The 144,179-nt window shown below is 40.9% G+C and overlaps 1 protein-coding gene and 1 long non-coding RNA gene across 5 annotated transcripts in view; one reads left to right on the forward strand and one right to left on the reverse strand.

Moving 5' to 3' along the window:
• The first annotated feature begins 1,738 nt into the window (after positions 1 to 1,738).
• Positions 1,739 to 64,288, forward strand: LOC126998979 (uncharacterized). 2 transcript variants are annotated; one of them, XR_007753089.1, is made up of 4 exons: positions 1,739 to 2,000; positions 10,082 to 10,213; positions 37,199 to 37,306; positions 62,840 to 64,288. It is a non-coding gene; the product is annotated as an uncharacterized LOC126998979 (long non-coding RNA). The 2 variants fall into 2 exon arrangements; XR_007753088.1 differs by lacking the exon at positions 10,082 to 10,213 and having other exon boundaries at positions 1,801 to 2,000.
• Positions 64,289 to 98,325: 34,037 nt separating this feature from the next.
• Positions 98,326 to 144,179, reverse strand: part of LOC126998962 (sorbitol dehydrogenase-like) — a 131,379-nt gene continuing 85,525 nt past the window's right edge. For 2 of the 3 annotated variants that reach the window (XM_050861274.1, XM_050861260.1), the window contains 3 exons: positions 133,826 to 134,001; positions 106,300 to 106,421; positions 98,326 to 103,682 (listed from right to left, as the gene is read on the reverse strand). In XM_050861274.1, coding sequence (XP_050717231.1) covers positions 103,529 to 103,682; positions 106,300 to 106,421; positions 133,826 to 134,001 — 452 coding nt within the window. In that variant the 3' untranslated portion in view covers positions 98,326 to 103,528. Of the gene's footprint in view, positions 103,683 to 106,299; positions 106,422 to 118,829; positions 118,887 to 133,825; positions 134,002 to 144,179 lie in introns of those variants that run through there. The other variant, XM_050861267.1, reaches the window with a different exon arrangement.

The following is a 144,179-nucleotide window of genomic DNA, read 5'->3' on the forward strand; positions in this document are numbered from 1 at the left end:
GCAAAGCACAATAAAAAGGCATATTTTTTTCGTTAGTGGCTTGCCAAACTACCCTAATCAAGTTTCAATGGTGCATAATTATTTATAGCACTACTGTAATGCCTAATCAGACTAGCAGTTTTGACTTGCATACAAATCTAGGCCTACTCCAGTTGTGCATTCTGCATGTGACCAATTTCTACAACCCCGACATTGGACTCATTTTTCTGAAGGTCTGCTATTAGCAAATGGTTCCCCACACACCAAACGAGGCCATTCATCCTCATCAGACGAAGCTGGAGATATAGTTTTTTTCTTTGTTGCTGATAATGGATGAGTTGCTGATAATAAATGAGAGCTCTGAGATAATTATACAAGATAACCTCACATGTGGGGTAAAAGGCCTCCCTGTGGGCAACTTACCCCAAAGGCACAGCTTGGGGGCCTCTTAGCCTGGCAACTCATATATACACAAATGTCACCATCTTTCCTACAAGTAGGCAGAGTATAATCACATGCAATATGGTCTGGACATCTTAGAGCAAGTATCCATAGCTATCAGGCTAACTCTACAGTTCTTTGTCATTAATTAGGTACAGTGGCGTACCGAGGGGGGGGGGGGCATGGGGCCATGGCCCCCCTTTTTGCAAATAAAAATAAAAATGAATAAATAAATGTTACAGGAAAATAAGAGGGAAAATAATAGGAATATGTATATTAGTATTATGATTACGAATGTGTGTGTGTGTGTGTGTGTGTGTGTGTGGAGTTGAGATCTCAGTGGCACCGAGTGACCGAGTTATTTCCCCTTTGGTTTTGTTTTGAGTTAATTAAGATGTTAAATGATGGGTTCATAAAATTGTGTGTAGAGTGCGATGTCAAGCTGTCAACTGAAAGCGCCGAAGGGGTGTTTGAAGCGGGAGCGGGGAGGCAGGAACTTCTGTCAGTCGAAAACTAAGAAATATGATTCTTGCAAAGCTGCCACGCAAGACGGTGGGGGTACAAAAAACTCACTTCAAAATCTAAGGTAGACCTGGCTCGCCTTCCTCCATAATATACCGTATGGCACCGCGTTGACCTATATAAGTGAGCTGCTGAAAATATTCTAGAAACGCCAAAACCTTATGATGATGGGCGAGGATGGATGCTCGAGGACTGCGCCATGGTGTGCTGGAACCCGTGTTGTTTTACAAACCCCTCCTACCTATGTCACTGATTGATCTGGATTATATACGTGATTTGTAAGGAGGAAGGTAAGAAAGAAATGGAAGAAGTGGATGAGGCTGACTCTGACGAATTTGATGAAAGCGATGTCGACGACTTCACGGATGGCCATAATGTCTTGGCATCATCATAACATTATTTTACAATATATCTTCATTGGCGGTTAACATGTAGCTGACCTTATATTTATGTTTCGGGGTTTGGGTGCGTCATCTGTTGAAGCGACTGAGAGCCCCACGGGACAAGCTCACAATTAAACTATAGTTTAATTGTGAGCTTGTATACTGGGTACGTACGTGTGACACTTTTTCGAAGTGTTAACATGCCTAATCGTCTTCTAGGGATATTTTTCTATCTTTAAATGCCAATTAGAAGTATATTTCTTAGGGGTGTACGATCAAAAGCCTTGCACCTCTCATCAAATATTTCCAAAGGAGATTAATCGAGTTCTCATGAGTTGTTTTTTTCGGTTCAGAGTACGGAAGAAGAGTCAAACTACCACCAGGGTCATGAAAATACCTTGGGAAATACTCCAAACCCCTACGAAAGCATCGTCAAATAAGTGTGCTAGGGCGCCGATGTCTGCGGCCCAAAGAAAATTGCCTGTGTTTAGCGTGGTGTGCCCTGCACCGCCGTTCTCTGCGGTCAGCGGCGGCGAGGGAAGCGACGTAAACAACAAAGCCCGGACGCCCGCCAGGACGCGGGGGTTAAATTTCACCTTCATCTCGGCTCCAAAGCTGCTGGCGATGGTTTTGAGGCTCCTTCCTTCAGTTTAACCTGCCGCACTACACCAGGAGGTTAGTTGCATTCATCCTCTGACCGTATGGCCTCAATAATGACATGGAGGGACAATATGGGACGACCCACAGAACAGCTAATGAAATTTTGTTGGAGCTAATGTTGCGGTCAGTCATTTAATTAGTTAATAAAAAGTGTGAGAAAGGTTTACTGGCTGATATGGAGAGAAAGACAACCATCTCGAAAGAGGTTCATACCAATGTGTTTGGCATGTGTTTTATTACTTTCTCTAAATGCAATGTACTTACCATTAGTTAAAAAAAAAATAAAGAAATTTCAAAATATTGATGTAAAAAGGGTAAAGATTCGTTTTAGTACCATGCCAGTATTTCATTACCTACCTTATGATATTATTCGTGAAAGTTAAGACACACTCACTCACGACGATGTTTGAGAATAAATGCATTGAAGACTATTATAAGACTGTACAATAAGCTCCCTCCTGACATTAGAAGAACAAAGGATCTCTCCAAATTTAAGAAAGAACTAAAAACATTTCTGTTCTCTGACTGCTATGATATGGAAACATTGACATTTAACATGGCATATAAGTTGTGATCAATATTGAAAATTTAATGAATTAAATATGTGGGTCCTGCAGAGCACTTCGGCGGAAGTGGGACCAGATAAATAAGAAACACAAGTAAGTAAGTAAGTATTATTGAGGCCAACGTTGTAATTGTTGATGACCCTCGAGAGTGCTGCATCAGCGGCAGAGCATGGCCTGAAACCTGATCAACGGTAATACCGTATCATATTTTGGAGGCGCGGAGTGATTCTCCACAATTACTCTTAGTGCTAACTCAAACATGGTTAAAGGATGCTAACATCATTATATAGTTGACGGCCCTGCCGAGCACTGCACTGGCAGGGGAGCAGGGGCTGAAACCCATCAACAATTAAAGATATAAATGGTAACCTAACCTAGCCTGACCTGATACCCCCGCTGCCAAAATGTGATGTGCTAGAAGGTCCTCATGAACCTTTTACAGTTAAGATTCGTTTAAGTACCGTGCCAGTATTTCATTACATACCTTATGAAACATCACTAGCTCTTCATATCTTCGACAAACGTTCAACAATCATGGAAACTTTTTCAAAATCCAATTCAAGGACTATTTATTGTTGAAAATAGGTGATAATACATTCATGAAAGCGTAGCCTCCTTGCAGAGGCAGAGGGTTTGGGGTGGGGGAGCATATTTAAACTACTCCAACCGTACTTTACGACCTGCTAACGGGAGTGCCCCCCCCACATGTACATGCGACTTATTTCTGCGAGGAGGTATTTCTCGCAACACCGGTTGCTCCGTCGCCGCGGCCACCGCCCCTGCCAGAGGAGGCTGCGCTTTCATGATTATCCCTTATTTTCAACAATTAATAGTCTTTGAATTGGATTTTGAAAGCGTTTCCATGATTGATGAACGTTCATAGAAAAGATATATGAAGAGCTAGTGATGTTTCATAAGGTATGTAATGAAATACTGGCACGGTACTAAAACGAATCTTAACTGTAAAAGGTTCATGAGGACCTTCTAGCACATCACATTTTGGCAGGGGGGGTATCAGGTCAGGCTAGGTTAGGTTACCATTGATATCTTTTATCGTTATTGGGTTTCAGCCCCTGCTCCCCTGCCAGTGCAGTGCTCAGCAGGGCTGTCAACTATACAATGATGTTAGCATCCTTAAACCATGTTTGAGTTAGCACTAAGAGTAATTATGGAGAGTCACTCCATGCCTCCAAAATACGATACGGTATTACCGATGATACTGTTGATGAGGTTTCAGGCCCTGCTCCGCCGCTGATGTGGCGCTCTCAAGGTCCATCAACAATTACAACGTTAGCCTCAATAATAGTCTTCAATGCATTTATTCTCAAACATCGTAGTGAGTGAGTGAGTGTCTTAACTTTCACGAATAATATCACATATAACCATTAGTTCAGTTTTCATGTCTAATAATTTCATTATAATATCCAACGATTATTTCCAACACACTGAACATTCATCACACACAATTTATCTTTGAGTACAGACACTAATTAATAGCCATGATCGGTCATGTTACGAATTCTCTCAATTTCAGTCTGGAGAACTACACAACACTGGTCATTCGCTGAGTGGTTGATTTCAGGCTTCTTGTACCTCACACAATTTATGCATTTCTTCTCAGCCATGGTGCACTCCTGTGATTTATGATTGCCAGCACATTTGAAACAATTTGGGGCGTCTCCATTGGTCTTGGCAGTACAGTTGGCCTCAAGATGGCCGTATCTCTGACAATGATAGCTTATAATTGCATGGTATCTGTCTCTCACTGTGTATATTCCCCATTCTAATTTTAACTTGTTGTGTTTTTTGTGAATCAGCTCTCTTACAGTTGGATCACACCTCAGAATGTAGTGCATCGTGCCGCCAGCTGCAGGCTTACTAAAAACCAGCTCAATCTTATCCTCAACACTCTCAATTGCGTGTAAGAACCCATTGCGGTCTAAGATGGTCTCCTTTATTTTTTCCTTGGTCTCCTCTATATGTACATTGCATATCATGATCTTTGGTTTCATCTTTCCAACACTCTTGGTAGTAATTTGCTCAATAGACTCGAATTTTTTAGCAGCCTCAGCCCTTGTGTTCTCATTATCAAAGCTCTGGACAATATTACCTCCATTTGTGAATCTTAAATCAGTTATTTGAATGCCATTCAATGCCTGGGAGACTGCCTCCTTCATTTCTGTTGCCTTCTTTTCCTGTGTAGAAGCCTTCACAACCATAATATTCTTCTTGACTTTCCTGTCTTTCTTCGCCACCTCAGCCCAACTCAGCACCTTGTCAGCAGCAAGGGCGTCAGCAACTGACCCCAGGCCCTTCTGTCATGCCCCGGGAGTTTCATTTTTCTCTTTTCTATTCTCCAATACGACCTCTGCATGTATCGAAATACAAGAGAAATTAATCAAGACCAGGAGAGGGTATTCACCGGCTGCCTGGGATTGAACCCATGACCAGCGTGACGGGAGAGCCACTCCTTACCGAGTCGGCCAAAGAGGTACCCCACTTGCCAAGTGGGTTATGGGAGGCTCCCTCATCAGGCCTAGTTGCTGCACTGCACTCCTGCATCCTCTCAGCCCTTGATTCAACTTCATCTTTTACCACAGATATTTCTTTAGATAATTCTTCCTTGAATTCATCCAATTTCTCCACAATTTTGGTAGCCAGAGATGCTTTATGGAGGCATGGGTTGCAAATCCAATCAATTTTAGGTATATTCTCCTGCTTGATTCCAGACAGATGAGCACACTTCACATGACACGATTTAGGGCACAGACAGCATCCAATCCACCTATTGCCTGCGGGATCCCTACAAAGTTACAAATGTAACAGAAGTCCCCCAAGCCCCTGGCTCCGCCAGCCATGTTGACACAGCACTTTCGCTGGAGTTTGGCGCAACACCTCCGCTCAGCAGCATGGTCACTCACTCACTAAATACACTTCCCTTAACCACAATATGAAGGCGCAAGTACTTGAAAGTAAAGAAAAAGGCCGAATTAATCCCCTTCCCCAACGATCTTGGGGGACCCACAGGAAGTCGGGGTTTTTGAGTGGGGAAGCATATTTAACCCGTGGGCTTCGGCTATGGGAAAGCCGAGAAGTGGCCGAGAAACGACAAAATTACACTTCATTTTGAGACTAAGAAAAGAGCATGGAACGTCCATCAGAGTACTCCTCTCATAGCCATAAAGCCGTTAAAAATATTTACTTTTACTCAAACTCCATTCTTTTTGGGTGGTGTTTGTTATAAAATAAACAGTCTTGTGACGCGTGGCATCTAGCCGAGAGTCGCTTGTTGTCTACTATAGAGAATTTAACAACTGATTACTGTATGGATAGCTAATTCAATCTGCCATGACCTTACAGCACCACCTATGACAAAAAAGCCCACCTCAAGATCACTGACCCATCACAAAGACCTAGGGCATTCATGGTGGGTTGTGCTATGCCACCACCGCCTATAATTAGCTTGAATTAGGTGTTTTATGGCGAGCCCTGTTTAGGGTCCACCGTACTACAGCCACGACTCGTGAAAGCCCAGAAAAGGGTCTGCCGACATTCTCGGGTTAAACTACTCCAACTGAACTTTACGACCTGACAGCTAACAGGGGGGCATTGCCCCACTCGGCACCCCTGCTAACCAAGGTGGGATGCGCCCCCCCTGGACCCCGCCCCCCCCCCCTTACCTTTAGTGGACAGAATACATTGTTGCAGCATGGACAAGGAAATGGTGAAACCGCTCGTCAACATCTTGTAACGTACGCTTGAACATGCTTGCGAAATGGTGAGTGTGCCTCCCGAACTTGGGAATGTTGCTCCTCACATCCACCACATCTGTCCAGCATTTCTCCTCTTTAAATACTGGCGAGTGGTGAGCCAGGCACGGGCAAGCCAAGAAACGACTGTTATATTCATCACACATATGAAACCAACATAAAAGCCTCTCAAGCCAACTACTTGAACTCCGGAATCTCTTATATTTAATACTTGATGTTGCTGTAACACTTAATCCCTTAGCAAGAGAGGGATTCCAGGCATTTATTAAGCAGGCGCACTATCGCCATCAAAATGGCACTGCCCCACAGGGCCGCCATTGGTGGCTTTATTTACAAAATATATATTTTTGCCATAAGTAGAGCACAGAAATGCTTCATTTCAGGTAGAGAGCATCATTGCAATAGCTGCTTTTACCCTACAATTTCCCTGGTCATCATAGCCCTCCCCATTACCTGGTGTTTTAAGTTTGTTGAAGGGGAAAGGAATATTATCTGTTATTTCTTATCATCACTTGTAGACGCAGTATTTGTTTGATGTGCTTGTAAAACTAGAGTAGTACAATAGTATGTGATACCATGGAAAGGTTATTACTCCCGTGGGAGCAATATTGGAGGCGCGTAGTGATTCTCCATATATACCGCACTAAGATATCAAGATCTTTTATAGTATCAAATATCCAATGTTTTATTTCCAATTCACTGAACGTCGAACAGACCCAGTTTATCTTTCAGTCCTGAATACTAGTAGTCATGATCGGTTATGTTATGAATTCTCTCAATTTCAGTCTAAAAAAACTACACAAGATTGGTCATTCGTTTACCGATTACCATTGATGAGGTTTCAGGTCCTACTCCAATGCAGGCGTATCGCTCCACAGGGCTGTCAACAATGTAATGATGTTAGCACCTAAAAGTTTACCATTTACCGTTAATGAGGTTTCAGACCCTGCTCCACCGCAAGCGCATCGCTCCACAAGGCCGTCAACAATGTAATGATGTTAGCACCTAGAAGTTTACCATTTACCGTTGACCGTTGATGAGGTTTCAGGCCCTGCCCCACTGCAAGCACATTGCTCCACAGGGCCGTCAACAATATAATGATGTTAGCACCTAGAAGTTTACCGTTTACTGTTGATGATGTTTCAGGCCTCTCTCCACTGCTAGTGCAGCGCTCTGCGAGGGCTGTCAACAATTATGATATTAGCCTCGATAATAATCCTCGATACACTTTTGCAAAACGTTGTAGTGAGTAAGTGTCTTGATTGCTTTCATGAATAGCCAAGCAATAGGAAGCAAAGAGTGCAAATCAGTGGTAAAAGATCTGACTGGGGATGTGTTACGAGTGGGGTCCTGCAAGGTTCGGTATTAGGTCCGCTTTTGTTTATTACTTATATCAATGACTTAGATACAGGAATTAGTAGTGATGCCAGTACGTTTGCAGATGATACCAAGATCGGTAATTGAGTCGGATCAGGACGCTAGTATTCTCCAGGATGAACTAAACAGATTGTATGACTGGGCAGATAAATGGCAGATGGAGTTCAATGTAGGGAAGTGCAGTATTCTGAGTGTAGGTAGAAACAACCCCTCTCATAACTATTGCTTAAATGACACTCTCATTAGCAGGTCTGGGTGCGAGAGAGATTTAGGGGTCTTAGTGAGCTCTGATCTCCGTCCAAGGGCATAATGCATTCAAGCTAGAAATCGAGCAAATAGGGTACTGGGATTTATTTCAAGGAGCGTAAGCAACAGTTGCGCTGAAGTCTTCTTCAAACTATATTTAGCATTAGTTAGACCTCATCTTGACTATGCGATTCAGTTCTGGTCACCGTACTATAGAATGGATATCAAAATGTTAGAATCAGTGCACAGGATGACTAAGATGATTCAGGGGTTGAGAAACTTGCCATACGAGGAAAGACTCAAACAGTTAAACTTGCATTCCCTAGAAAGGCAAAGGGTGTGTGGAGACATGATAGAGGTTTATAAATGGATGAAGGGCTTTAATAAGGGGGATATTCATAAGGTTTTGTTGGTTAGAGAACCGGGTAGGACATGAAGTAATGGGTTTAAACTGGATAAATTCAGATTCAATAGGGACATAGGCAAAAATTGGTTTACTAACAGGGTTGTGGATGAATGGAATAGGTTTAGCAGTCATGTGGTGAGTGCCAATACAATTGTCACATTCAAAAATAGATTAGATAAATTCATGGACAGCGATATTAGGTGGGATTAGATACATGGGAGCTTAGGTTCAAAGGAGCTGCCTTGTACAGGCCTACCGGCCTCTTGCAGACTCCTACGTTCTTATGTTCTTATCATTATAGTCACTTGGCTGTGTTTGGGCACTAAATTATTTCCAACTCACTGAACATTTAACATACAATTTGTCTTTGAGTATAAACACTAATTAATAGCCATGATCGGTTTTGTTATGAATTCTCTCAATTTCGGTTTGAAGAACTACACAACACTGGTCATTCGCTGAGTGGGAGATTTCAGACTTTTTGTACCTCACAATTTATGCATTTCTTCTCAGACATGGTGCACTCCTTTGATTTATGATTGCCAGTGCATTTGAGACATTTTGGGGCTTCTCCATTGGTCTTGGCAGTACAGTTGGCCTCAAGATGGCCGTATCTCTGACAATGGTAACATATAATTGCATGGTACCTGTCTCTTACCGTGTATATTCCCCATTCTAATTTCAACTTGTCATGATTATTGTACATCAGCTCTCTCACAGTTGGGTCACACCTCAAAATGTAGTGCTTCATGCTGCCAGCTGCAGGCTTACTAAAAGTCAACTCAATGTTATTCTCAACACCCTCAATTGTGCATAAGAACTCATTGCAGTCCAAGATGGTCTCCTTTGTTTTTTCCTTGGTCTCCTCATTATGCACATTGCATGTCATGATCTTTGGTTTCATTTTTCCGACACTCTTGTTGCTAATTTGCTCAACAGACTCTAATTTTTGAGCAGCCTCAGCCCTTGTGTTCTCTTATCAAACTTCATGACTATATTACCATTTGTGAATCTCGAATCAGTTATTTGAATGCCATTCAATGCCTGGGAGACTTCATCCTTCATATCTGTTGCCTTCTTTTCCTGGGTAGAAGCTTTCACAACTAGGAGATTCTTCTTGACTTAACTGTCTCTCTTTGCCACCTCAGCCTAACTAAATGCCTGGTCAGCTCAAAGGGCGTCAACAACTGACCCCAGGCCCTCCTGCACCTTCTCAGCCCTTGATTCAACCACATTTTTAACCACAGATATTTCTTTAGATAATTCTTGCTTGAATTCATCCAGTTTATCTACAATTCTGGTAGCCAGTGACACTTTATGGAGGCAGTGCACTAGTTTGTAACGTAGTAGTGAATGAGTGAATCCTGAGCGCTTTCTTGAAGGTTACTGGTGTCATTTCAATAACGTGGCATTATCATAATCCCTTAGCCATGTTTCGGTTTGCACTAAAATATCAAGACCTTTTCTTTTTATAGTACCACAAATATTCAATGTTTTATGTATTATTTATCAGATATTTTCTTTTGTAGTATCACATATCTTATGTTTATTTCCAACTCACTGAACATTTAACTGACACAATTTATCTTTTGAGTCCCGAATACTAGTAGCCATGATCGGTTTGTTACAAATTCTCTCAGTTTCAGTGTGTTACTACACAACATTTGTCATTTGCCGAGTGATTAATTTCTGGCTTCTTGTAACTTATACAATTTATGCATTTCTTTTCAGCCATGATGCAATCCCTTGATTTATGATCTCGGCACATTTGTAGTATCGAGGGGCCTCCCTACTGCTCTTGGCAGTACAGTTCTTGGCCTCAAGATGGCTGTATCTCTGACAATGATAACATGTAATTGCATGGTATGTCTCTCACTGGCTCTAGAGAAGGCTCTAGATTAATAAACTTTGCACAAGACATGTTTCTTTATCACAGTTACATACCAACACGAGGGAACAACATTCTTGACTTAGTCTTAATTAACGGCCAACAGAAGCCTCATCATTGCCTGTGAGGTGGCCATGGGTGGCCCATTGCGCAGGTCGGTGTTGCAAGAAATACAGTAGAGCCCCATTTAGCGCGAGAATTAGGTGGATGAACGCGGTTGCGCTAACTGAATTCGCGCTAATTGAATAAAGTAACCAATATGAAAAAAAAATATTTGGTGCACACGTGGGTCTGACTTTTGGGTTTGATAATTACTCAAAATAATCACTCACATTAAAAAAAAAAAACTACGATTGGCTGAGCTCTGAAAACACGCTTGTGATTCTCTGGGAGTCCGATGACATCATCGCCGGCGCTCACCCGGTCAGCGGCTTCGCTGCCTTAAGGCAGTATCACACTTGGACAACCGGCAAATCCAAATTTTCCGGGTGTGCGTCACACACAGCCAAGGTCAGTTGCCCGTATCCACATCCACAACGTAAACAAAGCACTTGCCCTGTATCAACATGGCGTCGTCTGCTTAAGTAAGGGCTCTCGCGGCTTGTGCTGCGCATCATGGCGGCTTGTGCCACGCATCATGGCGGTTTGTGCCGCGCGTCATGGTGGCTTGTACTGCGCATCATGGCGGCTTGTGCTGCGCATCATGGCGGCTTGTGCCGCGCATCATGGCGGCTTGTGCCGCGCATCATGGCGGCTTGTGCCGCGCATCATGGCGGCTTGTGTCACGCATCATGGCGGCTTGTGTCACGCATCATGGTGGCTTGTGCCGCGCATCATGGCGGCTTGTGCCGCGCATCATGGCGGCTTGTGCCGTGCATCATGGCGGCTTGTGCCGCGCATCATGGCGGCTTGTGTCACGCATCATGGCGGCTTGTGCCGTGCATCATGGCGGCTTGTGCCGTGCATCATGGCGGCTTGTGTCACGCATCATGGTGGCTTGTGCCGCGCATCATGGCGGCTTGTGCCGCGCATCATGGCGGCTTGTGCCGTGCATCATGGCGGCTTGTGCCGCGCATCATGGTGGCTTGGCGCAATTTTCAAAATTCAGTCGTGATGGCTGCTCGCGCTAACTGAGGCTTTTGCGCTAATTATTTTTTTTCTTGGTAGATGGTGGCTCGGGCTAATTGCGGTTCACGCTAATTGATCTCGCGCTAAGTGGGGCTCTAGTGTACAGTCGCGATATGAAGTGATGTCGCCGTGTATGTTTATTTTCGATCACCCAAGTATCGTTATATATTTTCAAGAGTACCATTATTTTCCTGCATCTTCATCATAACTTAACTAAATATATTTTAGAAGCTAGAAAAAAAATAGAAAAGAAATATTCAATGATGTCTTACGAAGACTTGTCGAAATATTTTGACACAAAGTGTTTTCGTTCACCAAGGAAAGAGTCAAATGAAGTCCAATTATCGACATATTACTCAAACAGAAAGTAAAATGATCTTTTCATGATCATTGTTGACAACACTAAATCTAACATATGCACAATATATAGGACATGCATAATTAGTCGATATCCTAAACTAGGATGATGTAATTGATTTAATTTATACTCTCGTTTGATGATGACGTCATCGCCCGCGCACCATACCTATTATTCAGCCCTGACTCATTCTTTGCCTTTCGTGGTCAACATAACGATAACAAAAGCTGTCCGTGAACTTCTAATGCATGATAGTGATAAAGGGAAGATGCCCACAGCCTATAACTACTGAGGGATAGTGGGAGATGGAAAAATAAGAATAAATAGCCTCAGAATAGTCGTGTTTTGTAACTCCAAGCTCCTCACTCTTTGTCGCCGATCGCAAACATCATTGCCTTTCTTGGTCAATATAACGATGACAAAAGATTCATGTAGACTTCTAATGCTTGGAGGTGATCAATGGAACATGTCCACAGCTTATAAGTGCCATAGAATAATCGAGGAAAGTGGGGAAATAAGAAAATATGGCTTTGAAATGGAGGTGGTGGTCGGGCGGGTAGGCTAATCGCAGCGCTGCCAAACATTAGGCTATGGTCGAGTGTTCGTAGAGGCGTCCGGAATTTTGATAGTTCAGCAACCCTACCTGTGAAGGCATTCTTCATTCATCATCGTCACTGAGCAATTTAACTATATATTTCAGTGCCCATGCTTATGATAAGAAGCCACAATAGTGAATAAATGGTGTTTAATGTGAAACCTTATTATTTGATCGTTTCTTAATCAATAAAACGCAAAGTAATGCCAGCAACTGTCCATTTGCTTCGTGTCATACTGTGCGTGTGTATTAATAACTGCAGAAGACAATTCATGGAATGACCCAGAATATATATATATATATATATATATATATATATATATATATATATATATATATATATATATATATATATATATATATATATCGCCTAAATCTGAACAACGTATAACAACTGTTTTGCAAAGATAAGCACACGATGTGAGCTAAATCATTTCAAGGTTCTCTTCAGTACTTCAGCACTGAAGACAACACATGACATTCGCAGTTGCATTTTTTAAAGCAAATGAATGTATAATTGTAATTCAGGTACTACTATGTTATTTTACCGTGTTTTACATCACAATGTATTATAGATTATCATTAAAAGGGAACATTATAACATAAACAATAAATACACATCGCTTCCGTTACCTTCAAATGCTCCCGTACGAAACATTTTGAGAGCGGCGACATCACTTCATATCGCGACTGTACCTCCTTGCAGAAATAAGTCGCTCTGCTGTCCACCATGCATGCACACTGGGTGAATACACAGCAGGAAAAACATTAATTTGCTTGGTTTTGTTTTAGTTTGTCCACTCGTGATCTTTGTGAGCGGTGAGTGAAATATAGAAACAGTTAGCTAGTTGAACCTCTCTGCGAGCTATTTTGCAACTGCGGCGGCGTGAGCACAACAGGGCCTGGATTCACTAAAGAGTTACGACGTTGGTAAGTCACTAAAAATATCTTAAGGCAATCTTAGGCTGCCTTAGGCTATTCACTAAACACTTACGACCTTCTTAGTGCTCCGTAACTTTACGCAGACAGACACTGATGAAGAAGAGGAAGACCCGCTGCCAAAACAATACAGGCACAAAACACCACAGTGCTATCAAAACACTTACCTTATAAGGATGTGTCAACTGTAAATAACACTACTCACTGAATACGTGGTGATTGTGAACTCCTACACTATAGTCGGCTCCACGAGAGCTAGCGGAGATTTTCCTTCAGGGGTGGACTTGCGGACTTCGTATCATTGCATGGATGATGGTACTGCGTGCTCATTGACCAATTCTTAACTTGTTCTGATACGCATTAAATTGACTTTATATTCCTACCAAAAAACCCTTTGTGAGTTGTAAGGTAACATATTGCACTGATAAAAATTAATGCAATAATATCTTTATTTATAAGTACAGTAAACCCTCGATATAATGGACCTGCTTATAACGGATTTTGGATATAACGGACAAGGTCAGAGGGTCAGAAATCCATGGGGACCGACTGAGAATGTTTTTTTAACGAACCGCGCCCGGTAAGTACCAAAGCGTCTGCTAGCCACCTCGCTCTCTTCCCTTGATCTGCTGTCCCATCCTTTGGTTATTGTAGTCTTTTTCAACTCACCTGATGAAATATTTTCCTCCTTGTGGTTCCCATTCAAATGAAGAGTGCACTTACACCACAAGAAAGTCATGCATCAATCGAGGATGTAAAATGGAAAATTGCCTAGTAGTTGTGAGTAGGGTTTGTTTCCTGGGATCCCGGGATCCCAGACAATTTCCAAGGTTTAATAATCTCGGGATATTTTTGCACATCCCGGGAAATCTCGGGATGAAATTAAGTACAAAAAATAGGGGAAAATTTGACTGCAGAATGGTTGTGGACTTGTGGCTCAATTTATATTTATATACAGGGTGTCCCGTGAGGAATGTTTTGTGTGTGTGTGAAGGAAGTACTTACTGTTTAGGTATTCTCTTGAGTATTATAAAGCAGCCATGGCACTCCCGTTACCCGTAACAGAGCTCACATAATGAACTCCATGTCTGCATATTCCACGTTGCTGTATGTATACGGCATTGAGATGAGCGTGACAACTTAACAAAATTACAAAAAAAGCAGCACACTCCCTTTTCTATGAGATAATTCTTAATCATTTAGTTCATGTTATAAATAAAGAATGCATACGTTTAATTTTTCTTCATTTACTTTGGATACATTTTCTGTCTTCAAGTACTCTTCATTTTACTGAGTATAAATGGAAACAAATGTTTTTTTTTTTATCAGCGATAATGAACTATAATTTACATTGTCATTTGCAATGGACTTCGGAAGCAGAACAAAAATAAAGTAGTAAATGAAGCATATTTTAGCTCATATTCTTATTCCTTTTACTTTGTTGAGAAACAAAGTGTATGCTGGAAATTTGGAATTAAACATTAAATGGAATTAATAAGACAGTCAATCTACAGTAATATTTCTGCATATCTATTAATGTTAAGCACATCGAAAACCTGAAGGGGAAACTAGGTATAACATGCAATTATAGACAATTGAAAATCCCAGGAATTACTGGGATCCTAGGATTAGGGCTAATTTTATCCCGGAATCCTGGGACAGAAAAAGGTCCAAAACGACAATCCCTAGTTGCAAGTGTCGGTACTGACACCGCTTAAGTGGTTACCCCGTTAGGTAGGTTAGGTTAGAATAAGATAAGTTTGGTTACTTTAAATTCATTCGGCACGTGGTGTGGGGCGGCGACAATACGATGGAAATACACTGCGCAAGACGGGACGGCGGTGGTGGTGCGAGAAATATACCTCCTCGCATAAATAAGTCTCTGCTGTCCACCATGTATGCGCACAGGGGCAATGCACAACAGTAACAGCATTAATTTACCTGGTTTTGTTTTAGTTTTTCTGCTTGTGATCTTTGTGAGTGAACTTAAGAAACAGTAAGCAAGTTGATCCTCTCTCTGCGAGCTATTTTGTGGCTGTTTCGGTGGGCAGCGGCAGGTGTACAACAAGCACTGAAAAGTCAATCATTTATTGACTTGTGACAGGAGCAGTTAGCAGATTATTTCATAACACACCAAAAACTATAAAAAAAAAATTAAAAAAAAATTGTCTGCTATTGCGAGAGATGCACTTGTAAAATTTTACCCATACCTGTAACAATATGGCCCCCATGCAGGGTTCCACTGCCAAATTGGCAGCCTCACTGCCTCGCAGTCCGTCACCAAGTGTGCTCTGCAGCTGTATAGACAACGTGCAGACAATATAAACATTAAAAGAACTATATGTACTACCTACGTTTATTAGGTTCGTTGGTATTATTGTGCGTATTTTTTTAATTTCCACCTCTTATGGAAATATCCCTTTCAAGGAGCAAAAACTAAAGACATGCCAGGATGAAAAGGTTGAGGGATATGGGGGAGGGAAATTTTGAGGAAACGCAGGGTGACTTCTAGAGGCATGAACATTTTCCACTTATTATTCTTTATTTTTTTATTTGCACACTGCACAATGAATGCATAGTGCACCTGATAAAATTCTGAAGAAATCATTATATGTGCATAAGACTGTAGGATTATTATTACTATGTAAAATTCCCATGTAAAACCTTTAACCCTTAAAGCGCGGGTGTCGACAGTAGTCGACAGCTGGTGCCTGGGCTCAAACTGCGGGAGTCAACAATAGTCAACAAGGCATTTTTTGACTTAGCGCACCATCAAATTTAATTTGTTTGTGGTGAAGTAGAGTAAGCATATCGTTTTCTTTCAAACAATACCCAACTATGCTCCCTTGATTAATAATTGGTCAGTGTGTGTCTTGTGTTAGCTTTGAGAAGATGTCTGCTAGACATCCTACCTCTTCTCACCTTCCAGTCAATTTCACCCACAAGAGGGGGGCCCTTTGACCTCACCACCCATCAAGGGCATCAGGAAGGCCCGGAAGTTAACTATTTTTGGGTGTGTTACATAAACTGTATAAAAGTTATGCTTTTTATTACTAAATCATAGAAGGGTAGGAGTGGAAAACTGTCTATAATGTGTTTTCATTGATCCTACTTCAATATTCTGTACTCACTCTAGCAATGGTTATATAATCTTCAATTAACGTCAAAGGACAATACTTTACAATAATACTTCATTCAGTCACGTCAGGTAAGTAGTAGTGAAAATATAAAAGGTTGAAGTGAGGTATGTTTTTGCCTGAATATACCTGCGTCAGAGGACAGGCACGGCAAAACAAGCCCGCACTTTAAGGGTTAAACACCATTTTCTCAAAATGTGAATTTCAGTGAAGTACTGCTATTTGATTAGAAATTTCTCATCACTACATATTTTTTCTTACTTTACATTTTTAATTTAGCAGGACATAAAGGAAGATTTTAATCTTATAAAATGCAAATTTCTGTTGATCTTGTTTAAAATAGATGCTATTGAAAAGAACGTTTCTTAAAAAAATTGATTTTTAGTTATTTATTCATACTTTCGAAACTATACTAATTACAGAAAAAAATATGAGATTAAAAGTTTTCATATACACCATACTTTCATAAAATGCTAAGTAAAATGATCTGCAAATATTTGAGATAGAAATTTAAAAATCTATATATACTATATAAAAAAATAATAGATATCAGTAAAACTTAAGGCACACCACTTTCTTTCCATGCTCATCACTATTGGAACAGGTGAAGTTTCTACTGACGATAATAAAAGTTTTTCCGAATCGAGGAAACTTCCTCAACCCTTTCCTTGCTAAGCACTCGCAACGAGACTATCCCCCCAGGCGAGCTCAGGCACCCCAGCGGGGGAAGGGGATCTCTTTTAACCGCTGTATCTCAAAAACTATTCATCACGGCTACAAAACAAAAACACCATTGGAAAGAGGAGGCCAAGATATATAAGATTCGGTTATGTAAGCCTCTCCTGCGAATGTACAGGCACGTTCAGGGGGTGTTTTTTGCTGCGAGTGCGACTGGCGCTCACAGCAAGCTTTTAGCACCACCAGCAAGTGACGCTAGTGCTCGCTGTTTTAACCTCTGTATCTCAAAAACTATTCATCACAGCTAAAAAACAAAAACACCATTGGAAAGAGGAGGCCAAGATCTATAAGATTTAGTAATGTAAGCCTCTCCTGCGAATGTACAGGCACTTTCAGGGGGTGTTGCCTGTGAAGACGTACATTTACACGTGCGCGATGGTCAGCTGTAAGGCAACTACTGAGTAGATCTCTTGATGACAGGGTGCTGGCAGGGCAGTATTGCCAACTGTAAAATTTACAACTATTTGGTCAAAATATCAGTCATGTGATAGGTGAAGCTATGCAAAAATGCCGCTATATTGGACAACAACATCCACCAGTTGCTCGTCCGTACATTTTCCGCGCTAGGCTGATATGATTTTCCACCAAATTTACTGGAAAACCCACTGACTTGGCAATGCTGTGGGGTGAGAAATAGTGTTGGAACACTCATACATGGCAAATTTGAGTGCGACGAGCTCGCAGCGAGCGTTTAGCACCACTGACAAGTTACGCTAGTGCTTGCTGCGAGCGTTTAGCAACGAAAGGGTTAAGTCTACTGAAAAATTCATACAGGTTTGTTCTTGTACATTGTGGGCAGACACAGCACCAGTTGAGCCACATGGTGCACTCATTCCGGAGCTTCCACTTTTGGGTAAATTATGCCTTAACCCCTCAGAACAGCAGTTTTTCTTGGGTGATCCCCCATAACGCAAAAGTCATCGAAAAATACACTTCGACACTGAAAAAAAGTCATAAAAGATGTTTTATAGAAAATTTTATGGCGCACCCTGCTGTGAAATTCGTTTCTTTCTAAGTTGTCGCATTTGGCTGGAATTCCACGATTTCCCCTAAAATTCCAACTTTTTACTGGTGCAACATACAGGAAAATTTATTGAAGAAAAGTTGCTCATTTTATCACGATGGAGTCTGAAAAGTATAGTTCATAATCTTTGACCTGGAAATTTACTGCCTACAGAGAGCCAAAGTTGTGAAACTTGGAAAATATTTTTTTAGTTTTTCATTCTGGAATGAATCTCATTGAATAAAAGTTGTAGAAAATCATTCATACAACTCAACTGTGAAATCAGCTTATGACTTGGGCAGACCATTTGGCTGGAATTCCATGATTCCCCCCAAATTCCAACTCTTTACTGGTGCGATGTACAGGAAAATTTATTGAAGAAAAGTTGCTCATATTATCGCAATGGAGTCTGAAAAATATATTTTATAATCTTTGACCCGGAAATTAACTGCCTACAGAGAGCCAAAGTTGCAGTGAAACTCAAAAAATATTTTTTGTAGTTTTTCATTCTGGAATGAATCTCAAAAAATAAAAGTTGCAGAAAATCATCCGTATAACTCAACTGTGAAATCAAATTATGATTTGAACAGACTGTTTGGCTGGAATTCCATGATTCCCCAAAAATTCCAACTTCTGCTTCCCACTCCTCTGAATACTCCTGTGAACAATATATTGGTTCATTTAGAACATCAGGTATATCAGTGGAGGTGTCACAACTACGCTCAGCATGCACACAACGAGCAGAAACTAAAGGAAGACCACTGAAACAGATCGTCTGAGGGAACATAATCACCCTGCAAACACCATGATGCATAGGCAGGAACTGAAGGCAATTTTTAGCATGGAGTAGTCTAAGGGACAAAAAAGGTGCCAGTTAGTCACTTAGCATCAACATATACACAGTTACACACGGCGTTCAATTTCCAGAGAGCTTCTCGCTCTCCAGCGTTGGTGTCATGCTTGTTGCCCACGTCAGAAAAAATTATGACGCCAGCGGCATAGGCGTCATTAAGGGGTTAAAGTTGGGTAATTAGACAATTATTAGAGAAACTTTCTGGTATTTTAGGGTAATGCATCTTCCATTTCCAACTCTGAACTCAGGACTTAATAACAAGTATTCAATATTTTCCACCTTAATAACTTATAACAGTGAACCTTACACTATGGACCGGAAACTTGACCCAACCCTGTCATTAAGCCGCGAATTTTGGAAAATCAACCGCTTTGGTGTGAATCGCCATAACTCCCTTATTTCTGGGGCTACAGAAATGTTTTTGGTATCAATCAATGGCAAAATGAAAGAGCTATATTTTGTAATTAGCGACTGGCTCAAAAACGACTTGAAAGGGTAAAAAATTGAATAAATTCGCAAAAAACGACTGAAAAAAAACTAATTTTGATTTCCTAACCTTGAAACCCACTCATTTTTTGAGAATTTCAAAAAACTTATTTAACAAATACTTTAGCCCTTCCAATGTGCTTTCCAATATGATGCATAACATTTCCCTACTCCGAGTAGTTTCGTTGCCAGAGCTCGAAATGTAAACCCTTTTGAGAGCGATTTTGACGAACTCCAGACACTTTGCCGTTTTTATCTAATGTAGCATTGCTATTGCCTCTAGAAGGCTGTATTTTGGCATGTAGCCCCTCTTGGCAATATACTAGTTTGACCAGCTTGAAGGATTTTTTGATAGCTCGATTCCAAGTTTGTCGTTGAGCTGTCACAAAATAGCCTGTTTTTCGGCCCTTTTGCTGCGATTTGGACACGGTTTTATGCTTATAACTTTTTTTATTTATTTAGGGCAGGAGAGGGGAATGTGGGAACTATAGAGGTATAAGTCTCCTGAGTATACCTGGAAAGGTATATGGAAAAGTCATGATAGAGAGGGTGCAAAAAATTACAGAAGAGAAAATCAGTGAAGAGCAAGGAGGCTTCAGGAAAGGAAGGGGATGTGTGGATCAGATATTTGCTTTCAGGATGGTAGTAGAAAAAATAATAGCAAAGGAAAGAAACTATACGCTGCCTTCATGGATTTAGAAAAAGCTTATGACAGAGTTGATTGGATTGCATTGTGGGATGTTTTAAAGATTTATGGTGTGGGAGGAAAACTGCTTAGTGCAATAAAGTCTTTCTATGAGGATGCATCTGCATGTGTCAAAATTACTGGAGAAACAAGTGAACATTTTGAGATAAAAGTGGGCTTAAGACAAGGGTGTGTCATGTCACCATGGTTATTCAATATTTATTGGATGGTGTCATTAGAGAAATTAAGGACAAAGTTGGAGAAGTTGGAATAAGACTGTTCAATGAGGGAAGGAAGTGAGTACTGAATTCGATACTGTTTGCTGATGACACGGTGCTCATTGCTGAAAATAAAAGTGACCTACAAAATTTGGTCAGTGTTTTTGATAGTGTCTGTAAAAGGAGAAAGCTGAAAGTAAATGTCAACAAAAGTAAAGTGATGGTTTGTGAGCGAAGTAGAAGTGAGGTTGTAGATTTTGTATGCCCATATAGAGTGGGAATTGAATGTGAAAAAGAATGCAAAATAATTTTGAATGGTGAAGAAATGGAGGAGGTCAATGAGTTTAAGTACCTTGGATCAGTTATGTGTAAGCATGGTGGTATGGAGGGAGAGATAAGAGAAAGGGCATTGCAAGGAAGAAGGGTGGTAAGGTCTTTGGAACGAATCATGAATGGCAGAAGTGTGAGCATGGAAGTAAAGGGAGATTTGAGAAATACAATAACAGTACCAACCCTCACACATGCAAGTGAAATGTGGGCCTGGAATGAAAGTCAGAGGTCTAGAGTGCAGGCAGTGGAAATGAGTTATTTGAGGAGTGCTTGTGGTGTGAGTAGAATGGATGGAATGAGTAATGAAAGTGTGTACAAGCATTTTGGAATGTGTCACAGGGGTGAAGGGAAGAAGTGTGGAGTGGTGGAAGAAGTGAAGTGACAGACCTTAAAGTGGTTTGGCCACATGGAGCGAATGGAGGAGAGTAAGATGACCAGAAGGGTGTATGTGAGTGAGATAGAGGGAGGGAATGCTAGAGGACGACCTCCAGTGAAATGGAGGGATAGGGTGCAAGAGTACGTTAGGGAGAGGGGGGAAAGATCTTTGAGAAACTTTGAGCAGGGAAGGAGGGAGTGTCTGGATAGAGAAAGTTGGAAGCTCTTATGCCATGGCCATCCCATGGTGGGAGCTCCTAGGAGCAGGCGTTGATGAAATGATGATGATGATGATGATAGTGCTTTCCAATTTTTTTCTGATTATTAATCTGTATTAATAGAGCTTTCATTTGCCACCAAGCACGCCTTCCTAGCTTCAGTAGTTTTTGCTCGAGCTTGACCAGAATTTGCGACGAAAATTCACTGAATCTGACTCATTTCACGCACTGCGACGAAAAACCTTCCTGACGCCAGAAAAATTAATATATCTGCATAAAAATTCATATATGAACACTTCAATATGTTGACTATCTTGTATTAAAAGCATTTCAAGGTATCTATATAAAAAGTTACTATATTTATATAATCATTTCACTATAAATCAACCTATATTAAGCGCCTTATTATTCGTGTTATTTCTTATTTTATTTAGTATTCAACCCTGTTCGCTAAACTCGAGGATCGTGAAACTTGAGGTGTTGAAAACACTGAAAAGGCGCTTATCTGTTCCGACCCATGGAGATTTATTTATTTATTTTTTTATTTATTTAATTTATTTTTTACATTTGGGCTATGGCGCCAGTAGACTATCCATCTGGGCCTGATGGTCGGCCCTGAGCCCGTCATGGCGCAGGCAACTGTTTATAATGGCGCCATTATAATTGGCTCATGCTGCCCCCAGGAGCTCACTTTTTTCCTCCTTTACTCCCTTGTTATCTCAAAATAAGTACCTTTTAAAAAGGAAGAAACAGGAAGAGAGAACGGGTTGTTTTAAAGCCAAAGATGAAGCCTTACGATTGGCTGAGTTCTGAAAACACGCTTGTGATTCTCTGGGAGTCCGATGATGTCATCGCCGGCGCTCACCCAGTCAGTGGCCTCTCTGCCTTGGGGCAGTGTCACACTGGCCGTTTTCCTCTAACCGTTGTGGCTACTGGCAACGCCCGTGCACCCATCCAGTAATGAGTTGTCGGTTGTCTGTAACCTGGTGTCACACTGGGCATTTTTCTTCCCACCGCGTTGGTGGCAGCTTGGACAACTGGCAAATCCAACTTTTCCGAGTGTGCATCACACACAGCCAAGGTCGGTTGCCCGTATCCACATCCACAACGTAAACAAAGCACTTGCCCTGTATCGACATGGCATCGTCTGCTAAAGTAAGGGTTGTCGCGGCTTGTGCTGCCATTACCCAAGTTATGGACATGTTGCTGCAGTTAAATGGAAGGAAGAAGCTGTTGTGGGTGTGGCGTGTCTGTGGTTCCTCCGTGCCAGTTCTCATTGTCACCATTGTGCGTGAGTGGCCAGCCCACCCATCTATACTCTGACCACATATACACGTGGATCGAGTAACAACAAAGACACACACACACACACACGCACGCACACACCAGACTCATCATGAACCATGGCAGATGTTTTTCACAAACAAAAATGGCTTCGCCATTTCCTAGAGTGTGATAGAACTTATTTGGTGAGTGATTCATACAAACCAAAAATACCCAATGGCAAGAAGAAAGCAGTGTTAAGACGACTGCTCTCTTCTTGCCAAGAGCTAGGTTTGGTTCATGTGAGCCACTCACCAAATAAATTCTAACACACTCAAGAAATGGTGATGTCATTTCTGTTTGTCAGAAACATCTGCAATGGTTCCTAATGAATCTGGCATGTGTGTGTGTGTGTGTTGTTATTCGATCCATGTGTTTATGTGGTTGAGTCAAGATGGGTGGGTTGGCTATGCATGTGCAGTGGTGACAATGAAAACTGGCATGGAGGAACCACAGGCATGCCACACCCACAACTGTTTCTTCCTTCCATTTAACTGCAGCAACAAGTCCACAACTTGCGTAATGGCAGCACAAGCTGTGACAGCCCTTCCTTTAGCTGACGACGCCATGTTGATACAGGGCAAGTGCTTTGTTTACGTTGTGGATATGGATACAGTAACCGACCTTGGCCGTGTGTGACTCACACCAGGAAAAATTGGAGTTGCCGGTTGCACTAGCTGGCGCCAACGCGGTGGGAAGAAAAAGCCCTGTGTGACACAAGCTTACGGATAACCGTGAACTCGCTCCCAGTTGGGCGTACGGGCACTGCCTGTAGCCCCAACGGTTGGACGAAAACGGCCATTGTGACATTTCCTTAAGGCAGTGAAGCCACTGATAGGGTGAGCATCGGCAATGACATCATCGGACTCCCAGCGAATCACAAGCGTGTTTTCAGAACTGTCAGCCAATCGTAAGGCAGCTGCCTTCAACTGCGGCCTCAAAACTACCCGTTTTCTCTCTCTCTCTCTCTCTCTCTCTCTCTCTCTCTCTCTCTCTCTCTCTCTCTCTCTCTCTTGCCATAGCCACAATGTTTGGAGGAAAACGTCCACTGTGATACTACCTTTAAAGGTAGCGTGCGTGACGCCGATGGTAAGTAGACGTGACCCGTACGTGTCAAAGCAACGCGAAACTTGGGGTGATAATGCGCGAAAGTCGGGATGGTAAAAATTTAGGACAAACCGCGAAACTTGTGGATCGTGAAACTCGGATAGCGTGGAACTCGAGAGGGTACTGTATATACATACAGTAAACCCTCTGGTATCCGGGTTAATAGAGCCACGGGGGCACCCGGATATGGTGTAGGTTAAGTCTACGGACCCGAAAACCTAACTTTCGCCTACCGCATTTAATATATCATCGGCACAAATGAAGCTACTTAAGATCACGCCCGTAAGCCCATGACAGCCTCCCACGCCAGCGCATACGTATGTATATGGAACGGGTGCAGGGGCGATATGTTATAGCCGTAAAAAAGAAAAATATGTTACGGGTTACATATCAGCCGTGCTGCCGCCACCCCGCCCCGCTCGCCCTGAAAAAATATATCCTTATTATCTCACAAACGGAGCTACTTAAGCTCATGTCTGTACGCCCATGTCAGCCCTTTACGCTTGTGCACACGTGGAAATATGAAACGAGTGCAGGAAGGATGTATTATAGCCGCAAAAATTAAAAAATGTTACGGGTTACGTCAAACTGCTTGCCTTGCCCCGCCGCCCCGAGAATGTTTTACCTTGTTTTCTGCAATATTACATTATCTATGCTAACGCCAGTGTATGCAAGCCTTTCCCCATCCACAGTGAATGTGTGGGCGTTGTGGCGTCTTTTGCAAACGATTATTAGTGACGACGTAAGAAAAATTGTCGGGGCGTTGCGGGGCTCTGGTCAACACCCACCATGGCCCCAAGGACATAGGTGTTAAGATTCGCTCCTAACGGGGTAATTAATGCTTGTACACCTGACCTATATATATATATATATATATATATATATATATATATATATATATATATATATATATATATATATATATATATATATATATATATATATATATATATATATATATATATATATATATATATATATATATATATATATATATATATATACATACACCACACACAGGCAAAACAATGCCTGGAGAAGGTAGGGCACACACGCAAAAGCATTTGACTGGGCCATGGTGAACGTAAACAATGACGGGCGGGGCGCTTGTTGTGTTGTGGTGCACAAGGTAAAGAGAATCTCTTTACCTTGGTGGTGTGGTACGCTGCCCGGGCAGAGCTTAGAGGCATCGCGCGGGCAATTTGAATGACTTTTGGTGGCGCGCAACAATTTTATTTATTTACTTATTTATTTTTTGGAATGCCTGGACCGTCAAGCAAATTTTTATGTGAGTCATCCTGGTGAATGGTGAGGTTCTGCTGGGGATGCCAGGGAGTGGGGGAGGAGTGGTCACTAAGAACATTAAAATATTACACTTTGACCTTATTTCCACACCACCCAAGGGGTAAAGAGTTTTGGTGCAATTTTTTTTTTTAAAGTGGTTTATTATTAATATTATTATTATTATTATTATACATTGTCGTGCACCATACTCCCCAAATGAGCTAGAGTACACCCCCACTTTTCTCGCGCACACACACACACACACACACACACACACACACACAGAGAGAGAGAGAGAGAGAGAGAGAGAGAGAGAGAGAGAGAGAGAGAGAGAGAGAGAGAGAGAGAGAGAGAGACACACACACACACACACACACACACACACACACACACACACACACACAGAGAGAAGGGTGTGAGATGCACAGTGTGTCGCCTTGTTTATCATTATCGACGTCATGGAAGGTGACCCGAGTGAGGATGTTTTTGTTCCATAACGTAAATCCATACATAAAAAAGTTAGCGGTTAGTGGGTAGCATTAGCTTCCACTAATTTCTAGATCAGTTTAGCTGTTTAGCATAAGCAAAAATAACTTTTTAGTTAGTGGATTACCAGTAAGCGAAGCTAACTTTTCAGTTTGTGGTGCCCACCACTGATTTAATGTTTGTTGGATATTTGGGTAATTGTTTAGTCACCATGGCTCATTCTTGTCTCAATGATATATACTGTATCAAAGTACAGTAGAGCCCCACTTAGCGCGAGATCAATTAGCGCGAACCTCATTTAGCGTGAGCCACCATCTACCAAGAAAAAAATTAATTAGCGTGAAAGCCTCAGTTAGCGCGAGCAGCCACCATGACTGAATTTTGAAAATTGCGCCAAGCCGCCATAATGCATGGCACAAGCTGCCATGATGCGTGGCACAAGCCGCCATGATGCACGGTACAAGCCGTCATGATGGGCAGCACAAGCCATTTATTTTCTTGGCTAGTTTTACTGGGTGTTACAGGTGATGTGTCTAGTAAAGGTAGGGTGAAGTTGGGGGCATCAGCATAGCTGTGTGTGGCCATGGTAACCTGTTGCTGGTAAATTAGCAAACTAGCAACACCTGTTAAGGTTTGATCCATCACCCAGTTCAGTTACCACTCATAGTTTCATAGCCATTGTTTTTGAGAAAAGTATATTATGATTTTAGGTTGAGGCAAAATATCCATATTTATTGATATTTATTTCATGCAAAAAGGTTGTGACCTTTCTCCATAAACTACAAAAAAACTTTCTCACCTTGAAATTCAAGTTATTTTTTGGTATTAGTAAGAAAATGTTTTTGCTTTTAACTCAATGATGCAGTTTTTCATTTATGTAACCTAACCTTACTAAAGTACTGACAAATATGTTGCTGGCACAAGTTGAGAACATAATGAGAAAGTGAGCAGTAATAAATACATTTGTAAATATTTAAATGTGTTAAATAGTGTACTAGCATTAAAATAAAGGAAATCATGAGGCTTTGGTGTATGGGTATGTTTCGTTAAGAAGTCGGTGGGGTTCTTCAAAGACAATGGCACTGCCCACTGTCAAAACACATTCCCCTATACCTAGAAAATTTCAACAATGACTGGTGGCTCTCTAAGAAATAGCTGGAAATCAAGCTTTTTCTCGAGTCATCAGTCTTGAGAAAAGTCATCTTGGGAAGGTCGTCCTGGGTTTCCCAGGACGTGACACACACACACACACACACACACCAATAATGTTTGCTATTTATGTAAATGATATGGTGGATGGAGTGTCCAACTATGTGAGTTTGTTTGCAGATGATGCAAAACTATTGAGACGTGTGAATAATGTGAAGGACTGTGAGGCATTGCAAGGGGACCTGGATAGAATATGGGAGTGGAGTGGTACATGGCAGATAGAGTTCAACCTTGGGAAATGTAAAAAAATGAAGTTTGGTAGGAGTGGCAGAAGATGCAAATATGATTACAAGATGGGAAGTGAGACAATATGCAGAGGAGTGGAGGAAAAAGATTTGGGAGTGACTGTCTCAGAGAACATGTCACCGGACAAACACATCAACAGGATAACGGGACAAACTCTGAATTTGCTGAGGAACATAAGGACGGTATTTGTGTACTTGGATGAGGAGATGATGAGGAAAATAATAGTCACAATGATAAGGCCAAGGTTGGAGTATGCAGCAGTGATCAGGTCTCCTCACAAAAAGAACATAAAGAAGCTGGAAAGAGTGCAGAGAGTGGCAACTAAGATGGACCGGAACTTCGAGATCGGACTTATGACGAGAGACTCAATAGCATGGGGCTCACAACCCTGGAGAGAAGAAGAAAGAGAGGAGATCTGATAGCGGTGTACAGGGTGGCGAACGGAGTGGTTCATTTGGAGAGAGAGGACCTGTGTGTGTGGAACGAAAGAGAAATAAGAGGACATGGAAAGAAGTTGAGGGCGACCACGTGTAGGAGAGATGTGAAAAAGTTTAGCTTCCCAAATAGAAGCATTGAGCTATGGAATAGACTGGAGGAGGAGGTGGTCTGTGCAAGAAACATTCATGATCTTAAGGAAAAGTTGGATAAGAGTGGATATGGAGACAGGACAGCTCTTTTCCCGTATGTCACAACCAGGTAAATACACACACACACACACACACACACACGGTCTTATATCAAAGAAAATTGATCTAATTGATTATTTAAGGGAGGGTGATCCAGATATTATATGTATAGTTGACACAAAGCTTGTAAAAGAACTGGAACTTGTGGTGGGGGGAAAGAGCAAGTACAACATTTGGAGAAAACTCAGAAAAGATAGGAAAGAAGGAAAGGGAGGAGGAGTGATGATAATGACGAAACAAAACTTGAAAGTGACTGAAGTGAGGTATGGAAATGACAGTGTGGAGGTGATGGCTGTGCAGGTAATGGTAAAAGATGGAGAGAAGAATAACATAACAGCCTATGTCCCCCCTTAACCAAAAGTTGGAATGAAGTAAGATATAACACTATGCTGGAAAATACAATACGGGCACTGACAGATGAAATAAATAATAATAAAAAGGTAATATTAACAGGAGACTTCAATTGCAAAGAAGTGAAATGGGAAGAATTTGTAATGGAGGGTGGTGAAAATTCTTGGGGAAGTAAACTATTGAAGCTGGTAACAGATAACCTGATGACGTAGTGGGTACAAGGAGAAACAAGATTGAGAGGGGATGACGAACCATCATGACCTGACCTAATTTTCACAAAAAGTGTGGAGTTGGATGAAGGAGTCAGTCATGAGTGTCCCTTCGGAAAGAGCAACCATGAACTTTAGGAGATGAAAACTTTCGAAGGAAGTGAACATCAAGAAGAGGCTTAAAGGAATAATGGAAAAACTACGCTAAGGCAGATTACGTTGGACTCAAGACTTTCTTTGGTGGGGTAGATTGGACTGATATGAAGAGGAATACTAATATTCAAGAAAAATATGACTTTTTTTTATGAATATTTACAGAGGAATAGAGATGTGTGTTCCATTCTACATGGTAAAAACTAAAGGAGAGAAAACATGATTTGGATGGAGGTGTGAGACAGCAAGAAGAAATAGAAATAAGGCATGGAGAAATTTAAAGAAAAGACCAAATAAGAACAATAGGGACAAATATAAAAAGCAAGAAATGATTATGTGAAAATAAGGAGAGAGGAGGAAGCTGAATTTGAAAGAAGAGAATTTAAATGTAAAGAAAAACCAAAAATGTTTTATAAATTCATAAATGGGAAGTTAAAAAGAAATGAAGGAGTGGAAAGGCTAAAGAAAAAAATGTAATCTACGAAAAGGACAAAGAAATTGCAGAAATATTAAATAAAGATTTTCATAGTGTTTACAGAGGACTTTGACTGGGGTCTCGAAAATTGCAATGAGGGGAAACTAAATCATATAAAGGTTGATAAAGGAGAACTGATACAGCTGATGAAAACCTTAGATGGAAGGAAAGCTATGGGACTGTATGGAATCTTGGGACAAATGCTAAAAGAGTGTAGAAAGGAATTATTGGAGCCACTTTATGACATAATAACATGCTCTATAAATACCGGAAAAGTGCCCTTAGAATGGAAGAGAGCGAACATTGTACCAGTTTATAAAAGTAGAGATAAAATTCAACCACTAAATCATAGACCAGTTTCTTTGACAAGTGTAATGTGCAAGATTTGTGAAAGTATAATAAAAAACAATGGGTCGAACATTTAGAAAAGGAAAACATGATAAATAAGGGACAGCTTGGATTTAGAAAATGGAAATCGTGTGTCACTAACTTACTACGTTTCTACTCAAGAGCAATAGATGTGGTGCAAGAGAGAGAAGTTCTGATGGGCTGATTGTGTATATCTTGATATGAAAAAAGCTTTTGACAAGGTTCCGCACAAAAGGTTAATCTGGAAACTACAGCAGTGGGGAGGAATGGGCGGAAAGGTTACGAGTGGATGAAGGATTACTTAATGGGAAGAGAAATGAGGACGGTGTTTAGAGAGGAGAAATCAAATTGGAGGAGAGTAGAGAGCAGAGTTCCTCAAGGATCAGTTCTGGCACCAATAATGTTCACAGTATAAATAATATACCAAAGGGTATAAAAAGTATATGAGCGTTTTTTAATACGATGCAAAGTTAATAAGAAAATTGAGGACGGAGGAAGATTGTGAGGAGCTGCAAAAAGACCTGGACAGAGTGTGTAGATGGAGCCAGTTGTGGGAGATGGAATTTAATGGAAACAAATGCCATGTTATGGAAATGGGGAAAAGTAAAAAAACACCAAGGAAAACATACAGGATGGGAGAAGAAAACTTAAAGGTGGTACATGAAGAAAAAGATTTGGGAGTAACGATGCAAGACACACTATCCCCAGAAAAACACATAACAAGCTGTTTGGAGAAACCTACAGGATGATGCAAAATATAAGGGTATCACTCCATTTTATGGACAAAGAAATGATGAAGAAAATAATAAAAACAATGATAAGACCAAAGCTTGAATATGCTGCAATTGTGTGGTCGCCTCACAAAAAGAAGGATATCAAAAAGCTGGAAAGGATATAGAGAACTGTAGCTAAAATGGTCCCAGAACTCTTGAATATGACGTATGAAGACAGATTAAAGGAGATGGACTTGACAGCGCAGAAGGTAGAGAGAGATCTGATCACGCTGTATAAGTTGGTAAATAAGTTTGATGAGATGGACAGAAATGATCTCTTAACTGCAAGAATGCTGGGGCTGAGAAGACATGGAAAGAAACTTAATAAAGGAACCTGTTTGAGTGACTCAAAAAAGTATTGTTTTCCACATTGAAGTGTTAACACATGGAGCAGCTTGCGGGAAGAGGTGGTGGAGGCAAACAGTGTCCAACAAATGAAGGAAAGGCTGAATAAATGGAGATATGGAGACGGAACTATTAGAGCTTAGCTCGAGCTAGGTAGACTACAAACAGGTATATACACTCACTCAAACACACACAGAGTGAGTAGCGATTGTTACAGTGAGCAGACGTGCATTGAGTGAGCTCTGCATGGAAGCTGGTGTGTTGACAATGGCTGGCAGGGCCAGGAGTGTGAAATATTGGTGTTACACCTGTGAAGATTTTACAGGCAAAGTGTCAAAATGGATTGAATGCTGTTTGTGTCCTAAGTGGTGCCATGTGAAATGTGCTCATTTGACGAGAATTGAGCAGGAGAATCTACACGAAATAAATTGGATTTGCACTCCTTGCCTTCTCAAGGCATCTCTGGCTACCAACATTGTGGAAAAATTGGAAGAATTTAAACAAGAATTATCTAAAGAAATATCAGTTGTAAAAGATGAAGTTAAATCATGGGCTGAGAAGGTGAAGGAGGAGCTGGGATTGGTTGCTGACGTGCTTCGCTCTGACCATGCAGAGCTCAGTTGGGCTGAGGTGGTGAAGAGAGACAGGAAGGTCAAAAAGAATCTAGTTGCAAAAGCTTTTACCTAGGAAAAAAAGGTAACAGATATGAAAGATGAAGTCTCCCAAGCATTGAATGGTATTCACAAATAAAGGCAACATTGTTATGAACTTTGACAATGAGAACACAAGGGCTGAGGCTGCTTAAAAATTGGAGTCTGTTAGCAAATTTGTACCAATAGTGTTTGAAAGATGAAACTTAACCCTTTCCATCCCTGACACAGACGTCAGTGTCACAGTATGGAAAGGGTCAAGAGGAAATCAAATAGGACTCATCCTCTTCTAAACTTCTCAATCCTCCTCTAAATTCCTCTTAACCCTTTAATTGCTAAATGCTCACAGCGAGCACTAGCGTAACTTGCCAGTGGTGCTAAACGCTCGCTGCGAGCTCCAGTCGTAATCAAATTTCCCGCGTATGAGAGTGTTCCTACACTATTTCTCACCCCACAGCATTGCCAATTCAGTGGGTTTTCCACGAAATTTGGTGGAAAATCATAGCAGTGTAGCCCGGAAAATCTACGGACGAGCAACTGGTGGCTGTTGTTGACCAATATAGCGACATTTTTGCGTAGCTTCACCTATCACATGACTGATATTTTGACCAAATAGTTGTAAATTTTACAGTTGGCAATACTGCCCTGCCAGCACCCCATCATCAAGAGATCTACTCAGTAGTTGCCTTACGGCTGACCGTCGCACACATGTAAATGTACGTCTTCACAGGCAACACCCCCTGAAAGTGCCTGTACATTCGCAGGAGAGGCTTACATTACCGAATCTTATAGATCTTGACCCTTTCTTTCCAATGGTGTTTTTGTTTTTTAGCTGTGATGAATAGTTTATGAGATACAGAGGTTAAAAGAGCGAGCACTAGCATCACTTGGTGGTGGTGCTAAAAGCTCGCTGTGAGCGCCAGTTTCACTCAGCAAAAAACACCCCCTGGACGTGCCTGTACATTCGCAGATGATTACATAACTGAATCTTATAGATCTTGGCCTCCTCTTTCCAATGGTGTTTTGGTTTTGTAGCTGTGATGAATAGTTTTTGATATACAACGGTTAAAAGAGATCCCCCTTCCCCCGCTGGAGTGCCCTCATTGCGAGCACTTAGCAAGGAGAGGGTTAATCCTCTTCCATTTCCTCTTAAGAGGTTTAGAAGAGGACTAACCCTTGGACGCCGACGTCAGCGTCGTCGGAGTGAAGGGGTTAAGATCATGATAAGCAATGTGCATAAAGAGTAGACCAAGGAAAATCTAAAGGAGACCGTCTTAGATCGCAATGAGTTTTTACACTTGATTCAGGGTGTTGAGAATAAAATTGCTGATTTTTAGTAAGCCTGCAGCTGGCAGTACATTTTGAAGTGCGACTGAACTGTGAGAAAGCTGATTTATAAAAATCATGTAAAGTTAGCATTAGAATGGGGAATATACACAGTGAGAAACAAATACCATGCAATTATATGTTATCATTGTTGGAGATACGGCCATCTTGAGACCAATTGTACTGCCAAGAGCAGTGGGGAGGCCCCACGATGTTACGAATGTGCTGGAGATCATAAATCAAGGGATTGCACCATGGCAGAAAAGAAATGCATAAATTGTATGTGGTACAAGAAACCTGAAATTAATCACTCGGCAAATGACCAGTGTTGTTTCAGTCTGAAATTGAGAGAATTCGTAACATAACCGATCATGGCCACTGGTATTCGAGACTCAAAAGATAATTTGTGTCTGTTAAATGTTCAGTGAGTTGGAAATAAATGTTGGATATTTGTGATACTATAAGAAGAAAGATCTTGATTTTTAGTGTGAACCGAAACATGGCTAAGTGACTATGATATTCTATTTACATCTCAATATTTGCTGAGTATCAGTGTCGCCTTCGGCGAAATTTATTAAAAATATTAGGGTGTCAGACATCTCGACAGAAAGCGTAGCCTCCGTTGTCTGATGTTCGTGTGTGACATTGGCTTCCGGCCAGTAGTGTATGACTCCGCCCACAACTCCTGATCTTAAGGAGAGCGTCCCGCATTAATACTTCAAAAAGATTGGAAAAATTTAAAGTTTTCACACGTCTTCGTACATGCCTCGGCTAGCTTGTGACAAAATATTATGAAGAAATAAGCAAAAATAACAGAGTTATGGCTGAATTCCTACCCCCCTGCCCTCTTCCTCTCGTCACTTACGTCACCATAAAACACTTGCCTGCGCCATGACAGGCTGGGGGCGACTACCATTCAGGCCCCTCAAGAAAGTCTATTGGCACTGTAGGCTGGCAAGTAAAAAAAAAGTAAAAAAAAAAAAGCTACATTCATACACAGGTGCATACATCGTCATGTTTCAGCATAGGAAATAGCCTAAAAGAATATTCATATGGCATCTTGAGGCAAACTAGCATCTGTCATGGCCTCGGAGGCAGCAGAGCTGACACACATCAGTCACCCCGGAGGAGCCAGAGATAATTTTTGCATTTTGGCTCGATTTCCAAGAAAAGGACACCATCAGACACATGAAGTCCTTCAAAACAAAGAAAAAACTGCAATTCAGTAAAGAATACCAACTGGGAAGGCATTTAGGATTAAAAGGCGAACTGTATAAATCCGCGGACTTTAACTCGGGGAGGCGGTGGCTGAATGGATAGCGTGACGGCGCCGCGTTCAGGACGATGCGAGTTCAATCCCTGCCCGGTGTCACCAAGCTGGGATTTTTCAGCAGCCGCCGAGTGGCTTAAAACTACCCACATGCTGTCCAGAAGACCACTTATCAACCCAGACTCTAGATTCTAGGATTAAAGATGAGCTCCGGGAGGGCAGCATGAGCCAATGCAAGATGGCGCCACTATAAAAAACACTCGCCTGCGCCAGAACGGGCTGGGCTGACCATCAGGCCTCACCAGGAAGAAGCCTTGGGCCGACCATCAGGATCCAATGGGAAGAAGCCTACTGGTGCAATAGGCCACGACTTGAAAAAAAAGAAAAAAAGAAAAAAAAAAAGAAAACTGGATTAATTTCAGTTTTTCGCTATTTGACCGATTTTGATAAACAATACATCATTGGAAAGAGGAACTGAAGTGAAAACTGCATTGTGAGTTTTTTTTTCAATTAAGGGACAATTGTCAGAAAAAATATAATATTGTTAGATACACCAACAAAATTGAAAAAAATTCTCATCATTTAACAAAAGCAAAATTGAAAAATTTTCTACGATACAGCTTTTGGATTTTGCTTTAACCCTTTCCATCCGTGACGTAGACGTCGGCGTCACAGTATGGAAAAAGTCAAGAGGAAATGGAAGAGGATTAATCCTCTTCTAAATCTCTCAATCCTCCTCTAAATTCCTCTTAATCCTCTTCCATTACCTCTTAAGAGGTTTAGAAGAGGATTAAGAGGAAATGGAAAAGGATAAAGAGGTTTAGAAGAGTACTAACGGTGACGCCGTCGGACGCCCGTTGGATGCCGACGTCGGTGTCGCTGGAGTGAACGGGTTAAGTTTCTTTGATATTTTTTCAGCAGGGTAGGTCATTAGATGAGAGGAATTTTGAGTTGACGTTTGTTAAAAAAGTACATTTTATTTTTTCCTGCTATTATATATTGACCTATAGATCTGAAAGTAAGCATATATTACTTTCCCATAAGCATACATTTCACATGAATATAATCAAGATCATATGTTAATTATTTAAGACATGGCGGACACTCCCCTTAAATGCCATCATCTTTGACCTGCCCACGATCCTGGTAGTGGCTGGCGTCCACCCAAGGTCTTGGCTCTTCTCACACAACAACCAGCAGTCAGTTGAGGGCGGAGTATAATGTGCTGGAAGTGGAAACTAATGACCTCACTGAGACACAAACACCTGGCCTTCCTAGTATTGGACAGTGGGGGTTGTACAGTACCCTCTCGAGTTTCACGCTATCTGAGTTTCGTGATCTTCGAGTTTTGCTCTTAGTCCTAAATTCTCACCATCCCGACTTTCGCGCATTACTGCCCTGAGTTTCGCACTGCTTTGACATGTGCGGGTCACGTCTACCTATTGTCGGTGTCATGCGCGCTGCCTTAAAAGACGGTGTCACACTGGCCGTTTTCATCCAACCATTGGGGCCACGGGCAACCGTGGTTCCCCGTATACCCAACTGGGAGTGAGTTGTCGGTTGTCCTTACAAATGGAAAACGGTTGTGGGTACGAGCGTGAGTACGTGGGTACCGCGCGACTGTATGTAAACAAACAGATGACGGCAGTGGCTGAGGAGTGAGGAGCAGTGGAAGATGGCTCACCAAGAGACTCGTAAAGTGGACTGGCAGAGCTGCTTTGTTTACTATTTGATATTTGTGCTGTGGAACCACAATCCAAAAAACTTTTCTCCAGTCTATGAAAATTGTAGAAGGACTCCCGGTGTTGTCTTCCTGGTGCAGGACGGGACATGGCGGCAGTGGTCATCCACTATGCTGGCTGATGTTGCGAGAAATATTTCTTCGCTGAATAAGTTGTTCTGCTGTCTACCACGTATGCGCGCTGTGTGAATACACAGCAGGAAAAACATTTATGTGCCTGGTTTTGTTCTAGTTTGCCCACTTGTGATCTTTGTGAGCGGTGAGTGAAATACGGAAACAGTAAGCAAATTGAACCTCTCTGCGAGCTATTTTGCCGCTGCGGCAGCGGCTGCACTTACAACAGGCATTGAAAAGTCAATCATTATATTAGTGATTTAATGATTTGTGACAGAAACGGTTAGCAGATTATTTCATAACCGAAAACTACCAGAAAAAATAGGTTCGTCCAACAGTGTCCCATGGGCGATGTTCTGGAAATTTACCCAGTTCTCTGACGAGTTTTAGGTAAACACTCCTGTCCTCCCGTCTTTGAAGCCATCCGTAATCGTGCCCACAACTGCTTCTTCCTTCCATTTAACTGCAGCAACATATCCATAACATGGGTAACAGCAGCACAAGCTGCGACAGCCCTTACTTTAGCAGATGACGCCATGTGGATTATGGGGCGACTGCCTTGTTTACGGGCAACCGACCTTGGGCGTGTGTGATGCACACCTGGAAAAGTTGGAGTTGCCAGTTTCTCCTACCGTCAACGTGGTTGGAGGAAAGAGGCCCAGTGTGACACCAGCTTACGGACAACAGACAACTCGCTCCCAGTTGGGCGCCATAGCCCCAACGGTTGGAGGAAATTGGTCAGTGTGACACCGCCTTAAGGCAGTGAGCCTTTTAATTGGGTGAGCGCTGTTGATGATGTCATCAGACTCAATGAATCACAAGCGTGTTTTCAGAACTGCCAGCCACTTGTAAGGCAGCCGCCTTCAATTGTGGCTTCTAAATGACCCGTTCTCACTTCCTATTTTCTTCCTTTTACCAAGCTACGTATTTTGAGATAACAAGGGAGTAAAGTCGAAAAAAAAAGTCAGTTTCTCCACGAGTCAGAACCAAAAAGTGCTTTTTCATTGTTTTCAATACCCTGAGTTTTGCGATCCTCGAATTTAGTGCAATACCTTCGGAACAAAGCAAGCGTGAAACTCAGGCAACACTGATACACCCAAAACAGGTACTCAGCGAATATTGCAATGTAAATAGAATTTTTATAAAACCTCATTTTCTCCTTGATTTTGCAGGGGCTTTCATGCAAAAACGTTTCTTTATGAGGATAGGCTTCCTCACAACATTTATTTTCTCTTGTTTACAAATAAATAAAACAACAAGGATGGTCAGCTACATTTTTATTAACAGTGTCACTTATTGTATTGAAGTGTAATTGTAACAAGTCCCAGAGAAACACAGGTAATTTACAATAATTGAAAGAACATTACAAGCTTTTGGGGGCACAACAGCCAATTCGCTGGCAACACCTGGTGGCTGGCAACTTTGAATATACCCCATAGAATAGCAACAGTAATTAACCCACCCTGTCTTGACCTGAACCCCGACTTCAGAAGCTCGGTCATTGGCATAAGTGTGTTTAGGAAGGTGTGGCTCATATTCAAGCAATTGTAGGTCAGGATTGGCAATTTAATAGTTAATATGTTTAATACTAATATATTCTTATAATTCCATGTATTCTTCTTTCTCCAATCTCATCATAATTTTTAGTATGAATGTATTTCAACTGCTGCAGCTGAAATAAGTTTTATTGGTTAAATTCTGTATTACTATTCAAAGCTAGTAGTAATATCTTGACATATTTACATCTGAAGAAATATCTCATGGACTAATATTATTTCAGATACACAAGTACCAAGTGGTATTAACATCAAGAACAGCCTGGACTTCCTGACTCAACCAAATATATTTTGGTCAAGTCATTACAAATATTCATGGAGTAGCAAGACAGGTAAAACCTGCTTATTACATATTCTTGCATAATTTCATTTAAAGTTCATATTCTCATACTTTATTGTGAGTGTTTTTATGATTACTTATATTTAGACAAAGAGCAAGTCAGATACATTGTGTGTGTGTGTGTGTGTGTGTGTGTGTATGTGTGCGTGTGCGTGTGTGTGTGTGTGTGTACCTTGTTGCCTAGTTGTGACATAGGGGAAAAGAGCTACGCTCACACTGTCCCGTCTCCATATCCACTCTTATCCAATTTTTCCTTAAAATCATGAATGTTTCTTGCACAAACCACCTCCTCCTTCAGTCTATTCCATAGCTTAGTGCTTCTGTTTGGGAAGCTAAGCTTTTTTACATCTCTCCTACATATGGTCGCCCTCAACTTCTTTCCATGTCCTCTTGTTTCTCTCTCGTTCCACACACACAGGTCCCCTCTGTCCAAATGCTCCACTCCGCTTGCGACCCTGTACACTGCTATCAGGTCTTCACTTTCTCTTCTTCTCTCTTGGGTTGTGAGCCCCATGCTATTGAGTCTCTAAGTTCCGGTACCATCTTAGTTACCACTCTCTGCACTCTTTCCAGCTTCCTTATGTTCATTTTTTTGTGAGACCAGACCACTGCTGCATACTCCAACCTCGGCCTTATCATTGCAACTGTTATATTCTTCATCATCTCCTCATCCAATTACACAAATGCCGTCCTTACATTCCTCAGCAAATTCAGAGTTTGTCTCGTTATCCTGTTGATGTGTTTGTCCGGTGACATGTTATCTGAGACAGTCACTCCCAAATCTTTTTCTTCCACTCCTCTGCAAATTACCTCACTTCCCATCTTACAATCATATTCACATCTTCTACCACTCCTACCAAACTCCATTTTTTACACTTCCCAAGGTTGAACTCCATCTGCCATGTACCTTTCCACTCCTGTATTATATCCAGGTCCCTTTGCAATGTCTCAGTCCTTCACATTATCCACTCGTCTCAATACCTTTGCATCATCTGCAAACAAACTCACATAGCTGGACACTCTGTCCACCATATCATTTATATAAACAGCAAACATTATTGGTGCCAACACCGAACCCTGTGGGACTCCACTCGTCACGGGGCACCAGTTGGAAACCCTGTCCCTGATTATCGTCCTCATTTCTCTGTTAGTTAGGAAGTCCTCCACCCACTTAATCAGTCCATCACCCACTCCACCCCTATTTTTAATTTTCCAAATTAGTCTTCTTTGCGGTACTTTGTTGAATGCCTTTTTCAAATCCAGGTACACTCCATCCGCCCAGCCTCTTGTATTAAATCTGTCACTCTTGAGTAGTAACACAACAAGTTGGTAACGCAAGATCTCTCTCCTGAATCCAAACTGGCAATCCAAGATAATTTTCTCACTCTCAGAGAAATCCGACCACCTGTTTTTAACCAGCCCTTCGCATATCTTTGTAACCACACTAGTGAGTGATACCAGTCTGTAATTTAATGAGTCCTCTCTCTCTTGCCTCCCTTAAAAATTGGTACTATGTTTGCTCTCTTCCACTCTTGTGGTACCTTTCCTTCACTCAGGGAGGCACTCATTATGGAGTGCAGTTTCTCTGCAAGTTGCTCACTACATTCTTTCAAGATCCACCCTGATACTCCATCCGACCCAGTCACCTTTCTTACATCCAGCTTGTTCAAATTTTCCTTGACCTCCTGCACCGTCAATTGTATCTCCTGCATAACCCTTCCTCTTTCCTGGCCCGGGGGTTGTACAAATTCGTCTTCTTTTGTGAAAACTCTATGGAAGCTGTTATTCATCATCTCTGCCATCTCTGCTGGGTCCTCATACGTAGTTTCATGCATTATCAGTTTATCGATTGTTACTCTATTCTTTAATTTGCCGTTCACACGTCTATAAAATAGTTTGGGTTGGTCTTTGCACTTGTCAATTATATCTTTTTCATATTTCCATTTTTCTTTTCTTCTAATCTTTGTACAGTGGTTCCTTGTGATTCGAACACCTTTCAATTAGAACAATTCCCAATTCATAGCATAGCAGTGCTGCAGATGAAGCCACCGGTGTAGCCAGGTCGGTGAATGTGATACCGTGGACTCCAGCCTCAAAAACCGCCAACCCACGACTGTCGTTTTTTCCTGCACACTCCCTTGAAAAAAAATTGCCCAATTGTGCGGGATAACAATGTGTATAACAGTAGTACGTAACACTACTTCATGTAAAATGACACCGGTCAGGAAGAAAATTAAGTGACTTAATGCCTGTGTAGTGACACGACTAGCCTGATGGGCGAGCCTCCCATAACCTACTTAGCCAGGGGGGTACCTCTTTGGCCGACTGGTAAAGGAGTGGCTCTCCCGTTACACTGGTCACGGGTTCGATCCCTGGCGCCGGCAAACCTTTCCTTGTCTGGATTAATTTTGTGTGTTTCGTTACACGCAGTGGTCGTGTGGGAGTGGAGAAAAGAGTAAATTCAGGCATTTCACTGGTGGCAAAAGCGGTGGGCATCCTCTCCTGTGGTTCTGTTGTGTCACCCCGATAGGGTAACAGGTAGAGTGATGGCCCATGCTCTCCGAAGTTCATGGAAAACGGGAACTCAACACACAGAAATAAATCTAAATAGGAATGGGGAGCTGTGTAGTGACACGACTTGCTTGATGGGCGAGCCTCCCATAACCCACTTAGCCAGGGGGGTACCTCTTTGGCCGACTGGTAAAGGAGTGGCTCTTACGTTACGCTGGTCGCGGGTTCGATCCCCGACGCCGGCAAACCTTTCCTTGTCTGGATTAATTTCTCGTGTGTTTCGTTTCACGCAGAGGTCGTGTGTGAGTGTAGAAAAGAGAAAAATTCTGGCATTTCACCTGTACCTCAAACATCAAACCTGACAACACGCGCAAGACACGCTATGTTTCCATAGTAGACAGGGATCATTGAGGTAAGACAGATCTTCATAAAACTGTTTAACTTTGTTTGATTGATAAACACAAACAATTTATGGATAATACTGAAGAGATATTGAAAAGATTGCTTATTATTCTATATTTACAAGTGCCTGTTTTTCCATTTTGCACTTATCTTTTAACATTCTTACTTTACATACGAGTTCAACAAACACTGAAGCACATTCAAGTTTGAAATTTCACACTTCCATAAATTTTAAAAATATACTAGAATATTACAACAACTAGACTTATGATGAAGAACGATGATAAAGAAATATGATGCATGAACTTTATTTATACCTGTTACCCCTCTGAATGTTGATGTCTCTGCCATGTTTGTTTACATCTCATAGCAGTGCCGTAAGACAGACCAATTCTGGTAGGTCCCAGCAAATATTAAGTGTTTTAAATGTATTTATTTGAGTGATCTGGCCACAAGTCACAACATTTCTGATAGAAGTATTCAAATGGGTCAAGGGTTACAACAAAGGTGATATAAGTAAAGTACTGAGAATTAGCCAGCAGGATAGAACTCGCAGTAATGGATTTAAATTAGAAAAGTATATATTTAGGAGAGATATAGGCAAGCACTGGTTTAGTAATAGGGTGGTGGGGGAATGGAATAGACTCAGCAATCACATAGTTAGTGCAGGGACGATAGCTTGTTTTAAGAGTAGACTGGATAGCTACATGGACGAGGACGACAGGTGGCAGTGAGGTGTGGGTGCAGTAAGGTGACGGGGTACTGGATGCGTGCCTAGTACCGCCGGTATAACGAGGATCAAGTCTCTACCTGTAACCCCTGTAACTACACCTCACCCACCGTGAGTAGTGGGGGGGATTCTGGAGCTGCCCTGTGTAGGCCACCCGGCCTCTTGCAGTTTCCCTATATTCTTATAAAAATGTTAAAAAAAATATGAGGATTTTGGGGCCTGGAACGGATTAATTTTTTCTACTTTAATTTCAGTGGGATAAATTGCTTCCTAATTCATACATTTTCAATTCGAACACCTCAAATGAACCAATTAAGTTTGAATCACAAGGTACCACTGTATGTTCATTCTTTGCTTGTTTGAAATCGCTCCACGAGTTGATTCTTCTTCGTCTCCTCCATTCCTTCCAAGCTTCTTCCTTTCTCTTTCTAACTGCCTTGCATCTTTTATTAAACCACTCCTTTTTATCAACATCCCTTTTGTTTTCCTTGGGGACATATCTATTTTCGGCTTCCTTGTATAGCTTTAAAAACTCCTCCCACTTATCCTGTGTACTCTTGGCTTTGTACAGCCCACTCTAATTTGCATTTTCAAAAAAATTTATCATGCTAACAAAGTATGATATATATATATATATATATATATATATATATATATATATATATATATATATATATATATATATATATATATATATATATATATACATACAGTAATCCCTCGCCATATCACTGTTCACTTATCGTGGTCTCGCTGTATCGCGAATTTTTAAACTGTATCGTATCGCGGATTTTTTGCTATATCACGGGATTTTGCAGTAACATAAGCATTTTCTAGCTTAAAAAATTAAAACGATATAAATCAACGTAATTAGGAACACACCTAAATAAGCAGCTACGTCACCCACCTATTTTTTTTTTTCCGTTGCGGCCTATTGCGCCGTTAGTCTTTTCCCTGGTTCACTCCTCCCCCACTTCCTTTCTTTCTTCTCACTTACAGGCCTCCGGGGCAATCACTTGATGGCGATCTTGAAATGTACAGCGTCTTAAGGCAGTCACTTAATAACAGCGACTCACTGATACTAGGAGACTTTAACCTCCCCCATATCGACTGGGCGACACTGTCGGGTACAGAAGGTGAGTCCCATAGAATGATCGAATTTCTAGAGGAAAATTATCTAAGCCGAATGGTTTCTGAACCAACTCGACAAAATAACATACTTGACCTTGTTATAGCGACCCAAGATAACCTAGTCAGTAATGTCACGGTAGGAGAACACCTCGGTTCCTGCGATCATAAACTAGTGCGCGTTGACATTAGAGCTCAAACATCGGTGACTGAAAATAAAGTTAAGGTGCCCAATTTCAAAAGAGCCAACTTCGTAGAAATCCGACGAAAACTAATAGATATGCAACTATCAGATGACGGCAATGCAAAGGACGCCTGGCTAAACTTTAAAAATCACTTACTCACTCAGCAGGACACATTTGTCCCCTTGTGCGAGAAGCGAATTAACACTAATAAAAGTCCACCTTGGTTTAATAGCGACATTAAACACTCAGTCAAGGAGAGAAAATTGTCTTACAGGTTAAAGAAAGACCAAAGCACGCCCGAAAACATTAGACTTTACAATGATGCAAGGTGACGAGTAAAAAGATTAGTGCATCAGGCAAAGCGTAGATATGAAGAAAATATTGCAGCCAACTGTAAAAATAATCCGAAATCCTTCTTCAGTTACATAAACAACAGAAAGGCGATCAGAAGTGGAATTGGACCTTTAACAAACAGCGACGGTGCACTAGTGACTGACAGCCAACACGTTGCAAACCTATTAAATAATTACTTTTCCTCGGTGTTTAATAATAACAGTCCTCCCACCACCACCACCAACACCAGTACTAATGTAAATCCCGAGCATGCATTGTCTAACTTTGAAATAAAACCCGATGAAGTCCTTAAAGCCCTCAAATCACTTAAAACAAATAAAAGTCCTGGACCTGATAAAGTATATCCAACTCTGCTGAAAGAAACAAAGATCTAAATACTCTCCTCCCTCACAACCGTATTCAATATGTCCTTGCGACAAGGCATTGTCCCTTCAGATTGGAAAAAGGCTAACGTGACACCGATTTTTAAGAAAGGAGACAAAAAAGTACCAGGTAATTACAGGCCCATTAGTCTAACTTCGGTTGTAGGTAAGCTACTTGAGGGCATAATTAGAGACAAAATTGTGAGTTACCTTGAAAGCCACTCATTAATTGGGGACTCACAACATGGCTTCCGAAACAAAAGATCCTGCCTATCAAATCTATTAACCTTTTATAAAGACCTCTTCACTGTTTATGATGTAACCAAATCACTGGACGTAGTCTATCTTGATTTCCAGAAAGCGTTTGATAAAGTCCCGCATCATAAATTACTTTACAAATTAAAGCAAATAGGTATTGACAGTCAGGTAAACCAATGGATCGCGAATTGGTTGAGCAACAGACAACAAAGAGTAGTGATTGACGGATTTAACTCAGAGTGGGCGCCGGTCACTAGTGGCGTCCCTCAGGGCTCGGTTCTTGGCCCAGTGCTCTTCATTATTTACATCAACGACGTGGATGTTGGACTCAATAACCGCATTAGTAAATTTGCAGACGACACAAAGATTGGTAACTCGGTTCTCACTGACGAAGACAGGCAAAGCCTCCAAGAGGATTTACACAAAATTTCAGCTTGGTCGGATAGATGGGAGATGCCCTTTAACGTAGACAAGTGCCAGGTCCTTCAAGTTGGAACGAGGAATAAGAAGTTTGATTACGAAATGCGGCGTTAAACTCAAAAGCGTTCAATGCGTCAAGGACTTGGGGGTCAAAATAGCGTCAAACCTCAAATTCTCACAGCAATGCATCGATGCAGCAAATAAAGCGAACAGAATGTTGGGCTTCATTAAAAGAAACTATTTATTTAAGAATAAAGATGTAATACTCGCTCTACAACAGTTTAGTCAGACCCCACTTGGAATATGCGGTACAGTTTTGGTCTCCCCACCATGCAAAGGATATTGCTAAATTAGAAGGTGTTCAGCGTCAGACAACGAAAAATTATCCCTTCCTTGCGCAACAAATCCTACGAAGAAAGGCTTTCTACCCTTAACATGTTCTCTCTTGAGAAACGTCGCCTCCGAGGAAAATTGATCGAATGTTTTAAAATACTTAATGGTTTCACGAATGTAGACAGATCAACATTGTTTATGATCGATGACACTTTGCGCACGAGGAACAATGGCGTAAAACTCAGATGTAGACAAGTAAATTCAGACTGCACCAAATTTTTCTTCACCAACGTTGTAGTGCGAGAATGGAATAAGCTCCCACCATCAGTGGTCCAGTGTAACACGATTGACTCCTTCAAAAATAAGCTCGACCGTCACTTCCTTCAACTTAATATCAACTAGAGTAGAAGTGCAACGTTTTGGAGTCTTCTGATTAATGTAAAATCACTTAGGTTTAAGGAGAGACCACCAAGTCTGGACCATGGGGTCTGTATGGTCTGATTTTCTATGTAAATCTATGTAAATCTGTCCCCGTATTTTTCTCCTTCGTTTTCATTTCTTTCTTCTTTTCCTTTCACCTCCCTCCCAGTTTTTCTCTTTTAATCTCTTTGGCAAAACTTAAGAATAACCACTCCAAACCAATATTCGTAGTAATTTAGCACGTGAAAGAATTAGCATTATAATGCATTTTCATATACGTTTTACCTTGAGGAGGGGCCATGGGGGCAAGCCTCTTTAATTATAGAGTTAGGTGGCTTGGATTTTCTAAGTCCATTGTTATTGTTTCACGAGCGCCTCTTTATACAGACTGAGCCTCATACCTGCCTTGCAGTGCACCCTACAAACTAGTTCCTAAGTCAGTAATATCCAAAATGCGCATGGATTATAACGATTTCGGACAAAAAACGGTCCTTTAAGAGTTTTACGTTATTTTTTCTCTATTTTAAAGCAACTAATGCCGCAGCTATTTGTATTTTCTAATACATTCGTAAAATGTTACTACACGAGGGTATCAGCGGCAGCACCTAACGGTGGGTTCCTGAAGTCAGTTGTTTTCAAGCCGCCATAATGGATGGAAGGCCCGACACTCACTCCCTCAAAATATCCGTCTACTTTACCTTTCGGTAAGTGTTAACTGAGTATTTAACCTCTTTATTGGTGTGCATGTAGGTTGACAAAAGGACCGATTACTATCCCAGTACCGGGTCCAACAAAGACACGGGCGTGTCAAGTGTAACATATGGTGTGACAAGCACGTGTCAGAAAACAAACGGATATTGTTCAATGCGCGATACATACTTATAGTGGAATTTGAGTAAAATGGAGGCCAGGGTCATACATAGCAGTCGGTAGGTCACTCCCGCGTCAGTTAACAGCAGGAGCGTCAGTTCGATCTGGATGACAGCTGTCACAAATCTGTTTTATTTTGTACCTTAAACTACTCGGTAAAAATTATCTAGCATCAACTTACAAGAAGTGGACGGGTTAACCGTCAGTATTGTACCATATGTAATTATGAAACATGACATTTCCCAAGAGTTGCTCGACTACGATTGGGGTGGTGGGGTGGGGGCTCAACTACGCTGACCATCCAATTACACGCCCTACACTCGTCAACAGACCCGCTGCAGCGGCTACTACGTTATATAGGAATAGATTACAAGAGTATACGTTAGGGAATTTCCTTTCTTTAGAGACTAGGGATTTTTCCCGATTTTGGGGATTTTTGTAGGGACATTTTGAAAGCCCATTTTTCAGTGATTTGGCCGTCCACCACCAAAACCACTGTTCCCTACAGGGATTAATCGAGCTAACGACCACCAAAACCACAGATCCCTAAAGGGATTAATCGAGCTAACGCCGCCGCCGCAAAATAGCTCGCATTCATTACCTACCATATGAAGCATCACTAGGTCTTCATATATTTTTTTTCTACAAACGTTTGGTTAGCGACGGTACGCTTGGTTAGCAACGGTACGCTTGGTTAGCGTTGGTATGCTTGGTTAGCGATGGTACGCTTGGTTAGCGATGGTACGCTTGGTTAGCGATGGTACGCTTGGTTAGCGACTAGCCCACGCATGTGAGACCAGGTCCACCACACGTGGTTATTTTTTTTTTTTTAGAACACGTAGCCCAACGACTGCCGTGCTGAGGGCCGGGTATAGCCCGGGCCTGTTCAGCCCGAGTCCCGGATGACCTTGAGTCATGGCTCAGGGCTGTTTTGGGGTTGTTAGCGATGGTATGCTTGGTTAGCGATTAGCTCACGCATGTGAGTATACGGTAGGGATTTTCCCTACTTTCGAGACTAGGGAATTTTTCCTGATTTAGGGATTTTTCTAGGGAAGTTTTTGGAAGGCCATTTTTCAGTGATATGGACTCCCCCCCCCCCCCAAAACCCCGGTTCCCCACAGTTCCCCAGGCTTGTCTTGGGGGATTGGTGGGGCTGGGGTGGTGGAGGGAGTGGAGTGGTGATTCTTAAGATTTACCTTTTAATCTCTTTCCCTCCCACTCACACCCTTTCTCTCCCCCTCTTTCCTCACCTTTACCTGACCCTCCCTTCCTCTATCTTTTAATCTCTTTCCCTCCCACTCACACCCTTTCTCTCCCCCTCTTTCCTCACCTTTACCTGACCCTCCCTACCTCTCTCTTTTAATCTCTTTCCCCCCCACTCACACCCTTTCTCTACCCCTCTTTCCTCACCTTTACCTGACCCTCCCTACCTCTCTTTAATCTCTTTCCCTCCCACTCACACCTTTTCGCGCCCCCGCTTTCCTCACCTTTACCTGACCATCCCTACCTCTCTTTTAATCTCTTTCCCTCCCATTCACACCCTTTCTCTCCCCCTCTTTCCTCACCTTTACCTGACCCTCCCTACCTCTCTCTTTTAATCTCTTTCCCTCACACCCTTTTTCTCCCCCTCTTTTCTCACCTTTACCTGACCCTCCCTACCTCTCTCTTTTAATCTCTTTCCCTCCCACTCACACCCTTTCTCTCCCCCTCTTTCCTCACCTTTACCTGACCCTCCCTACCTCTCTCTTAATCTCTTTCCCTCCCACTCACACCCTTTCTCTCCCCCTCTTTCCTCACCTGACCCTCCCTACCTCTCTCTTTTAATCTCTTTCCCTCCCACTCACACCCTTTCTCTCCCCCTCTTTCCTCACCTGACCCTCCCTACCTCTCTTCTTTTCCCGTCCCATTTCCTCCACTCATTTCCCTTGTTTCCTCCTTTCTCACACCCTCTTATCTTTAGTCTTATCTCTCACTCTATCACTCTTCCTCCCTTTCTCCTTCCCCATTAGATTATATGAAAACACACACACACACACACACACACACACACACACAGAAGGGGAAATGGGAAGGGTGTGTGGCAGGAGGGGCAGAAGTGGGTCAGGTCAGGTCCTGACCTGACTCCCTTCTGCCACTCCCTCCCCACTCCCTTCTCATTTCCCCTTCTGTGTGTGTGTGTGCGTGTTTACAACTAGGCACACACACACACACACACACACACACACACACACACACACACACAGAAGGTGAAATGGAAAGGGTGTGGGGAGGGAGTGAGTGGCGGAAGTGAGAGTCAGGTCATGTCCTGACTGAAGCCCTTACCTGACTTCCTCAGGACCTCACCTGACTCTCCCTCAGGACCTGACATGACTCTCCCCATTGTCCCTCCCCACACCCTTCTTGTTTTCATCCTCTTTATCTCTCCCTGTTTCCTCCATTACTTTTCCTTGGTCTCCCTTCTTACATCCTCTATTGGTATTTTTTTTCATGGCTCACTGTCCTTCTCCTCCCTTTCCCCTTCCGTATTTACCTAATTGCGGTATAAAAGAAGTGAGCTACGCTCATATTGTCCTTTCTCTGAGTATTCTTCCGCCCCGCCAAACTAATTCCTGCGCGAAGTTCGTATTTACGAAGCAAATCTCGAAAGTCGAAACAAGAATGATAGTATCACTTATTGGGACCGCGTCGTAACAACAAAACGTTGTAGGAAGTGTTTATAAGAGTGTGGGAAAGGTCAATAGGAGTGTGGGGAGGGTTTATAGAGCCTTAAAATATATATAAATAATAAAACAAATATAAGGTCGCTACTTCGCGGATTTTCGCCTATCGCGGGTGGTGACAAAGGTGATGGTGGTGATAAAGGTGGTGGTAGTGGAGATGAAGGTGGTGGTGGTGATAAAGGTGGTGGGGGTCATGAATGTGGTGGAGGTGATAAAGGTGATGATGGTGGTGATCAAGGTTGTGGTAGTGAAGGTGGTGGTGGTGATGATGAACGTGGTGGTGTTGAAGAAGATGGTGGCAGTGATGAAGGTGATGGTGGTGGTGATAGTGGTAGTGATGATGAAGATGGTGGCAGTGATGAAGGTGGCGGTGGTGGTGGTGATAGCGGTAGTGGTGACGAAAGTGAAGGTGGTGACGAAGGTGATGAAGTCATCACCCTCTCCACTTTCACTACCACCACCACCACTTTCATCACCACTACTGCTATCATCACCACCACTTCTTTCATCACCACAACTTTCATTAGTACCCCACATTCATCACCACCACTTCTTTCATCACCACAACTTTCATTACTACCCCACATTTATCACCACCACTTCTTTCATCACCACAACTTTCATCACTACCCCACATTCATCACTACCACTTCTTCCATCACCACCACAACTTTCATCACCACCACTTCTTTCATCACCACCACAACTTTCATCACCACCACTTCTTTCATCACCACCACAACTTTCATCACTACCCCACATTCATCATCACCACAACTTTCATCACTACCCCACATTCATCATCACCACAACTTTCATCACTACCCCACATTCATCATCACCACAACTTTCATCACTACCCCACATTCATCATCACCACAACTTTCATCACTACCCCACATTCATCATCACCACAACTTTCATCACTACCCCACATTCATCATCACCACAACTTTCATCACTACCCCACATTCATCATCACCACAACTTTCATCACTACCCCATATTCATCACCAGCACTTCTTTCATCACCACCACAACTTTCATCACTACCCCACATTCATCATCACCACAACTTTCATCACTACCCCATATTCATCACCAGCACTTCTTTCATCACCACCACAACTTTCATCACTACCCCACATTCATCACCACCACTTCTTCCATCACCACCTCACCTTCATCATCACCACCACCACCTCACCTTCATCATCACCACCACCACCACCTCTTTCCTCACCACCACCATCACCTTCAACACCACCTTCATCACCACTACCGACCTTGAAACCAGCTGGCGAGCTACAGCTGTCTACCGCCCGCGTGCTCTCTGCCGCCAGTGAAGAACACTACCAACGTACACAACGTGTCGTTTCCCGCCATTGTCCGATCGCCTCTCCGGAACTCGTGGTGACTGCGATTATTCAATATTTTCTGCCTCACCTTTGCACCACCATCATGCCTTTTTTTTTTTTTTTTCTGGTAGGGGGTTCTTGGGCCGTGACCGCCCATATTTATTTTTTCCCCATAGGCTATTAGTTCGCCATTTGCGCATTCGCCATTTCCGCACCTTCAGACTGCCCATATGTGTGCAAATGGTGAGGTTTTACTCTCTCTCTCACTCTTTCTCTCTCTATCTATCTATCTATCTATCTATATATCTATATATATATCTATATCTATCTATCTATCTATCTATCTATCTATCTATCTATATATATATATATATATATATATATATATATATATATATATACACATACATACAGTACCCTCTCGAGTTTCGCGATCCTCGAGTTTAGCGCTTAGTCCTAAATTCTTACCATCACGACTTTCGCGCATTACCGCCACGAGTTTCATGTTCCTTCGACATGTACGGGTCGCGTCTACCTACCATCGGCGTCATGCGTGCTGCTGTAAAAGGCGGTGTCCAACCATTGGGGCTATGGGCAACTGCGGTTGCCCGTATGCCCAACCAGGAGCGAGTTGTTGGTTGTCCGTATGAATGGAAAATGTTGTGAGTACGAGCGTGGGTACGTGGGTACCGAACGGCTGCATGTAAATAAACAGACGACGGCAGTGGCTGAGGAGTGAGGAGCAGTGGAAGATGGCCCACCAAGATACTCGTAAAATGGACTGGCAGAGCTGCTTTGCAAACTACTTGATTAACAAGATAAGAGAACACCCCGTGCTGGGGAACCACAGCCCAAAAAACTTTTTTCTTGAATCTATGAAAATTGTAGATCTCCCAGTAATGTTTTCCTCTTCTTCTTCTTTTGACCTGTAATGCATGGTAGCGACGGTGAAAAGTAACAGTGGAAAATAGCAAAAGGGCATAGAAAACCAAAATCAGGGAAAGAAAAGAACAGAAAAACACCTAAGTTCAGGGTGAAGTGTATAAGTGCACACTGTGAAGTAAATAAGGGCCGCTTTCACAGTCACTGTTTGTTTTGACCGTTACCAATGGCGGTGATAGACGCTATAATTTTCCACGTGAAATTGGCCTATGGGGTAGTGGTAGCTGCAGAGAAAGTGACAGGTGTTGAGAGAGTGTGGTAAGGTGTGGGGCAAGGCTAACCCCGCAGCCGCCACGAGGTGCCGTTTTTTTTTTTTTTTTTGACATTGCGGCCTATTGCGCCGGTAGACTTCTTCCCGGTGGATCTTGTCAGTCCAAGGCTTCTTTCCGGTGGGTCCTGATGGTCGGCCCAGCCCATTCTGGCGCAGGCGAGTGTTTATAGTGGCGCCATCCTGCATTGGCTCATGCTGCCCTCCCAGAGCTCATCTTTGATCCTAGAATCTAGAGTCCGGGTTGATAGGTGGTCTTCTGGACAGCATGTGGGTAGTTTTAAGCCACTCGGCGGCGGCTGAAAAATCCCAGCTTGGAGGCACCGGGCGGGGATTGAACTCGCGTCGTCCTGAACACGGAGCCGTTACTCTGACGACTCAGCCACCGCCTCCCCGTTGTAAAGGCAATACCTCCGACACCATCACATCGCATCACTACCCATCGGCCAGTTTCACATGGAAATACTAGAGCAGTGATCGCCGCCATTGGTAACAATCAATACAAACAAAACTGTGAAAGCGGCCCTCAGTGCATGTTGTGAAGTATAAATGTGTGGAGAAGGAGGACCTAAGAAGCGACACAAAGCATTACAGGTCAAAAGAAGAAGAAGAAGGTCCACTACACTGGCCAGTGTTGCGAGAAATATCTCCCTGATGAAATTAGTCATTCTGCTGTCCACCACGCATGCACGCTGTGGGAATACACAGCATTAAAAGTGTTAATTTGCCTGGATTTGTTCTTTTTTGTCCGCGTGGTATTTGTGAGCGGTGAGGGAAATATGCAAGCAGTAAGCAAGTTGAACCTCTCTGCGAGCTATTTTTCGATTGCGGCGGCAGTTTACATTCAATAGCCATTGACAAGTCAATCATGATGTTAGTGATTTGATGATATAGTATAACAGAAAGTGTTAGCAGATTATACCATAACACACAGAAAACTACCAGAAGCTATAGGTTTGTCCAACTGTACCACGGGTGACCGCGAGCAACCACCCTTACATTAGCAAACGACACCACGTGGATCACAAGCGTGTATTCAGAACTGCCAGCCAATTGTAAGGCAGCCGCCTTCAACTGCGGCTTCAGAACGACCTCTTCTCACTTCCCATTTTCTGCCTATTACCAAGGTACGTGTTTTGATATAACAAGAGAGTAAAGTTGAAAAAAATTTGTGATAACAAGGGAGTCAAGTCGAAAAAAAATAATTTTTTTTCCTCGGGCCGAAACCAATAAGCGCTTTTTCATGTATTTCAATACCTCAAGTTTCGCGATCCTCAAGTTTAGCGCTATACCTTCGGAATGAAGCAAGTGCGAAACTCGAGAGGGTACTGTATATATATATATATATATATATATATATATATATATATATATATATATATATATATATATATATATAAAGTCATCCCTTGAATAGTACGGGGGTTAGCGACCCAGGACCCCTGTACTACTCGAAAATCCGTATAAAATTAGTGCCTCCCCCCCCTAGAAACACTCCTGGGCTGCATTTGAGAGAGGGAATTGGTACTTTCGTTACGTCTCAAACGTATGACGTGGCAGCACGAGTTGCCAACTCGGCACGTCCGCTCCGCTCCCGGCTTTGAGAGGTGGAACGCCTCTGTGCTGTGATGACGTCATCAGCAAATATGGCGGCCCAAACAAACACATAAGTGCTTCCATTGCATCAGGAAGATCAACGTACCCCATTTTGCTGCGAGTGAGACGCCGTTACCATAGCAACGATGAGGCTTAGTAAAAGGACGACCTGTATTTCCACTCTTGCAGCACTTTTGGAGCATTGGCAGTTACTGCGGCAATAATTTTTTTTACACTATGATAGATACGGCAAACACTCCTCTCATTCACATGATATGCTCTCCCTACCGCAAAGTAACTCATCCCAAAACGTAACTTCTCCTAAATCTGAATTCTTCTGCAAGGTGAACACCTTTCTTGAACGCTTTGGAGTGCTTTCAGCAGGTATCATGGTAGAACAGTGTTGCCACTCACACCATGGCTACTTGGTGCCACGAGCGGGAAATTTAAAAATCATAAAAAAATTCTTCCATGACAATCCGTATAAAACCAAAACCGTACTATTGGAAACCGTACTATTTAAGGGATGACTGTGTGTGTGTGTGTGTATATATATATATATATATATATATATATATATATATATATCTATATATATATATATATATATATATATATATATACAGGTACCTCTCGATTTACATGAGTATTGTGTCCTTGAAAAGGTCGCGTAAATCAAAAACAATGTAAATCAAACAAGAGGTAAGTTTCTATCGAAAAATAAATATTCACTTCATTCAGTGGAGAGAGAGAGAGAGAATATCCATATCACCGAGATATCCATTCAGGCATTCAGTCTCAGTCTCACTCGTGTGAGGAAGAAATGAGGGACACCATGACCGACTGGCTAGTATTGGTACCAGTACTGAGCAGTCTGGTACCAGTACCGTACCGTATAGCTAGTACTGTTAGTACCGGTACTGGTACCGGTACCTGCCCACCCCTATTGTTGAGTAGCGTGGCAGCGTGGGTACTGTATTGTTGTTCAAGTGTAAATCAAACATTTATTTGGATTTCAGACCCCGCGTTATTTTAAAAACGCTTAAACCAAACTCGCGTAAATCAAGTTACCTGTATATATATATATATATATATATATATATATATATATATATATATATATATATATATATATATATATATATATATATATATATATATATATATATATTTTACATCGTGGCCTATTAAGCGGTAGGCTTCCCGTGGATCCTGATGGTCGGTCCAAGGCTTTTTCCGTGGGTCCTGATGGTGCCCAGCCCGTTCTCTGGCAGGCGAGTGTTTTAGTGGCGCCATCTTGAATTGGCTCATGCTGCACTCCCAGATCTAATCTTTGATCCTAGAATATAGAGTCCGGGTTGATAGGTGGTCTTCATGACAGCATGTGGGTAGTTTTAAGCCACTCGGCGGCGGCTGAAAAATCCCAGCTTGGTGGCACCGGACGGGGATTGAACTCGCGTCCTCCTGAACACGAGGCCGTTACTCGGATGACTCAGCCACCGCCTCCCCTTATATATATATATATATATATATATATATATATATATATATATATATATATATATATATATATATATATATATATTACATATATACAGGTAACTCGATTTACGCGAGTATTGCGTCCTTGAAGAGGTCGCGTAAATCAAAAACAATGTAAATCAAACAAGAGGTAGGTTTCTGTCGAAAAATAAATACCGTATTTTGCGGCGTATAACGCACACCCCAAACTTTAAGACAATAATTTTGAAAAAAAAAGTTCTTAAAATGCTCAGAAATATGTACGGGTTAAAGAACATTGACAATGTACAGTTTCCCGAAATTTATATATTTTTGGTGTAATCTTTACTGCTGACAAGTGTCCTTGAGTAAAGCAATGAAAATGGCGGCCAGGCTGGTGTTGTGAGAAATGCATCCCCGTAAACATACTGATGATGCACAGCTTCTGAGATCATAATAAGCATATTGTTCTCACAGTCACTCGTAGGTTATGACAGACAACTAGGCAAGACACAATTCACGTGGTTCTGGTGACACGTGGCATGCAGTTGTTTGTTGTGTGGGTGTGGTTGTTTGGTTTGTAAACCATGCAAATGGCGGCCGGGCGTGAAATAACTCCTCGTACAAGACTCATGATGTACAGTTTCTGATATCATATTTACCCCATTATTCTCACTAATATTAATAATTAATAATGAACACATGAATGTTTTTTTCCAATATGATTCTTTTATGTAGCTTGTACTGCTCCTTAGTCATACAATCGTAAGCCAGCTGTGACATCAAGATCAAGATCATACAAATGGCGCCCGACGGGAAAACGGGATAACAGCAAGGCATGGGCGATCCTCCACCGATTTCATTTTTGTATAGTAGTTATTTGATCGCCCTGTATTCTATGGTAACATATTATAAGACAGCTATGGACTATGAAGGATCATTAACAATAATAAAGGTAAGTTTGCAGTTGTTATTGGATAAGACGAAACACAGACCCTTAAAAACACTCCAAAGAAGAAAAAAATCATAAAAAAATTGTACATTCGGCGTATAACGCGCAGGGCTAAACTTTCAGGCATTTTTTATGTGTAAAAGGTACGCATTATACATTCAGTGGAGAGAGAGAGAGAGAGAGAGAGAGAGAGAGAGAGAGAGAGAGAGAGAGAGAGAGAGAGAATATCCATATCACCGAGATATCCGATCAGGCACTCAGTCTCAGCCTCACTCGTCTGAGAAAGAAATGAGGGACAGCATGAGCACCTGGCTAGTATTGGTACCGGTACCGTACTGTATAGCTGGTACTGTAGTACCGGTACTGGTACCGTTACCTGCCCACCCCTATCGTTGAGTAGCGTGGCAGCGTGAGTACTGTATTGTTGTTCAAGTGGCGCGCGGGAAGAACTGAGCTCAGCTGTGTGGCCACGGCGCCGTGTGAGTCCAGTTGCGTGAGACATATGGTGGTCACTCTATAAAATATCACGTATAAGTGAAAAAAACGTGTAAATTAAACATTCATTTGGATTATGGACCCCGCGTTATTTCAGAAATGCGTAAAACAAACTCACAGTAAATCGTTATGTATATATATATATATATATATATATATATATATATATATATATATATATATATATATATATATATATATATATATATATATAATTTTACGTGGAAATACTATAGTGGTGATCACCGCCATTGGTAACGATCAAAACAAACAAAATGACTGTGAAAGCAGCCCTAGTTACCCCCCCGGCCCTCGCTCAGCAAGGAGTCAGCTCGCTTACCACGCATGTGCTGCATAATGGCTTGCAAGCCTGCTGGGAAACCCACGGGCAAGATTTGCCCACTGACGTACGAGCAGACATTATTAGGAGGATTGAGAGAGTGATAGGCGGGAAACAATGAATTTTCCCCATATGTTAGCACAGGTGGGATAAAATGGCGGCTAGCCAGTACCAAATTGTATTTTCCCCATACGTACTGAGTGAAAAAGTGTGTGTTGGCGGTGGCCGAGTGGATAAGGTGGTGAGCGTGGGGTTGGACTGAACAACATCCAAAGGCAGATCATGCCTACTGGTGCACTCGGGCTAGAATGAATGAAAAAAAAAGGGGGGGGGTGCAAAATGGCAAGGGCCATAACCAAATTGTATTTTCTCCATAGGTTTAGTTATTCCTATGACACAGTTTCCTATGGCGTGGCCATTGCTCAGAATCAATTAACCGCGCCATATGCAACTCGACTGGGTATATATATATATATATATATATATATATATATATATATATATATATATATATATATATATATATATATATATATATATATATATACACACACACACACACATATATCGGCGAGTAATGGGCTTTTTTTAATATATAATTTTTGCTGCTCTTGAGCCGGCTGTTTTGTTGCAGTTGCTATTCATATACAGGGGCCTTGTCTGCCCTCGTATGGAGTATGCATCTCACATGTGGGGGGCTCCACCCACACAGCTCTTCTAGACAGAGTGAAGGCTAAGGCTCTTCGTCTCATCAGCTCTCCTCCTCCTACTGATAGTCTTCTACCTCTTAAATTCCGCCGCGATGTTGCCTCTCTTTCTATCTTCTATCGATATTTCCATGCTGACTGCTCTTCTGAACTTGCTAACTGCATGCCTCCCCCCCTCCCACGGCCCCGCTGCACATGACTTTCTACTCATGCTCATCCCTATACTGTCCAAACCCCTTATGCAAGAGTTAACCAGCATCTTCACTCTTTCATCCCTCACGCTGGTAAACTCTGGAACAATCTTCCTTCATCTGTATTTCCTCCTGCCTACAACTTGAACTCTCAAGAGGAGGGTATCAGGACACCTCTCCTCCCGAGTTTGACCTTGCTTTTGGCCGCCTCTTCTGATTCTTTTATGGGAGCAGCGATTAGCGGGCTTTTTTTTTTTTATTATTATTTTTTTTTGTGCCCTTGAGCTGCCTTCTTTGTTGTAAAAAAAAAAAAAAAGTCTCCTGAGTATACCCGGAAAGGTATATGGAAAAGTCATAATAGAGAGGTGCAAAGACTTACAGAAGAGAAAATCAGTGAAGAACAAGGAGGCTTCAGGAAGGGAAGGGGATGTGTGGATGAGATATTTGCCTTCAGGATGGTAGAAGAAAAAATAATAGCAAAAGGAAAGAAACTATACGCTGCCTTCATGGATTTGGAGAATCGTCGATTGGATTGCATTGTGGGATGTTTTAAAGATTTATGGTGTGGGAGGAAAACTGCTTAGTGCAATAAAGTCTTTCTATGAGGATGCATCTGCATGTGTCAAAATTACTGGAGAAACAAGTGAACATTTTGAGATAAAAGTGGGCTTTAGACAAGGGTGTGTCTTGTCACCATGGTTATTCAATTTTTATATATATTTTTTTTTTACAAGAAAGGAGGCAGCTCAAGGGCACAAAAAAAAGGGAACAATAATATAAAAAAAAGCCCGCTACTCGCTGCTCCCAAAAAAGAATCATTAGAGGTGGCCAAAAGAGAGGTCAATTTCGGGAGGAGAGGTGTCCTGATACCCTTCTCTTAAAAGAGTTCAAGTCGTAGGCAGGAGGAAATACAAATGAAGGAAGATTGTTCCAGAGTTTACCAGCGTGAGGGATGAATGAGTGAAGATGCTGGTTAACTCTTGCATAAGGGGTTTGGACAGTATAGGGATGAGCATGAGTAGAAAGTCGTGTGCAGCGGGGCCGCGGGAGGGGGGGAGGCATGCAGTCAGCATGGAAATATCAATAGAAGATAGAAAGAGAGGCAACATCACGGTGGAATTTAAGAGGTAGAAGAGATAGTAGGAGGAGGAGAGTTGATGAGACGAAGAGCCTTAGACTCCACTTTGTTCAGAAGAGCTGTGTGAGTGGAGCCCCCCCACACGTGAGATGCATATTCCATACGAGGGCGGACAAGGCCCCTGTATATGGATAGCAACTGCACGGGGGAGAAGAACTGGCGGAGACGATACAGAACGCCCAACCTCGAGGAAGCTGATTTAGCGCGAGAGATGTGAAGTTTCCAGTTGAGATTTTGAGTTAAGGATAGACCGAGGATGTTTAGTGTTGAAGATGGTGATAGCTGAGTGTTGTCAAAGAATAGGGGATAGTTGTTTGGAAGATTGTGTTGAGTTGATAGGTGGAGAAATTGAGTTTTTGAGACATTGAAGGACACAAGGTTCCTTCTGCCCCAATCGGAAATGATAGCAAGGTCTGAGGTTAAGCATTCTGCAGCCTCCAGTCTGGAGTCGTGTACTTCCTGTTGAGAGGGTCTTCTATTGAAAGGAGTTGAATAATGCAGAGTGGAGTCGTCTGCGTATGAGTGGACAGGACAGTTTGTTATGGAAAGAAGATCATTGATGAATAACAGGAAGAGAGTGGGTGATAGGACAGAGCCCTGTAAGATATGGATGGTGTTATTAGAGAAATTAAGGGCAAAGTTGGAGAAGTTGGAGTAAGACTGTTCGATGAGGGAAGGAAGTGGGTACTGAATTTGATACTGTTTGCTGATAACACGGTACTCATTGCAGAAAATGAAAGTGACCTACAAAATTTGGTGAGTGTTTTTGATAGTGTCTGTAATAGGAGAAAGCTGAAAGTAAATGTCAACAAAAGTAAAGTGATGGTTTGTGAGTGAAGTAGAAGGGAGGTTGTAGATTTTGTATGCCCATATAGAGTGGGAATTGAATGTGAAAAAGAATGCAAAATAATTTTGAATGGTGAAGAAATGGTGGAGGTTAATGAGTTTAAGTACCTTGGTTAAGTTATATGTAATCATGGTGGTATGGAGGGAGATATAAGAGAAAGGGCATTGCAAGGAAGAAGGGTGGTAGGGTCTTTGGGACGAATCATGAATGGCAGAAGTGTGAGCATGGAGGTAAAGAGGGATTTGAGAAATACAATAACAGTACCAACCCTCACATATGCAAGTGAAACGTGGGCCTGGAATGAAAGTCAGAGGTCTAGAGTGCAGGCAGTGAAAATGAATTATTTGAGGAGTGCTTGTGGTGTGAGTAGAATGGATGGAATGAGTAATGAAAGTGTGTACGAGCATTTTGGAATGTGTCACAGGGGTGAAGGGAAGAAGTGTGGAGTGGTGGAAGAAGTGAAGCAACAGACTTTAAAGTGTTTTGGCCACATGGAGTGAATGGAGGAGAGTAAGATGACCAGAAAGGTGTATGTGAGTGAGATAGAGGGAGGGAATGCTAGAGGACGACTTCCAGTGAAATGGAGGGATAGGGTGCAAGTGTACGTTAGGGAGAGGGGGGAAAGATCTTTGAGAAGCTTTGAGCAGGCAAGGAGGGAGTGTCTGGATAGAGAAAGTTGGAAGCTCTTCTGCCGTGGCCATCCCATGGTGGGAGCTCCTTGGAACAGGCGTCGATGAAATGATGATGATATATATATATATATATATATATATATATATATATATATATATATATATATATATATATATATATATATATCTATAGAGCTATATATATATATCTATATATATATACATAATTATATATATATATATACATGTGTGTGTGTGTGTGTGTGTGTGTGTGTGTGTATTTACCTAGTTGTGACATATGGGAAGAGAGCTACACTCGCGCTTTCCCGTCTCCATATCCACTCTTATCCAACTTTTCCTTAAAATCATGAATGTTTCTTGCACAAACCACCTCCTCCTCCAGTCTATTCCACAGCTCAATGCTTCTGTTTGGGAAGCTAAACTTTTTCACATCTCTCCTACACGTGGTCGCCCTCAACTTCTTTCCATGTCCTTTCGTTTCTCTTTCATTCCACACACACAGGCCCTCTCTGTCCAAATACTCCACTCCATTCGCCACCCTGTACACCGCTATCAGGTCTCCTCTTTCTCTTCTCTCCAGGGTTGTGAGCCCCATTCTATTGAGTCTCTCCTCCTAAGTCCGATCTTGAAGTTCCGGTACCATCTTAGTTGCCACTCTGCACTCTTTCCAGCTTCCTTATGTTTTTCTTTTCGTGTGGAGACCAGACCACTGCTGCATACTCCAACCTTGGCCTTATCATTGTAACTTATTTTCTTCATCATCTCATCCAAGTACACAAATGCCGTCCATATGTTCCTCAGCAGGGAATGTGTGTATTTACCTAGTTGTATTTACCTAGTTGTGAATTACAGGATTTGAGCCGTACTAGGCTCGTGCTGTCCCGTCTCCATAACGCTTATTATCCAGTTTGGCTTTAAATTCATGAATCGTTTTTGCACATACAGTTTCCCCGTCAAGTCAAGTCCATGTTGTTATACTTCTGTATGAAAAACTGTATATCTTGATGTCTCTCCTTCAGTCGCTCTTCTTTAATTTCTTACCATTGCCTCTTGTCACACTTCTGTCATGTACCACTAGGTCTTCCCTGTCCAATTTCTCCAATCCCTCTTGTATCCTGTACAATGCTATTAGGTCCCCTCTCTTCTTCTTTCCTGTGTTGTTAGTCCCAATTTCTCCAGTCTTTCTTCATAAGTATGTCCTCTCAGTTTCCGGTAATTTAGTCGCTGCTCTTTGTATTCTTTCCAACTTTCTAATTTCTTTCTTCAGTCTAGGTGACCACACTAATGCTGCATATTCCAGTCTTGGACGTATCATTGATGTTATTACTTTCTTCACCATTTCTTCATCTAAATATGTAAATGCTGCTTTTATATTTCTAAGAAGATTGTATGTTTCCCCAGTTATCCGGTCTATATGTTTTCCAAAGGATAACTTGTCTGTTTTGATCACTCCCAGATCTTTTTCTTCGTTTTTTTTTCATGATTCTTTCATTACCCAGAGAGTAGTTCCCCGATATTCGTCTACTGCTCTTACCAAACTCCATCACGCTACACTGCTCTGTATTGAATGTCATTTCCCATTTGCGTGACCATTCGCTTATTCTATCGAGATCTTGGCTCAGGGCTACACAGTCTTCTTCATTAGCCACCCTCCTCATTATTTTAGCATCATCAGCAAACATATTCATATAGCTTGTCACCCCTTCTGTCATGTCATTAATATATATATTACAAACATAATCAGAGCCAACACCGATCCTTGAGGGACTCCACTAGTCACTTCCATCCAGCTTGATTTATTATTCCTAATTACTGTTCTCATTTCTCTCTTTGTCAAAAAGTCCATAATCCAATCCAATATTGAACCACCCAGACCTTCAGTATGATTAAGTTTCCATACTAATCGCTTGTGTGGTACTTTATCAAATGCCTTCTTTAAGTCCAGATACACACAATCTACCCAACCATCTCTTTCCTGTATACAATCTACCCAACCATCTCTTTCCTGTATTATATCAATTACTCTTGAATAGAAGCTGATCAGATTAGTTACACAAGACCGTCCTCCTCTGAATCCGAATTGGCTATTTGTTAATATACTGTTTTCTTCTAAATACTCCACCCATCTGTTCTTTATAATTTTCTCACACATCTTTGCTACTACACTTGTTAATGACACTGGCCTATTGTTCAACGGGTCTTCCTTACTTCCTCCTTTATGTATTGGGACGATGTTAGCCCTCCTCCAGTCTCTCCGTACCTTCCCTTGTGGTAGTGAGACATTAATCAAGTTGCTCAACTTTTCAGCTATTTGCTGGTTACACTCTTTTAGCACCCAATTTGATATACCATCCGGTCCTGCTGATTTCCTCGCATCCAATTCTTCCAATAATTTTCTAACTTCATCTGCTGATGTTTGTACTCTCTCCAGACCCACTCTATTCCCTGGCACTGCATCTACACCTTCAAACTCACTCTCTCTTGTGAACACTGTTTGGAAACAATTATTCATCACTTCTACTATTTCACTTATACTATCAAAAGTTTCACCATTAACTTTAACTTTCTGAATCTTATCTCTATTTTTCAACTTTCCATTATGAAGTTTAAAACAGTTTTGGCTGGTCTTTGCACTTATCTACAATATTTTTCTCAAAATTCCTTTTTTCTGCTCTTCTTACCTTGACATAAGCATTCCTCTTCCTTTTGTACTCATTCCATTGATTCATCCTCCTATTTTTTCTCCATTTGTTCCATGCCTTCTCCTTATCCTGCTTTGCGTCTACACAATTTCTATTATACCATTCTTATCTTGATTTTTGGCCTTTCACCCTTGGTACCCACTTTTCTACTCCTTCATTGTAAATCCGTAGAAAGATAGCCCATTTTTCCTCCACATTATCAGCCTCAAAAAAAGTATCCCATTGTGCTTCCTCAAAATGTTTCCCATGTTGTTCAAAATTTGCCTTATTAAAATTAAACCATTCTTTCCTGTCATCTTCTCTATGATATCTGGCTCCCTGGTGATTATCAAGTCCAATCTAGATGGCTCGTTTTCTCCTCTGAATCTTGTATTTTCCTCCACCCACTGTGTGAGGACATTATCTATAACCAATTCCAAAACCTTGTTCCCCCGTGAAGCTTCACTTCCTTCCGTTGACCAGTTTTCCCATGACACTTCCTTACAATTAAAATCACCCATTATCAGAATCTTATCCTTCTCCAGCAATCTTGTTAGGCAATCCAATGTATCTTCCAGCTTCTTCTTGTACAATTCTTCTGTCCATGAATTGTTTTTTGGAGGGACATACACCAATTTGATATTTCTGCATCCTCCCCTTTGCAGTCTTATTCCCACACTCAAGACCTCTGCTTCCCCTTCGCCATAGGTGACACCCTCCACTGTCCATTCTTTTTTCAACAATAGCATCACTCCTCCTCCTTGTTTATTTTCTCTATTTCTCATCCATACATTATATTTACCATCCCCTAAGTTAAATGCATTTATACTATCAGTCAATTTGGTTTCCCCATAACATATGTTTTTTCCTTACTCAGGTAGTCTCCTATTTCTAACATTGACGATATTAACCCATTCACATTAGTGTATGCCACCTTCAAGCTGTCACCTCTTCCCTTCTGTACCACTTCCTTAGGTCCATGTCTATCACTCTCCAGAAAAACTTCTTTTTCTCCACTCCTGACCTTGTGTGTGTGTGTGTGTGTGTATTTATGTGTGTTAATTTTATTTGTTTTTGTGTTGACTTTAAAAATGGTTATTAATTATGTATATTGAAACAAACTAAAATGAATTTCTAGATTTTTATGGAATTTATTTGTTTCAGAGTGCAAGAACAAGGAACGAAAATTGAACTATAAAACCTATTGCCAGAATTTGCAGTATTAGATACTGGTTTTGGTAAGGATGTATATGAATTAATGTGTTATCATCTGAAAAAACTATACATTATGTAAGAAGAGAAAGTGAAAATATTACAACAAAGTGTAATGTATGTCTAAAATTAGAAAAGAAATGTATAACTGAAAACAGCTGCTGTGACAGCTAATAGTGCAATACTTTGAGTGATTTAGATTTTTGCATTTAGTCAATAAAAATGTTCAAGAGTGCTGAATGTGAACAGTGTGGAAAATGTTTCACAAGAAATAGCCACCTTACTAGGCACAGGCTTATTCATACAGGTGAGAAAAAATTTGAATGTCAGCAATGTGGTAAATTTTTTAACAGAAAAGGAGACCTTACCAGACACATGCTCACTCACACTGGCATTAAGAATTTCAAGTGTGAGGAATGTGGAAAGATGTTTAACAGAAACAGCCACCTTACAAGACACAGCAGAGTGCATCTTGATACCAAGCAGTTCATATGTAAGGATTTTGGAACTCTGTTCATTGGGAATGACAATTCTAGTCAAATGGTAACACACACAAATATGAAACAATTTAAGTGTGAGCTGTGTGGCAAAGTGTTTACCAGAAATAGCCATCTTACCAGACACATGTTAATTCATTCTGGTATAAAGCAATTTGTATGTGATGAGTGTGATAAACCATTCCATAGAAAAAGTGATCTGAACAGACATAAATTGACACATAAATAATGTCAAAGAAGAGTAATTTCTCTAGACTTCTGTTAATACTTACCATTAAAAGAGTAACCATTTTCTAGGAATAATGCCCTGACAAATGCAATGATTGGACATTATGTAAGGAATTTTGACATCTGATAAATGCTATAATTTTTAAAGAAAACTTTTAGATAATTAAGTATCAGTTACAAATATACATAAGATTCTGTAATGACAATTTCAGTGATGTTAACATATCTTGTTATGCAATGGAAAGTATCTTTCAAAAAGCTCTGTATTTGACGGTTTATAAGACGCACTTTTTTTTCCCCAGAAAATGTCCCAGAAAATCACCCCGAGTCTAATAAGGTCAAGGTTCAGCTTTGGGTTACTGGCTAGTGGAGTTTTAGCCCTGCAGTGGCACTTAAATTAAACCTCAAACATATCCGCAGACGTAAACAAGATGGTGATCGCTTCTTCACCAACAACGGGAACTCTTTTCTAAAGTAACAATACATAACGGTAGTACTTACCACTACATTATATAAAATATCACCAGTCAAGAAGAAAATTAAGTCAAGACACTTAGCCATGCTTTTACCTAAACAAACCTGCGGTCGGTTGTACACCAAACCACACGTGCAAGACACACTTTCTTTTGTTTTAAGTGTACAAAATATTCAAACAAAAAATACGATGTAGAGCACATTAAATCTATTTTCACACTTCCTTATATTTTTCAAATGTACTGAAATATTACAACTAGAATTACGATGCAGAATAATATAAAAAAATGTAATGTACAAGCCTTATACCTGTTACCCCTCTAAAAATGTCGCTGTCTACTCACGCCATGTTTGTCTATGTTTTAAAGTAGTACTCACATGTCTCTGAGAAGGACCAGTTCTGGTAGGTCCCAGCAAATAGTAAGGGTTTATATGTAAAATATTGGCATTTAATAAGGATCTGAATACATATGAAACTTGAAAAATGACCTGATAGTGAGAAAGGCTACGAATGCCAGGTAAAAAATCTTCATCTGGCACTCGTAGTTTACACCCATTTATTATATTTCTTTTCAAATGCCTGCCCAAATTGTGGGGTGCATCGTATAAGCCCATGCGTCTTATAAGATGTCAAATACAGTAATGTTTAATAGCTCTCAATGACAGTTTCTATTTACTTGAGAAATCTAGTGTAAACTTATGAATATTAATACAGTATATGGTAATATATTTTCTTATAGTCATAAACAGCACATTTTATTTAATAATTTGATTTAACTGAATTTTATTTCAATTAGTCCGTTGTAAAATGCACAGTTCAAAAGTGGGTATGTGTCCACAAGTATGCCTTGAAACTTGAACTGGGATAGATTAAATTACTGAAATTTTAGAGAGATGGCCTGGCCCAACCCCTTGGCAAAAATGATCTCTCAGTTTGCAATTTTAATTTTCAGTGTAAAAGTGGTGGTATATATATATATATATATATATATATATATATATATATATATATATATATATATATATATAGATATATATATATATATATATATATATATATATATATATATATTATGAGCATGTTGACAAGCTGAATTTTTAATTACTAGATGTATCTTTTTTAACAATATTTTTACTCCAGTGTAGAAAATTAATTGTAACTAATCATTTGATTGCTTTTTACAATGATGTCATAATGATGACCTTCTGTGAGGCTGCCTCATATCAAGAGTTTTTTCAAAGTACTGTGTGTTGGGGAATGCAAGAACTCCTTAAAAATTATACAATTTTATCTTTATTGCAATGGCTTACAGATGGTGGAAAAAAATAAAGAAGTTACAATATCTTATTATCCAAACCATCATTGTAGCATCTTCACATCAGATTCAATACCAACACATACTCTGAAGCATCTTTAAGTTTTATGTTTACACTTAAAACATTTTTGTTTCTCCATTGTTATTGTTTTTGTTTCTTATGCATGCATTGAATATTGGTGAGTCATATATGTTATGAAATGAACCATTATTCAAATATATTTGTGAGATGTGTAATTAATTAAATTTCAGGGAGAAAAAGGGCTCATATTAACCATATATGCAAAACACCTCAAAATTAGCAGCTCACAGTTCTGACATCACAAAGCTCACATAAAGCTTATGCACTTTGAGCTGAGATTATGCATTGGATCATTCATTGGAAATCTATCAAGCATATAACTTTATAGTGCAAAGCATGTTCCATGAGATTAAAGTAACGGCTGGTGCTTCGAAACTTAATAAAGTAACATAAGCCAAAACTTGGCTAACTCTTAACCCTTAAAGGACAGGGTAAAGGGCGATTTCCTACTCATAGAGCATGTGCCGTGTTGATAAGTTTTGGCGAAATAGGTGTTCTTCATCAATGCCCTATGTGGCATTTTCAGACACAAACAATAGTTCATAGTGCTTTTTCACCGCCAATCGTTCATCTACCTGATGAAATAAATTAGAAGTCCCTTGGTTGCAGCATGGCGGAGATATGATGATGGGAAGTACAAATTTGGGCGGGATAGCGGATGGCAGGAATTCCCACACCCCGCCTTACTCCGCCCGAGCGGGAATTCCTGCCAGCCATCCTTTACGGGTTAAGGAAGTTGTGAGACAGATATTATCTCTGCTACAAGTATTCAGTAGGTTTATGCAGCTAATGTGTTCACAATGTGTGTGATCAAAAAAGGACTCGGCATTCTCAAAGTTGGCGTAGTACATGAAAATCATGTGATGTCTGGACGACATGCCATACAGCATTATGGACTTAAGTTAAAATAGGGAGAAGTGGAAGTACAGTAGAATCTCACCATTAATGTCTTATCAGTGCATAGTAAACGACGTAATTAACAAAAACGTAATTTTCGTGACATTGAAATACAGTCACCCCCCGCCGTTCGCGGTCTCACCCATCGCGGTTTCGCGTATTCGCGGTCAACTAATTGTGACCCCCCCCCCGCTTATACGCGGCCCCAGTTTCGCGTATACGCGGATGCATTGACGCTAAATAGGAAGGCAGAGAGGAGGGAGGGAGGCAGAGAGGAGGGGGGAAGGGAGAGAGGAGGGAGGAAGGCAGAGAGGAGGGAGGGAGGGAGGCAGAGAGGAGGGGGGAAGGGAGAGAGGAGGGAGGAAGGCAGAGAGGAGGGAGGGAGGGAGGCAGAGAGGAGGGAGGGAGGGAGGCAGAGAGGAGGGAGGGAGGGAGGCAGAGAGGAGGGGGGAAGGGAGAGAGGAGGAGGATGGCAGTGTGGTGGGAGGGAGGGAGGCAGAGAGGAGGGGGGGAGAGAGGAGGGAGGAAGGCAGAGAGGAGAGGGAGGGAGGCAGAGGAGGGGGAAGGGAGAGAGGAGGAGGAAGGCAGAGAGGAGGGAGGGAGGGAGGCAGAGAGGAGGGGGGAGGCAGAGAGGAGGGAGGTGGGGAGGCAGAGAGAGGGAGGGCGGGAGGCAGATAGGTGGGTGGGAGGGAGGCAGAGAGGAGGGAGGGAGGGAGGCAGAGAGGAGGGGGAAGGAGAGAGGAGGGAGGAAGGCAGAGAGGAGGAGGGAGGGAGGCAGAGAGGGGGGAAGGGAGAGGAGGAGGAAGGCAGAGGAGGGAGGAGGGAGGCAGGGAAGAGGGGGGAAGGGAGAGAGGAGGAGGAAGGTAGAGAGGAGGAGGGAGGCAGAGAGGAGGAGGAGGGAGGCAGAGAGGGGGGGAAGGGAGAGGAGGAGGAAGGCAGAGAGGAGGGAGGAGGGAGGCAGAGAGGAGGGGGAAGGGAGAGAGGAGGAGGCGGGGCAATGGACATTAGGTTGCTCCTGAGTGACGTCACGGTTAGACTGTGACGTCATGCTTTCCTATTGGCCAGCAGCTCACTCAGGGACGACTGCTATTGGTCGAGATTTTCTCAGCAACATTATCCTAAAAAAAAAAAATTCACGCGCCGCCACACTGCAGTGTTGCCAGATTGGGCTACTTATCGCAAATTGGGCTACTTTTGGGTCTTCTGTGCTACTAAGTTTTGACCCCAGGGTGAGTGTTGATTACATATTGTTGTCTAACAAGGTCTTGTCTCATTTCAGTCATTAAAAAGAACGAAAAAAACATGTTTTATATGACGTGTCAGAGGTGACTTCCCCAAATGCATATTTTCCCATAGGGTTATAGTCCCGCCGTTCGCGGTTTCGCGCATCGCGCCGAAGTCCAGGAACGAAATACCCGCGAACGGCGGGGGATGACTGTACATGTATAAAGAGCTAATTGATGCTGTTGTCCCAGGACTTTTCACCCTTTTTCCCATTTATAACATTCCTATAACTGAATTTTTTTCTGAAATAATATAATCTTAATTGAATTAACATGAATAATCTAAGGCTTACATTAAAGAAGTTACCGTATTTTGCGGCATATAATGCTCACCTTTTTCATTTTAAAAAATGGCAGAAAGTTACCCCTGCGCAGTATACGCCAAAGGTACAAATTTTTATTTTATTTTGTCTGCCTTTTTCCGCTGTAATTTTGAAGTTTACTTAGTGTTTTATGGGTCAGTGTGACTCCTAGGCTGCCACACAACTTCTCCGTGCCATTCTCATATGAGCGTAGCTCACTTCCTTTATATCACAACTAGGTAAATACAGGGTAGGGGAGGGGGCTTCGTGGTGCAGTGGTTAGCACACTCGGCTCACAACCAAGAGAGCCCGGGTTCGATTCCCGGGCGGAGTGGAAAAATTTGGGCGGCTTTTCCAGTACCCTATGCCCCTGTCCACCCAGCAGTGAATGGGTACCAGGTATTAATTGGGGGTTGTGTCCCGTCTCCTATAATTCCTTCCCCTTCTGTCTCTTTCCGGCATATGACCTCAGATGCTGCCCCGACTAAACGAAACTTTCCAACTACAAGGAAGGGGAAAGGGAGGAGGAGAGGGACAGAGTAACTGATAAAAAAAAATACAGATAGAGGATGTAAAAAGGGAGAACAAGGAAAAGGAGTGGAGGAAACAGGGAGATGGAGAGGATGAAAACAAGGAGAAAGGAGAAGGGTGTGCAGAGGGAGGGGGAGAAGGGAGAGTCAGGTCAGGGCTTTGGTTAGGACATGAGCTGACTCTCCCTTTTGCCCCTCCCTCCCCACACCCTTCTCATTTCCCCTGTGTGTGTGTGTGTTCATATAATCTAATGGGGAAGGAGAAAGGGAGGAAGAGAGTGAGAGATAAGGCTATGGATAAGAGGGTGTGAGAAAGGAGGAAATAAGGGAAATGAGTGGAGGAAATGGGACGGGAAAAAAAGAGGAATAGAGAAAGAGAGAGGGAGGGAGGGTCAGGTAAAGGTGAGGAAAGAGGGAGAAAAAAAAAGGTGTGAGTGGGAGGGAAAGAGATTAAAAGAGAAAAACTGGGAGGGAGGGGAACATGGAGGTAGAATTGGTGGAGTTGACACGGCCTGCTAATCCCATTCATTGAGGTAAAGCCGACGAACTGTCACTTTGCAGCCATAAGATGGGGGATACCCGGCCCGGGTGAGAGCGCACGGCCACTACCCCAAGACCCTGTCTCATCCATTATGATGATGGTGTTTTTGATTATCATTCATTTATTGATGCAGTATATATTTCATAGATACCTTTTATTTTACTAAGATATTTTTGTAAAACTTAAAGGATAGACATAACAACTTGAAAACCTCACCTCCATGACCTCACCTATAAATAGGACTTAGCAACAGCTTTATCTGAATTAAAAATGAGTCTACTACGATCAATCCATACAGCGGCGGAAATCAAGGCCTCGGAGGCTTCTTGTAGGCCTTGTGGAAATTCAGTTTGGCGAGCCTGGCCGAGCCCATTAAGAGGGACCCTGACCTGACAACACCTGACACCTGGTAGGTGTCCGCAACCGTGTGGCCATATATATGACAGCTTGGCGGATTCACTTTTTACGGCTGATGTTGACTCCACCAATTCTACCTCCATGGAGGGGAAAGGAAAAGAAGAAAGAAATGAGAAGGAAGTAGAAAAATATGGGGACAGAGAGGGAGAAGAAAGAAAGAAAGTACAGTAGAGCCCCATTTAGCGTGAGAATTAGGTGGATGAACACGGTCGCGCTAACTGAATTCGCGCTAATTGAATAAAGTAACCAATATGAAAAAAATTATTTGGTGCACACGTGGGTCTGACTTTTGGGTTTGATAATTGCTCAAAATAATCACTCACATTAAAAAAACAACCCTACGATTGGCTGAGCTCTGAAAACACACTTGTGATTCGCTGGGAGTCCGATGACTTCATCGCCGGCACTCACCCGGTCAGCGGCCTCGCTGCCTTAAGGCAGTATCAGACTGGCCGTTTTCTTCTAACCATTATGGCTACTGGCAACACCCGTGTGCCCATCTGGGAGCGAGTTGTCGGTTCACCATAACCTGGTGTCACACTGAGCCCTTTTCTTCCCACCGCGTTGGCGGCAGCTTGGACAACCGGCAAATCCAAATTTTCCGGGTGTGCGTCACACACGGCCAAGGTCAGTTGCCCGTATCCACATCCACAACGTAAACAAAGCACTTGCCCTGTATCAACATGGCGTCGTCTGCTAAAGTAAGGGCTCTCGTGGCTTGTGCCGCTCATCATGGTGGCTTGGCGCAATTTTCAAAATTCAGTCGTGGTGGCTGCTCGCGCTAACTGAGGCTTTCGCGATAATTAATTTTTTTCTTGGTAGATGGTGGCTCTCGCTAATTACGGTTCACACTAATTGATCTCGCGCTAAGTGGGGCTCTACTGTATGTAGGAGAGAACCAGGCAAAAGCCTAGCGTTGTTTAGCCATACATATTTCTGGGCATTTTAAGCTCTGAATATTTTTTTCCAAAATTGTTGTCTTAAAGTTTAGGGTGTGTGGGTATACGCCGGAGCGCATTATATGCCGCAAAATTCAGTAATACCATGTTTAGTGTGATGGTGGTTACAAGACTTGCACATGGAGGCTACTATTGAGTACCTCACCTCCTCTCCATACTAGGCTCTCTCATCCCATTTACACTTCCGTCAACATATCATCAAACGCGTCAAAGCCAGTGGTGGGCACGGTTCCGGTAACCGCTAATTAGCAAAGCTAATTTTTTCGCTAGTTGTTTAGCATTTTCGCTAACTGTGGAAACAGTTAGCGGACCAATTAGTTTCTGCTAAATGTAATTCCTACTCCGTTAACTTAAGTCTACTAAAACATTCATGCAGGTTTATTCTTGACCGTTGTGGGCAGACACAGCACCGGTTAATGCACATAGCGCAATAATTCCTGAGCTTCCACTTCTGGGTAAATTATGCCTTAAAGTAGGGTAATTGGAGAATTATTAGGGAATTTTTTTGGTATTTTAGGGTAATGCATCTTCCATTTCCAACTCTTTGAACTCGGGATTCAATAACAAGAATTTGATATTTTCCATCTGACAAGAAATAAACTTAAAATAATAATAATAATAAAAGTGTCAGTTATGGAGAAAGTAAAAAAATGCATAAATTTGTGGGAAATCTTGGGTAAAATATATGGATTTAGGATGAACTGGAGGCTTTTCTCTCTTCTCTTCTTGTTGTTGCTTGTTGGGCTGTTGGGCTAACTATATCTAAGCTACAACATATTGAAATTTCAGGTCACTAGGTCTGTTTTTTAGGGTTTTAGAGCCAAAATACTAAACCAAAGCTAAATCCATATATAAAATAAGTTAGTGGGTAGCTTTAGCTTCCACTAATTTCTTTATCACTTTAGCGGTTAAGTGTAAGCGAAGCTAACTCTTTAGTTAGTGGATTACCAGCTAGCAAAGCTAACTTTTCGGTTAGCGGTGCCCACCACTGGTCAAAGCCAATCCTTCAACTACTGGTTAGAGGAGTGAAACTATCACAATAGCACATGCACACATACCGCTTTAAACCAGAGTGCAAGAACTTTTGTGCTAATTGCTGACCTAGTTGCAACCAAGGGTAAGAGACTACAGTGGTCACTCCATATGCATGGTTTTGGTTAAGCATGGATCCTGAAAAAAATCAATTAAAAAAATGAAGATATGTATTATATTAAGCATTTATTATATATATTAAGAAGCTTATCTTAATATATAATAGAATTAATGAATGCAAATATCAAACAGCTATAGAAAGTGAATAATAACTAGAAGCAGTAGCTCAGCTGATACATGCAAGCTAAGCCATCAGTGATGACGATGCAACAATCAACATTTTTCTTTTCAACCTTTCAGTTAGGTAAAAATATTATGCCACAAAATATTACATATGTACTGGACTCCAGTACATACTGCATTTGCATGCAAATGTAAGGTCACAGCACAGTCATTTAACAGCATGAGACAACAATAAACAAATCTGGTTATGTATGATTTAACTCTTAAACGACAGGTATTGTAGTCACCAAATGGGCCCTAGATACGTGTAAAAAAAGCTGCTATATTTTTTTTTGTTTATTCACATAGTATGAAGCGTCATAACACTGAATACAGTGGTGGAATCCAAATTGCGATACGTTGTGTAATAGTCATGCTAGAGCACGTGAAATGTAGCCAGGGTGTGAGTTGCTGACACGAAACACTGCTCTGGGCAGCTTGGGGCGGGCCTGTGCCCAGGATGCATAACATATCAACACAGGCTGGCCATGGTGGCGGCATGCTTCACACTTCTTCCCTCTCACAACTGAGTGGCAATAATATGAATTGTTCTTTAAACTGGAATAATCTAGACAACATCTACATTACTCACTCCCTTTCAGTCCTCCTTAGAGCTGGGTGTTTCAGTCGAGGCAACACATACCTTACGTGTAGCTTCTCACCCTGCACTGTTGTCATGGAAGCACTTGCTGGGTTAGAGAGCAGTACAGATAGTGAAATAACATCATCACTCTCTAAGTCACTCTCACTACTGCTGTCACTACTCACAATGTTTTCACCACAGTTACAGTACTCGTCAAAAGTATGCGGCCACTACCCAGCGCGGCCGCATACTTTTGGCGAAAATTGGATGGTGTTTTTCAGGGTGAAATTATGGAGAGAGGAAGTGTCTGGAAACCCCCTCACGTCACAGTGAGCCACCCTGACAGGGAGAGAGCGGGAACTCAGTCAGTGACACACACACTGCCGTGGGGTGAGGATGCATGGGAAGCTATTGTCTTCGTGACCTTACCTTTTTTTACACTGGTTTTCATCATTTTCCTTGGGGCTGTCTAGTTACTATGACACCTACAAAGGAATTATCTCAAAAAATAATTGCCCAAGTCATTGGACTAAAGAAGGCAGGCCATAGAACTAAGGAAATTAGTGAAATGTTGACTGTGGCCAAGTCTACAATTAAGAAGTATGTGGCGTGTTTTCGGGAAGGGGGAGAGCTGACAAGGTATACGTACAGATGCCTCCCCAAACACTTCAGTGTTGCTCTCCTTCAGCGATCTTGCTGTTGTTCGTGGGTTTGACTCTAAGGTACGCTTTATGATGTTCAAAGCCCTTGTAGAAGTCTTCTTAAGATGCCCTGTCCTATGTTTCTGGGATGCCATCTCCAGCCCTCCCCCTTCCCGAAATTGCGCCATGTACTTCTTAATTGTAGACTTGACCACAGTCAACATTTCATTAATTTCCTTCATTCCATGGCCTTCCTTCTTTAGTCCAATGATTTGGGCAATTACTTCTTGAGATCATTCCTTTGTAGGTGCCATAGTAACTAGACAGCCCCAAGGAAAATGAAGAAAACCAGTGTAAAAAAAGGCAAGGTCACGAAGACAATAGCTTTCCATACATCTTCACCCCACGGCAGTGTGGGAGTCACTGACTGAGTTCCCGCTCTCTCCCTGTCAGGCTGGCTCAGTGTGACAGGAGGGGGTTACCAGACACTTCCTCTCTCCATAATTTCACCCCAAAAAACACCATTCAATTTTCGCCAAAAGTATGTGGCCGCACTGGGTAGGGGCGCATACTTTAGACAAATACTGTATCCTTGTACTCAGAATAATCTTCACTCTGTCGTGTCCATTCCTCCTGATGCGTCACTGCGTTTCCCTGTGTTTTCTTATCATAGAGTTCTGGGGCTGCTCAGTGAAGACTAATGATCTTATTTCAAATCCACGTGGTTCAAATATGCTGGCACACAACTCAGCAAGTCACAGAACCCGCCAAGTTTGATCTAAACATTCAAATTAATGGTGCGAAAGAGTCCTGATTAAATAAACAATGGCCGTCTGTACTGACCGTGCCATGTTTGATTAAATGAACGATGGCTGTTGTTGAAGGGTTAATATGAAAAAAAGATATATAAACTCAGATAAAAAAAAAAATATTATAAGCATTTATTATTTACATTAACACGTTAACCGCTTATTGGGCCACCAGTGTACCGAGCAGATGTTTCACTTGTTGCATATTGGTACATCTGTGGCCCGAATAGCCCTTTCTATAAACTTTTACAAACATGAGTATATAAACAATTTGTGTGTAAATTTGTATTTATTATGACTGCAGATGTGCTGCAATAAGTTAAAAATGATAAGGTAATAAGTATATATGTAAAAAGAAAAAAACAGGCATCCAAAATACATATTAAGTTTGGTGACATTTTACTTCCAAAATATAAGCATTGACAGTAATCAGCTGTAGAGGAAAATGCCCCTCAGCAAATAACATTAAAAAAAAAGTTTCCTAATAAATGAAAATTTTGCTTTCATGACAGAATAAAAAATAATGCTCTCCAGATCAGTACTTATTTCTTGGAATATTAGATTATCCTAATGTTTGATTTATTACAGTGTATTTTACTGAACTGTAGAGGAAAATACCACTTAGCAAATAACGAAAAAAAAAAAATCCTGATAAATTAAAATTTTGCTTTCATTACAGAATAGAAAATAATGTTCCCCATCCTGCTCTTCATCTGTTTCTGACTCATCACTTTCCTCGGAGAGCTCATCATCTGCGTCATCTGAATTGACAAAAAAATCTGAATCATCTGAATCACCAGATGATGTATCTGATCGTCCTCCCGTAAAAGACGGTCGGGGTTTATTTCTGTTGAAAAGGAGGAAAAAAACATTATTAATAGTTTTCTGTATAATTGCGATATGAAGTGATGTCGCCGTGTGCGTTTATTTTCGATCACACAAGTATCGTTATATATTTTCAAGAGTACCATTATTTTCCTGTATTTTCATCATAACAACTAAATATATATTATGAACTAGAAAAAAATAGAAAAGAAATATTCAATGATGTCTTACGAAGAGTTGTCGAAATATTTTGACACAAAGTGTTTTCGTTCAGCAAGGAACAACTCAAATGAAGTCCAACTATCGACATATTACTCAAACAGAAAGTAAAACTATCTTTTCATGATCATTGTTGACAACAATAAATCTAACATATGCACAATATATAGGACATGCATAATTAGTCGATATCCTAAACTAGGATGGGGTAATTTATTTAATTTATACTCTTGTATGATGATGACGTCATCGCCTGCGCACCATTTTACTATACCTATTATTCATCCCTGACTCACTCTTTGCCTTTCGTGGTCAACATTACGATAACAAAAGCTTTCCGTGGACTTCTCATGCATGATAGTGATCAAGGGAAGATGCCCACAGCCTATAACTACCGTGGGATAGTCGGAGATGGAAAAATAAGAATAAATAGCTTCAGAATAGTCGTGTTTTGTAACTCCAACCAAACATCATTGCTTTTCTTGGTCAATATAACGATGACAAAAGCTTCATGTAGACTTCTAATGCTTGGAGGTGATCAGCGAAACATGTCCACAGCTTATAAGTGCCATAGAATAATCGAGGAAGGTGGGGAAATAAGAATATATGGCTTTGAAATGAAGGTGGTGGTCATGGTGCGGGTGGGTAGGCTAATCGCACCATTGCCAAACATTAGGCTATGGTCGAGTGTTTGTAGAGGCGTCCGGAATTTTGATAGTTCAGATATGGCAACCCTACCTATGAAGGCATTCTTCATTCATCATCGTTACTGAGCAATGTTACTATATATTTCAGTGCCCATGCTTATAAAAAGTGCCATCATAGTGAATAAAAGGTGTTTAATGTGAAACCTTATTATTTGATCGTTTCTTAATCAATAAAACGCAAAGTAATGCCAGTAACTGTCCATTCGCTTTGTGTCATACTGTGTATGTTTATTAATAACTGCAGAAGACAGTTCATGGAATGACCCAGAATATATATATATATATATATATATATATATATATATATATATATATATATATATATATATATATATATATATATATATATATATATATATATATATATATATATATATATATATATATATATATATATATATATATATATATATATATATATATATATATATATATATATATATATATATATATATATATATATATATATATATATATATATATATATATATATATATATATATATATATATATATATATATATATATATATATATATATATATATATATATATATATATATATATATATATATATATATATATATATATATATATATATATATATATATATATATATATATATATATATATATATACGACATGAGCTAAATCATTTCCAGGTTGTCTTCAGTACTGAAGACGACACATTACATTCGCAGCCGCATTTTTTAAAACAAATGAATGTATATATAAATGTAATTCAGGTACTACTATGTTATTTTACCGTGTTTTACATCTCAATGTATTATAGATTATTATTAAAAGGGAACATTATAACATAAACAATAAATACACATCACTTCCGTTACCTTCAAATGCTCCCGTACGAAACATTTTGAGAGTGGCGACATCACTTCATATCGCGACTGTACAGCTGATCAAAATGTAAGATATTGTATTGATACTAACTCATATATGCATCATAAAAACTACACTAAATAGCGGAACAAGAATATATCATCAGTGTGTTGCGAACTGGTACTTATATGCGCCAACCCATGCCTGGTACATTGGTGCACCAATACGCGATAGAGGGAAAAAATATTAGTGGTCCGCGATTCGGTATATATTTGTACCATGGATTTTTACGCTCTATACTACAGGCCATCCTCTCACAATGATACATACCTCCTCTCTCTGCAAAAGTCCAACGGACACTGGCATGGTGGCGCTGTGAAAGTTCCGCGGGGCAGGCGAAAGCGCTGAGTTACCAAACATGGTTAACGTGTTAAGCATATATTAATATAAACAAAATTAATGAATGAAAATATCAAATTATAATAAAAGGTGTATCATAACCACAAGCAGCTGCTCATCTGATATATGTAAACATAGACAGTGGCAGCAGTAATACAGTATTTGCCATTATCTTTTTCAGCTTTTCAGTTGGGCAAAAATATTATACTACTGCGAATTATATATGTACTTGACTCCAGTACATAATGTATTTAGATGCAAATGTAAAGTCTCAACACAGCTGCTTGACAGCATGAAACAGCAACAAACAAATATGTCTGGTGTGCATGTGGTCACTTATAGCCGGTTCACCCAAGTCTCAAGTGAGCATTATCATGCGCTGGCAACCTGCTGTTACACGGCGTGTCCAATTTTGTGGATACTGCATGCTAGCCTGCGCATAGTAAACAGTTGTTAGTGTCATTAATATGCAGGCAGCAATAACAAATACCATCAATTAAAGTCGATTTTGAGTCAAAAATATTAGTAACGTCACAAATAGCTGTTTTATTAATATAAAGCCTGCTAATTTTCTCGGTGGTGGACAGCTTCAAGGCTGTTTAATAATCATAATCAGTGATCTTGTAAATTAACAAAACAGCTATTTGCGACATTATTAATATTTTTTTAACTCACAAGTGACTATAATTAGTGGTATTTGTTATTGCTGCCTGCATATTATTGACACTGACAACTATTTACTTTGCGTAGGCTAGCATACAGTATCCACGAAATTGTACATGCCGTGTGACAGCAGGTTGCCAGTGCACGATAATGCTCACTTCAGACATGGGTGAACCGACTATCATGAGTATTGTGGACATTGATCAGGGGACAGACTCTCATGCATGCCTGGACTTATATTTATGAAAGACTGGTTTAACAATTACTTTAGGTAACTCTAACAATACTTTCATTAAAAATGAAGTGTTGGAAGAAAACATGCATTTTACAGCAAAAGAAAACTAGGTAGTTTGAGTAAAAGAGGGTAAACTTAAATTTTTTGCCATTACCCAATGTATAATGTTATACATGTTTTTTCCTTATGCATGATCAAATTTGGACACATGTGTATAAGGAGAGATTACTATATAATAATACTCAAGCATCATTCTCTGTGACACCCAGGCTACATTTGAAAACTGCACTGAGTAATACAAAAAACAACAATGCTTGTTTGCCCAACTTCAGGAATGATCAAATTATCCAGATTAGTGCAGTGAGGTATCAGGATATCACTCTTTGGTGCCCTTATGTTTGGGTCAAGAGTCAGAGATAAATTGTAGCACATTGTGAAAACATTGCTCGATAAACTGTCCCTAGTGTCTTATCATGATCTTTGGCTTGAAGTGGTGTGTGTGCTGTTGTGATTTTCACCTCTGTAACTATTAGTTGTAAGGATAGGCTTTGACGGATCTGATGATGTGTTGACGGAAATCAGTGAGCCAGCCATAAGAAGTCAGCATGGAAACGTGACCATTGGTTTACTGAGTGGCTTTTATATGCATCCTCAGAACAAATCTTCAGACCAAACTCCTGATTACCTCCTTTTAAGGCAAGTTTTATATTACTCATGTTGATTCAATGATAATTTCTATTATAGGTTGAGAATCCTTTATCCTAACCCTCTCACACACCGTAAGTTTCCAATAAGTTTCTGTTCCACTCATCATGCATTTCTCAGGCCCGATCGGCCTTTTTTTTGTTGCTGCGATACTCTACATTCCCGGACGTATTTTACCCTCACAAATATATCGTACCCCAATAAATTTGGTATCAATGGCTTCATAAAGACTTGTACTAGAACATACGCAAATAAATATTGAGGAATATATATATATATATATAAATATATATATATATATATATATATATATATATATATATATATATATATATATATATATATATATATATATATATATATATATATATATATATATATATATACAGGTAACTCGATATACGCGAGTATTGTGTCCTTGAAGAGGTTGCGTAAATCAAAAACAATGTAAATCAAACAAGAGGTAGGTTTGTATCGAAAAACAAATATTCACTTCATTCAGTGGAGAGAGAGAGAGAGAGAGAGAGAGAGAGAGAGAGAGAGAAAGAGAATATCCATATCGCTGAGATATCCATTCAGGCACTCGGTCTCAGCTTCACTCGTGTGAGGAAGAAATGAGGGGCACCATGAGCGACTGGCTAGTATTAGTACCGGTACCGAGCAGTCTGGTACCGATACCGTACCGTATAGCTGGTACCGTTAGTACTGGTACTGGTACCTGCCCATCCCTATTGTTGAGTAGCGTGGCAGCGTGGGTACTGTATTGTTGTTCAAGTGGCGGCAAGAGAGAGAGAATATCCATATTGCCGAGATATCCACTCAGGCACTCAGTCCCAACCTCACGCATGTGAGGAAGAAATGAGGGACACCATGAGTGACTGGCTAGTATTGGTACTGGTACCGTACCGTATTGCTGGTACTGTTAGTACTGGTACCGGTACCTGTCCACCCCTATTGTTGAGTAGCGTGGCAGCATGGGTACTGTATTGTTGTTCAAGTGGTGCGCAGGAAGAACTGAGCTCAGCTGTGTGGCCGCGGCGCTGCGGCGCCGTGTGAGTCCAGTTGCGTGAGACATCTGGTGGCCAGTCCATAAAATGTCGCGTATAAGTGAAAAAACGTGTAAATTAAACATTTCTTTGGATTTTGGACCCCACGTGTTAATAGAGTTACCCGTGTATATATATATATATATATATATATATATATATATATATATATATATATATATATATATATATATATATATATATATATATATATATATATATATATAAAATACAAACTTATTTCAAGTCTCTGTATAGAGTATTGTAGACAATAAATCCTAAGTACCAACTCTTCCCCACCTGTTAGCTCGAAATTTAGCCGAATATATGTTTCGAAGCACAATTTAGTGAGGATTCTTACCGAGTTACACCGAGAAAACTGTATTTTTTTTCTCTTCCGTCAGAGTAGGCTAACAACTAAAAATCGCTCAAAGCTCCTCATCTACACTCTTTAGAAAGGTTGCCATATGTTACCATTAAGAAACTTATCCCAACAAATTACGCTTCCAAATTTGACGCACTTTCACCGAAAACCTAATTTTTAATCAAGTTTTTAATTTAATGATGCATTCCGCGTCATCGTGCGCCAGGACCATTTACCCTTTGATGACGCTAAATGCGTCATCGTGTGCGAGAGGGCTAAATTTCAAAATCTGAAAGTTTTTTGAATGCTGACATGACGCATCACAAATGGATTTTTATTTATTTAACTATTTATTTATTTAATTTTTATTTATCGCCATCTCACGGGTGGTGACATGGGCTATATGGAGGCTGTCAGGGTCATGCGCGTATGTCCCTTCGAGAAGGGACCACAGACCCTTGCCGGGTGACAGCTTATGAAGGGGAGGGGAGGACGCCGCTAGACCGACTCAGCTGACGTCAGCCTAGCCGACCGAGTCGGTCTTTTGACAAGGACTTGTCACAAGTCTTGTACAAGTCAAAGATGTGAGCTTGGGTTTCCTTTGTTCGCCACAAGACAAGAGTACTTAGAGTGGTAAAGAATGGGAATAGAGTCTCAGTTACGGCTGCCACTGTGAGTTGAATCAATAAAGAATGCAACATCCCATTTTCCAATACAGAACGAATCCTTATTTTAAGGAGCGGGTGGTAAACCTAAACTTTCTCTTGCCTGCCATGACTGACAGCCACTGCCTGCCACTGGTGAAGGCAGGAGGAAGGGGGGAGGGACTTTATGACACATATTTTACACATATTTCAGGACGACCCTTGACAAACATAATTTTATGGACTGGTTTTGTGGTTCACCAAAAAATGTGCTCACTACAGTTTTCAAATACTGAATTTTATCTGTTTAACCATTCAGACAGCCAAATATGGAACAAATGGCATTCCGTATTTTAAGGAAAGGGTGTCAAGTTGGCAATCCTAGTCTCAGTCCGTGTTGTGAAGTTGCAGAAATAGTACCCGTGCGCTCGTGTCATTTGTGAATGATGCTTCAGCATTTGGTGTGTGATCTTTGTGTTTTTAGCACCACATTTTTTATTATTATTATTTTTTTTTTTACAGTAAGTACAAAACATTATTTTTACACGAGATCTGAATTGCACCTACATGTGTGACATGACTAGTGTCATTACTTGTACATTACTTTGAACATAAAATATTGAATTATTTCAGTTTTCATTTTATTTAATTTATTCAAATAAAAATATTCCGAAATTCGAAAAAATCCGAAGTCTGCAACACTTTCGGTCCCAGGAATTTTGGATAAGGGATTCTCAACCTGTATTTTATCCCCAAAAAGTAGTGAAAGAAGGGGTTCAAATTGGAAAAATGTCAAAGTTCTGATGTGGCAGTACTCATAATCCGTTTCTTCATATATCTTTGGCATGACCAAGGTGCAAGTCTGATGACAACATGATCAAAATTGAGCCAATCAAACGCCATCTAAGATGTGCCCAGATACTTCTTTCCAGAATAAATCTGTCATTGTAAAGATTGGAGTTCTTTTTGCCATTAATGTTAAAAACATTATTCTGGAAATCATAATTGGTGAGATCTACTGTATAGCCTTTATTTCTCACTTCCCTCTTTCACAAGATGCATCATATTGATTTTGGAAAAAATAACCAATAAATTCACAGTGGAAAACATTTAGGTATGTAAATCAAACCAAACATGGGACTCAGGTGTTTTAGTAAGTTCTGACCTTGAAACTGTTGCATTTATGCTAGGAACTGCACTAACAAGATGAATTCAGCAAGTTTTATCTTACTAATTTGAAGTTTAGTTGTAAAATGCAAAATATACCTAATCCTGTTTTAGCAGTGGAAAATTTAAGTTTCAAGTCATAGCCATAGACAGCACAAGCCAAGCTGCACTTTTCAACGGCTATGTTTCATAGTATCTCTTCCCCCTTCAGTCTGCATGAAATGCTATTTTTTTGTCCCACATGTTCAGACATTATATTTGCCGTATATATATTAAGTCCTTTGTGTCTTGTATAGGCACCGATAGTGAAGATGACAGTGAAAGACCACCACCTGCATATCTTGGATTTTCACATGACAGAGGGAAGTGAGATAGTTTTATAACAGGAGTAATAAGCTTAAAAAAAAAAAAATTGTTGATGCCTTAGCTACAAGCAGAGATGATTACAACTTGTATTCTGTTATGTCTGAGAGGTTGGTAAAGTGTCCAAGGGGAGGGTGGGCCTCTGAGTCAAATTTGAATTTCTCCCACTTGTGATTCTACAAAAGTTGAGTTTAATGATGACTTCATGGTACTGATTAACTTTGCAACTTGACATGCTTTATATTAACCCTCTCGTGCACAGTAAGTTTCCAGTAAGTTTCTCTTCCACTCACCATGCATCTCTCAGGCCCGATCAGCCTTTTTTTGCCGCCGCGAAACTCTACATTCCCGTACGTATTTTATCATCACAGATATATCGTACCCAAATAAATTTGGTATCAAAGGCTTCATAAAGACTTGTACTAGAACATGCGCAAATAAAAATAGAGGAAAAAATATATAAACATAGAAACTCGTTTCAAGTCTCCGTATAGAGTATTGTAAACAATAAATCCTAAGTACCAACTCTTCCCCACTTGCTGTCTCAAAATTTTGTGGGCCAACTTTTTTAGCCGAATATATGATTCGAAGTGGAATTTAGTGAGGATTCTTATGGTATCCTCAAAATCTTCATACGCTTATTAGTTCCTGAGTTACACCAAGAAAACTGTATTTTTTCCTCTCCCGTCAGAGTAGGCCAACAACTAAAAATCCCTCCACGCTCCTCATTTACCCTCCTTAGAAAGGTTGCCATATGTTACCATTAAGAAACTTATCCCAACAAATGACGCTCCAAATTTGACGCACTTCCACCGAAAACTTAATTTTTAATAAATTTTTTAACTTTTATGACGCGTTTCGCGTCATCGTGCGCCAGGACCTTTTACCTTTGATGACGCGAAACGCGTCATCGTGCGCAAGAGGGTTAAGTTATAACTTGTAGTAGAGTAATTATAGTAGAAGTTTAAATTGTCCTTAGGCTAAATTTAGCGCTAATTAACACTCGATCACTTGGATCATACCATTAAGTTCTGATACCCTTATTAGATATTGGACATGTATCCCCATAAAGTTCATGGATAGAATAATGACAAAAAATATTTGTGTTGCTATTGAAATATCTTAATTTACACTCACTAGACTGGCTGTGTAGCAACTAGAGGTAAGTTTTAATCCTCTCATATCCATGATGCACTAAATTGTCCATGTATAAATTCATGAAAAACTTTTTTTTTTTTTTTTTTTTTACATCCCTGCCTATTGTGCCAGTAGGCTTTCTTCATGGGCCAAATGGTCAGCCCAAGCCCGTCGTGGCGCAGGCGATTTTTTATAGTGGCGCCAGTTATGTTTGGCTCATGCTGCTCCCCGGAACTCATTCTTGATTCACTGGACGGTTTCTTCTAGAGTCCGGGTTGATGGGTGGTCTTCTGGACAGCATGTGGGTAGTCTTAGGCCACTCGGCGGTGACTGAAAAATCCCAGGTGGTAGCGTGGGGATTCGAACCGACATTGTCCATGACGCTGTGAATGTGAGGCCAGCACGCTAACCACTCAGCCACCGCCTACCCAGAAAAAAACTATTTAGATCAGAGCATTCAACAACTCCTTGGCACTTAGTTTCTGAAGTAGCTGTGGAAATTAGCCACTGGGTGGGGAAAGTGCCATGAAATTTCTAATATTTTTTTATTGAGTTACATCATACAAACAAGTCAGTTATATTTTCTCTCAAGTACTTGTTATGTTCATATTCTTGCATGCAGTGTCCATGAATCCCTTTTTTTGTCAATGTTCAAAATATAACAAATATTACCTCCTAAACAACTATGAAAATCTTCATTGAAAAAATTATGTGGAGATAATGAAATGCCAGCAATAAACATATGCTAACAATAAAAAAAAGACAAAAATGGCGGGTCAGTATCAGTCATTTAGTTTTAATAGTATGAATATACTTATATGAAGCAAATGTTTAAATATATGAAGCAACTGACACCCATGAGATACTGAGTAGCATTGTGGGTGTACGATTCATATCTAAATTCTACGTAATTGAATTGAGTGTTTTGGTGTATGTGTGAAACTAAGTTGCAAAGAATTGCAATAGTGGCCGAGTGGTTAGCGTTCCGCTGCTGCGTCCAGGAGGACGTGAGGTCGCATCCCACCTGCCACCTCATGCTGGGATTTTTCAGTTACCACCAAGTGGCCTAAGACTACCCACATGGTTTCATGAGGACCACCTATCAACCCAGACTCTAGATTATCTCCATAAAGAGAGGATCAAAGATGAACTTTGGGGGGCGGCATGAGCCAAGCAAGATGGCGCCACCATAAATCCTTGCCTGCACCGTAACGGGCTGGGGCTGACCATCAGGCCCCACCAAGAAAGCCTACCAGCGCCATAGGCAGAAACGTATATAAAAAAGAAAATGAAAAGAAAAATTAGCGTATGCCCAGGTCAAGAAGTGATTTTGCCTCGGAGGAAGAATTTGGAGAATATGGAGTTGTCAAACTACCAGGCTTTCTGAGTCAGGACCAATATAAGGTGATTTCATGTAGGACTAGAGGACTCATAAGGAGAGATATGTCAAGATTGGTGAAGATGTCAGGGCTCTTTTTTTTGCATCGATAGGTTCTCTTGAGGGGCCTCTCAGACAACCCCATCCTGTTAGTTGTGCAGGCAAATTTTATTAATAGTAGCTGCTGTGATACATGACTATTGCTTGTCCCATATTGCTCCATGGTACTCCCGTTGAATGAAATCACTGAAGTTAGGGTTGATTGAAAATCTGGGCATCATCATCATCATCATTTCATCGACGCCTGCTCCTAGGAGCTCCCACCAGCGGATGGCCATGGCAGAAGAGTTTCCAACTTCCTCTATCCAGACACTCCCTCCTTGCCTGCTCACAGTTTCTCACTGATCTTTCAACCCTCTCCCTAATGTACTCCTGCACCCTATCTCTCCATTTCACTGGAGGTCGTCCTCTAGCATTCCCTCCCTCTATCTCACTCACATACACCCTTCTGGTCATCTCCTCCATTCGCTCCATGTGGCCAAACCACTTTAAAGTCTGTTGCTTCACTTCTTCCACCACTCCACACTTCTTCCCTTCACCCCCGTGACACATTCCAAAACGCTCGTACACACTTTCATTACTCATTCCATCCATTCTACTCACACCACAAGCACTCCTCAAATAACTCATTTCCACTGCCTGCACTCTAGACCTCTGACTTTCATTCCAGGCCCATATTTCACTTGCATATGTGAGAGTTGGTACTATTATTGTATTTCTCAAATCCCTCTTTACCTCCATGCTCACACTTCTGCCATTCATGATTCGTCCCAAAGACCCTACCACCCTTCTTCCTTGCAATGCCCTTTCTCTCATCTCTCCCTCTGTACCACCATGCTTACACATAACTGATCCAAGGTACTTAAACTCATTGATCTCCTCCATTTCTTCACCATTCAAAATTATTTTGCATTCTTTTTCACATTCAAAGCCCACTCTATATGGGCATACAAAATCTACAACCTCACTTCTACTTCGCTCTCAAACCATCATTTTACTTTTGTTGACATTTACTTTCAGCTTTCTCCTTTTACAGACACTATCAAAAACACTGACCAAATTTTGTAAGTCACTTTCATTTTCTGCAATGAGCACTATGTCATCAGCAAACAGTATCGAATTCAGTACCCACTTCCTTCCCTCAGTGAACATTTTTACTCCAACTTCCCCAACTTTGCCTTTCATTTCTCTAATAACACCATCCATATAAATATTGAACAACCAGGGTGACATGACACATCCCTGTCTTAAGCCCACTTTTATCTCAAAATGTTCACTTGTTTCTCCACTAATTTTGACACATGCAGATGCATCCTCATCAAAAGACTTTATTGCACTAAGCAGTTTTCCTCCCACACCATAAATCTTTAAAACATCCCACAATGCAATCCAATCGACTCTGTCATAAGCTTTTTCCAAATCTATGAAGGCAGCATATATTTTCTTTCCTTTTGCTATTATTTTTTCTGGGCATCATGTGGGTAATTTTCAGCCACTCGATGATGGTTGAAAATTGTCAGTGTCCTTTGTCGAGACTTGATTTTAGGTCCTTGTACTCACCACACCCACACACTAAATACAGCCACTGCCTCCCCATCATTACACATCTGACTTGCCTATCAAGCCCTGAAGAAGCTCCGCTTTGAGCCTCCCTCTTAGGTTAGTGCTATCTAATTGATAGGTGGTTGCCTCATGGCAGACATGGATGAACAGAGGGTGTATTGGGCTGAATATGTTGAGCAGATGTACACAGCAGACCCTCTGAACAGGCAGCTCCCAACCCCTTGGTTACTAAAAGTAAATGCTGATTCATCTATTGTTGAATGCCCACTCTTAGTTGACGAGATCAGAGAGGCTGTGGCAAACTTTAGGGGTGGTGGTCATAAAGTCATTTATGATGGCAGCCACTATAAATAAAATTTGCTTGTCCCACCAACAGGCTGGAGTTGTAAAAGAGACCCCTCAAGAAAGCCTACCAGCATTAAAGGCAGCACCTAAAATCAGTGTAGAGATGCTCAAAGCTATAAGTTGAAACCTTGAACTGTGGGTTGCATGCAGTCTTTTTCACTCATTCAGCAACCTGTTACCATTCCTCGCAATTGGAATGGAGGCTGGTCGTCCCTATCTAGAAAAGGAAAGGGGACTGTCAAGACTTAACAACTACTATGGTATTACATTGTTCACTGTGCCAGGCAAGGTGCTTGCTCATCTATTGCTTATGCATATTTGCAGCCAACTGCTGAAGTTGCAGAGACTTGAGCAGTCCAGGTTCACACCCCTAAAGTCAACAGTTGACCATATCCTAGCACTTTACATAGTAATGGAGCACTTTCACGAGTTTCTATTGGGAATGTTTGCAACTAAAGTCGATCACAAGAAGGTGTTTGATTCAGTGTATCATGAGGCACTCTGGATCTCCTGTGATTTTGCGGTACTCCTGCAAAGGTCATTAGATTATTGACGGGCCTATACTTGGAATGAAGAGCTGTGGTGTGGTGAGGGCACTTCAATTTTCTTTCCTGAAAACACAGGAATGAGGCAGGGCCTTGCTTTATCACTTTTCAATACTTGTATGGATGGTGTATTAGGCAGATTTGTAGAGAATCTACTGACAATACCAGCATTATCGACCTTTACTTTTTCCGATAATGCAATAATCCCTGCACTAAAAAGTCACTGAAAGTTTTGGTGATAGCTCTCAAGCCACTGCTTGAGTGAGTAAAACCCTTGAGACTTCAGATCTCTTGGGACAAGGTACATTTGTTTGGAGACTTAATGGATGGAACATTACAGGCTGTTTATGTGTGTGGCAAGAACAATAAGATCTTGGAAAATTTCACATACTTTGGTAATGTACTAAATAACAACATTGGGTCTCAATAAGAAACCTGGTGACAGATTGGCTTGGCCCACAGTGTATTGGACTCACTCAGCATAAGTACATTGCTTTGTTGATACCTGTGCAGAAGGACTAAGATTCTGATGTTTCAAATTATCTGCTTCCTGTTTTATTTTTATTATGAGATATCATTAGTAAATAGTAACTTAGTGGCAAACTGATCGCTTTAGTAATAATTGTTTATGCAAAATCTTAAAGTATATTGCTGAAATGAATGTTTCAAATCAGCAATATTTCATGAGACTGAATTGAATATTTTCACCTGCATAATCCATAAACACTAACTCAGCAGGTGACACACTACCCAGAAGTTGGCCCTACTCTCCAGGTCTTTTCTGCAAGAGTAAATCTTGAGTGGCAGAGGCCAAGGGTGCACCACAATGGTTGTGGGTTAAAGAAGTCAATGGATTGTGCCATGGGTTACTTACAATCAGAACGGGTCAAGCATGGAGATGTGCTTGGAGGGGTATCCGGGCATGGTTTTGTGGGATGGGAAAGGTGAATCGTCCCCTGGCGTATGCCTTCATTGATTGATTTTTGTGTTGTTTTATATGCATTGAACATTTTGATGAGACATTATAAATAGACATAACTTTTCCAAACCACTATAGCTTGCCACAGCAGACTGACCATTGTCCTCCCACCAGGTAGATTTGTCAGGTGCTTATGTAGGTTTAAAATCATTGCCAAGTCATATATAATAGTTAATCATTAAATCCCTACCATATATTAAAATGGGAATATTGCACCTTTGAAAAGCTCATATATAGAAGATGCATGTCAAAAACATGTTGGAAAAGTCTAGGCTAGGATGTCGGGAAACATTCCTGTTTTCCTAGTAACAAAACAATTGATACAGTAGGGTCACTTCATATGCGAGAATATGGACATTAGAAACCTCATAGAAAGAATTCACACATTAGGTTTCATAGAAAACTCTGGTATAAAGCATATATGATCAGATGTCCACAGTTTTAGTCTCTGCCTAGTATATGTAAACTTAATTCTGTACAAAAAAACATGACAAAGTACATTATATAAAAAGAAATCAGTCAATGAAACAACTTAACTAAGCCATTTACTGTATTTTGTGGCATATAATGCGATCCGGTGTATAACGCAGTCCGGCGTATAACATGCACCCTAAACTTTAAGACAACAATTTTGGAAAAAATATTTAGTGCTTAAAATATTCAGAAATATGTACGATTAAGCAAGACTGATGTACAGTTTCTCAAAATTTCTGTTAACCCCTAAAGGGCGGAGGTGTAACCGTGTACCGTGAAATCGGCTCTCCCCGTACGGCAGTGTTCTGATGTTCTTCCGAAAATTGATCACTTTCCATTATCAATTTTACAGCTCCACCTTAGCCAGTAGCTTTAAATTTATGAGCATTCGCTTTTTCCATCCTTCCTCTTCAGTCTGGCTAAAACCTGAAGTCTCGACATATTGTGGTGGTTCTGTGGTGATGTGATGATGTGCAGTAACTTTTAGGTCGGAGCAAGCCTGTGTTCGCAGCACTGAGTAGGATGTAGTTGGCAGCTGCCCTCCCCCTCCACACACTCGATCCCACTACAAACCCCCTTCATTACCCTCATGTTCTTAACTTGATAACCCTGAAGGGTGGTGGGATGCATTCTCAGGGGCCTGAGTATCACTTCCACCATCACCGTAATGAGACTGATCTACAGAATGGCCACCAAACTGAAGTTGCACAATAACGGGGCTTAGCCTTCCTAATAAGACGAGGGGTTGGAGTTCAATGTTGTTGATGTCACCGTTATCACCAATAACACAACTTTCGAAGTTTGTAAAAGTCGGTTTCAACTCTCTCCCAATTACACTCACACTGAGAGCTCTTTTGGGAGCAAGAGGAGGCTTATGAGGAGTCGAGGTCACTGGCTGTGGACACTTGGGTGCGGAATCAGACATGGAAGATCCAAAAAACTCTCCTCCCATTGTTACAGTCACGGAAACACTGAGAACGACACGGAGAAGTTGTGCGGTGGCCTAGGAGTCATGCTGACCCGTAAAACCCCACATGAACTTCAATATTACAGTGGGAAAAGGCAGACTGAAGAAAAAACATCAAACAAAATTTGTAATCGGGGTAACTTTCTGCCATTTTATAAGTGAAAAAGGTGCGTGTTACACGCCGCAAAATACGGTACATTTTTTGGGAATGAAAACCGCCAAAAATGGGTATTTTTCACTATTTCAGCCAAATTTTAAAAGTTACTCCAAAAAATAGCTTAACATGTCACATGTTCCTTGTGAAAGTTTGGCAGCTGTATGATAATTTTTTCCCTTTCAAATAATTTGATTTGTATTACTAATTTCGTGGTCCCCTCCCTGCAGAAACCTCCGTTTTCTGTAGAATACTCATATATGTTACATTTTGCCTTCTTTTGTCCGATTTTTCCACTTTTTTTTTACGAAAAGCGTGTCATCATTCATCTGGCAAAATTCTAGTGGCAGCCAGCAAGCCTCAGAGAGTGTGGTTGAGTGAATCAGTCAATCAGTTACTTAGTATGTTGCGAGCATTCCTCAGAGGTACATTTGTACTTGTACTTTGGCAGGTTTGGACACCTAGGAAAAGAAAAGAAGCCCAAAAGAAAAGAAAGTGACGAAGAAGAAGTAACAGGAGGTATCCATAGAACACTACAGCCCAGGAGATTTCTAGTGCATGCACACACACACACACACACACACACACACACACACACAGGTGCCAATTATGATTATTATTTTTTTTCATCATTCATTATCATTCATAAATATAAGTGCATAGGTATCTAAGTTGCATGTTACCACTGTAAGATCCTCTAAAAATTATAACTTTGTACGCTAACTGCATTTACACACAAAATAGCCCATATCTCGAAAGTGCATTTTTTGTACTTTGGAAAATAACAACTCCATTAGCTGTGAAGATAATAAAAAAACTCAAGCATCTGCTGAAAGACGAGTGTATGGTAATCATCCATCAGGTTTTTTCATAAACAAAAAAACACTGCTGATATGATTTATTGAAGGTAAAAAAAGTGGTAGAATTATGGGACACATCAAATGGTGATTTTGGTAAATTTTTTGCGCAGGAACAGTGAGACATATTAAAAATTTGAACGGACAGTTTTTAACTAGTGATGCCATGAGTAAAAGTACCCAATATTGTACATATTGAGTGAACATGCTGGCCCTCTTAAACATTTTTAGCTCTGCTTTTATTACAAGTAATAAATTTTGTTTATATTTTTTTTCGTACAGAAGCACGAAAGCTATTATGCTGATACATGCAGATCTTATTGCATTTACCTAAGTCTTCAAAGAAAAAAATATCTTAGAAAAATTGAAAGAAAATGAATGTACCCTCCACTAATACTAGGCAGCGCCTCCCCTTAAGGCCGGTCTTAGGGGTGTAAAATGCAAGAAAGAATTGATAAATAAATGTTAAGCTAAGGATGCACAGCAATAGGCACAAGTTTGGTAAATTCTGATTCAACCAGATGGCTGAGAGTTGGTTCCCATACAGGGTAGTTGATAAATAAAATACACTTGGTGGCTATGACTAGTGCAGATTAACGAAGTTTCAAAGAAAGGTCGAAGTGATGATAAATAGAAGTCTTCATTAGCTGCCTTGTGTAAGCCAGTTGGGCTCTCGGCAACTCATGATATCTCTTTTTCACTAGTATAGTTTGATGATTACATTACAACACCAACTTGAATTAACTTTTGTAGTCTTTGCTCAACGTTTTTGGAACTGTTGCCTAAAAAGTACCATTGATATATCAAATGCTCAGTTTGTGATTCTTAAACATTGGCTTTACCATTTGATATGTGAAACATTGAAGGCTATAAGATGTATTGATACTCCAGTTATGGAAAAAGACCACTGCTACCAGTTTTAAAATAAGTAACTAATCAAAGCAAAGTATCAAATTTTGAATATTTTTTTCATGAAAAACAAACTTTACCTCATGGACATGCAACTCAACCTGCACTTCCTTTTTCTTCTGTGACCAAAGGCCTGATTGTTCATTTTGTTATTAATTTATTTTTATTGCTTTTTTGTTTTAGAAAATATTTTGGTTATGTTTCGTCCTGTAACTTCAGTCCACCATGCAACACATCCTGAATTAATAACAGATGGTAGTTGAAAGTAAGTTGTTTCACTACCTCGCCCCAATGCAATGCCATTGATAAGATGCTGTTTTTAACATGTAACATAACTCGTGTATGTGCAATAATGTTACCTGTAATTGCATATCATTTTTGATCATGGCAAATCTGGTAGAAAAATGTATGGTATGATGCATCATTACCTTGAAGGGGTTATTTTAAGTTTTATTATCATTACTCAGCATCTACTCATATAGTTTTAAATTTCAAATGTTATTCTCATTTCAATATACGTAGTTTTCTTTATACTAGCCATAAACTACTGATTTGACTCACATCTCAAAAGTGGTTGAAATCCATGTCTTTGAAAAGTGCACTAACTATAAGTTTATGTCTCAGAGTAACTATAAATATAGGCTTCAGAGGTGAAGTAAGCTGCGAGTGTTGCTGAAGAACCTCATCCAATAATAGATAATCCATTATTATTTCATGAACTGTTTGTTAGACCAATTAGATTAAGTAGATCAATTAGTTTGAGGCATGCCTGGGTGTCTTTATTAATTGCCCTACAAATTGGAGATATTGGTATAGTATTTGTATGTGTTTTCTTATAATAATATATAAATTTCAAGAAATTTGGTTCATAACTTTTTAATATGTGAATTAAAAAAGAGTTGACATTCATCTTAATCATTGATTTTCAATCAGTTAATCTGAAAAAAATACCATAGAAAGCTTATATACATCTTAGAAAATAGTAGTGACAAAATTGTTGTATTTTGTTTAGTGTTTGAAAAAAATTATATTTTTACATAGATTTTCTTTAGTTCTTTCCTTTATCAAAATTGAAATTTTAACTAAAACATAGCCTTTTTATTGCTCTTTCAAATGATTCTAAACAATAGACAGTCCCATTTAAAGTGTGAGCAGTGATAGATTTTTAACCAGAAAAAAACAGATATCAGCTGTCAAAGATATTTTCCCATGTACTGTGTGTTATGCCACTTGCATTTGTTTGATTGGTATGAAATTTTTTCATGTCATTGTCTATGCCGTCTACTTATTAGAGAACTAGATAAGGCATCTGATTCCCCTTTACAGAAGGTATTATTCACCCAAGGGGGAGGGTATTAGATGGTGCAACCTTCCTCACCATCTCCTGATTGCACCGGGAATGCTCCAGTTTGATACTCATCATCCTTCTTCGCGGTTCTCTCCTTCATAGCTTTTGGTGTTGCACACCAGTTTTATATTTTGTCCTTCCATTGCACAAAGTCCTGTTTCTTAAAGTCATGACCAAGAAGATGCATGATTATGTTTGCTGGTGAATCAGCGATGGCACAACACAGTTGGGGGTGGGGGGTGGGGGTGGGGTGGGGGGGGATTGTTGTAACCATTCTGCTTTTCAAATTTTAATGAAATAAACTTTTCCGCTTGATAGTTCACATTTTTCCATATGTTGAATGAAAAAAAAATCATCAATTTCAAAACTATTCATCAAAAATCACACCCAGGCATGACCCTTACCCCGGTGCAGCTTAAGTTATATTACATGAAACTGTAGGATATCATGCTAATGAAGTTGGATTTAGGATTTGTAAAATTTTCCTTTGTGTCACTTGCATGACCCACATAGGATTAGATATAATCTGCATTTAAGTAATTAAGAATAAACTACTAATAATCATAAGCAGTAAGAGTAATATTCATAATTTTCAGAAAGAGGGACTCATGTACAGGAACAAAGTGAATGATGGGATTTCATACATTCGGTGAAGAGTAATATGTAGTTAGTCTATTTTTTTTTTTTAATAATGAGACTATTTTTAATGCCACCTAAGAATGCCTTGTTGGCAATGTGTAAATGTTTTCTTACATTTCTGAAATGCTGTTGGCATTACTGTATTGCCTCAGTTATGAATAAAGTGAGGTTAAAGATTTGTATAAAAAAATACAGACATTACTTTGATGCTGTATTTCACTTTGCCTTTGATCACCATACTTCATTTACAAAATAATTACATGCCAGACAAAGATTTTAGCTATGCAAAGAATAAATTGATAAAATAAGCATTAAGCCACCTATTTATTTCTGTATCTGACACTATTTCCCAGAGACACGCCAGTCCTCGTCGGTAGACTGATTTGGTCGGCTCGGCTGACTTCAGCTGATAGTCGGTCAGTCAGCTCCCTGCGGCGGGTCGCATTGGCAAAGGCTTGTGCTCCCCCTATAGGGAAGAAGCAATCTTTGAATAACAACAACACTATTCCCTCACAGGATCTTCCCTCAAGTTGATAGCCATGGCAGAAGAGTCTTCTTGCTTATTTTAGGCCATGTATGTTTTTTTATTTTTTTTATTTTATTTATTATTTTATTTTTTTACGTGCTGCCTGTAATGCCGGCAGACTCTTGAGGAGTCTCTTCAATGACCCCCGGCCTGTTAGTGGTGTAGGTGAATTTTATTTATAGTAGTTACGGGTAGGCGGTGGTTGAACAGACAGCAAGACGGCCCCGCGTTCAGGAGGACGCGAATTCAATCCCCAACCGGTGCCACCAAGGTGGGATTTTTCAGCCGCCGCCGAGCGGCTTAAAACTACCCACATGCTGTCCAGAAAACCACCTATCAACCTGGACTCTAGATTCTAGAATTAAAGATGAGCTCCGAGAGGGCAGCATGAGCCAATACAAGATGGCGCCACTATAAACACTCACCTGCGCCAAAATGGGGCTGGGCCGACGATCAGGACCCACCAGGAAGAAGCCTTGGACCGACCATCAGGATCCACCGGGAAGAAGCCTACCCGCGCAATAGGCCAAGACGTAAAAAAAAAAATAAAAAAAAAAAAAAATATATATATATAGTGTGTATATATATATATATATATATATATATATATATATATATATATATATATATATATATATATATATATATATATATATATATATATATATATATAATGCTTGGCCCATGCTGCCTGCCAGTGCTCCACTCAACCGCTTGGTAAATTCAGAGACTTCGTTCAAGTGGAGAACTGAGGGCAGCATGGGACTAACAAGTCATATATCACAGCAGCCATTATAAATAAATATTGCCTGCACCAAGTAAGATTCACCTGCACCACTAATGGGCTGGGGTCATCAAATATATATATATATATATATATATATATATATATATATATATATATATATATATATATATATATATATATATATATATATATATATATATATATATATATATATATATATATATATATATATATATATATATATATATATATATATATATATATATATATATATATATATATATATATATATATATATATATATATATATATATATATATATATATTTTTTTTTACAGCAAAGGAGATAGCTCAAGGGCACAAAAAGTAAACATTAATAAAAAAAAGCCGCTACTGCTGCTCTAAAAAGAATCCAAAGAGGTGGCCGAAAGATAAGTCAGTTTCGGGAGAGGTGTCCTGATACCCTCCTCTTGAAAGAGTTCAAGTCGTAGGCAGGAGGAAATACAGATGAAGGAAGATTGTTCCAGAGTTTACCAGCGTGAGGGATGAAAGAGTGAAGATGCTGGTTAACTCTTGCATAAGGGTTTGGACAGTATAGGGATGAGCATGAGTAGAAAGTCGAGTGCAGCGGGGCCGGGAGGGGAGGCATGCAGTTAGGAAGTTCAGAAGAGCAGTCCGAGTGGAAATAGCGATAGAAGATAGAAAGAGAGGCACCATTGCGGCAGAATTTAAGAGGTAGAAGACTATCAGTAGGAGGAGGAGAGCTGATGAGACTAAGAGCCTTTGCCTCCACTCTGTCCAGAAGAGCTGTGTGGTGGAGCCCCCATACATGAGATGCATACTCCATACGAGGCGGACAAGGCCCTGTATATGGACAGCAACTGTGCAGGGAGAAGAACTGGCGGAGACGGTACAGAACGCCTAGCCTCGAGGAAGCTGATTTAGTAAGAGATGAGATATGAAGTTTCCAGTTGAGATTTTGAGTTAAGGATAGACCGAGGATGTTTAGTGTTGAGGAAGGTGATAGCTGGGTGTTGTCAAAGAATAGGGATAGTTGTTTGGAAGATTGTGTCGAGTGGATAGGTGGAGAAACTGTGTTTTGAGGCGTTGAAGGACACCAGGTTCTTCTTGCCCCAATCGGAAATAATAGTAAGGTCTGAGGCTAAGCGTTCTGCAGCCTCCAGCCTTGAGTCGTTAAGTTCCTGAAGGGTGGGTCTTCTATTAAAAGAAGTTGAATAATGCAGAGTGGAATCATCGGCGTAGGAATGGATAGGACAGTTCGTTTTGGAAAGAAGATCATCAATGAACAACAGAAAAAGAGTGGGAGATAGGACAGAACCCTGTGGGACACCACTGTTAATAGATTTAGGGGAAGAACAGTGACCGTCTACCACGGCAGAAATAGAACGGTCAGAAAGGAAACTGGAGATAAAGGTACAGAGAGAAGGATAGAAACCGTAGGAGGGTAGTTTAGAAAGCAAAGATTTGTGCCAGACCCTATCAAAAGCTTTTGATATGTCCAGCGCAATAGCAAAAGTTTCACCGAAACGGCTAAGAGAGGATGACCAAGAGTCAGTTAAGAAGGCTAGGAGATCACCAGTAGAACGCCCCTTGCGGAACCCATACTGGCGATCAGATAGAAGGTCAGAAGTGGAAAGGTGCTTTTGAATCTTCCGGTTAAGGATTGATTCAAAAGCTTTAGATAGACAAGAAATTAAAGCAATAGGACGGTAGTTTGAGGGATTGGAGCGGTCACCCTTCTTAGGTACAGGCTGTGTGAAGGCATACTTCCAGCAAGAAGGAAAGGTAGATGTTGACAGGCAGAGGCGAAAGAGTTTGACCAGGCAGGGTGACAGCACGGAGGCACAGTTGTTAAGGCCAATAGGAGGCACTCCATCAGGTCCATAAGCCTTCTGAGGATTGAGGCCAGAGGGCATAGAAAACATCATTTTGAAGAATATTTATAACAGGCATAAAGGATTCAGAGGGGGGATTAGTAGGAGGAATATGCCCAGACTCGTCAAGAGTGTAGTTTTTAGAAAATGTTTGAGAGAAGAGTTCAGCCTTAGAGATAGATGAGACGGCAGTGTTGCCGTCAGGACTGAGGAGTGGAGGGAAAGATGAAGAAGTGAAGTTAGAGGAGATGTTTTTGGCTAGATGCCAGAAGTCACGGGAAGAGTTAGAGAAAGCAAGGTTTTGACATTTTCTATTAATGAAAGAATTTTTGGTTAGTCGGAGAATAGATTTGGCACGATTTCGGGCAGAAATGTAAAGTTCATAATTAGCATTAGTTTGAAGGCTCTGGTATCTTTTGTGAGCTACCTCTCTATCATTGACAGCACGAGAACAAGCGTGATTAAACCAAGGCTTTTTAGCGTGAGGAGTAGAGAAAGAACGAGGAATGTATGCCTCCATTCCAGAGACAATCACCTCTGTGATGCGCTGAGCACACACATAGGGGTCTCTATCCTGGAAGCAATAATCATTCCACGGGAAATCGGAAAAGTACATCCTCAGGTCGTTTCACCGAGCTGAAGCAAAATGCCAGAAGCATCGCCTCTTCGGTGGGTCCAGAGGGTGTACAGGAGCGATAGGACAGGATGCAGAAATAAGATTGTGATCGGAGGAGCCCAACGGAGAGAACAGTTTGACAGAATAAGCAGAAGGGTTTGAGGTAAGGAAGAGGTCTAGAATGTTGGGCAGATCTCCAAGACGGTCAGGAATACGTGTAGGGTGCTGGACCAACTGCTCTATGTCGTTGAGGATAGCAAAGTTGTAGGCTTGTTCACCAGGATGGTCAGTGAAAGAGGATGAAAGCCAAAGCTGGTGGTGAACATTGAAATCTCCTAGGATGGAGATTTCAGCGAAGGGAGAGTGGGTCAAGATGTGCTCCACTTTAGAATTCAAATAGTCAAAGAATTTTACATAGTTGTTAGAGTTAGAATATATATATATATATATATATATATATATATATATATATATATATATATATATATATATATATATATATATATATATATATATATGTATATATAAAGAGAGAGAGAGAGAGAGAACTCGATTTACGCGTTCTTTAAATAACGTGGGGTCCAAAATCCAAATAAATGTTTAATTTACACGTTTTTTCACTTATAAGTGATATTTTATGGAGTGGCCACCAGATGTCTCACGCAACTGGACTCACACGGCGCTGCGGCCACACAGCTGAGCTCAGTTCTTCCTGCGCGCCACTTGAACAACAATGCAGTACCCACGCTGCCACGTTACTCAACAATAGGGGTGGGCAGGTTCCGGTACCAGTACCAGACTGCTCGGTACTGGTACCAATACTAGCCAGTCGCTCATGGTGTCCCTCATTTCTTCCTCACACGAGTGAGACTGAGATTGAGTGGATATCTCGGTGATATGGATATTCTCTCTCTCCACTGAATGAAGTGAATATTTATTTTTCTATAGAAACCTACCTCCTGTTTGATTTACATTGTTTTTGATTTACGTGACCTCTTCAGGGACACAATACTCGCATAAATCGAGAGTTACCTGTATGTGTGTGTATATATATATATATATATATATATATATATATATATATATATATATATATATATATATATATATATATATATATATATATATATATATATATATATATATATATATAATCCCTATCTTAATATCAGCAATTTCCACTGGGGGAGCACAAATTAGTTAATTTACCACATTTACCAAGCTATACATGGTAGAGTTAAACATATCAGTAACCCCATGTAAAATGTTTTATTCCAGTATCTCAAACACTGATGTGCCTACATGTCCTCTACAAGTATACAAAGACAGCAATGTATGGAAATCAGGTTTAGACATTGATCATCACATCACCACACATTATCATCAGTTTTAAGGAATGATTGAAGTAAGAGTTCTAATAAATGCTGACCCAGGATAGGTACAAAAATAAATTGAGTTAAGTCAATTGGGAGGGAAGCTTTGCAAATACTTATAATTTATTTAAAGACTTTTATTATTTGCACTACCCACCTGGTGCTAAAAATGCAGGCCCACTGGGTAGTAATTTCTAATCACTGGGTGGCACTCCTGTTATCCAGTCAACTAGTTATTTCAGGCTATACTACTATCTTGCATGCAATGCTAAATCATCTTATATATGTTTCTCATATACTCTTATAGATGATAAGGCTTGATAAAAAACACATAAACCGATATTAACCCTTAGACGGAACTATATATAATAATAATAATATGATTTTTTTTTTCACCCAGCGGCATATATAAAAAGCAGGACAAGAAAACGAACGAGATTGAACAAGATACATAATGCTTAATAATTGACAACTTATAATTATATATTTGTGTGCACAGCACACTTATGCACAATCTACACAAACAGAAGGCCCAGCCACTCCCGCTGCATAGATCCACATACATAGCCTGAGCTCTGTCTGACGGAGGTGATGATGGAGTTTCCTGATTGTTCCACTCTACTCCTCATACTGTACACAGCATGGCAACGTAGCACAGCCAGACAGTTCATCCAGTGCCCGGTAAAGGCCAAGGATGAGCTAGTCCATCTAGGAAGCCCCAGAAGCCGCTTGAGAATGTCGTTATAATAGACCCTAAGACGGTTCATGGAGGCAGCCCTATAGCGCGACCACAGCGAGTTGCAGTAGAGAGAGTAGCAGTGGCTCCTGAATAACTCCAACTTCACCTCCGTGCTGCAGTAGGAAAATTTCCTCAGTAACATGTTGCTGATGACTGTGAGCTTGGTGGTCTGCTTCTTGATGTCATCATCATTGGTCCTTTCCCTATTGATGACATGGCCCAGGTATGTGAATCTATCCATAAATGTAAGTGCACTCCCACTTAGTCACGCTGATGTCTGGTAGTCCACCCTGGAGTGTGGCGGCGGCACTACCCTGCACTCTGTCTTGGTGGTGTTGTAGACAATATCATGTGTGGCAGCATAAGCCTGACACACTCCAATAAGGTCCTGCAGAGACTCCACTGCGGGCGCCATCAGCATAACTCAGCGAGCTGATGTACTTATCATGGAAGTGGCAGCCTGTTTCTGTGTCACGCAGATCAGCAGTGAGATCATCTGTGTAGACGTTGTACAGGTAGGGAGACAGGATCCCTCCCTGGCGAATACCATTGGCTGTCTTAAATGGCAGCGAAGTGGAAGCCCCCCATTTTACAGTAAAGTCCTGGGTAGTGTACCAGTACAGTCGTACTACGAAGTGTTGACACAGTTTTCATAATCTTTCGGACACGGAGCGTAGGCTAGCGACATCTGGCAACTATCCTTGGGGAAACATTCTCTACCGACTTTTATAAAACTACTTAATTTTAAATTCTTTAGTTTTGCACACACCTAATAAATATCAGTGATTCCCTTAAATGCAATGAAAACTTAACAGTGTACTCTATGTGAATGTGGCGAAGAGAAATGTATTGGAATGATAGGCTATGTAGCCACATTCATTTACAAAGTCACCGGGGCGGAGTAGGGGTCACTTCACTATTCATACCTACAAGTTATAAATATTATTATCTTGATCAAATGTATGTAATTAACTCGACAGTGATGGATGGAAGAAAATGGTAGGCTAGCAGTGCAACGCTGACCAAGCATTGTCTACCCAGACATTAGGCTACATCGCGCCGTGTGTCGTGTGTCTCGTGCAACTCTAAATTATATGTCTGGCTACTTGTCGATACTTCTCTTTGGATTTTACCATTGATTAAAAATATAGACAATTGATTTTGTGATTTTTTTTTCAGAATCTTGCTGATTTCACACACACAAGATATATAGTCATGAATGAATGTCGTTCCGGATGACGTCATCATGAAATCCGAGTTTATTATGTAGTATTTATTTCCCATTTCATCAAATGAAGTTCAGCTAATTATTTTTTCCTATTATTTTATAATATAGGGTTTAACACTACATTGAAAGAAAGAGCAATATATTTGTGCAGTTATATATATATATATATATATATATATATATATATATATATATATATATATATATATATATATATATATATATATATATATATATATATATATATATATATATATATAGATATATATATATATATATATATATATATATATATATATATATATATTTAGTCTTAACATAGGACTGATTTGACTCTTTTAATGTCTTGAACGAAAACCGTATCAAAATGTTTGGGCAGAGCTGCTAAATATATCGTTATAAGGTAAAAACTTCCACTCTATTCAATTTATTTCCTTTCTCAATATCATATTTTGTGTATCTATAACAAAATCACTCCTAAGCATCCCTTACCTTCGAATAATATTTTGTATTATTTGAATGAAAAATAATATTTTGTATTATTTGAATGAAAGTCATTGCAAACTGTCTCAACACTGCGTAGCGTGACTGTACATTAGGAGCTTGACAATGTACCCAGTAGTTTCCCTTACAAGCAGTTTATTAAACAGCTTCCTGTATTTCACTCTGCCTTGCTGGCATCAAGGAAGCAAAGGTAGACAGGTGAGCCCATGGAAGTGTAGTACTCAATGATATTCTTCAACGTCCACACACACATCTCAGTGCCGTGCCCTTTCTTGTAACTAAACTAATTGTCCAGCATGTTCAGGTAGGCCTCTAGGTGGTGCAGCACTGCCTTCTCAATCACTTTTGACAAGGCAGTCACAATGGCAATGGGACTATAGTTGCTAGAGAGAGCAGGGTCTTTAACCTTGCTCTTTAGCAAGGGAACTATTTGCACTGCCAAGACCTGGGAGGGTATGTATTAATGGCAGATGCAGGCATTGATAAAGAGGCAGAGCCAAGAGACCAGGCTGGGAGGTGCATATTTTAACCCCTTCAACATGAGGACGCGTATATTGCGTCCTTGCATCCCCTGTACCATATCCGAGGATGTGCATACTGCGTCCTGGCTCACTTTAGCCAATATAAGAGTTATTTTATCTCTATGCTTACATCTCAAAATTATCAATTAATTTATGTTTCTTTATGTGCACCATTTAATTCTGCATGTTTTCATAAATAATACATGGTGATTATGTTGAGTTTATGGCTGAAAACTTGTTACGTTCAACAGCAACATGTGAAATTTGGTGCGCGTGGCGATCTCGGATACGGCGCGGGGCGCTGTTTTGGCCCGGCCGTAGTGAAGGGGTTAAGGCACCAGAGGGAAGCCCATCAATGCCCAGTGCCTCGCTGTTAGAGAGGGTCCGCAGTACTCCCTCAGTTCACTGTAGTTAACACTGCGAAAGCCCTCCAGCGTCACTCCACGCAGCCCGCTCCGGAGGGCCCTCTCACTCTCCACGTCTGCCACACAGTTCAGGGTACCCTCGAAGTGGTCAACCCACATGTAGGCAATGTCCTCCTCCCCCGCGGCCTGATCCACACGTAAGGGGAGCGTGTGAGAGTCCGGGGACAGGGCTCGTAGGCCACTCCAGAAGCCAGCTGCGTCACTGCCAGCCAGCTGGGCTGCCAGCACCTCAGCTTGTAGTTCCTCCTTATGAGCCCTGCACCAGTGGAGGCCCCGGCCCTCCACTCCAGGAAGGGCTCCCTGGCAAGACCGTGGGCCTCCCACACCACCTCGTTCCAGCCAGGAATCTGCCTCCATCTCCTCCTGCACGTATCGAATACTCTCTCACCAGCACGCACGCACCATGCACCCCACCAACGACTGATGAAGCCTGTCGATGGCGTCATGATGCCCGCTGACAAGAGAAGTACTCTGGAAGAAACATAACCTGACAGGATCAATGGCAATGTCTCTCAGCAACTCTGTCACCACCCGACCATACTCCTTTCTTTTCCTTGTGTCTTGAAATCTCACTTAACCTGTGCCACCCTATCCTGCCTCACCTGTGTCAAGGCAGGAAGCCCAGTTATTTTCAGCCCAATTAAGAAAGGAAAATGGTCAGAGGAGACACTTGTCATATAGAATTGTGCACCCATCCAATGCATTGTGCAGACATGGTGATAGCACTACATGGTCAAGCCAGGTGCGAGAGAGGCACCCCATGTTGACGTGAGTGGAGCTCGTTGGGGGGAGCGTCCTCACATCGGCCACCACCATGTCCCGGTCCTCACACATGTGTTGTAGGTCACTGAAGAAGGGGGTGCCAGGAGCAGCATTGAAGTCCCCCAACACACAAACATGTTGCTCCTGGGCACTGTCCACCAACGAGGCAAGTGTCCCTAAACACATGGCTTGGTCATCCATGTTCTCCCTAATCTTGGTAGGGAGATGCACATTCACCAGGATGGAGAGCCTGTCATCCTTGTAAGTAATGCTCAGGACTCGGGGGTTCTGAGCACCACTCACCCGGATGTGCTTACTGAGGCTTTTATGCCACAGAGAGGTGAGCCCCCCATAAGGTCTCCCCCTCCTCAGGACCTGAGTGTCGTCCACGGCTGTCATAGAGAACGACACAAAGTCCTTGTAAAGAGTGTTTGGCCCGTGTAGTTCATCCCTGCACAGCCACGTTTCCTGCAAGGCCAGCATATGGACCTGCCTAATAGGTCCTTGATATAGGGTTCACTGCTCTTGATCCCCTGACAGTTATAGGAGGTCCAAAATTCAGTCAGTCAGTTTTGTATGGCAGAAATATAACAACACTTCAGATTGCGGTAGAATCTATATATAGGTGTTAGTTAAAACATCTATTATGTGGCATAACTATATTTATGCTACACTCCTAAGGTCAGTAGTGACTATATATAGATGATTCATCTTGGGGGGAGCTACTCTTCAAGTACTGCTGCCATCTAAGGGTTAATAGCTAACATGTTAGTAATGTATCTATTTTCTCGAGTCACATGCCAAACTGAAATTAATGCTCAGAGAGGGCAAAACATTTAATATGAAATATTTTCCATTGTTCATGTGTTAATATGATGAAAGCAGTACATGTACACTGAAATTAGTCACATGAAATCATGACTTTGATGGCTCCTCCAGCACCAGTGCGGGCTGTCTCAAAAGCCTTGGCACTCTCCTCTAGTTTGTAGCGGTGTGTGATAAGAGGCTTCACATTGATCTTCCCAGTGGCAATCATATCTAAGGCAAGTGGATAGCTGCAAGAAAATAAATATAATTAACAGGTGGTAGTGATGAGCTTTTAAAAATTATAACCAACATCGAGCAGAAAATGCTAATATTTTTTTCTCTAAGTTAACAATAGTTTGCCAATATTGGAAGAAATATACAACGGAACCTCAGTTGTCTAGTGGCTCATCTTGAATGAACCAGTTCCCATTTGATACTTTCATTACTTAACCCTTTCAAGCACCACGACGCAATTCGCGTCAAAACGGAATTGTCTACATCCGAGCTTCTGACTCGAATCGCGTCAAAAACTTTTTTAAATTTGCCAAAAATAGAGTATCTTTCAGAAATATAAATATAATATAAAATAAACTAATCGTCAACTCTCTCGTGCCGTTGGATTTGAAGTGATAATTGCCTGTGGCTTAGTTGCCTCTCAGCAGGCAGCCTGTAAGCACGGACTGTCGTCCCTTTAAATTGTGTCCGGAGCCTGGTAAGCCTAGATTACAGTTGTCAGACAAAATTGGTGAAATTTATTCTTACTGCCGATGTAAAGTGATTGTGCCATGATACAATATTTTGTTTTATATTCGGAGGGACCAGTAACTTACTATTAGAAAATATGGCTAAGAAATTATCAAGTGAAGAGATTTTGAGACTCATTTGCACAGAGCATGATGATGATTCTCATGAAAGTGATGGTGATGATGGAAAAAGTGAAAAAAACTCCAGCAGAGTGTGTTAGGGAGAGAGACTTAGTGGTATTTATTATGATTATTATTGCGTCTGGCAAAGTTCTTCCAGACAGCAAATAGGTGCGCTAGTAGTCATGTTTGTTATTATCATCAAAACTCTATTCCAGATAAAATTGACTTCTATTTTGACCGCCTTGACCTGCCCATTGTGTTTTGTTTGCTGCCCTTGAGCTATTTCCTCTACTGGAGAGAACACAATAGACAGATAAATATAGTTTTCCTCCATTTTCTCAAGAACTACTGGTCATATGAAAATTCCAATGATAGCAATGGAATCCTCATAAAAATCCTCTTTTATTGGCATATAAATCATAAAAAGTCAACTCAGGAACTTTTGAGCTACGAGGTGGTGAAGTAAGCATTTCTTATTTATCTTTAATCACTGTTTTTTTTCAGTTGGTAAACCTGGCTATTTATTTGCATTTCTTGATATTTTTTTATTTCATAAGGCAGAATAATCTCTTCCAAAACCAACGATACTTAATAATGCCAGGAAAAAAGAATACTCGTGGGTGAAATCGATAACATGAAAAAAACTTTTGCTGTTTTGCTGCATGGTCAGGCCGTTCCGCGAGGCCCCCTAGGGAGCCCAAGATGGATGTCGCAGTGGAAAGAGAAACTTATTAAACTTCTGGTGCGTGAAAGAATTAATATTTATAGAAAGAAACTGTCATTAGTAAATTATTCATAGTACAGTAAAAGTCTAAAAATCTGAAAATCCCATTAATCCAATTTTTTTAAGGTGGCTGCCAAAAGTTCTAAAAATTACAAGAAAGACATCAAATAAGGCGCTAAATGTGCTGAGCGGCCCCTTGCAGCAGGGAAGAGAAACAGGAGACTTGGGAGAGATTTAAATGTGTAGCCTAGGTGTTGAATATTTGCATGATTTTTGGACTGTTTAGTGACCTATAAACCCAGCATGATGGCTACCAAGGTTCCTACAAATGATATTCATGAGCCGATGCTTGAGGACAATGAGTGAAAATGACAAAGAAAGTGACGTACAATAGATTTAAAGGATTTAGCTTGGTACAGTAATATTAGACTTAATTATTAGAAATTAGATAAAGTGAATAGATAAAGTGAAGCTACAGTACTAAGGCAGCCTCCACTAGATACCATGATTGTCAGAAGAGGTTTGCCTTTCCAAAGGCACCACCTTGGTGCTCAGCATTTTTGTGAACCTGCATTACTTTTTTGTGCCCTTAAAATCTCTGAATGTACTCCCTTTACATGGATTTTCCTTCCTAAAACTGCTGTTTAACACTTGCATTACTGGTGAGTAATAAAAATGTCTTTATTTTGTGATTATGTAAATATCGGGCTGGGCCGACCATCAGGCCCCATCGGGAAGAAGCATTGGGCTGACCATCAGGACCCACCGGGAAGAAGCCTACCGGCGCAATAGGCCATAATGTAAAAAAAAAAAAAAAAAAAAAAAAAAAAAAAAAAAAAAAAGTCCCTCCGAATAATTGAAACAATTCTGTTATTTATATGACCTTCGGTCCACTGCAATTTAGATTCTTGGACTTTTCTATGATATGCATGATATGATATGTATAACCTCCTGGAGTCAGAAAAGAAAATGGCAGACACTTTGAGACTGCCGCTAACACTACATCCTTTGTTGACATGTAATGCAAGTCTTCAAATGACTTGTTTTAATTAATCTTTTTTAGACGTTCTGTACAAAGTTTGGTAACAGTCCAGGCCAGGTACTGAATATTGGGTTGCCTTACATCTGAACTTTCTCATAATTTAGGTGTCAAAATCTGCACCCAAGAGGACTTGAAAGTCCCATCATACAAAATACCCAATACAACTTATAATTTATGAACAACTTATACAGATAATGAGCAAAAAAGAAAAAGGAAAAAGGAAAAAATCTTACCAATTGGCATATCGGAATATACCACGAATGTCAACTTCTCTTGTTGCAGCATTGACAATTGGGACCTTGACTTCAGCTGGACCAAGGCCAACAAGCACTATCACACCACCAGATTTTGTAGCCTAAAAAAAAATAATATAAATGTTAGTTTCTCGATTTTACAAAATAGAAAACTGTCTTAGGATACAAAGAGATACAGAAGAGAAAAATTTTGATGCAAAACAACAATCATTCACGGTGAATAATGATATCACTGACACTGCTTACAAGAGATCAAGTTGGTATGACAGATGACTTGATAAATATGGACTATACTATACTCTCTCTATTTGAAGCTTGCAACTGGATCCTAGGCTCCTTTTGTAAACTCATTGTTGATTGGACAGCAGCCTGAGGCAGCCTTCTCCCACACATCATAGAAACAGACCTCGCAACACTACAAGTTTTACTTTAATGCTCTGTAGCCCATTCATGTTGCATAGTTAGTTTCCTCAGCATTGGACACCAGAAAGATTGCAGATTATGACTGTCTCAAAAATACTCAAATTGACTAAAAATAAATGAAATAATGTGAGTTGAAGTCAAAGATGGGGTTTTAAATGTTTATACTGCTTTTTTTCCATATAAATTTTCTTGAGTAGAGGTAGAGGAGGAATATATAAAGAAAGAAATATAACATATGAAGAAGTAAATCAGGCAATAAAATGATTAAAAAATGGAAAGGCAGCAGGAATTGATGGAATCACAGCAGAAATGTTGAAGTGTGGAGGAGATGTAGTCATTAAATGGATGGTCAAGATATGTGAAGTAGCATGGGAGGGGGTGGGGGGGGTGCCAGCAGACTGGACGAAAGCCATCATTGTCCCAGTTTACAAGGGGAAGGGCAGGAGAGGGGAATGTGGGAGCTATAGAGTCTCCTGAATATACCCAGAAAGGTATATGGAAAAGTCATAATAGAGAGGGTCCAAAGACTTACAGAGGAGAAAATCAGTGAAGAACAAGGAGGCTTCAGGAAGGAAAGGGGATGTGTGGATCAGATATTTGCCTTCAGGATGGTAGTAGAAAAAATAATAGCAAAAGGAAAGAAACTATACGCTGCCTTCATGGATTTGGAAAAAGCATTGCATTGTGGCATGTTTTAAAGATTTATGGTGTGGGAGGAAATCTGCTTAGTGCAATAAAGTCTTTCTATGAGGATGCATCTGCATGTGTCAAAATTACTGGAGAAACAAGTGAACATTTTGAGATAAAAGTGGGCTTAAGACAAGGGTGCGTCATGTCACCATGGTTATTCAATATTTATATGGATGGTGTCATTAGAGAAATTAAGGGCAAAGTTGGAGAAGTTGGAGTAAGATTGTTCAATGAGGGAAGGAAGTGAGTACTGAATTCGATACTGTTTGCTGATGACACGGTGCTCATTGCAGAAAATGAAAGTGACCTACAAAATTTGGTCAGTGTTTTTGATAGTGTCTGTAATAGGAAAAAGCTGAAAGTAAATGTCAACAAAAGTAAAGTGATGGTTTGTGAGCGAAGTAGAAGTGAGGTTGTAGATTTTGTATGCCCATATAGAGTGGGAATGGAATGTGAAAAAGAATGCAAAATAATTTTGAATGGTGAAGAAATGGAGGAGGTCAATGAGTTTAAGTACCTTAGATCAGTTATATGTAAGCATGGTGGTATGGAGGGAGAGATAAGAGAAAGGGCATTGCAAGGAAAAAGGGTGGTAGGGTCTTTGGGACGAATCATGAATGGCAGAAGTGTGAGCATGGAGGTAAAGAGGGATTTGAGAAATACAATAATAGTACCAACCCTCACATATGCAAGTGAAACGTGGGCCTGGAATGAAAGTCAGAGGTCTAGAGTGCAGGCAGTGGAAATGAGTTATTTGAGGAGTGCTTATGGTGTGAGTAGAATGGATGGAATGAGTAATGAAAGTGTGTACAAGCGTTTTGGAGGGAAGAAGTGTGGAGTGGTGGAAGAAGTGAAGCGACAGACTTTAAAGTGGTTTGGCCACATGGAGCGAATGGAGGAGAGTAAGATGACCAGAAGGGTGTATGTGAGTGAGATAGAGGGAGGGAATGCTAGAGGACGACCTCCAGTGAGATGGAGGGATAGGGTGCAAGAGTACGTTAGGGAGAGGGGGGAAAGATCTTTGAGAAACTTTGAGCAGGCAAGGAGGGAGTGTCTGGATAGACAAAGTTGGAAGCTCTTCTGCCGTGGCCATCCCCTGGTGGGAGCTCCTAGGAGCAGGCGTCGATGAAATAATGATGATAAATTTTCTCATGAAATTATTAAACTACTGTTAATACAAATACTGCCATCTGATAAATAATATTCTCCTGAAGATGATGGTGTCAACAGATTATTGATAAGTTAGAAAGAAAAGGAGGCATGCAAGTTTTTATACAAAGTTGTAGGCTATGGACGAGTGGCTTTGTATTGTAAACACACACTTTAATTGGAACGCTTTCAGGACAGACTAAAATTACAATTTATGAAGTTGGTATAAAATCTTCCCTGCCTCCTTTCATTTTTAACTTACTGATAATCTGTTGACACCATCGTCTTCAGGAGAATTTTCGTTATCAGATGGCACTGTTTGTACACTCGGCCCTCGATTAAACGGACATTGATTTAATGGATTTCGAATTTAACGGACCACAAAATCTCAACGGACAAATACCCAGCAACGGACTGGGTATATTTGTCCGGTGTGACACCAGCTTTAGAAACGTCAAAACCCTAAAATAATAACAATATTACAGAAAAAGATATTTTTCATCAAAACTGCTTGCATCGCCTCCCTTAAGGAGGTCAAGGAGGGTGAAGCCCCCCTCCCACCTCCCGTTAGGTAGGTTAGGTTAAGTTAGGTTTGGTTAAATTTATTTGGCTCGCGGTTTGGGGCGGCGGAAATATGAAGAGTGGGACAGGACATGGCGGCAGCATGTGTGGTCCAATTCGTGGGCCTGTGTTGCGAGAAATACTTCCTTGCAAAAACAAGTCGCGCTGCAGTCCACCACACATGCATACGGGGGGAATACACAGCAGGAAAAACATTAATTTACCTGGTTTTGTTCAATTAGTGTGTCCACTTCCAAGTGTAAGCGGTGAGTGAAATGAATAGACAGTATGCATGTTGAACCTCTCTCTGTAAGTTGTTTTGCGGCTGTGGCAGCAGGCGGCGGCGGGTGCAACAGCCATTGAAAAGTCAGTCATTTAATGATTTGTGACAAACAATTATCACATTTCATAACACATTGAGAACTGAAAAAAAAATGTTTCGTCTGCCCATGCGAGACTAACACACTTGTAGAATTTTACCCATACGCGTATTTATTTCTGCAAGGAGGTATTTCTCACAACACCGGCTGCTTGAAAAAGTCCGTTGTTTGAAAATACTTACATACGATAAATACCGGTATGCAATAAAATTACTGATAAAAAAAAAAAAAAAGTTAAAATTCGTTTTAGTACCATGCCAGTATTTCATTACCTACCTTATGAAGCTGCCGCCAAAGGACGCTACGCTTTCGTGAATATTATCCCCTATTTTCAACAGTAAATAGTCCTTGAATTGGATTTTGAAAGCGTTTCCATGATTGTTGAACGTTTGTAGAAAAGATATATGAAGAGCTAGTGATGTTTCATAAGGTAGGTAATGAAATACTGGCATGGTACTAAAACGAATCTTAACCTTTTTTTTTAACAGTAATAATATTGTATACCGATATTTATCATATGTATTTTCAAGCAACGGACTTTTTCAAGCAACGGACCACCCTTCCCCCCTTTTAATCTGTTAAATCGAGGGCCGAGTGTATTTGCAGTAGTTTAATAATTCCGTGAAAAATCAACATGGAAAAAAAACAGTATAAACATTTATAACCCCGTCTTTGACTTCAACTCACATTATTTAATTTATTTTTTGTCAATATGAGTGTTTTTTATGAGTCATAAACTGCAATCTTTCTACTGTCCTATGCTGAAGAAACCAAGTACAGTAGAATCTTGTTCTTTCATCACGAATGGGGGGAAGCTCATGCCGGATAAACTGCCAATAGTGTTCATAATATATATAAATGATATGCCAAAGGGTATAAAAAGTTATATGAGCCTTTTTGCAGATGATGCAAAGTTAATAAGTGAGGATAGAGGAAGACTGTGAAGAGGTGCAAAAAGACCTAGACAGAGTGTATAGATGGAGCCAGTTATGGGAGACTGAATTTAATGCAAACAAATGCCATGTTATGGTAATGGGGAAAAGTAAAAAAAACACCAAGGAAAACATACAGGTTGGGAGAAGAAAACTTAAAGGTGGTACATGAAGAAAAAGATTTGGGAGTAACGATGCAAGACACACTATCCACAGAAAAGCACATAACAAGCTTTTTGGAGAAACTTACAGGATGATGCAAAATATAAGGGTATCATTCCATTTTATGGACAAAGAAATGATGAAGAAAATAATAACAACGATGATAAGACCAAAACTAGAATATGCTGCAGTTGTGTGGTCGCCTCACAAAAAGAAGGATATCTGAAAGTTGGAAAGGATACAGAGAATTGCAACTAAAATGGTCCCAGAACTCTCGAATATGATGCACGAAGACAGATTGAAGGAGATGGACTTGACGACACTGGAACAGAGAAGGGAGAGAGGAAATCTGATCACACTGTATAAGTTGGTAAATAACTTTGATAAGGTGGACAGAAATTATCTCTTCTTAACTGCAGGAAGGCAGGGGCTGAGAGGACATGGGAAGAAACTTAATAAAGGAACCTGTTTGAGTGACTTAATGAGCGCGATTACGGGGGTCCTCCTGCGCATATGATACGTCCAATAGCTTTGAAATTTTAGCATGTTGTTTGTAGGTGTAAAGGTATGATGTTCTGTGAATTTCATTAAATTTGGGTAAAGTTAAGGAGAGACTCAAACAAAATGCATTTTTCTTTTTTTTGTTTCACAGACTTTATTTTTCAGTTACTCTCTTTGAAAAAAAATACCATAGAAACTTTGTTTACCTATTTACATTTTGCATTGTTAAATTTTGGATTTTTTGTTTTGCCTTTGGGAAAAAAAAATCTCCACTCTGCGTCCCATTTCCTTTTGACATTTTTTGAAAATTTATCAATAGCAAAAATTGTCCTTTAGTTGTACAGTACCCTCTCGAGTTTCGCGCTCGCTTTGTTCCGAAGGTATAGCGCTAAACTCGAGGATCGCGAGACTCGAGGTATTGAAAACACTGAAAAAGCGCTTATCTGTTCCGACCTGTGGATTTTTTATTTATTTATTTATTTATTTATTTTTTTTACATGTGGGCTATGGCGCCGGTAGACTATTCATCTGGGCCTGATGGTCGGCCCCGAGCCCATCATGGCACAGGCAACTGTTTATAGTGGCGCCATTATAACTGGCTCATGCTGCCCCCTGGAGTTCACTTTTTTTTCCTCTTTTACTCCCTTGTTATCTCAAAATACGTACCTTGGAAAAAGGAAGCAAACAGGAAGAGAGAACGGGTCATTTTAAAGCCACAGATGAATGACGTTATCGCCGGCACTCATCTGGTCAGCGGCCTCGCTGCCTTGGGGCAGTATCACACTGACCGTTTTCCTCTAACTATTGTGGCCACTGGCAACGCTCATGCGCCCATCGGAGGGCGAGTTGTCAGTTGTCCGTAACATGGTGTCACAATGGACCTTTTTCTTCCCACCGCGTTGGCGGCAGCTTGGGCAACAGGCAAATCCAACTTTTCCAGGTGTGCATCACACACGGCCAAGGTCGGTTGCCCGTCTCCACATCCACAACAAAAAAAGCACTTGCCCTGTATCCATATGGCATCGTCTGCTAAGGTAAGGGCTGCTGCAGCTTGTGCTGCCATTACCCAGGTTATGGACTTAGTGCTGCAGTTAAATGGAAGAAAGAAGCTGTTGTGGGTGTGGCGTGTCTGAGGTTCCTGCATGCCAGTTCTCATTGTCACCATTACACACACACACACGCACGCACACACAAGGCTCATCATGAACCATGGCAGATGTTTCTCACAAACAAAAATGGCTTCGCCATTTCCTAGTGTGTTAGAACTTATTTGGTGAGTGGTTCATACAAACCAGACACACTCAATGGCAAGAAGAGAGCAGTGTTGAAGACGACTGCTCTCTTCTTGCCAAGAGCTAGGTTTGGTTCATGTGAGCCACTCCCCATATACGTTCTAACACACTCAAGAAATGGTGAAGTCATTTCTGTTTGTCAGAAACATCTGCAATGGTTCCTAATGAGTATGGTGTGTGCATGTGTGTGTGTGTGTGTGTGTGTGTCTTTGTTGTTACTCGATCCACGTGTTTATGTGGTCGGAGTCTAGATGGGTGGGTTGGCTGCTCACGCGCGGTGGTGACAATAAGAACTGGCATGGAGGAACCTCAGACACGCCACACCCACAACAGCTTCTTTCTTCCATTTAACTGCAGAAACAAGTCCATAACTTGGGTAATGGCAGCACAAGCCGCGGCAGCCCTCACTGTAGCAGACGCCGCCATGTTGATACAGGGCAAGTGCTTTGTTTATGTCGTGGATGTGGAGACGGGCAACCGACCTTGGCCGTGTGTGACGCACACCCGGAAAAGTTGGAGTTGCTGGTTACCCTAGCTGGCGCCAACTCGGTGGGAAGAAAAAAGCCCTGTGTGACAGCAGCTTACGGATAACCGTGAACTCGCTCCTGGTTGGGCATACGGGCGTTGCCCGTAGCCCCAATGGTTGGACGAAAACTGCCAGTGTGACACTGCCTTAAGGCAGTGAAACCGCTGATAGGGTGAGCATTGGCAATGACGTCATTGGACTCCCAGCGAACCACAAGCATGTTTTTAGAACTGTCAGTCAATCGTAAGGCAGCCGCCTTCAACTGCGGCTTCAAAATGACCCGTTAATTCTCTCTCTCTCTCTCTCTCTCTCTCTCTCTCTCCATAGCCACAATGTTTGGAGGAAAACGTCCACTGTGATACTACCTTTTAAGGTAGCGTGCGCGACACCGATGGTAAGTAGACATGACCCGTACGTGTCAAAGCAGCGCAAAACTCGGGTGATAATGCACGAAAGTCGGGATGGTAAGAATTTAGGACTAACTGCGAAACTCGTGGATTGTGAAACTCAAGAAGGTACTGTAGTTATAAAAGATACCTAACAAAAGTCGGTCAGACTTTTTATCGATTTTGTGAAATTTTTTGGTGTAATAAACTACTTTTCGAGATATTGGCTCCTAAAGATTTTTTTCCATTTCATCCGTGTCTTGCCAATTGTATTTATCTGATTTGCATGAAATTTTCACATATGATTGTGTATACCTTGTTGACTTCCTGGAGAATGATAAGGCACCTGTTGCCCTGTTATAAAAAGTTTTATTCAGTCAAAGATGAGGGTGTCAGAAGGTCAAGGTGTTCCTGCACGACCGTACTGGGCAATTCTGTCTCTCTAATAGTGTTTGTAGCTAAGAAAGTGACATTTTTTTTCTATTTTTTTTACAGCAAAGGAGACAGTTCAAGGGCAAAAAAAAGACAACAATGAGAAAAAAAGCCCACATAAAAAAAAGAGTCCAGAGGAGTGGCCGAAAGATAGGTCAATTTCAGGAGGAGAGGTGTCTTGATACCCTCCTCTTGGAAGAGTTCAAGTCATAGGCAGGAGGAAATACTGATAAAGGAAGATTGTTCCAGAGTTCCAGAGTGAAAATGCTGGTTAACTCGTGCAGAAGGGATTTGGACAGTAAACGGATGAGCTTGAGTAGAAAGTTGTGTGCAGCGGGACCGCGGGAGGAGGGGAGGCATGCAGATAGCAAGTTCAGAAGAGCAGTCAGCGTGAAAATATTGATAGAAGAGAGAAAGAGAGGCAACATGGCAGTGGAATTTAAGAGGTAGAAGACTATCAGTAAGAGGAGAAGAGCTGATGAGACAAACAGCCTTAGACTCCACTCTGTCCAACAGAGCTGTGTGAGTAGAGCCCCCCACACGTGAGATGCATATTCCATATGAAGGCGGACAAGGCCCCTGTATACGGATAGCAACTGTGCAGGGAAAAAGAACTGGTGGAGACAATACAGAACGCCCAACCTCGAGGAAGCTGATTTAGTGAGAGAGGAGATGTGAAGTTTCCAGTTAAAGATTTTGAGTTAACCCCTTCAACACGAGGACGTGTATACTGTGTCCTTGCTTGCCCCGTACCATATCCGAGGACACGCATACTGTGTCATGGCGCGCTTTAGCCAATATACAAGTTATTTTATCTCTATATTTATGCTTACATTTCAAAGTTATCAATTAATTTATGCTTCTTTATGTGCACCATTTAATTCTGCACGTTTTCATTTATAATACGTGATGATTATGTTGAGTTTATGGCTGAAAGCTTGTTATATTCAATAGTGACATTTGAAATTTGGCGCGTGCGGCGATTCTGTATACGCCGTGGGACGCTGTTTTTGCCCGGCTGTAGTGGAGGGGTTAAGGATAGAAAGATGTTTAGTGTTGAAGAAGGTGACAGCAGAGTGTTGTCGAAGAATAGGGGATAGGTATTTGGAAGATTGTGTCGAGTTGATAGGTGGAGAAAGTGGGTTTTTGGGGCATTGAAGGACACAAGGTTCCTTTTACCCCAATCGGAAATTATAGCAAGGTCTGAGGTTAAGTGTTCTGCAGCCTCCAGTCTGGAGTCATGTGATTCCTGTTGAGAGGGTCTTCTGTTGAAAGAAGTTGAATAATGCAGAGTGGAGTCATCAGCGTATGAGTGGATAGGACAGTTTGTTGTGGAAAGAAGACCATTGATGAATAACAGGAAGAGAGTGGGTGATAGGACAGAGCCCTGTGGAACACCACTGTTGATAGATTTAGGGGAAGAACAGTGACCATCTACCACAGCAGAGATAGAACGACCGGAAAGGAAACTGGAGATAAAGGAACAGAGAGAGGGATAGAATCCAAAAGAGGGCAGTTTAGAAAGCAAAGACTTGTGCCAGACTCTATCGAAAGCTTTCGATATGTCTAGCGCAACTGAGAAAGTTTTACCGAAACGGCTAAGAAAGGATGACCAAGAATCAGTTAAGAGAGTAAGAAGATCGCCAGTAGAACGTCCCTTGCGGAACCCATACTGGTGATCAGATAGAAGGTCAGAAGTGGAAAGGTGCTTTTGAATCTTGCGGTTAAGGATTGATTCAAAAGGTTTAGATAGACAGGAAAGTAAAGCTATAGGGCAGTGGTTTGAGGGATTGGAACGGTCACCCTTCTTAGGCACAGGCTGTATGAAGGCGTACTTCCAGCAGGAAGGAAAGGTAGATGTTAACAGGCAGAGGCGAAAGTTTGACCAGGCAGGGTGTCAGCACAGAAGCACAGTTTTTAAGGACAATAGGAGGCACTCCATCAGGTCCATAAGCCTTCTGAAAGTTTAGGCCAGAGAGGGCATAGAAAATATCATTCTGAAGAATCTTAATAACAGGCATAAAGGAGTCAGAGGGGGGATAAGTAGAAGGAATATTCCCAGAATCGTCCAGAGTGGAGTTGTTACAGAAAGTTTGAGCGAAGAATTCAGCCTTAGAGATAGATGAGACGGTGGTGCTGCCGTCAGGATTAAGGAAAGAAGGGAAAGAAGTGAAGTTGGAGGAGATATTTTTGGCTAGGTGCCAGAAGTCTCTGGAAGAATTAGAGAAAGCAAGGTTTTGACATTTTCTAAGGATGAAAGAGCTTTTGGTAAGTCGAAAAGTAGATTTGGCACGATTCCGGGCGGAAATGTAAAGATCATGGTTAGCAGGAGTTCAAAGGCTATGGTACCTTTTGTGGGCTGCCTCTCTATCTTTGACAGCACGAGAACAAGCGTGATTAACCCCTAAAGGACCGGAGGTGGCTATAGCTGCATTACTGGGGAAGGGCCAGAGGTGGTTATAACCGATTTCCTATTTTTATGCTAAATTTAGCTACTTTTCGCCTTTTTTCGAGGTACACTCTATGGCAACAATGCCTGCGAGCCACTCGCAGCACTTATCGCTGCTCTTTCAATCTCCCCCATGCTCTTATCATGTAAGGAAGCACTGACAGTGATTTGGACGTGTCTGATTCCCTGACCGCTCCCCACCGACTGGTCACCTCAACGCCATGAGTGACATAACACTGACATGTTTTTTTTGTTCTTATTATTATTTGTCTTATTTTCGGTATTGTTCTTGATTATAAATAAAGAAAAATAAAATAAAATACTAGATTGTAATAAGTGTGATTATTATTTTAACCATATCTACTGCACAAACTAGGCTATAATGGCTCTCACACTTCACTGTAAGGCATAAACAAGATGGAGAGGTCCGCTAGTCACACACAAGAGGGGCTGTATAGCGTGGAAAGAGCGTATATTACAGTATATCTTGCATAAAGAGAGAGCGGGGCACCCCTTTTCTTTACTCCCTAGACATAGCCAGGGAGGCAAATTGGACACATGGCGCGCTCACCCCAAAAGTCTCTCCTATTCAACTTGCCATTTCTCCGTAACCACAGCACGTAGAGACTTCTGGATGGTGTCATTAGGAAGAAGAAGACTTGCTGGTTAGTAATAAATCTATCTTATTAACTCGTGCAATGTAGGTTAAGCGTAGAGAGTGTGTGAATACGGGCAATTTTCAGGGTTTAGCGTTTAGCCAGTCCCAGCGGTACCGAAAATACAGCCACCCCCGGTCCTTTAGGGGTTATACCAAGGCTTTTTAGCATGAGTAGAAAGAGTATGCGGAATGTATGCCTCCATTCCAGAGACAATCACCTCTGTGACGTGCTGGGCATACACAGAGGGGTCTCTCTCCTGGAAGCAGTAATCATTCCAAGGGAAATTGGAAAAGTACATCCTCAGGTTGTCCCACCGAGCTGAAGCAAAATGACAGAGGATGTACAGGAGCGATAGGACATGATACAGAAATAAGGTTGTGATCAAAGTAGCCCAATGGAGATAACAGTTTGACAGAGTAAGCAGAAGGATTAGGGGTAAGGCAGAGGTCTAGAATGTTGGGCCTGTCTCCAAGATGGTCGGGAATACGTGTAGGGTGCTGAACCAACTGCTCTAGATCGTTGAGGAGAGCAAAGTTGTAGGCTTGTTCACCAGGCTGGTCAGTGAAAGAGGATGAAAGCCAAAGCTGGTGGTGAATATTGAAATCTCCTAGGATGGTGATTTCAGCAAAGGGAGAGTGGGTCAAGATGTGCTCCACTTTAGAGTTCAAATAGTCAAAGAATTTTACATAGTTAGTAGAGTTACGTGAGAGATAAACAGCACAGATGTATTTAGTAATAGAATGACAGTGAAGTCTTAGCCAGAAGTGTTAACACAAGGAACAGCTTGCGGGAAGAGGTGGTGGAGGCGAACAGTGTCCAACAGATGAAGGAAAGGCTGGATAAATGTAGATATGGAGACGGGACTATTAGAGCTTAGCTCGAGTCCAGTGGACTACAAATGGGTAAATACTAATAGGTAAATACCAAACTTGGGCACTAAACCGTTAATGTCAATCGTTAATTAACGAAGTTAACATTTTCATTAACTTTAACTTTTATGTTAACTTTGGAAGTCATTATCGGACTAATTAACTTCCGTTACATTTAATTTCCGTTAACTCAAGTCCGCTAACCCAAAAAATTCATAAAAACCGGTAAACGTTTAAAAGTTTCTATTATTTTCAGATTTTAAATACAGATGTAGAGTCTTGGCATATTTAATAATGTATGCGTCATTCTTTCAACCCCGATATAACGCCACTGATTATTATAATATATTAAACATTTGCATACATTCATTTGATATTTTAGTATTTGCATAGCCAAATTATATTTTTGATATTGTAAGATCCGGTTTGTTAATTACTAATTAGTCACATGTTAAGTAATAGTTTCAAATATTTATATTGTTTAAGATTCTAGACTTTAGTTGATGATATAGCTTAATATCCATATAAAATGCATGTTGATTAATGATTCAATAGAATATAGGTTGGTCCAGGTACACCTTTAAAATTAAAATACAGTGCTTATCTATATTATTATTAATTTATTATCATTATTGTGTATTGCACAACAAATATTACAAATATTATATTGCTACTATTGTCTGCAGGCTGGCTACGGTCCCCTGCACTTGTTCACTTTTCTACTCCGATTTTTCATTTACGTTTTTTTTACCCTTTTCTGGCTCTAAAAGCCTTTAAATTTTTTTAAAAAAGGTCCAAAACTATGAAATCAGCCTTTTTTAACTCTAAAGCAAAAAAAAAACTATAGTTTTGGGGTTCTAAAGCCCTTAACCCTTTCCTTGTGCGCGGGATGGGACGCGACAATCCCCTCAGGCGCAGTCAGGCAGCCCAATGGGGGGTCTCTTTTAACCTCTGTATCTCAAAAACTATTCATCACAGCTAAAAACCAAAAACACCATTGGAAAGAGGAGGTCCAGATCTATAGGAGTCAGTTATGTATGCCTCTCTTGCAAACATACATGCACATTCAAGGAGTGTTGAATGTTAACACTTACGTCGGTGTGTGCAGGATGATCAGCCACATTGAGAGAACTGCAGACATCTCTCCTTCAGATTCTGGCAAGAGAGTATTGCTAACTACAATATTTACAGCTATATGGTCAAGGAATCAGTCAGGTGATAGGTGAAGCTAAGCAAAAATGCCGCTATATGGGGCAAGAACATCCACCTGTTACTCGTCCATAGATTTGCTGCACTGGGCTAATATGATTTTTCACCAAATTTAGTGAAGAACCCACTCAATTGGCAATCCTGTGTTGTGAGAATTAGTGTTGGAACACTTTCATACACAGGAGATTTGAGTGCGGGTAGAGCTCGCAGCGAGCGTTTAGCACCACCAGCAAATACGCCTAATGCTCGCTGCGAGCATTTAGCAATGAAAGCGTTAAAAAAAAAAAAAAAAGGCTGATTTTATAGTTTTGGCACTTTGTAAAGATGTTTTTAGGTGGTTTCAGAGCAATAACTGATTTTTTGTTTTTTCTATAATAAAAATTAACATTAACGATTTATCGATAAATTCCATTACATTTTTAAAGAATTAACTGATTAATGGTTATCGAAGTTAATTTTTTGGTTAACGGATTTACAGTTAACGAAGTTGACTTTTTGATTAACGGTGCCCAACTGTGGTAAATACACACACACACACACACACACACACACACACACAGCTGGCTGTCTCGAGAGAGACCCGCAGCAGACCAAGAGGTGAATTACACACACACGGAGCAGGAAAACTTATCGCGTGCACATACACACACACACACACACACAGATTTGCAGATGATGCAAAGCTATTGAGACGAGTCAATGATGTGAAAGACTGTGAGGCATTGCAGAGGGACCTGGACAAAATATGGGAGTGGAGTGGTACATGGCAGATGGAATTCAACCTTGGGAAATGTAAAAAAATAGAGTTTGGTAGGAATGGTAGAAGATGTGAATATGATTATAAGATGGGAAGTGAGATAATATGGAGAGGAATGGAAGAAAAAGATTTGGGAGTGACTATCTCAGAGAACATGTCACCGGACAAACACATCAACAGGATAATGGGACAAACTATAAATTTGCTGAAGAACATAAGGACGGCATTTGTGTATTTGGACGAAGAGATGATGAAGAAAATAATAGTTACAATGATAAGACCAAGGTTGGAGTATGCAGCAGTGGTCTGGTCTCCTCATGAAAAGAAGAATATAAGAAAGCTGGAAAGAGTACAGAGAATGGCAACTAAGATGGTACCGGAACTTAGGGATTGGACTTACGAGGAGAGACTCAATAGCATGGGGCTCACAACCCTGGAGAGAAGAAGAGAAAGAGGAGACTTGATAGCGGTGTACAGGGTGGCAAGCAGGGTGGAGAATCTGGACAGAGAGGACCTGTGTGTGTGGAGTGAGAGAGAAACAAGAGGACATGGAAAGAAGTTGAGGGTAACCATGTGTAGGCGAGATGTGAAAAAGTTTAGCTTCCCAAACAGAAGCATTGAGCTGTGGAATGGACTGGGGGAGGAGGTGGTTTGTGCAAGAAACATTCATGATTTTAAGGAAAAGTTGGATAAGAGCGGATATGGAGACGGGACAGCGCGAGCGTAGCTCTTTTACCGTATGTCACAACTAGGTAAATACAACTAGGTAAATACACTCATACTGCAAGCATCTGGACAGCGTGCAGGTTGAGTCTTGTATGAAGCCATGTGCGGCAGGTTACGTCACATGCTTGGGGAGGAAGTTTTGATACACAATAACTTTGCTCTCAGAGGTCATATCGTGTTAAAAAGTACATCATTGTATACTCAGAATTAAAAAGAGAATTTATCTCCTAGCATTTTCAAGGTTTGCAATTTTTACCTCGAGCACAAAACAGAAATTAATTCAGCCACCCGTAAGACGAGGGTTAAGCTTGTTGCATATACATTTTATAGTTTTCTGGACACTCATTTTTCGTAAAGCAATTTTAGAAAAATGAAAGCGTCCAGAAAACTATAAAATGTATAAGAGACAAGCTTAAGAGGCGAAGTTTAAGAGCACCAATAGGTGCATACACAATCATCTCACTTATCATACTGATTCTGGTAAGGTACTGGTGAGCTAGAGCGGACTAATTCTTCCAGAGGTGAATCTATTTTGGAGTGGGCCGAGTAGCGCATGTAAACATGGGAAGGCGCATATACAGGGGGGGGACCGATCAAGCCGCCACACCAAATCTTCACTCAACCCTAACTTCAGCGACTTCAGTCAAGAGGAGCACCAAGGGGCAGCATGGGCCCAGCAAGTCATACATCACGACAGCCACTATAAATAAAATCAGCCTGCACCACTAATGAGCTGGGGACATCTATAAGGCCCCTCAAGAAAGACTACAGGCAGCATGAAAAAAAAGTAAATTTTTGTAAATTCGAGTCCCAGATCTGTGCTGTTGTTTTGAGGGTGCCGGGTGTTTTGAATGCCGGATAAGCGAGATTCTACTGTATGTATTACACGACATGAGTGGGCTACAGTGCATAAAAGTAAAACTTATAGTGTGGCGAGGTCTGTTTCTATGATGTGTGGAAGAAGGCTGCCTCAGGCTGCTGTCCAATCAGCGACAAGCTTACAAAAGCAGCCTAGGATCCAGTTGCAAGCTACCAATAGACAGAGTACAGTAGAGGGTTTAAGAGTGTTTTTCTAAGGCCAAGAGTTAAAAGGACCAATGTCAAAAAATGGCTATTTAGAGAAGTCTACTTAGACCTGGATATGTGTTTCTATCAATTCTATTATAAAGGACAATGTCATCTGCGCATTAGGGATGTCACATCAGTGCTATGTTCTGAGAAAAGGTCAAGAATAAATCTTACAAAGTTTCAAGTGGATTACAATTAAACCCTAAATATCCACCAACCACAGGGATTCAGGTAAGTGGGTAAGTGAAACTTAAAGATATTTGGGGTATAATCTGAAAGTTCCTCATGTAATTTCATTTCATCAAACAACAAATATGTCTTAATTTGGGGAGGCAATGGTTGAGTGGTTAGCGTGCCTGGCACAGTCCCGCATTCGCCGGGTCATGAATGATGTGAGTTCGAAGCCGCTGCTACCACCAGGATTTTTCAGTCTCTGCCAAGTGCCCTAAGACTACCCACATGCTGTCCTGAAGACCACCTCTCAACCCAGACTCTAGAACAGCGGTTCTCAAACTGTGGGTCGTGAGACAACTTTTGATGGGTCGCAGGGACATGGAAAGAAATCTTATGTTTTCAATATTTAATTTATTTAATTGAAATTGAAATTATAATTTTCATAACGTCAGGCGCCTGTCTCACACTCTCACCAGTGATGCCACTCCTGTTTTTCCACACAGATTTGTGTTTTTCTGCCTCGACCTAGGTGTCTGCTCTTTTTTTTTTGGGGGGGACAAAACCATTAATCGTGGACCTGTCACTTGATATCAAACAGCAAGTGGCAGATGGCATCAAGGCCAAATAAGGAACATTTAGATTGCAGCTAGATGACTCAACAGAGGTAAGTGATAACGTTCAACTGTTGGTTTATGTTATGTATGAAGGGCCAGCAGATCTAGAAGAGGGGTTTCTCTGTTGTCATGCATTGCCAACAACCACTACAGGAGAAGGTGTTTTTCAAATGGTTGACCAGTTCTTGAAAGAGGAAGAACTTTCGTGGACAGAATGCTTCAGCATTTGTTCTGACGGCGCACCGGGGATGCTTGGAATGCAAAAAGGCTTCACAGCACATGTAAAGCAAGTTAATCCCAAGGTGAATGTTTTTCATTGCCTACTACATCGTGAAAATCTGGTTAGTCGACACCTGTCACCTGGAATGAACGAAGTAAAACTAAAACTGTGGCTAGGGAACGTGAAGCGAGGGAAATTTGCAGCTTTTTCAACTGTGGCAGAATTTCTAGAAACATGGGAGGAGACATCTCATGACGATGCCAAAAGTTTTATTGTACCACATTTGACTGAACTGATGGCAGAATTTGATAGGCGAATCCCAGAAGAGCACATTCGAACCCAATCATGGGTGAGAAGTCCTTTCAAAGTTAATGTAGAAGACCTGCCAGAAGATGTTCCAGGACTCCCAGAGCAACTTACTGAGGTTCAGAGTGAAAAGTTGTTGAAGGACCTTTTCAAGAAATTATATTTAGTTCTGGATTTAGTAAAAAAAAAAAAAAAAAAAAAAAGAAGCGTATTGTAGGAGGTTAGGCGGTAAAAGCGTATGTTGCTCCCATTTGTTACAACCTACCTTTGTGAGCTTAACACCGAGCACGATATGAGATGCAGCCTTAACACACTGATCCCACTATTTGACACGTTGGTGAATGAGAAGCAGCACCATGGATCCCATTAGTTTAGTTAAGATGGTAAAAAAAGAACACTAATTTCTTTTCAAAACAAAGTTTATATACCACTGTTCGTTTTCTTTACTTTACTATGGGTCGCGAAGGGTTGAAATGTTCCAAATAGGGTCGCTCACGAAAAAGTTTGAGAGCCACAGCTCTAGAAGAAGCTGTCCAAGTGAAATCAAGAATGAGTTCCGGGGGGGAATGGCGTCACTTGAAACACTTGCCCGCACCATTATGGCCCCTAGCCGACCACCAGGCCCATAAAAGAAAGCCTACAGGTGCTATTGGTCAGGATGTAAAAAAGAATAATAATAAATGTTCACAAAGATTATATACACTCAGAAATGCATCTCCTTGACTACATGCATAAATATACATACCAAAGCACTGAGCACAGAGGGGCTGCAATACAACCAAATAGTCACCTAAGAGCCCAATCAGACATGTTTGTACTGATTCAAATGCAACCTTTAGACATGGTTGTGTCACCATATCTGACAGTGTGGCCAAATTTGTGGTGGCGAGGTAAGGTGTTTTTGAGTGCAACCAAGCTGGCGGCGTATTGTTTTACCTCAATATGATGAACCGTTTCTCCAATGTTGCTATGCTATCTCTCATGTTTGTGTCCACAATGATCAACTGATCTTCTAAACATTCCAGTAGTGTATTAGGGGAGGTAGTGGCTGAGTGAAAAGCGTGACGGCGCCGCGTTCAGGACGACATGGGTTCGCGCCCTGCCCGGTGCCACAAGCTGGGATTTTTCAGTCACCGCTGAGTACCCTAAGACTACCCACAGGTTGTCCAGAAGACCACCTATCAACCCGGACTCTAGATTCTAGGATCGAAGATGAGCTCCGGGGCCAGCATGAGCCAATGCAAGATGGCGCCGTCCATCAGGCCCCATCAAGAAAGCCTACCAGCGCCATAGGCGAATACGTAAAAAAAAAAAAAATAAATAAATAAAAATTATGCCATGTTCATTCGTACAAAGCTGGAGAATATTTCAGGATTCTGACACAGATCACAGAATAGAGAACAAAATAATCCCCTTACTGATTGGTCCTGCAGAACTGGGTAACCCAATATCTTCTCTGTCACTGCACAGGCTTACACCTCTTGCACTATTGCATGTACAACAGAGCAGCAATTGCATCTTCTTCCACCTCCATGATGAGAATGAGCCCTGTTGGTGGTGTTACTGATGGTAAGGAAAAATGGTCACGCTGCCATGGTGGTTGCATGTGAAGGGGCCCTAAGTATCCTCAATCAGTGGGAGTGCATGGGTAAACTAATAAAGTGACTGGATACAGCACCCCTTCCTCAACTCTCCCTGCCCCCAACCCAACTGATTTGCTATATCTCTCTCTCTCTCTCTCTCTCTCTCTCTCTCTCTCTCTCTCTCTCTCTCTCTCTCTCTCTCTCTCTCTCTCTCTCTCTCTCTCTCTCTCTCTCTCTCTCCTTGTCGCCTCCTTCCTAACTGCAATAGACAGAATGCCCTGCAACAACCAAATACATTGTGTTAAATTTTGGTAAAGGCATTTTGGCCTTGTTGTGGAGTCATGGGCAGTGTACATAAGAACATAAGAACATAAGAACGCAGGAGTCTGCAAGAGGCTGGTAGGCCTGTACGAGGCAGCTCCTTTGACCCTAAGCTCCCGTGTATCTAACCCCACCTAATATCGCTGTCCATGAATTTATCTAGTCTATTTTTGAATGTGACAATTGTATTGGCACTCACCACATGACTGCTAAGCCTATTCCACTCATCCACCACCCTGTTAGTAAACCAATTTTTGCCTATGTCCCTGTTGAATCTGAATTTATCCAGTTTAAACCCGTTACTTCGTGTCCTACCCGGTTCTCTTACCAACAAAACCTTATGAATGTCTCCCTTATTAAAGCCCTTCATCCATTTATAAACCTCGATCATGTCTCCACGCACCCTTCGCCTTTCTAGAGAATGCAAGTTTAACTGTTTGAGTCTTTCTTCGTATGGCAAGTTTCTCAACCCCTGAATCATCTTTGTCATCCTCCTCTGCACTGATTCTAACATTTTGATATCCATTCTATAGTAGGGTGACCAGAACTGAACTGCATAGTCAAGATGAGGTCTAACTAATGCTAAATATAGTTTGAGGAAGACTTCGGGGCTTCTGTTGCTTATGCTCCTTGAAATAAATCCCAGTACCCTATTAGCTCGATTTCTAGCTTGAATGCATTGTGCCCTTGGACGGAGATCAGAGCTCACTAAGACCCCTAAATCCCTCTCTCGTCCATACCTGCTTATGAAAGTGTCATTTAAGCAATAGTTATGTGAGGGGTTGTTCCTACCTACACTCAGAATACTGCACTTCCCTACATTGAACTCCATCTGCCATTTATCCGCCCAGTCATATAATCTGTTGAGTTCACCTTGGAGAATACTAGCGTCCTGATCCGACTCAATTACTCTACCGATCTTGGTATCATCTGCAAATTTACTAACATCACTACTAATTCCTGTGTCTAAGTCATTGATATAAATAATAAACAAAAGTGGACCTAATACCGAACCTTGTGGGACCCCACTCGTAACACATCCCCAGTCAGATCTTTTACCATTGATTTGCACTCTTTGCTTCCTATTGCTAAGCCACGCCTTGACCCAGTTCAAAACTTTACCCTCTACTCCGTGAGCCTGTAATTTAAGCAACAGTCGTTGGTGAGGAACTTTGTCAAACGCTTTACTAAAATCAAGATAGATTACATCATAATTTTCATCTCTGTCAACCGCCTCAAATACTTTATTGTAGAAGGACAAGAGATTGGTGAGGCATGACCTACCTTTTGTGAACCCATGCTGCGAGTCGTGAATTAAGCTATGTTTCTCTAAATGCTCCCGAATGTTCCTGGCTATTATGGACTCCAGCATCTTCCCTATAACCGATGTTAAGCTAATTGGGCGATAGTTTGAAGCAACTGACCTGTCCCCCTTTTTAAAAATCGGTGTCACATTAGCTACTTTCCATAGGCTGGGCACATAGCCAGTACAGGGGGGTCGTCTAATATGCGAGAATATGGGCGGTTCAAAGCCTCGCATATGTAAATCATATTATATTAGGAAAAAAAAAAATGGTATATGGTATGGGGCGTTATTTTTTTTTTTTTAACTTAGTTTAAAAATCTGAAACTTCTTTTTGAGTTTGAGGGGCATAATAACAAACAACAAACACAACAACAATAGCCCACAGGCTACAACACACACACAACACAGACTTTAGGCAGCAGCAATGGCTGCTTTACTGATGAAGATGAGAGAAGAACAGAAGCCAGTTCTTAGATTAGAGTGGGTTTATTTATTGATTTCTTCTTTGTTTCCTTGTCCTTGGTAAAGTATGTAACAAGTGAAGGATTGAAAGGGAAAAATGGGAAAAAAAAAATGAAAAAACATGAAATGAATGAAAAAACTTTCTCTTACTACCCGTCACAAGTCCGGAAGAGCCAAGGATTCCAGGGGGAGGGAGGAGGAAGGAGAATATCAGATATAGAGGTGGTATCCCAGTGTTTACCGACATCTTAAAGATGTCGGTTAGTGGTCACTGTTTACATCACCTAACTCCTTTAATACCCACGGAAATATCCCGTCAGGACCTGGCGACTTGTTCTTCTTAAGCTTATCTATCTCATCCTGAACTACTTGCCTGGTAATGATTATATCCCTAAATTTATCGCCATCCCCGCCCTCATACACCTGAACTCTTTCCGGTATAGTCGTTCGATCCTCCTGTGTGAATACTGAAAGGAAGTAGTCGTTCAACAATGTGCTCATATTTTCGTAATTTTCTACTAGCTCCCCTGTGTTTGTTTTCAGCGGTCCAATTTTCTCCCGTGTTTTTGTTCTATACATCTGAAAGAAGCCCTTAGGATTACTTTTCGCCTCATTTGCTACTTTGATCTCATAGTTCTTTTTGATATCCTGGTGTTTTCTTAACTAATCTAGATAGTTACGTGCCGGCCCCTGAGATGTGTTTCCCCATTCTTTATTTTCTGATAAATTCCCTTCTTTAACCCAATCTCGTGTTTTAGTCCACGAGTCATCCACTTAGGATCATTGTTTTCTTTTCTAAGTGTTCGCTGTGGTATATGCTGTTCTTGCCCCTCTACTATTACTCTAACTAAATTATTGTAAGACATTTCTACCTGGTTCTCCTGGCTCTCCAATCCGCAGTTCTGGCCCTCATGAATCCCTAAATTATCCCAGTTTACCGCTTCAAGATGTCTTCGAAGCCCCTCGTAGTTTGCTCTTCTAAAATCTGGCACTAACACTGGGTTTGGTTCGCGGGTTACCACCCAGTCTAAGTCAGTGTAGTGATGTTATGGGCTACTGTAGTTATTTAGGAGGTTACAAATCCCACTATATTATTACATATGCTCTGGTGGTGCTCTAAAAAGCACCAAAACATGTATTCACACATCCAGTAAAGAAACATTCCTGCTCTGGTCACAGGGCCTATGTCATTCTCATTTGTCTCATGTCTCATTTGATTGATGATGGAAGTAAATACAGTGAACTTCGGCTCATGAACGCCTCTCATCACGAACAAATCAGTTCACAAACAAATTTTCTGAACAAAAAAAATCTCGGGTGACGAACTGTGTCCTGAGGTACAAGCAAGGTGGGGTGACAAGCTGGGAGTATCAGCGGGAGAGCATCGGTTGCTGTGTAGCTTTCGCTAACTACACAATATGGAAGGGGACTCCTCTTCCAAACAATAACATCTCTCTCTTCCATTTCCTTCCTCACCACCTTCCATTTATTAAAGCTGGTGTCACACTGGGCCTTTTTCCTCTAAAAGCGTTGGCGGTAGGGGCAACCGGCAACTCCAGCTTTTCCAGGTGTGCGTCACACACAACCAAGGTCGGTTGGCTGCAAAGATTCTAGAGTGTAAGGGTGGACAATCCAATATTAAAGCCTGGATGCCACTGGTGGTGCCATCTATCATTCTTAAGAAAACTAAATGGTGAAACCATAATTTTACAGGGGTAACTAAATATTTTTATTTGAAATTCTTTCTGCATACATTTATGTGACATATTATTGTTTTCATTATATCATTTATAGGAAATTCTTGATGTGCTTGTGGCAAGATAAGGAACTCCAGCCTTGGAGTGCACCATCATTATATTTCTTAGAGATGCCAGACAGTAAGAAAGTGCAGAATAATAGACTAATAGCTTCTTCCACCAACTTTTTTTAAAGTTTGTATTGTGCTGATCGAACAGACAAGAGAAATAAATGACCAGCAGCTGGTGAATGTTGCTACGTATTGTCAGTTTTTAATATTGCCTCACTGCAGCGATATTAACCCTTATACCTCATGATAAAATGAGCGGACGGTTTTAATTTACATACATAAAAAACGGGTGACTAATGTTACAAGTGTTCCCTTGCTTACCTTAGTGTTCACTCAAATTATTGTAACAAATACTGGGACAATTATATATCATTTGAAAGCTTAGAAGTTGCTCTTTGCTGTGGTATAATGATAAATGAACAAATGGAACTTATATATTCCTCTAGATAGAAACCTCCAGTATCACCTCACACTCGTTATATGACATCATCCTTATCTAGGTCAATGAGAAGACAAAAAACAATTTTCACGTATTGTCATGTATCATATCATGTGCCTGAAATACTTATTTACTCATGGAAGTATATATACATCTGCTATCTTGCCTAGAAATTGGTTAAAAAATAATAAAATACAGCACACATCGTGACCGTGTACTCACCGTGGGAAAATCTGGAGCCATACTACAAGTTCTACAACATAAACAAATCCTTGTAAAAGCTGGAATGTGATTGGCCAAGCATCCAGCATGTTGAAAACAAAAGGGCCAATGATAGGGCTTGATGTATGACGCATAGCCTCAAACATAAACAAACTGTGTGTCTTAACCCCTTCAATCCGGCGACGCCAACGTCGGAGTCCGAAGGGCGTCCGACGTCATCACCATTAGTCCTCTTCTAAACCTCTTAATCTTCTTCCATTTCCTCTTAATTCTCCTCTAAACCTCTTTAAGAGGAAGTGGAGGAGGATTAAGAGGAATTTAGAGGAGGATTGAAAGGTTTAGAAGAGGATTAATCCTCTTCCATTTCCTCTTGACCCTTTCCATACTGTGATGCCGACATCTGCGTCACGTATGGAAAGGATTAAAATGAGCGCGATATTTGAAGAGTGCCACGATCGTGGCATGACGGAGTCTAACGTAAAAGCCACGATCGTGCCTGACGGAGTATAAGGGTTAATAATGCAGAGTAAAAATATATAACTACCAACACTAGTGATATACAAGAACATAAAGAACCTTGTTTCTAACAATCACCAGCCAAACAAGTAGGCGGTCTTGTAGTGGAAGGAACGGGGCGGCGGCGGCAATTCAAAACAGTAACTGCACCAGCCTGGCACGTCTCCTCTCGCTTCTTGTCTATTCTACCCGCACAATGCTCACTCATTCTGCACTTCCTTACTGCCTGACACCTATAGGGAATAAAATGCTGGATAACTCCAGGCAGTAGTTTCTTTTCTTGCCACAAAACCTACAAGAATTACGTCGAGTAGATGAGCATGGCGTCAGGGCGGCTTTGATGACTGACGCGGCGGCGGCGGCGGTAGCAGCGGCGGTGAGCCACTCGGAGGCAGACTTATTGACTCGAAAATATTTTCCAGTCTTCTTTCTATCTATCTTCCTTGACATGTTAAACTATTAATAATAGGTATGACAGACTTTTTAACACCAACAGTAATCATCTGGGTGCTTAATCACTATAAAAAGCACTAGATTCAATGTGCACCAGCATATGGTATAGGAGGAGGTTAAATTTATTGAGCAAGCTTAACCTCCTCACCCTGTCAGATATGGTGCTGCCATCTTGGTGCGATTTGAATAACTAGTCCGTGTCTTCAATTTCGCGGGCACCACTGCCTCTCCTTCTTTTCTAGACTCCTTGGTTACCCTGTATCCACAACGTAAACAAAGCAGTTGCCCTGTATCGACATGGCGCCATCTGCTAATAAAGTAAGGGCTGTTGTGGCTTGTGCTGCCGTTACCCAAGTTATGGACTTGTCCCTGCAGTTAAAAGGAAGAAGCAGTTGTGGGCACAATCATGGGTTCAAAGACGGGAGGACAAGAGTGTTTTCCCAAACCTCGTCAGAGAACTGTGCTGTGAAGACTGGGAGTGCTACAATTTTCATAGAATGGAGAAAATAAGATATTTTGAACTGTGGTCCCACAGCATGGGGTGTTCTCTTATCTTGTTAATTAAACAGTAAACAAAGCAGCTCTGCCAGTCCACTTCATGATTCTCTTGGTAGGCCATCTTCCACTGCTCCTCACTCTTCAGCCACTGCCATCATCTGTTTGTTTACATACAGCCACGTGGTTTCTCATACCCACAACCGTTTTCCATCCATATGGATGGAACCAACAGTTGGTTGAACGGGCAACCGTGGTTACTCGTAGCCCCAACGGTTAAAGGAAAACGGCTAGTATGACACTGCCTGTTGCGCCATCAACTCACCTCTGTACAGGTACAGTAAAATTAAATTAAGTTTTTTGTCTTTATTTTATCTGTTTAGTATTGAATTCCTCTTTTTTGTACTAGATTTATAGGTTTCCATCATTTTTGTGTTATGAACCTGTGCACAAAGTACTGTTGTAAAAGTTCAAGTAAGCAATCATCTGGAATCCAAGAATGGATTAATCCATTTTACATTGATTCCTATGGGGCAAATAGCTTTGGTTTACGAACATTTCGGGTGACAAACGGCCTTCAGGAACAAATTAAGTTCATGAACCAAGGTTCCACTGTATTACTTTAGAATGAATGCTGGTACTTTTGAAAAATATGCTATCCAGAGTTGAATGATGCATTATTTCTCTCTGTGAGGGCTGAAGCAGGACTGGAGTGAGACCATTGGTGGCATCAACATTGGCAGGGTCGCCACAGTGACTGTCCATTCAAGATAACTTTTGAATGGATTGCTACTGGAGTGTGACCAGACCATGACATGACCGTAACTACCAGCGTGGATGCTACCATTGAAATATATGTAACAGTATGTGACCGGACCATGAATTAACTGTGAACTGATCATGCTCATCACTTCAGTGTAAATCTGGCCTGAGTTTCCCCAAACACTCCCGCTGTTTGTGTACCTTGTACACGCTGGATCCCTCAGTGATAAGTACATACATACATACTTGTAATTAGCCAATGCATATCTGAGTGCATAGTGTGTTAAAACATGTTTGGTTGCATGAAATTACAGGGGAAACTGAAATATACTCCAAGTATCCGGAATTTCCGCTTATCCTGCACCTCTGAATCCTCACGGTTGCCAGATAGTAGGGGTTTTAATGGATTGCCAACAGATGCTCCACAATCACTCTGATCCACAACTCTGCCTAGTATCCAGTCCACATGTGTTGAAAAGTGATGGGAGTAAAGACTCAAGCCTGCCTCATTTCCACATTCACGGGAAAGAAGCTGGAGATGCCACACCCCACACCTCTCAGAACTCCTCTTCCCAGAGTACAGGCCAGTCAATAGACCAATTTATGGTATGTGAGGAAATCCCATGGAGTCACAGTAGATCCCAGAGTGCCTCACAAAACAATTAAAATAAAACGCACTCTAAAGATCGACACAGACTGCAAGCATCACTTGTCGAAACTCAAGTGGACACTCTACCAATACGTGAAGCGCTAGGATGCGGTTAGTTATCAATTTACCAGGCGTGAACCCAGTCTGCTCTGCTCACTCCAAATTCAGCAGCTGTTTGCAAATCTGCATGAATAATAAATGAGCAAATGCTCTGTCTGGCACAACGAGCATAGTAATACCACTGTAGTTGTTGCAGTCCTGGCAGTCCCCTTTCCCTTTCCAGACATGGTTGATCAGTCACCTCTTCCAGTCAGGAGGAAGGGTACCAAACTACCATATAGCAATCAAGACTGCATGCAACCTGTGGATCATGGCCTTTCCTCCAGCTTTGAGCAGCTCCTCACTGATGTTACAGGTAACTGGTGCCTTTCCATCCCTCAACCTTGCCACAGCCTCTCTGACTTCATCAAGACAGGGTGGACTTTCGTTAATGGGTGGATCAGCATTTGCCACCTGCAACCCAGCAGCTGAAAGCTGCCCCCTTGGAGGGTCTGCCGTGTACAACTGCTTAAAGTATTCATCCCAACAAGCCCTCTGCCCATTCATGTCTGACATGAGGCAACCATCTGCTGTTCACATAGCGCTCACCTGAAAGGGAGGCTCACAGCAGAGCTTCTTTAAAGCTCGATAAGCAGATTGGATGTCACTTCCATTGAAATGGCCCTCAATATCCTCAGCAAGATTGTTGACATACCCCTCATTGACTCTCCTCAGGAGAGCTGTAGTCTTAAGTAACAGAGCCCTTTATTGGTTCTGATTCCCTGCAAGTCTGGCAGCACAACCACTCAATATTCTCCAGCATCTTCCCCAAGACAAAACCACTCCTAGATCTTGGGCATTCTCTAGTGCACCCCTTTGCAACTGGAAGAGTCTTGCATTTGAAGGTATCCCACAGTTCTACAGGGTCCTCAAGGGTGCTGAGCACACTGAACCAATTCAAGAATGTTAATGCAAACTCATGAGCACATGCCAGGTCTTTCAGTCTTGAGGTGAAACACAGTATGGTTGCTTATGGAAACTCTTCTTGACCTGACATGAAGTTTGAGTGTTGCAACAATAAGCATAATCAGTTACAAAGAACTCAGCACTCAGGAAAAGCCTGCAGTTCTGGAGGATCTTTAAATGAGTACTTGCAACAATGTGGTCAGTCTCCATAGGTACCACTCTAGCATTGCTATACCATGTCCAATGGTGCAGCTCTAGTCTCTGGTACCAAGAACATGCAATTCTCAACTTCCTGGACCTTGCAAAATTTAGGAGAGCTGTTGGTGTTGCGGTTAAGGAGACTCAAAAATACCATGTCCCTCACGTCCGTCAGGACGGCCACCTCAGATGATACAGACAGCGAGTCAGCACAAACGGAGGCGAACAACCAGTAGTAACCGGGCGCCATGCAACACCACGACAAACCGGCACTCCAACAGGCCCAGACCAGGGAACACAACAAAGCAAACTGCAGCCCAAGAAACGAAACCTTCATCACACTATCAGGAGAGTCAACTAATCCACTACCATGACCCCAAGTCACCAAATAACCTCCGACACAACAGCACACCTCCAATCTCGAACCACACCTCCAGCTGACTACCTGAGTGTTATCGAAAATGGCTCCCTCGTTATTTCAGCAGCATTGCCAACAGCTCCACTTTCCTGAATCAGCCTCAAACAAACGAGCAGTGAGCCTAAACTATTAATTGTTCGAAATATCTATTTACACCGCAGGTGTTCTTGGTGCCAGAGCCAGAGGGACCAACACATAACTCACACAATGCAAGTAACATATCAAAAGAATCTAAGAAAGTCCTCTGTAAGGATAAATACTTTTAAGATTTATGTGATACAACTAATGCTTTTTGAAAGACATGATTAGACTTCACTCAATCCTGAAAAAAAAATAGTGGATAACAATACTTTAAGCTAGATAAAAACAGGAGAAAATACTCACAAGTATTCCCAAGCGAATACTTGATTCTGCACCACTGCATTCAACGGTAATGTTTGGCATCTCTCCCATCTCTTCCTTGATCTTCTGGGCCAGTGTCTCCACAGCACCACTCTTGACCAAAACAGTGTGATCTGCTCCCATGCTTTTGGCAACTTGCAGCCGATTCTCATCAATATCTGAGTTAAAACATTACAAGTCAAGTTTCACTTGTTACCTGTGCTAGGATGTCAGTTCATAAACATGAAATCAGGTGTTAAATATGGAGGTGGAAGGGGTTTGTCAGGTACTTAAATTACCCATAAGTTACAAAAATAATGGAACAAGAGGGTTTGCAGTGGTAAAGTGGCCAAAGAAGAAAAAATCATAAACACTGGACTGTAAGTTGAAATCCCAAAGATGACTGACAATTTTATGTCAAAGGAGAGTGGCCAAGGATCATCTTCACAGTACTTATCAACCTTATCTTTTATTGCACTGATTAAGTAGAGCACCTGGGGACATGAGGTTAACAAGAAAATAAAATTTCTATAAAAATCTGCCAAAACCAACATGTGTTGGGGCTGACTACCAGGGCCATTCAAGAGATCTAGAAGCTCAGTGAGGGCATATAAAATATACTTTGTATGCAATACTGTGCTTAAGTACTGCATGTAGTTCATCATAACCACAGTGTAAAATTTATGAGCCAAAATTTGCTAAATTAGCTTCAAGTTTAGGCATTCTGTATAGTATAGCATGGAGTCTTGAGGGCAGAGGCCCACACTACTGATGGAGGACATCTAGTGGCTGATGGTAATGGGTCCCTTAAGTTCACCTTCATTTCCTCAGGATAGGCAGTGAACTGGACTCTGAAGAGCCACAGCAGTATCTAGTCCCCTAGACTGCCTTTGTAAGAGAAGGAAGGTAAATGAATCAAGTTCCTCTTTCACCTGACAATGAGGATATTCAGCGAGGGTAAACAGAAATCTGAGAGAGAAATGAATTGATTATTTCAAGTGTGGGTAAGCTGTAGTTTTTGCAATACTGGTTGTTTGTTGTTGCTGTATTTACATTATAATTTTTATATTTGATTATTATGTAAGAGCGTTATACAATTAATGATGTAATTTAACAAAAATATAAGATGATTATTTTATATGTGTGAGGTGTGTGAGCAGGTGAAGAGAGGGAATGTTTATTTAGGGTAAACTATGATAAGAGTGATACCAGTCACTACAAAAGTCTCCATCAGTTTTTTTCCTTCATCCCAGGTGCTTTCATGTACACAGGCCTTGTCCATCCTCACATGGAGTATACATCTCATGTGTTGGAGGGTTCTACACACACACCCCTTCTGGACAGAGGTGACAAGAGTCTAACGCCCAGATTATTAAATTTTCCCTTCGGCTCACGAGACCTTTCGTCACAAGAGTCATGCCGTTAAATCTTCTTCGGCTCAAACGGGCCCCTATAGAGCGCGCGGGAAGGGGCGAAGCGAAGGACAACAGACGGCCACCTCTTCCCCCTTCGTCTTGACTGGCGCGCTGTCTCCTGGCTACTTTCCAACCCATTAATTCATCACGTAAGCAAATTTTCATAACTCAGTATTAGTTTTTTATAGTTTTACAGCAACCTAGACCTATGTGAACAAGTAAAAAAGTCGAGTGTAGCCTATATTAGTTGATATAGTGCAGGGTGAGTTTGCTGGAATGACCTTTCGTCCTAGGCTACTTTTATCATAATAATTGACTAGTTTGCACATTTTCTCGACCACAAAAGTGCTTCTAGGCAGTTTTATGTCAAGCAGCACAAATGTGAATCAGTAATACAGGCGACTGCAGCATAATTTGCATACTGTGCAGCAAGCAAAATATGCAGGAATTTGCTGTAATAATAATAATTAAGTGTTTTAGTAGGAATACAAAGTCAATTTTATGCATGTTAATTAGAACAAGTTAAGAATTAACCAATGAGCAGGGCAGAAACCATCACCCAGGCAATGATGCCAAGTCTGCGAGTCCACCTCTGAAGGATTATCCCCGCCAGCTCTCGTGGAACCACTATAGTGCGTTGACAAAAATGGAGAATGATTAATACTCAGTATGGAGAAAGAATAGTCTGCGCTCAACAGTACGGGGAGAATGAGAAAACGTGTTGTGTGAAAGGGGTTACTTTGGTAGTGAGTGGGTTTTTCATGGGTTACTGTGATTTGAGTAATAACGGTCACTATATTGCAAGGTCTTAAGTTAAGCGTTCTGTAGCATAACTGCATAATCAGCAAAAACAAGGTCAGTGTCCCTGGTATAGATGGTATGCATTGATAAAGGCTACACTCAACTTTTTTACTTGTTCACATAGGTCTAGGTTGCCACAAAACAATAAAAAACTAACATTGAGTTACGAAAATTTGCTTACCAGGTGAAGTATCGGGACGATTAATCTAGTTCCGGTCCCCGTGGCTGTTTTCAAAATGTAAACATGGTGCCAGAGTGAAGAACACGAGCACACTGTATACCTTCCGACGTACCAACCTTTCCGTGATCAGCCTGCTCCAAGGGGGAAGGGATGGTACGTGTTAACGTTACCCCGCGCCTCCATGGCTCAAAAAGGTCCCGTCAGGAAAGGGGGAAGGGTTGATTTAACAATCTGGGCGAAAGGCTTTTCATCTCATCAGCTCCCTTTATCATACTGACAGTCTACAAGCTACCTCTGAAATTCTACTGAAATGTTGCCTCTCTTTCTATCTTCTATTGATATTTTCATGCTAACTCCTTATAACTTTACTGTGACCTTGTTACATACAACTTTCTACTCAAGCTCATCCCATTGGTATCTTATGTAATCATCTCATCTTATGCAAGACTTAATTACCATCTCCATTTTGTACCAAGGCTGGAGTATTTGTATTCAAGTCCTATGGTGGTAGCACCAAAAAATCATTTATACAAGCAACAAAGATGCAAGTCTGATAACTACATCATCAAGATGATAGCAAAGAAACACCATCCTAGGTGCATTCATATGTTTCCAGCCAGCCAGAAAATTTTCAAGGGAATCCAAAAGTTATTGTAGAAACCTGGTACATATTCTAACTTAGCATTATTGTCAACAACAAAAGAAAGTGTTGTTGGTGAGATTCTACTATACATCAGCTAAATTTCTTTCAAAAAACATTGTTACATTGCATCATTCATATTCTTGAGATTCCTTCACTTGCAACTCTTATGAAACTTATCCACCACTCCTTACTGGTTATTACTGAAGGAAAACCAAGATTTTCACAATTACTGCAATGCAACACCAAGGTTTGGGGCTCAGAAAACCTAAGCTATTTTTAGTTGCCAAAGAGTTATGACATGGGGAGGGTACCCATGATGCTCTTAAGGTACAATTGGGGGCATACAAGCCAGTCAGATTTAAGCTGACAAAGAGTTTTGGGGCAGAGTAGCCATTGTAGCAGCCTAATAGGATTATTGAACTGGCGCCTCATAACCTAAATCCAGCCCTTGAGTGGTATATTTCAGTAAGAGCTGTTATGTATTTAGTATTACATTAAAAGTATAGCACATACTCATTACTCAGTTCAATTTGGTATTTTTGGTTTTATTTAACACTTGTAAATATGTGTCAAATCTAGCAATTAACATTTATATATATATATATATATATATATATATATATATATATATATATATATATATATATATATATATATATATATATAGGTAACTCCATTTACACGAGTATTGTGTCCTTGAAGAGGTCGCGTAAATCAAAAACAATGTAAATCAAACACGAGGTAGGTTTCTGTCGAAAAATAAATATTCACTTCATTTAGTGGAGAGAGAGAGAGAGAGAGAGAGAGAGAGAGAGAGAGAGAGAGAGAGAGAGAGAGAGAGAGAGAGAGAGAGAGAGAGAGAGAGAGAGAGAGAGAGAATATCCATATCACCGAGATATCCATTCAGGCACTCAGTCTCAGCCTTACTCGTGTGAGGAAGAAAGGAGGGACACCATGAGCGACTGGCTAGTATTGGTACTGGTACCGAGCAGTCTGGTACCGGTACCATACTCGTACCGTATAGCTGGTACCGTTAGTACCGGTACCATACTGTATAGGTGGTACTGTTAGTACCGGTACCATACTGTATAGCTGGTACCGTTAGTACCGGTACTGGTACCGGTACCTGCCCACCCCTATTGTTGAGTAGCGTGGCAGCGTGGGTACTGTATTATAGTTCAAGTGGCGCAGGGGAAGAACTGAGCTCAGCTGTGTGGCCGCGGCGCCGTGTGAGTCCAGTTGTGTGAGACATATGGTGGCCACTCCATAAAATATCGCGTATAAGTGGAAAAAACGTGCAAATTAAACATTTATTTGGATTTTGGACCCCGCGTTATTTCGAAAATGTGTAAACCAAACTCGCGTAAATCGAGTTACCTGTGTATATATATATATATATATATATATATATATATATATATATATATATATATATATATATATATATATATATATATATATATATATATATATATATATATATATATATATATATATATATATATATATATATATATATATATATATATATATATATATATATATATATCTATATATATATATATATATATATATATATATATATATATATATATATATATATACAGTTGTCCCTCAAATAGTACGGTTTCGGATTTATATGGATTCTCAGAGATTTTTTTAGGATTTTTATATTTCCCGCTCGTTGCACTAAGTAGCCATGGCGTGAGTGGCAGCACTGTTCTACCAGACTGCCACCCATGCACATCCCCTCAGTCCGTGTGTGTACACAAAATCAGGAACAATGGTTTGCCAGACTGAAACCTATGCACTTTCTCTAAGTCTGTGTGTGTGCACAACCTTAGCTACGCTTCTCCATTACCACATAACATGAACATGGGACCCAAGAGACAAGCCAAAACACTTACTGAATGCACCCCAAAGCGTTCGAGAAAGATATTCACCTTGCAGAATAATTCAGGTTTAGAAGAAGTTATGTTTTGGTATGAGTTAAGTTGCGGTAGGGAGAGCTTATTACGTAAATCCGGGTCCCGCCTGGCTCAGCTTCTACTCACCGGCCAAAGTTGCCAGTTATGCATTTTCTGCTTAGTAGTGTTTCCACGCTGGGCAATGGAGCCATCCTGGCAACGCTACCTTCCACACTCTCAGCGAGCGAGCCACATCATACAATCACACTCTCTCTTACTCTCTACCACAGTTTCTATTGCTCTCTAGTTCATACTTGAAATAAGATACAAAACAGTAATTGTGGAGACTGACTCCACGCCTTCAAAAAACGATATTACACCTCCATATTATATAGTTAAGGGAAACATATCTAAACTACTCCAACCGAATTTTAAATATCCTGACCTCTAACAGGGGGGGCTTCGCCCCCTTCGACACCCCCAGCATGGTAACATTATACTGTGACTGCAGCAGAAAATACATAACTGGCAACTTGGGCCCCTGGGTAACAGCTGAGCCAGGTGGGACTCGGATTCCGTAGGAGTCCCCAGGAGTGTTTCTAGGGGGGACACTAATTTTATATGGATTTTCGAATAGTACAGGGGTCCTGAGTCCTTAACCCCCGTACTATTTGAGGGACGACTGTGTGTGTATATATATATATATATATATATATATATATATATATATATATATATATATATATATATATATATATATATATATATATATATATATATATATATATATATATATATATATATATATATATATATATATATATATATATATATATATATATATATATATATATATATATATATATATATATATATATATATATATATATATATATATATATATATATATATATATATATATATATATATATATATATATATATACCCTTCTACAGGATGCCATTGGCAAAGGCCCGTGCTCCTCCCTTTGGGGAGGGAGCAATCTTTGGAAGAGGTGGAAGAGGGAGAGTTGCCTGCCTCAGTTGCCGGTTATGCATTTTCTGCTGCAGTGTTACTACCCTTTTATGGCGGCAATGTCAGTTCCTTTTCAGGAAACTAACAAAACCAATGCTAAAAGGGGGGGGCTTCGCCCCATCTCGACCCCCCACACCTTCCTAATGGGGGGGGGGGGGTTGCCTCCCCTTGACCCTACCCCCCACCTGTCAAGCTCTGCATAGTTGGGAATCTGGGTAGGGTCTTGCCGCACGGTAACAATGCAAGAGTTATTATTTAGTAGTTAATAAGGAGGGATTGTAAAATCGGGAATCCCTTGTTAAATTAAGAACATAAGAAAATAAGGAGTCTGCAACAGACTGGTTGGCCTATACAAGGAAGCTTCTGTGAGCCCAATGTGGCACTGCAAGCCAAACGCCACACCGCACCATCCCGTATCCTCCCCGCTCCCCCCCGCAACAAGAGGAGGAGGAGGAAGGAGGTCTCGCGAGACAGCGCAACATGCCCCCCAGCCCACGGCACTAAACTAACGCCCCATACCCCTCCCATCCAAGAACGTATTTAACCTCTTCTTGAATGTATCCATCGTGTTGGCGCTCACCACATGACTGCTAAGTGTATTCCACTCATTCACAACTCTGTTGGTAAATCAATTCTTGCCTATGTCTTTGTTAAACCTGAACTTATCCAACTTAAACCCATTGCTACGTGTCCTACCCGGCTCACATATAATCAAAACCTTATTGCTTATGTTCTTCTTGTAACTCCCTTGTTTATGGACCAATTTATTTTATTCGAAAAGGTATTTGATCAGGAAGGATAGGAGATTAATGATCACTATCGTTTGTTTTTATACAATAGTAAAAAAATGTTTCCTAAATATCGATGATAAAATACTAAAAAAATGACATATGTCAAAAATCTTAATCAACTTCAAACAATAGTTATAATAGCAAACATAATTCCATTTTCATACCTTCATGAACTGAATAAAAGGGGTAGATTTAAATAAATGCCTAAAATAAGAAGGTAAGATAACTTTTTTTCTTTTCTTTACCACGTCTATATATACCAAAAGAAAGAGAAAAAATAGATATTTATAAGCAAATAATTAAGTTATTACTTATTTGAAATTATTACTTCAAGAACCCCTAAAATAGGTGTTTCTTGTAATTATTATTTAAAAAAATAATAATCATAATTTTTAATGATCGGAATAAAGTGATCGTAACAGCAAAACTTAAAAAATAATCGGATGATCGGAATCGGATCAGTTACCCAAAGTGATCGGATGATCGGGGATCGGAACAGCAAAAAAGTGATCGGTGCCCACCACTGATATATATATATATATATATATATATATATATATATATATATATATATATATATATATATATATATATATATATATATATATATATATATATGTAGTAATCCCTCGTCTATCATGGGGGTTAGGTTCCAGAAACGCCCCGACAGGCAAAAATCCACGAAGTAGTGAAGTACCTTATATTTTTTTATTATTATTTATATATATTTTAAGGCTTTATAAACCCTCCCCACACTTTTACAAATCTTTCCCACACTTCTATTGACCTTTCCCACACTCTTATAAACACTTCCTACGACGTTTCGTTGTTACGACGCGGTCCCAATAAATGATTCTAAAATTCTTGTTTCGACTTTTGACATTTGCTTCGTAAATACGAACTTTGCGCAGGAATTAGTTTGGCGGGGCGGAAGAATACTCAGAGAAAGGACAATATGAGCTAGCTCACTTCTTTTATACCGCAATTAGGTAAATATGGAAGGGAAAATGGAGGAGAGGAACAGAGTGAGTCATGAAAAAAATACTGAAAGAGGATGTAAGAAGGGACAACAAGGAAAAGTAGTGGAGGAAACAGGGAGTGATGAGGATGAAAACAAGGAGAAGGGTGTGGGGAGGGACAGTGGGGAGAGTCATGTCAGGTCCTGAGGTAGTGTCAGGTGAAGTCCTGAAGGAGAGTCAGGTCACGGCTTCAGTCAGGATATGACCTGACTCTAACTTCCACCCCTCCCTCCCTACACCCTTTCCATTTCACCTTCTGCGTGTGTGTGTGTGTGTGTGTGTTTTACTTAGTTGTACACACACACACACACAGAAGGGGAAATGAGAAGGGTGTGGGGAGGGAGTGGCAGAAGGGAGAGTCAGGTCAGGTCTGCCCCTCCCTCCACACACCCTTCCCATTTCCCCTTCTGTGTGTGTGTGTGGGGGGGGGTGCATGCGTGCGTGTGAGCGAGCGAGCAAGTGTGTGTGTGTGTATGTGTGTGTTCATATAATCTGATGGAGAAAGGGAGGAAGAGTTACAGAGTGAGAGATAAGACTAAAGATAAGAGGGTGTGAGAAAGGAGGAAACAAGGGAAATGAGTGGATGGGACGGGAAAAGAAGAGAGAGGTAGGGAGGGTCAGGTGAAGGTGAGGAAAGAGTGGGAGAGAAAGGGTGTGAGTGGGAGGGAAAGAGATTTAAAGAGAGAGGTAGGGAGGGTCAGGTAAAGGTGAGGAAAGAGTGGGAGAGAAAGGGTGTGAGTGGGAGGGAAAGAGATTAAAAGAGAATTACATAGAAAATCAGACCACACAGACACCATGGTCCAGACCAGGTGGTCTGTCCTTAAACCTAAGTGAATCTACACTAATCAGATGGCTCCAAAACGTTGCTTTTCTACTCTAGTTAATATTAAGTTCAAGGAAGTGACGGTCAAGCTTGTTTTTAAAGGAGTCAATCGTGTTACACTGACGGTGGGAGCTTATTCCATTCTCGCACTACAACGTTGGTGAAGAAAAATTTGGTGCAGTCTGAATTTACTTATCTACATTTGAGTTTTATGCCATTGTTCCTCGTTTGCAAAGTGTCATCAATCATAAACAATTCTGTTCTGTCTACATTTGTGAAACCATTAAGTATTTTAAAACATTTGATCAGTTTTCCTCGGAGGCGATGTTTCTCAAGAGAGAACATGTTAAGGGTGGAAAGCCTTTCTTCGTAGGATTTGTTGTGCAAGGAAGGGATCATTTTTGTTGCCCGACGCTGAACACCTTCTAATTTAGCAATGTCCTTTGCATGGTGAGGAGACCAAAACTGTACCGCATATTCCAAGTAGGGTCTTACTAAACTATTGTAGAGCAGAAGTATTACATCTTTATTCTTGAATAAAAAGTTTCTTTTAATGAAGCCCAACATTCTGTTCACTTTATTTGCTGCATTGATGCATTGATGTGAGTATTTGAGGTTTGACGCGATTTTGACCCCCAGGTCCTTAACGCATTGGACGCTTTTGAGTTTAACGTCACACATTTCGTAATCGAACTTCTTATTTCTTGTTCCAACTTGAAGGACCTGGCACTTGTCTACATTAAAGGGCATCTTCCATCTATCCGACCAAGCTGAAATTTTGTGCAAATCCTCTTGGAGGCTTTGCCTGTCTTCGTCAGTGAGAACCGAGATACCGATCTTTGTGTCATTTGCAAATTTACTAATGCGATTAATGAGTCCAACATCCATGTCGTTGATGTAAATAATGAAGAGCACTGGGCCAAGAACTGAGCCCTGAGGGACGCCACTAGTGACCAGCGCCCACTCTAATTTAAATCCGTCAATCACCACTCTTTGTTGTCTGTTGCTCAACCAGTTCACGATCCATTGGTTTACTTGACCGTCAATACCTATTTGCTTTAATTTATAAAGTAATTTATGATGTGGGACTTTATCAAACGCTTTCTGGAAATCAAGATAGACCACGTCCAATGATTTGGTTACACCATAAACTGAGAAGAGGTCATTATAAAAGGTCAATAAGTTTGATAGGCAGGATCTTTTGTTACGGAAGCCATGTTGTGAATCCCCAATTAATGAGTGGCTTTCGAGGCAACTCACAAGTTTGTCTCTAATTATGTTCTCAAGTAGCTTACCTACAATTGAAGTTAGACTAATGGGTCAGTAGATGCCTGGTATTTTTTTGTCTCCTTTCTTAAAAATCGGTGTCACGTTAGCCTTTTTCCAATCCGAAGGGATGATGCCTTGTCGCAAGGACATATTGAATACGGTTGTGAGGGAGGAGACTATTTCGCTCTTTGTTTCTTTAAGCAGTATAAGATATACTTTATCGGGTCCGGGACTTTTATTTGTTTTAAGTGAATGGAGAGCTTTAAGGACTTCATCGGTTGTTATTTCAAAATTAGGCAATGCATGCTCGAAATTTACATTAGTACTGGTGCTGGTGGTAGTGGGAGGAAGACTGTTAGTATTAAACACCGAGGAAAAGTAACTGTTTAAGAGGTTTGCAAAAGAGGTAGGGAGGGTCAGGTAAAGGTGAGGAAAGAGGGGGAGAGAAAGGGTGTGAGTGGGAGGGAAAAAGA

This window comes from Eriocheir sinensis, chromosome 2 (assembly GCF_024679095.1).
Source record: "Eriocheir sinensis breed Jianghai 21 chromosome 2, ASM2467909v1, whole genome shotgun sequence".
NCBI classification, from domain to species: Eukaryota; Metazoa; Arthropoda; class Malacostraca; order Decapoda; family Varunidae; genus Eriocheir; species Eriocheir sinensis.